At 38.2% G+C, this 144,179-nt stretch overlaps 11 protein-coding genes and 1 long non-coding RNA gene across 34 annotated transcripts in view; 6 read left to right on the top strand and 6 right to left on the bottom strand.

Moving 5' to 3' along the window:
- Nucleotides 1–14,892, top strand: part of LOC136240936 (DNA ligase 1-like) — a 16,090-nt gene extending 1,198 nt beyond the window's left edge. Inside the window, exons 2-9 of one of the 6 annotated variants that reach the window (XM_066032032.1) lie at nt 56–211; nt 260–324; nt 2,821–2,901; nt 4,037–4,132; nt 5,272–5,361; nt 6,091–6,126; nt 7,685–7,863; nt 14,089–14,300. In XM_066032032.1, coding sequence (XP_065888104.1) covers nt 56–211; nt 260–324; nt 2,821–2,901; nt 4,037–4,132; nt 5,272–5,361; nt 6,091–6,126; nt 7,685–7,863; nt 14,089–14,161 — 776 coding nt within the window. In that variant the 3' untranslated portion in view covers nt 14,162–14,300. Of the gene's footprint in view, nt 1–55; nt 212–259; nt 325–2,820; nt 2,902–4,036; nt 4,133–5,271; nt 5,362–6,090; nt 6,127–7,684; nt 8,999–14,088 lie in introns of those variants that run through there. The other 5 variants (XM_066032031.1, XM_066032030.1, XM_066032027.1 and 2 more) reach the window with 5 other exon arrangements.
- Nucleotides 14,893–15,866: 974 nt separating this feature from the next.
- On the bottom strand, nt 15,867–26,390 carry LOC136240935 (uncharacterized). Of its 4 annotated transcripts, XR_010694040.1 has the most exons (6): nt 26,222–26,390; nt 20,318–20,785; nt 19,627–19,716; nt 16,594–16,681; nt 16,402–16,453; nt 15,867–16,318 (listed from the first exon to the last, which is right to left on the bottom strand). It is a non-coding gene; the product is annotated as an uncharacterized lncRNA (long non-coding RNA). The 4 variants fall into 4 exon arrangements; XR_010694039.1 differs by lacking the exon at nt 26,222–26,390 and having other exon boundaries at nt 15,873–16,318; nt 20,318–23,463; XR_010694041.1 differs by lacking the exons at nt 19,627–19,716; nt 26,222–26,390 and having other exon boundaries at nt 15,877–16,318; nt 20,318–23,235.
- A 12,281-nt stretch (nt 26,391–38,671) lies between these two features.
- LOC136239926 (NLR family CARD domain-containing protein 3-like) lies at nt 38,672–39,649 on the bottom strand. The gene has a single exon (XM_066030670.1). It carries the CDS (start codon nt 39,647–39,649, stop codon nt 38,672–38,674), a length of 978 nt encoding a protein of 325 aa, XP_065886742.1.
- Nucleotides 39,650–59,616: 19,967 nt separating this feature from the next.
- LOC136239925 (52 kDa repressor of the inhibitor of the protein kinase-like) lies at nt 59,617–61,251 on the bottom strand (the record flags this gene model as incomplete). The annotated part of the gene is made up of 1 exon (XM_066030669.1): nt 59,617–61,251. A coding segment is annotated over one exon (1,461 nt), but the record flags the coding sequence as incomplete, so codon positions are not given.
- Nucleotides 61,252–62,448, bottom strand: LOC136239924 (uncharacterized). Its single transcript, XM_066030666.1, has one exon. The coding sequence runs from the start codon at nt 62,446–62,448 to the stop codon at nt 61,252–61,254; it is 1,197 nt and encodes a 398-aa protein (XP_065886738.1).
- Nucleotides 62,449–87,472: 25,024 nt separating this feature from the next.
- On the top strand, nt 87,473–88,144 carry LOC136239923 (uncharacterized). Its single transcript, XM_066030665.1, has one exon. The coding sequence runs from the start codon at nt 87,473–87,475 to the stop codon at nt 88,142–88,144; it is 672 nt and encodes a 223-aa protein (XP_065886737.1).
- Nucleotides 88,145–94,371: 6,227 nt separating this feature from the next.
- LOC136239921 (demethylmenaquinone methyltransferase-like) lies at nt 94,372–94,812 on the top strand. The gene has a single exon (XM_066030664.1). The coding sequence runs from the start codon at nt 94,372–94,374 to the stop codon at nt 94,810–94,812; it is 441 nt and encodes a 146-aa protein (XP_065886736.1).
- An 8,341-nt stretch (nt 94,813–103,153) lies between these two features.
- Nucleotides 103,154–108,870, bottom strand: LOC136240933 (uncharacterized). Of its 8 annotated transcripts, none has more exons than XM_066032022.1 (18): nt 108,682–108,870; nt 108,485–108,603; nt 108,291–108,435; nt 108,032–108,176; nt 107,940–107,981; nt 107,856–107,885; nt 107,773–107,808; nt 107,690–107,719; nt 107,612–107,638; nt 107,528–107,557; nt 106,722–106,751; nt 106,619–106,672; nt 106,528–106,569; nt 106,437–106,475; nt 103,548–103,589; nt 103,462–103,500; nt 103,359–103,412; nt 103,154–103,303 (listed from the first exon to the last, which is right to left on the bottom strand). In XM_066032022.1, the coding sequence occupies exons 2-18, from the start codon at nt 108,512–108,514 to the stop codon at nt 103,252–103,254; spliced, it is 867 nt and encodes a 288-aa protein (XP_065888094.1). In that variant the 5' UTR covers nt 108,515–108,603; nt 108,682–108,870; the 3' UTR covers nt 103,154–103,251. The 8 variants fall into 8 exon arrangements, with proteins under 8 accessions (XP_065888094.1, XP_065888095.1, XP_065888093.1 ...); XM_066032023.1 differs by having other exon boundaries at nt 103,548–103,592; nt 106,528–106,572; nt 107,940–107,966; XM_066032021.1 differs by having other exon boundaries at nt 106,528–106,572; nt 108,682–108,869.
- Nucleotides 108,871–109,281: 411 nt separating this feature from the next.
- Nucleotides 109,282–140,544, bottom strand: LOC136240930 (fanconi-associated nuclease 1-like). Of its 6 annotated transcripts, XR_010694036.1 has the most exons (12): nt 140,298–140,544; nt 127,258–127,398; nt 125,764–125,953; nt 125,539–125,664; nt 124,926–125,024; nt 124,440–124,875; nt 123,350–123,511; nt 122,613–122,864; nt 121,463–121,558; nt 117,671–117,738; nt 116,474–116,543; nt 116,300–116,411 (listed from the first exon to the last, which is right to left on the bottom strand). XR_010694036.1 is itself a non-coding variant. In XM_066032016.1 (11 exons), exons 1-10 carry the CDS (start codon nt 140,503–140,505, stop codon nt 117,673–117,675), a joined length of 1,776 nt encoding a protein of 591 aa, XP_065888088.1. In that variant the 5' UTR covers nt 140,506–140,544; the 3' UTR covers nt 116,404–116,543; nt 117,671–117,672. The 6 variants fall into 6 exon arrangements, 1 of the variants encoding a protein (XP_065888088.1); XM_066032016.1 differs by having other exon boundaries at nt 116,404–116,543; XR_010694034.1 differs by lacking the exons at nt 123,350–123,511; nt 124,440–124,875; nt 124,926–125,024; ... (2 more) ...; nt 127,258–127,398; nt 140,298–140,544 and adding exons at nt 109,282–110,255; nt 110,308–110,366 and having other exon boundaries at nt 110,891–116,543; nt 122,613–122,658.
- On the top strand, nt 111,152–113,955 carry LOC136240932 (mitogen-activated protein kinase kinase kinase 7-like). Its single transcript, XM_066032017.1, has 2 exons — nt 111,152–111,354; nt 112,816–113,955. Exons 1-2 carry the CDS (start codon nt 111,249–111,251, stop codon nt 113,877–113,879), a joined length of 1,170 nt encoding a protein of 389 aa, XP_065888089.1. The 5' UTR covers nt 111,152–111,248; the 3' UTR covers nt 113,880–113,955.
- LOC136241218 (uncharacterized) lies at nt 133,725–135,065 on the top strand. Its single transcript, XM_066032402.1, has 4 exons — nt 133,725–134,340; nt 134,388–134,435; nt 134,489–134,981; nt 135,059–135,065. The coding sequence occupies exons 1-4, from the start codon at nt 134,064–134,066 to the stop codon at nt 135,063–135,065; spliced, it is 825 nt and encodes a 274-aa protein (XP_065888474.1). The 5' UTR covers nt 133,725–134,063.
- Nucleotides 134,970–136,390, top strand: LOC136241467 (uncharacterized). Of its 3 annotated transcripts, XM_066032683.1 has the most exons (5): nt 134,970–135,190; nt 135,247–135,474; nt 135,588–135,816; nt 135,871–135,924; nt 136,060–136,390. In XM_066032683.1, exons 1-5 carry the CDS (start codon nt 135,131–135,133, stop codon nt 136,062–136,064), a joined length of 576 nt encoding a protein of 191 aa, XP_065888755.1. In that variant the 5' UTR covers nt 134,970–135,130; the 3' UTR covers nt 136,065–136,390. The 3 variants fall into 3 exon arrangements, with proteins under 3 accessions (XP_065888755.1, XP_065888754.1, XP_065888753.1); XM_066032682.1 differs by having other exon boundaries at nt 135,871–136,390; XM_066032681.1 differs by having other exon boundaries at nt 135,588–135,924.
- Nucleotides 140,545–144,179: the final 3,635 nt, after the last annotated feature.

Here is a 144,179-nt window from a genome sequence, read left to right as displayed (position 1 = left end):
ATGTCTGCTGTACGGTTGTTTGTGCACGTCAGCAAAATTGTTGATATATTTGTAGGATCTGATCAGCATTGTCTTGTGGATTTCGAAGAGGAGGATTGTGTCGGAGTAGTCCCAAAATCCAGTGTATTGAACAACAAGGATCTAACAGTGGGAGTGAAACGGACTGTGAAATGTAATGGAGGCAAATACAAGGCGATTATTTTAGCTATTGGTATGCTTCAATCTGTTCCACTAATACTAAATATGTACATAACTTTAGGAAGTAAAAGTGAGATGCAGCAAAAAGAAAAAGAAATTACAGAAAGTGATGAAGAGGAAGAGTTGGTAAGTATTGCGTTAGTGCTGAGTGATACATTCAGACCAAGGTATTTAGTGTGAGGGATGCAGATTCACCCTATGTTACAAATATTAAAGAAGCAATTACAAGTAAATTGTACACAAACTGCTTTATAGTAAAACTTACTTGCTTGGAATTTAATACCTGCTCTCTGTGACCTAGCTTCAAAATACAGGCTGAATTTTGCATGCAAAGTTTTGTTCATGTGGGTCCAGAAAGACAAATATACGAACAACACACACACGCACACACTTTTGGAAATCCATTTCAGAAAACCAGGTGCACACCCACAGTAGGGATCCACACAAGTATATAGGTAATTTCCTGTTTCATCACTTTTATTTTTATGATCCCGTATCATATTTTTTTTCTTGTACTTGTTAAAATATAAACTTTATTCATATCTCTGTGCATGGAATGTTAGAAGAAAAAACATTTTGGACTATAACCAATACACTAGTATCTTCTTTCTTGACTGTTTTATAGTTTGTCTATACTAGAGATATACCGATAGATATCGTATCGGTGGCCGATATGGAGATTTTTGCCAATATCGGTTGGGCCCGATATAGCCACCAAAACTGATACGATATGCCGATATAAAACTGGATTGTCTTTGCCATGATTGAGCTACATTATAGCCTCTGTTGTACAACAAACAAGGCTAGGGAAATGGTAGTTTTTTACTTGCAAATATGCACAACGCTATGAGAAGCCATAGAATTATGTGCACATGCGGACGCTTATTGTTATCAACCATACAACAAGCAAACATAGTGGTGAGTCTTAAAAAGCAACCATGGGATGAACAAACTACAAATACAACTTAAAACAACCAGCCATCTTTTCAACCTATTAAAACACAGAGTAATGGTGACTAATCTTGGAGGGAGCATGCATTAAAATATTTTGTGGGTGCCTTACTGTCTGGGTTGTTAATTGAGGCCACACCACCACAGGCAACCAAGCAATGCCAGTGATTGGACAGTGGAATGGACTACTGGAATGGTGGAATACTGGAATGGTGGAATACTGGAATGGTGGAATACTGGAATGGTGGAATGAAAATTTTTAAAGTCCAATAACATTTTTTACATCCAAATAAGTACGTCCCTCTCCCTTGAGTTAATAAATAGGATTTCTCTTGAAGCCAGCTCTTTTTGCACACTTCATAGACAAACTTAATCTTGCCTGTATTGTCAGGAAACAGCTTTATTACAATCCTAAGACTTCTGGTGATTACTTGTCCACAAACTTAAAATTTATAACTCTATCATACTTACACGTATTCTTTAACAGTTGTCTTAATGATAGTTCTGCAATGTGGCACTGCCACAAAGAACTATTTATTTTCTGGCGTAATTGTGAATAGTAGCAAGTGACATAATTGTGGATTAGTAAATGCTTACAAGATACAGTGCATGTACTTTTACAATGCATTAGCTAGTCTCATACCCAGACCCCACCCACTGTGTTCAGTATGGTCTGGTGACATTTGTAGAAATTTTCCCATTTTTCTTTTCTGGCCAATCAGACACTCCAATTCAGCTACAACGTGATATAATAAGTTTGATTGTCTAAACAATATAGGGAAAGGCCCAAAAATGAGCGTGAGTCACCAGACCCTACTCAACGTAATGGTGAGGGTCTGGGCATGAGACAAGTAATCAGCTAGCTAACTTTTTATCATTGATTTCCCATTTGGGAACAGGGTTAAGTCATTAATTGGTATTCCAATGTCGTGCTATTGTGCATGTTCACAATAGACTTTAAAGTACATTACATTGGAAACTATATTAAATTTGTCTATGGTGAGCTAAAGATCTGAATCCTACTTATTTGCTTACTTTAAGGGGGGAGGGTTGTACTTAATTTGGTGTAAAAACCGATATTGGACTTTCAAAAATTTCATTCCACCATTCCAGTATTCCACCATTCCAGTAGTCCATTCCACTGTTTATACACTCCCCCAGTGATTGTAAGCACTGTGAACTGCTGTCTAATAATAGATAGCTAGGACATGAAATTAGAATGTTCAGTTCCCTGTTTAGTTTCCTCCAATGGCTACACTAGATTATATCGGTATATCGGATCGGTATCGGCGTTTAGACTCAGGATATCGGTTTAAATTCTCCAGGCCAAACTTTAGTGCTGTTCTTACTTTTCATCCCCATACTGAAGGGGCACCCTCTTCTAACTTGAACAAATTTGTCATTCCCGATAGCTTAGGAAGCCAACTACATTGTTTATTGACTGTTTGACAAACACAAAGCCTACGTATTTGGAAAGGCTTTCACAGTGTCAGCACCAACTCATTTCACCTGTATTTCTAACTAGCACGAATTTAGCTGGCCTTTGGCTGGCTGTGGGCATGCACCTGCTGAATGTTTATGAAGACACAGTTACATTTCATACTAATTTCATTTACAATTATCCTGGCTATATTGTTAAAGAATGCTATACATTTTTACATCGTATTATAGAATCTTGACGAAGAGACAAGTAGTGGACCAGGAAGTGTGAAAAGGAAGCAGTGCCAGTCAGGAAAGAGCAAGCAATCGAAGGTATGTACACATACTATACTCCTACCTAGGAACTTGTCAGTAGGAGATGCGATGACTCAGTGCTAAAATTTTGATACCATTCACACTGTACAGCAGTACTGTATGTTAGGGATCGTAGATGGAATCAAGCCCAAAACTGTCTTCAGAGCAGCCAAAAATGCTTCGTAGGTTATGAAGTCAAAAAAGATTTATTTAACAGAAGTTTCTACGACTGAATGACTAACCAACTACTGCTACTAACTGAAATCTTCAGACAAATGTAACCCAACAATGGCTAATACTACAGGCTTGATTTTCTTCACTGCTAAACATTGCTTTAGCCCTTAGTATATTGCAGTACATACAATGCATTATGGACTTACCTTTGTTCTCCTTCGAGTCTGTTGCGTCCCATTTCTTTTTACTGGCAGGATGAGGTGTTGATTGACGGTATTGTATTGATGTGGCTTCCTAGTGAATCATCTGTATGTCCATACTGTCTGGCAGAGGCACCTCACACTATTTTTTGCTTGCACGCTATGTAACGTGGTGGAAATAGCTGAACATGGTACTGATGAAAGCCGGAATGGAACGGAACGGAACCAATAGGAGGCATGCGCCAAGTTAAAAATCGTTTTAAACAGATTGTGCACTGTTTCCAACTTTCACACAATATAGAATTGTGCTAGAATTAGTTCGCTTCTGCTATAGACATGCTAGAAAACATTTGCTCGACAGCTCCATTTAGCGCCCACTGCAACATTGCTATGTGCAAGTGATTAAGGGGTGTTGTAGCCATTTCATCATGAGTCGTCATCTCTTACTGTGAGGAAAACGGCTGCCATCCACTTAATTGTCAAGTTATCCAATCACTTCTACTTGCATGTAGCAATGTTGGTGCAGTACGTGATAGATACATACATTAATTTCTGGTGAAGCCCCATTTGCCGAAGTTTTTTTTTTTTGCCGATTCAGAAATAAAGAGTTTTCATCAAACTTTTTACTGCCGAAGTTTTTTACTATACAGTTGCATCTTTATAGGTGTCCTATAGACCTTCAGCACTTTTACTATAAACTCTTAATTTTTTTTATTATTTTTTTGCGAACATCAATGCGTCATGTTTTGCACTGTACCAGTTACCATCTTTTATTTTAGAAGCTGAAAGAGGGAAAAGCAAAAACAAAAAAGGGCAAAGAAAATGAGAAGTTGATCAAGAATGATGGTGCCAAGAAAAAACAGAGAAAACTCAAGGTACAGTGTATGCTCTTCAGTAGTCTTCATTAAAATATTCCTACATACAGTGTAACAGTGGTCTTAAGTCTAGATAAGTCTTACAACTTGCTTTGGTAGTACCACTAATTTAGGACAGTTTGCCAAGCCTATGCAAATGCTAATTTTGCATCCCTGAAATGTGTTGCGTTTATTGCTTAAAACGGCAATTTTCTGGTGACATTTTAACACAATAATTGTAAACAGAGTGATGGTACTGTAATAGTACATTTGTACAGTTTTATTAGCAAGTTAGAAGTTACATCATCTTTTGGCTGCAGAAAAGATCAGCAGCTTTAGCCACACATTAGCAGCTGATACATCCTTGTAAGGCTGTCATGATTGCATCATTAACAAGAAGTTGTAGTAAACAAGCCTGCTTAGCTAATTACTGGGCAGCAGTGGCTACATTACCCAGTGCTAAGTGCTGTTGCCTTATCTTTGAGGCTGTTTACAGTGTATATTATTCTAAATCGCATGGGTGAAACAATTACAAAACCTGATTTTAACTAAGTTAGACACCAAGGCTAAGGAAACTAAGCGATTTAGTAATCCTGAGGCAGTAGCATCTCGAGAGCAGCGAGGGTGCTACTAAGGGCCTGAGGGGTTACTAAATTGCTGGCTTACTTGTGGTACTATAACAACTTGTAGTGTCCCAAACTACACTGAAGCATTAAATAGTGTGATATGAAGAGCTTCATGTTTACTTTAAAACTTTCAGCTGCTAGACTGGTTGTATGGCCTTGTTAAAAAGTATTGATAGACATTCAAAATTTGAATGATTACCCGTGACTATATATACCGTAACCTTAAATAGCCTGTCTATGCATACGCACAGCTGCTTAATAAATCCAAGTCATTGTAGCAAGTTGCAAGAAAGTAAGAATTGTTGACATATTATGCTTGTTGCTTTATTTGGTTTCGGCACTTGTATGGCTGGGTCTACTGCCCCTGTGATAGTTTGCGTCATTACCCCAAAGGCATAATTCCTTGTCATGCCAATTCCATGGTTTACAAAATCTTGGTGACTTACACTCTTTATGCTTAAATTCATTACTTTATTGTGTGCCTCTTACTATATTTGATATCATTGTTATTACATCATGATAAATATATTGTAGGATAAGAACAGCTCTTTTTCGATGGAACTTGGTAGTCCACCTCGTGATAGTAAAGCTGCACATGACTCGACAAGTCCATTATGGGAGAAGGTATGATTTTGTAATTGCTATATTATATTCTCATAACACTTACTGTATAGTAGAGATGGTGCTTTCTTGTCCGTCAACATCGCAAACACTATCTTCACTTTTCCTTCTATAGTAGTGTCTTCTAAAGACCTCAGGTCCTTATATAAAGTTTTTCAAAGTTGTATTTTTTTTATCATACAGTACGATAGTACTGTATATTGGGATCGTGAAGGTTTTCACATTTTCACAAAAAAAAAGGATTGGCCAGAAACTAGCCTCAAATTACCTTCACAGTGCCTTGGCAGTATTAGTAAAGTATAACCAAGCCCAAAAGTGCCTTCAGTGTAACTTAAATGCTTCCAATAAGTTGTTGCATTTTTTTAAAAAAGATTCTATTGTGGAATTTTACTGACTAAGTGATTGATGCCTTTGGATAATTGTAACTCAATAGCGGATATACCGTATAACAGGAATGATCTGTGGAAAAGATGTGCGAATTGTACAATTTTGATGCATTCGCAAATGTTTTCTTGCAAATTTTTTCCTACAATTAAAAACTTTTTTTCATGGAATGCAATAAATTGCGAACATTTTCTTGTGAATGAGGAAACAGTAGATCATTCACAAATATTTTCTTCCACTGATCATTCCTGTTATACAGTATAGCAACTAAAGAAAATATAGTTTATAATTTTGTTGGCACCACCATATATGTACATGCATACATTACGTACATTGTGTATCTTACAGGATTTTCATGAGGAGATATATGAACAATACTCTCAGGTACTGTATGTGTCTTGTTCAATGACCTTCACAATATTTGAAAGCTGTCTTTTGTAGTTTTTAAAATGGTTCTCTGGTAATACAAGGCTGTATGTTTATGTATACAAGTGTAAAAGTTGATAATTTCAGGTTGATAGCTAAAACTGATATGACTAATTAGGACCCACCTCATCAAAGGAAAGGGTGTAGGATTTCATTTCTTTTATCCAGACGCATGTTGCATGTTACACTGAGTAGTAAACGAAGTATAGTAGGAGAAGCCCATCTGCAATTAATCCAGTCGTTGCAAAGAGCTAATGCCGAGCCGGGTTAGCGGTAGCCAGTTTCTATGACGACACAGCAATGTAAGAACACGTGTGTCGGAAGAAGCAGATTGTGTGGATTTATATGATGGAAACAAGTTGTGCATGCTTTCAGTGGCACCACAGTATTACGAAGAACAGGTACAGTTTCAAATATGGACACACCCACATTACACGTAGCACAAAACAATGTTTCTACAAGGAAGCTTACCCATATATGTCAGTCCATCCATACTGTAGGTTAATAGAGGACGAAAACTGCTTTGAACACTAGAAACAGATGGACACTAAACAGAATTTTCCATGATATTTCTGGACTTCTCCATTCATCATAATAAATATGCATACAACGTTAGATTGTACCTCCCATACTCGAATTCTTTTAGGCATGCCTATAATGAATCGAGTGGTTAACCACATGTTGGCCTGGGTGATTGATTGCCCACTGCAAGCTATCAGCCTGAATATGCTGTTGCAAACCAATGATCGAAAGTGAGATTTGTGATGCTTGAGGTTGTTCTACTAGCAAATCTCCAAAACTTGTGCATGGAAAATATTGTGAGGCTGTTTCTGGTCAATATTTTTTGTGAAAATGTGCAAAATGCCATGATTCCTATTATTTGACCGAATTTAGAAATCAACCATATGGGCGCTTTTGACATCCTAAATATATATTGATCAAGTACGTGTATATCTACTTGTTGATGATTGTAAGCTATTCTCAGTGCCTTAAATTACAAGAAAATTCTTGAAATGTTTTTTTAAATTGTACCGTCGTCTTAATAGTATCTCACTGAATATCAAAATTTGATTATTTCACACACTCCCATATGGGTGATTTTCCAAAATTCAGTCACATATAGAGTACTACTGTACTGTTTGATAAATGCCATACCTGTACTGACTGTTAAATTTTAATTTTTTGTTGCCCAGTAAAGTTATTTCATTAGTTGGTACAAACAAGAAATTATGTAATAATCACCTAGACAATTTTTTTTATTCCATACATTGTTATAAATTCCAAAATAATATAAGCTAAGTGCTGCAAGTTTTGAATATGCATAACATCAACTTGTTTTCACCAAATGCAGTATATCAAATCTTCTTTGCAGATTTACTGTCTTTGAAAAAGTTTATGTTATGGTTTGTCATCGAACAAAATAATGATGTGTATGTTTATACATTTGCCAAGACGTAAATTGTATTTATTTGCTATAGAAACTGTTTCAGCTATAAATGCTCTTGTTTCTTTGCAGATCAGGACATCTCTTTCCTCCATTAACTCCACTGTAAACAAAATCGAACTGCAGATTAAGGACAGAATTATAGGCAGTACTACATCCACTGAAACTGTCCTTCAAGCAACATGCAAAGCAGACCACAAGATGACACCCTTTCCAACAACGCCATCATCAGGGTTGCCATTTACGCCAAGGTCTGAGTTAACGCCCTTTCAGATAACACCTAGGTCTGAGATGACGCCCTATCACCTATCACCCAGGTCTGAGGTTGACTATGAGACAACACCTAGAAGAGACCCTTACATAAAGCCCTCTCGTCCAGAAATGTCAACACCAAAACGATTGAGTATTACCCACATGCCAGATACTCGTATGCCACCAGGTACTCATATGCCACCAGATACTCGTATGCCACCAGATACTCGTATGCCACCAGATACTCGTATGCCACCAGATACTCGTATGCCACCAGATACTCGTATGCCACCAGATACTCGTATGCCACCAGATACTCGTATGCCACCAGATACTCGTATGCCACCAGATACTCGTATGCCACCAGGTACTCGTATGCCACCAGGTACTCGTATGCCACCAGATACTCGTATGCCACCAGATACTCGTATGCCACCAGATACTCGTATGCCACCAGATACTCGTATGCCAGATTACTTTCAACTACCACCACAACCAGCACCAACATACTACCAATCGTACCATGAACCACCATATCACACAGGCTATTGCCAACCACTGCATTATCAGCAGCCACCCCAATTCTATACTACTCCGTCTGATTCATCAGCCCATCTTTCCACTTCATCATCAGCTGGGTACCAGCAGCTTGACAATAATCATTATGATGATACAGAACTCAAGTTTACTCCGCGGCACTTAAAAATGATTAAAGCCCGGAGTTCCTCCAGGGGTAATTTTTGTGTGAATTTGGTTAGAGATCTTATTGGTGAAGAAGTAATGGTAACTTCAAACATGAATGGACACAAAAAAGATAAGCTAGATCCGAAGAAGATTGAATTAGTGAAAAAGTGGGCCTTCGAGTACATCCCATTTGATAAAGACAACGAAACAAGTGAAGAACTAAGCTGGAGAAAGTGCCATATTGCTATTGACGAAGCATGCAGGCGCTTAAATAGGCCAAAAAAATGAAACCACACCTTTAGAGACATAATAGCATTTGATTTGACAATTGATTACTGTGCTTGTCATGATGTATGTAGCATACATGTGATTGATGTAGCATTTCATTTACTGTAATTTATTTAGGATTTAATTTACTGTGTTAATTACAATCATGATAATTATTTCATAATAGCATTTTGATATAGTACGATTAGGTGTCATTTTCTGCCTGTTGACCATGTCAATAACCTGATGGCTCCCCATTAACCTCAATGACTTTTACCATCACTTTCTGGATGTGTGCAATGTAGTCACTGCAAACTTGGGATGTCATCTTCCTCCAGAATGTACGAATTCCGTTCTTCAAATCATCTAAATTCTGAGGTTTATACTCTTTTCTTAAAAACTGCTTCATCGATCCCCAGACATTTTCTATTGGGTTTAAGTCTGGGCTTTCAGCAGGGGTCTTCCACCAGTTGATCTTCATTTTTGCAAAAAACTCTTTAGTAAAGCCACTGGTATGTTTAGGGTCATTGTCCTGTTGGAATCTATGACGCCTCCCAAATTTTTCATTGATTAAGGGGAGTAAGCCAGATTCCAAAATTTTACAGTATCTATGGGCATTCATAATTCCGGAAAAAAGAACCACTTGTGATGCACCTCTGGATGAAATGGCTGCCCAGACATGTATTTTGGCTGGATGCTTAGGTTTAGGCTTCAACTTCCTTGGCTGGCCTAGTCGTCTAAATGCAAGTTTTCCATGCTTGTCTAAAGCTACTGAACATTCATCACTGAAAATCACGTTCTCAAAATAATCATTATCCCTGATGCACTTCCAGCACCACTCCAACCTTTTAGCTTTGTTCGCCTCTCTAATTTGCTGGCAGTACCTTGGCTTTGTAGCAACCCATCCCAATCGCTTCCTGTACCGTTTTATTGTAGAAACACTAATATCTCTCAACTCTGGCCACTTCGCAGTCAGTTTTTTCTTTAGTTGGTATGCTGTCAGTTCATCATTATCAGCCATTTCATCATCAATAAACTTCTCTTGCTCAGGTGTCAATCTGCTGGATCTATGATTTCGGTGTAAATCCTTAACAGTTCCAGTAGTTAGATATTTTGCTATCAAGCGTTGAAGAGACCTGCACATTATGTACCAATCATCTATAACTCCCAGTAAGATACAGAAGTACAAAAAGAAATCAATATACTGTCACAATTTGTGACCAGACAGGGCATGTGGGCACAAAATTTGCTTACCTTTTCAAACGTTCATGACTCATAACTGTAATGCATCATGCAATTTTGGGCCTAATTTAACCTTTATATAAAATACAGAGTGTACAATGTAAATATTTGAGATGTGACCTGTTGTTTGACAGGGTGCAGTTTGTGCCCGCATGCCCTGTTTTTGTATACCCGTCACATTTATATAGCCACTGAAAAGAAATCCTTAACAACTGCAGGCCAGGTAGCACCCACCCCTACCTCTCACACAAAGGGCACACACTGCCACAATAATAGGAATCAACTGTGACTCAGTAGTAGAGTGTTACATATTTCTTCTCTTGTATTGGAAGTTGGTAAATACGTGCATACACACATGTTCAGTCATACCGAGGTATTGACAAAGCCACAATACAGTGAAACCTCATTAATGGGGCCACCTATGGGACCCAAGATAAGTGTCCCTATTACTGAAAACCTCATTATTGCAGCCACAGAAGCAACTGGCCTTATTATTAAGGGTTTTCAACGAATTAACACCTATAGCTAATGTTTGAATGTTTCAGCCATAACGTAGTTGAGGGTATTAATGCATTCAAACAGGTAAATAGTATAATACTCTATGGATCATGACTTAGCAGAGCCGGCCTTAAGGGTAGGCAGCCGCCTAGGGCCCCGAGTAAAAGGGGGCCCCAAAACTCTGAAACCAGGGGCCCCAGCTCCCAATATACAAATTCAATGCATAACACTCACTTACTGTATATACACAACTTGTCTTGGTAATTCAGAGGCCATTCGCAATGCTAGCAGCATGGATCACGTGACTTCAACATCAGCTAGCTCATGATAGTACTTAGTATTACGTGTCAGTAGCGACGTAAAGTGTGAGCCTAAGTATGAAAGTCTGCAGTCTTCGAAAGCTACCTTTGATAATTTGGACAAGAAATGTACGTAGGTTTACAGAGTAGCTAATGATCTCCTCTGCGAGTGGGCTAATCTGTATTTTTTCCAGGCGTGGGTGACAGTGGTCGATACCATGCACTTCCTCTGGGGGCCCACCCAGGTTTCATTTAAAACCTTTCTGAATATGTCAGCTCTAAAATGGAAGTGAATCATGGATGACATTGTCTGACCACTACATTAGTTGGAATTGTATCGAAAGGTAAAACAGTGGCTTGCAATTTGGGTACAGACACTTTACAAAAACTTGCAATTTAAATCCGTAAAGCGTATTCCGTAAAGCGTGATTTGTGAAAACCATTTCGATAGCCGGATTATCCACAGGTTCATTTAATAACACAATGCTACAATTACTTTCTATCCTTGCCTCTTGTAGGCGCCCTGTACAACAATTATGACCTAGCGCTCAGCAGGCTCTAGCTAACAATTATTTAATGGTCACGTGAGCACACAGATACGGACAAATGGTGACTAAAAACTGGATTACCAAGTCATGTCAATATGTGTTCCCTGCTGTGAAAAAGCAACTGTATAGCCACAAAAAGGGCATGTAAAATTACCAAAGTTTACATTTCACCAAAATAAATTTATTGCGGTTGGCAAAGTATTAGAAAGCTGCCGTAAAGTGAGCTGTAAATGCATTTTGGGTCTAATGTAAAGAGAAACCATGAGGAGTGGCCTTTAAATAGGACAAACTGAAAATATAGCGGCAGATGCCACACATTTGAAGGTATGTTTGTAAAATTCTTTGTTCAGCCCGTACTGGAGGTACAAATGATAGAAGAACTTTATTCAGCAGTGTGTAGCTATGCTGCTTCTTACCGAATATTGACTTTTATTCCTTCCTCTCTCAGTCTTTCATGAATGAGGGGTATCTTCATTCCAGCATCGAACAGAGTTACAACTCGACTCCTCGTGGGTACAGACAATCGTCCCATGGTGCTGAATGCGAGGCTCAATATAATAATGCGAAAATATTAGCATAGACTCGAGCGCATAGGGGGCGTCTATTTGTGATTAATACGCCAGGTATCAGTGCACAATGTGCGCCTCAGAAAAAAAAGGTACTAATTAAAGCACACCTGTTAAGTGGCGTGTTCGGATCATCTGCTGCTCTTTGTGATGTTTGAGGAAACCCAGGAAGAAGATCAATGCACACTATTGCCGAAGAAAGATGGTACATCAAAAGTATGTCAAAGCTCTGGATAACAGAATGGATTTTTGTGTCATCAGCAAACATTCTTGCATTTATTACTCTCGATAATGTCCCAAATGACTGTTTGTCGTTGTCACTTAATAGCATTAATGATTCTGGAGAAGAATCAAGTTTACCAGTTGGGCAGTGGAGGATTTGCACAGATGTCCTTAAGTGTATTTATTCAGTAAATAATCTCTTACTTCAGGTCTTGTAGGTGTACAGTGTATTTTATGTTTCGTATCTTGTAGCTGCACATTGTGTTGTGTTGTATACCGGCAACCTGCTGTGTTGTATACTGGCGACCTGTCTCGGGTCTTGTAGGTGTACATTGTGATGTGTAGGTGTACATTGTGTTGTGTTGTATACTGGCAACCTGTCTAGGTCTTGTAGGTATACATTGTGTTGTGTTGTATACCGGCGACCTGTCTCGGGTCTTGTAGGTGTGATGTGTTGTATACCGGCGACCTGTCTTGGGTCTTGTAGGTGTACATTGTGATGAGTTGTATGCCGGCGACCTGTCTCGGGTCTTGTAGGTGTACATTGTGATGTGTTGTATACCGGCGACCTGTCTTGGGTCTTGTAGGTGTACATTGTGTTGTGTAGGTGTACATTGTGTTGTGTAGGTGTACATTGTGTTGTGTTGTATACTGGCAACCTGTCTAGGTCTTGTAGGTATACATTGTGTTGTGTTGTTTACCAGTGACCTGTCTTGGGTCTTGTAGGTGTACATTGTGATGTGTTGTATACCGGCGACCTGTCTCGGGTCTTGTAGGTGTACATTGTGATGAGTTGTATGCCGGCGACCTGTCTCGGGTCTTGTAGGTGTACATTGTGATGTGTTGTATACCGGCGACCTGTCTTGGGTCTTGTAGGTGTACATTGTGTTGTGTAGGTGTACATTGTGTTGTGTAGGTGTACATTGTGTTGTGTTGTATACTGGCAACCTGTCTAGGTCTTGTAGGTATACATTGTGTTGTGTTGTTTACCGGTGACCTGTCTTGGGTCTTGTAGGTGTACATTGTGATGTGTTGTATACCGGCGACCTGTCTCGGGTCTTGTAGGTGTACATTGTGATGTGTAGGTGTACATTGTGTTGTGTTGTATACTGGCAACCTGTCTAGGTCTTGTAGGTATACATTGTGTTGTGTTGTATACCGGCTACCTGTCTCGGGTCTTGTAGGTGTACATTGTGTTGTGTTGTATACCGGCGACCTGTCTCGGGTCTTGTAGGTGTACATTGTGATGTGTTGTATACCGGCGACCTGTCTCGGGTCTTGTAGGTGTACATTGTGTTGTGTAGGTGTACATTGTGTTGTGTTGTATACTGGCAACCTGTCTAGGTCTTGTAGGTATACATTGTGTTGTGTTGTTTACCGGTGACCTGTCTCGGGTCTTGTAGGTGTACATTGTGTTGTGTTGTATACCGGCGACCTGTCTCGGGTCTTGTAGGTGTACATTGTGATGTGTTGTATACCGGCGACCTGTCTCGGGTCTTGTAGGTGTACATTGTGTTGTGTAGGTGTACATTGTGTTGTGTTGTATACTGGCAACCTGTCTAGGTCTTGTAGGTATACATTGTGTTGTGTTGTTTACCGGTGACCTGTCTCGGGTCTTGTAGGTGTACATTGTGTTGTGTTGTATTGTATACCGGCGACCTGTCTCGGGTCTTGTAGGTGTACATTGTGTTGTGTTGTATACTGGCAACCTGTCTAGGTGTTGTAGGTGTACATTGTGTTGTGTTGTATACTGGTGCTGTGACCTTTCTCAGGTCTTGTAGATGTACATTGTGTTGTGTTGTACATTGTGTTGTGTTGTACACTGGTGACCTTTAATTAACTATATTACAGTACATGCATAGCTAATATCTTTTAACCTTATTACTTGCCCTTTTTAGGCAAGAACACCAAAGGGAATTGACTCAATTAGGAGAAAAAGAAAGAGGTATAGACGGAAAAAGAAAGATTTAAAGAGAATAGTATGTACTTCTAACCAAGCTGTGGATGAAATGCAGGCGAGGAATGAGAGAAGTGATTTATATGGAGAGTTCATTGACTCAGAAGCTTTGCTTCCTCCACCAGATGAATCAGAAATACACCTCCCTCATTACATTAATTTGATGGATGAAATTCATCTTAAGGCCAGGATGATAGAGTTGCAATCACAGCAAGAAAAAGCAAAGGGAATAGCTCAGCACTATCGTGATCAGTGCTCACAATTAAAGACTAAACTTGTAGAAAAAGAGGCTGAGATTGTGCAGATTAAAGTGGATGCTGCGCATGCTAAAAATCGTATACGTCAGTTTTGGCAAAATTGTGTTATTGAAGGACAGTCCCGCAGTGGTAGAATTTTAAGAAGTGGTTTGAACATGAACAACAGGAGAGTGCTATGAACAATTATATGAAGAAATTGTCTTATAGTAAGTTGTAGCCTGCATGCTTGTATATTTTTGAAGGGTACAGGGACATTTTGCCATTTGGAAAATTAGGTAACTATGTGGAGAGTATTAAATAGATTTGAGTTTTAGAATTGTTTGTTCATTATTAACACCTCCCAAATAAACTATTCAATTTTACAAAATAAAGCTTGTCTTTTTTTTCTTTTCATTATTGTAATGCTTACTGCATGGGTAGACATTGTGTTGCCTTGCATATTTACAATGATGTATTTTACTGAACATTATTACAATTCATTTGTTCTTCCTGAAATAAATATTTAAAAATTTTTTTTTGTGTATGTGAAAGGCTAATTGTGCATATACATGTGCAGGGATGTTAACATACCCATGTTGTCATGGCCCCAGTGATATTTTATGTTTTCTTGTGGCTAGCATTTTATACATTTTGTGACCAACATGGTGAACATTAAGTTCAGTGGTGGACCCAATATTGTTATTTGTGCTGGACCTGACACGAGTTCTTGTTATGGTGCATTTATTATATGGTGGACCCAGTGTTAGTGATGGGTGATACCACCAATACAATACAATTTTAGGTGAGTATCGATACTCAAAGGGTTGATACCAATACAGCCTGCAGGTAGATGATCAACTAGTAAAGTTTCACAGTTAATGGGAGCTGGATACCATACATCAATTAAATTTGGCGAAACTAATATTTGGCGATTAGCTAAAAATTTGCAGTTGGCGAAATTTTAATTTGACGAAATGTTTACTGCAACATAAATGTGCACGAAGCTCGATGATACTGTAGCTACATGTTAAAGACGATCGAAGCACGCTGAACTATCCTAATGTTGAAATCAGTATCGATTTATCCGGTGAGTCACTACATGCACTGATTCCTGGCGTATAGCAGCCACACACTGATTGATTAGCTACTCCGGCCCTGTACGTCAGCGCTAGTTAGCTGGCTAGCTACTTGTAGCTTCACACTTGTGCTAGACCGATACGACATGTACCACAAAATTCAACCTTAGCCAACATGGCTTGCAGTGATGCTGAGTGTCACCCATACAAAAATGTAATATTGGCGAAATTTAAATTTGGTGATTCAGTAACGATTCGCCAATTTCTCCAAATTTAGTTTATCGCCAAATTTAATTGATATATGGTACTATTATCATCATCAAAATCAGGCTATCTCTCATCTTACGGCTAGTAAAAAAAATTTGAGATGCCTATACATTTCAACATTCAGACACTGATTTCAGGAGCATTATCATTCTAGAATAGCTTACAATTTGTATAGTTGTATGCAATTTAGTGGGCAGTCACTAGTCCCTGAACTATAACAATGCACTACCCCCTAGCAACCTTATTATTACTAGTTATATAAACCAAGTCATCTAAAACTTCCTTGTTGTTCGATCTTCAGTATACTACAAACCATGTGTCTCTAAAACTGTGGCTTAGCTTAAAAACATGGAATGTACTTTGGTCAAGTAAAGCTCATATCTGCAGTAACACTATAATATTTTACATTCCCACTGTACACCATGGCATTCATCACACGGTGAATTGTCCAACACGTATGGTTCTCCTCCCTTGGAAAAATGGTTCCAGTTCTTCAGATTTCAATTGGTGTACGCTCATCATGAAATCACATTCTTAAGGTCCTTGAATTTTTCTTTCGGCAAAATACTCTTGATTTAAGCACCAATCGTCGCTATAAGGCAATGCATATAGATAATAAAGTTTTTAATAACTTGGGACATAATCTAGCTACACTTGCTAGTGCAAGCAAGTTACCTCATCAGGATCAGTATGTCCAGACCTGCAGAAGATCTGAAGAAATGTTTTCCTGTAAAATAGATATATAAAAATTACATGTCTTAGAAAACTACATGTCTTGGAAAACAGTCTTATCATACAAGTATTATCAGAAATGCGTAAGTATTCTCTATTCAGAATGTCATAGGTTCCTAGTGGTTGAAATTTTACCTTTGAACTTGCATCCATTAAGTAGTATAGGTACAGTATATCAAATATAAACATGTACCTCTCTGAAGACAACTCAGCAGTCAGCAGCCTACAGAAGTAATATTTAGTAATATAAAATATGCCAACTATAAAACATGTATATATTATAGGTGCTAGTTTACAGGCTTAGGACAAGACCATGTGCACTATGAAGCTAAAAGCACTAGTAAAATTCATTAAACAGTCCTATATCTGTTGAAAGTAAACAATCATACACTACCACTGCTACTGTTGACATGGAAGTCATGATGGCAACATATCTTCACTGCAAGTTGAATTACTCCACAACAGAAGTGTTTTGAATCACACCATTGTAAGCAATAAACTAAGAAATAATCGTCACACTCTTCCTCTGTACAGAGGCTATTCAGCTCATGCGAAATATTTTCAGTACTTGCACAATATCATTACATGTCCACATTACCTTGTCCTACCCCCTGGTACTGCACAATTTTGAAATTGGTTATTATAATCCCTTGGGCTGTAAAAGGTTTAGAGTGGTATGAGAGTTAATTATTATAATGTTATATTAAATTTTATTGATTCCATCACCAGGCTTAATTTATGTACTGTGCATGGGCTTCAACTTGATTTACTGCAGGCAAAAATCCAAACTAACACGCCCTGTGCACACTACAGTATAGCAGATACAAGAGTATGTGTACCCTTTGGAAATGGGACCATTGAAAAGAATGTCTCGAGGTGGTGGCTACCCAACGACTCATGCACATAATAGCTTGAGATACTATAGGGCATTTAATTGTTATACTGTCAGGAGTCCAAAACTTTTGGTACTGTTCTATGGAAATAACTGCCGCTATTCTCCCCGCCTACAGCTGTATGGATTACTTGAATCAATAGTATGAGTACATGATCGTTTACTAATGGGGATATCTCCAACTGCTTTGAAGAAACTGCAAACATGCAATGTTTATACAGCCTGGTTGTACAGAATATATCACATAGGATGGAGACTCAGTGATATTTGTTAAGGTAGGCCAGTGTTTGTGGGTTAATAAACTGAACAGATTGACCAAGCTAAAGTATGATATCCGCTGACACTTGTTATTTCATTAAGCGCCTGGAAAAAAGATTTATGTTAATCTCAAGACAGTGACGTGTCTCACCTCGCAAAATCTTTTTTTGTGAATGTTATTCTCTAGCCATAGGGACCTGTGGAGTCGCTTTTTCGCTTCAACCCTTCGATCAGAAGGCTTAACTGAGCTGATGTGGACGAAAATACGCAGCTGAGTGATGTCATGCTTTGTCGCAGCAGGTATGCCGCCTTGCTACAGAGCCAGTTGTACAACCGCCGGGTAGTGCGTAGCCACTAAAACGAGCTAAAAGGTATAGCTAACTACATGTACTAAATAGACACTTTTAATTCAATTTCAGTGTTATTTTGTGTCTGTCTGAAAGTAGTCTGAAAGCAAAAGCATAAGTTTACTGTGTAGCTAAAAATACTCAGCACTCGAATGACTTTTAAAAGCCGCGTAACCGATCGAGCCCTATCAGAGTGCTGTACAAATATAAAAGCTTGACGGGGGTGTACAGTAGCTTGTGACTGGCCGTTCCTGTGTACTCAGTACGGTGCAGCTATCAGTACTGAGTGAGCCTAGCGTCTGGTCACTGTCCGGCGAGACCTGTTTTGTCGTCTCGCGAGTACCCTAGTCACACTCTCGAGTGAAAGTAGTTGTCATAGAGCATCACGATAGCCTTGCAGTGTGGACGCGAGTTACTCGAGCTCCTCTTGCTCTCGTCGTGCGTGTACCCGCGACGTTACCTTTGAGCTGTACTGTATGTAGTCATACCAACAAATGAATAGAATAAACCAAGGTATTTTATAAAAACTGTGAATACCGAGGTATTTGATTTTTTATATCAGTTAGCAACACCTTTGTGAACCTTGGAGGTCTGGAATGGCTTCCAATTAGTTCAAGTTGTTGATAGTTTAGTGGTGACCACAGCCGTGTCCCACAGACACAACTGCAGTTGTGGCAATTCACAAGTACCAACATCCTTGTACTTGGTAAACCAAGGGCCCACCGACCCAGAGTTCAGAGAAAGACAGCTGACTTGTGCTTTATTACCAAAATAAGCAAACAAGAGTGTTAATTTGCCATACCACTACTGTGGGTTACATTTCATTTAAATGAAAACTTGAGCTCATTTGCAAGCAACCTGTGAATAATCAATATCAAGTTATATCAAGGTATTTTGTTGAAAAATACCGAAGTATCATTTTTGTCAATACCACCCATGCAGTCCTAGTTAATAAGCCCAGTATTTCAATAAGAAAACATAACTTTAATGATTAACTTTATGTTGCTGTTTAAGCAAGGATCCCCCCCCCCCCCCTCAAGTGAATAAAATTTCTCTTTAAAACATCATCCTAGAAACATCCTACATGACAAAAATCACCTTTATGGAATAAGAGTAGTCCATCTAATATAAAATACAGCACAAAAACAAGAAAACACAGGCAGCCAGATGTAGAATTTTAAAAATCACTGAAACTGGAATTTTCATCTCCCTGCCTGCCTGCCTGCCTGCCTGCCTGCCTGCCTGCCTGCCTGCCTGCCTGCCTGCCTGCCTGCCTGCCTGCCTGCCTGCCTGCCTGCCTGCCTGCCTGCCTGCCTGCCTGCCTGCCTGCCTGCCTGCCTGCCTGCCTGCCTGCCTGCCTGCCTGCCTGCCTGCCTGACTGCCTGACGCCTTCAGTCAAGCATAGTGGAAAAGTGACTACAGCTACAGCCCTAATTCTTTTGCAGAAACGTTTCTAGTTCGCTTAAGAAAAATCCTTTGGTATATTGATAAGCGTACAATGCTTGCGCTATTGTCTTACCTTTTATCCTTCTTTACCATGGCCATCAGTCAAGGTTCTACCGCTGAGTGTTAATAGACTACAGTACAGCTTCCATACCAGTGTATATTGCATTAAACTATTTGAATACATGTGGTCACCAGTTTCACCAAACTATTTGAACACATGCGTACGTGACTAGCTGTTGATTAGTGATCTCCTACTTGCCGTCACTGAAGGATCACTGAAGGATCATCTAATGCTCTCACTATCACATCTACTGACTAAAAGTGACATATATAAAATTAATATACACATACAAGTATAAAATGGTCACACAGGTAAATGAAGTAATGGTGCAAAAAGTTATCACAATAGTTAATAGAGTATACAAATAATTTTTTTAAATTATATAACAATCATTTGGATGATGCGATTACAGATAACTGAAATTTCAGTATAGCCCCATAATAAATGCGCACACACACACACACACATACACACACACACACACACACACACATACACACATACACACACACACAAAGCAAAAGCAAAGCCTTTGGCTGCAGTAACGCCCACCCAGTGAACCAGCACTGAGACACCTGTGCACTACTCAGGTGCTAGGAGTCAATACAGACAAATTCTCCTGGGGCAGGACTAGCAACCCTCAGGTGTCTCACAGGCGAAGGTGTGGGCACTCGAAGTCCCACCTGGATTCACCTGTTATATGAGACATCGACAGTTGGCATTTACTTCCCCAGTTTACCCATTGATGTTACAGCTGGGTTGGCTGCCTGCCAGTTGGCACCAGGTCACAGACACACAGACACACACACACACACACTTGTTTGCTTTGCGCGCGCACGCACACACTACACATACCTCACTGTGTTTCTTCAGGTGCTGGTCAAGATTTAGAGCAAGTCTCTCACGCCATCTCTACCCCTGGAACCAACACAGTATACAGATTGTGACAATAGCCTCTCCAACAGTTCATCAGCCTGAGCATATAACCAACACTTCTCAAGGTACTCCAAACAACTCGACAACATCCTTGTATGCACTGACCCTTCTGTATACTGACTAAACAACGATTCTGATACTTGCACAACAGGTACCCATTAACAGTAAAGAGACAGTAACTAGACCACACTAAGACACTGGAACTAGAAGCACTTGATAAGTGCAACCTTGACTCAGAATTTGATTACATTTCTTTTGTATTGTCATTCAATCCAGAGTAGTTCCATGCAGTGTCTGATCTGTCAACTGTTTACTCTTCTGTCAACAAGTTTCCTACCAACGAAATGGAAATTCTTGGAATATCCATTTCTTTGAATACATAAAAGGCTGTAAAATTAGATATAACCAATTATAAGCAATTACGAAATTACACCACAGGATGATGTCTCCATCATACGAATTTGGTAAAAGCACTTTGAGTGTGTGGTATTGTCAACAAATAACTATGCCAACTGATTCTCGGAAGACAATAGTTCCTAGCTCAGCAGGGTATATAGTGCATGGCCCCAAAGGATTTGCCTGCACAATTTGTTTAGTACGTGTACGTACTTTCATAATTTCTATAAGTATTTCCCTACTGCCTAGTAATTCTGCTGAAAAGGCCAAATTTAGTGAATGTGTATACTATCAGTAGATGGCATAGTATTCTGTAATTACAAACAAGTTACAGTACAGTTTGGTATATAATTCAACATGTCATCATGTACATAAAGCATTAACACAAGCACCTCTATAACACATTAGTACATGTTCATGTAAGTACATTAGCATACCAATATCAATAGTGTATGATCTGTGTGGCTGTAAAGTGCATATGTTAATATATTGAATTCTACACTAAGCTGTACCATATGCATAAACGTACAAGGGTAGCTAGTTGGAAAGGTGGATATGGTCAGACACGGACGCAGACATGGTTATTTTTAATGCACTTTTAAATTTATAAAAAAGTTATTTTCATGCCTAACATCCTTAACAGTGCGCTTATAAATGGATAAGCGCTATGACAAGATCAACGCCCAGGTCTGGAAGCGAAGACTCCAATGTTAAGTATAAAAAATAACTGTTATATAAATGTAAAAGTGTATTTTTTTTGAAAATGTCCGTGTCCGATCGTATCTGCCTTTTCCAACTACCCAAAGTAGAAGTACATAAAAAACAAAAAATTTGGGTGAGATCATATCACACAAGAATGTACATCTATATCAGTAAGTAGTAACATGACCTCATTGTATGACATCTGTATCCATGCAGTTTTCCTTGAAAATGCATTAGTACAATAACATAATATGTACATGATAATATTATTGTGTTTTATTTGGTGTCGTCATGGTGCTTGTTACCACATAATATAGGCATTGTTATTAATGGAGTTGCTAGCAGTATTCATGCCACATACATATCTATCATACAACACACTATATGGAAAAGAATAGAACTTCCAAGCAGTACCTAAAGTGAATACTATTAAAACAGTCAGTACATTTGACAGGTTTGCATACAATGCCACACATGTGAATCAGATACTTCTTTGAATAACCATTTGTACATGATATGACCACATATGGTAAGAGACCAATTAGCACCACTAACCGAATGATTCTTTGATCTTTTTACAAAACCATGCAGTTTTCCTTGAAAATGCATTAGTACAATAACACAATAACACAATACATGATATTGTGTTTCATTTGGTGTGGTCATGGTGCTTGTTACCACATAATATAGGCATTGTTGTTAATGGAGTTGCTAGCAGTATTCATGCCACATATCTATCATTATACAACACACTATATGTGACCCGGTCTGCGAAAAGGTCTCTTATAGCCTTTCCAATTGCATATATATGGTAACCCATAACTTGACTGGTGAATATGGTACAAGCCTACAATTTGGTCACTCAACAACCCTAACCTGGCAGTAGCTGTGGGTGTGATTACATGGTGATAGCTTTAGTAGATTAGGAGTTATGATTACCCAAACATGGATAATTGGAAAGGCTATAAGAGCCCTTTTCACAGACCGGGTCACATATGGAAAAGAATAGAACTTCCAAGCAGTACCTAAAGTGAATACTATTAAAACAGTCAGTACATTTGACAGGTTTGCATACAATGCCACACATGTGAATCAGATACTTCTTTGAATAACCATTTGTACATGATATGACCACATATGGTAAGAGACCAATTAGCACCACTAACCGAATGATTCCTTGATCTTTTTACAAAAGACAGCATTGCAATGAAAGCCCTGTGATAAGTCATAATGGTAGGCCATCAATGACTTACAGTATGTTCACTATAGCGTTGCATTGACTTACAGTATGTTCACTATAGCGTTGCAGGCATTCCTACAAAATTATAATGCTTTGATGAGGAACATCTATCACTATTTTTACACAACAGTTCTGTATTTATTCCTTTGACATACTTCAATTGAATGAAGCTGACTTTGAAAAAGACTGGACTTGGGTGTTAAAACTACATCATTTTAAAATGAAGTTTTCCTTGCATCGTCGTATAAAGATTTATAAAGGACTGTTTTTTTTTGTACAAAGCTTATGTAAGACCTCACTTAGAGTATTGTGTCCAACCCTGGTTCCCATACTTAGCCATATATATATATATATATAAGGACATTGATACCCTGGACAGAGTACGCTGAGAGGAGCAACTAAACTTGTAGCTGTTCTAGCTAATCTGCCATATTAGTCCGGACTGAAAGAACTTGGAATTTTTTCTTTTATTGCCAAAGACAACATGGCAATTACAACCTCATATTAACTATGAATGGTTACTATTACATTGACAGGTCAAACTTATTTACACTTAACCCTATCTCCCACATAAGAGGGCACCATCTGAAACTATAAACAACTAAGAGCCAACTTTTTCACCCAGAGTATTACAAATCAATGGAGCTGTTTACCAGTCACAGTGGTTTTAGCACCCACCAGATCAGACTTTAAAAAGATTGCTTGTGTCTAAACTTCTGTTTTAGCATCAGTATATATATGCATGCTTATCCATTAAATTAATAAATAATATAAAATTATCTTAAATAGTATCACTTACCATACATGTAGTCCAGGACAGCAACAGAATTGTATTGCATGCTACATTATTTTAAGTATATAAACACCTGCAATGACTTCACAAGCATACCTCATACATGATGACCATACAAACATAGGGAAGCCATGCTAACTTGATGTACTACGAAAGCTTACATCATTGATATGGAATGTGCATGAATCAGCAGTATAAATAGGACGGGAACACTACGTGTGGTACAGTATATAGCTGTGCTCAGTAGTCAGTAAGGTGTTGGCTTAGTAAAGTAATGGCTATGGCTAGCAATCATGATTGTATTTCTGATGGACACAACACTAATGGGACAAGATATGGAGCTGCTGCAATAAGGGCTTTTGCTGGTGGCAGGCATGGTTCATTTGGTGCAGCTTTTCTTGATCCTGTAATAGCAGAAAGTCTCAAGACTTTAGTTTCTGGAAAGAGAGTCCTTGATGTTGGATGTGGAGTTGGAGATTGGTGTTGCCTTGCTGCTCAATATGGTGCAAAATCGGTAGATGGTTTTGATATACAACCAGAGATGCTGGAACTGGCTAAACAAGCTACTTCACACTTGGACATGGTCCACATAAAAGTTGGAGATGCTGGAGATATGCCTTATGATGATGATAGTTTTGATGTAGCTATTAGCCTCTTTGTTACCTGCAACCTGTCACCTGAAGTGTATGCCAAACACTTTAAAGAGCTTCAGCGAGTGTTGGTACCTGGTGGAAAAGCTATCTATCTTTCACCTTCAGATTGGTGCCACACTGAGTTGTACACAAGGATTGAGGCTGACCCATCTACAGTAGAAGATGAGATTGCAGAGATACTTGAAACAGTACCCAGATACCCTACCACTGAACAGATCACAGAAGCATTTAGCCATGCCAACAACATTCTTGTAGCATGTTTTGCAGCTGATCAAAATGGGAAATTATTTCGTGTCAGAAGTATCAACCAGCTTGCGTATAGTCAACATATATGGAAGAAAACAGAAGTACTATTGTATCCCAATTTTTTCTACAGTGATCAATCAGATATTGAAAATCTTCAATCAGCTGGTTTTCACATTGATCAAAAAGAAAATTTCTTTACTGAAGAGAGAAGGTCATTATTCAATCGCAAAAATCCCAACATTATGTTAAGTAAGAAATACATAACAAATCCTGCTTCTTGGGTATATTATATTTCCAAGCCATGCTGAATGGGATAAGCAACCTCATGCACATATGAGTGTACTTGTAAACATTGTTTGTAACATGCATATGTAGTGTCTACATGCAGAATACTTAGCTTTATACTGTCTGTCTTAAAACACAGTACATTGTATGATTACTAATTAGTTGACTAACTCTTGTTGTATAATCTGTATAGATTTTATGTTGTAATTAGTGATAGGCTATAATTTTTGTAAAGATCAGGCTTTACAGGCTCCTTACCTGTAAACCTAATCAAATCCTAAAGTTATAAATTGACGTAATATAGTCCTGCATTGGTGGCAAAACTTGTTCGGGACATGGGTATGTGTGTGTGTCTTACAGTGAAACTTTGGTGTACTAAAATTTTTAAGAAAAATTTTGCATGTCTGGGTAAGTACTTGCCTTTTCTGCTGACAACAGTGCTTAGTACTTTACACAAGTGCAAGTATTAGTTTACTTTATAACCAGAGGTTGTAATCAAAAACCACAGTTATAGAACAAAAGCTAATTACACAAAGATCTTGAAGAAAATAACAGAAAAGAGCAGTTCATTACAAAACCGAGGGAGAGAATGGAGTGCTTCTGTGAAAACATTTGAATAGTGTTATCTCAGTATGCATGCATGGAAACCCTACTACAGTCACGAATGTAGTTGTTGTGCACTGACAATGAAACTTCTAACACCAAAGCTATTCGCCGGTTTTGAGGTTTTAATTTTACTTGTCTTTATAGGATTGGAATGACAGAGTGAAGATATCTCAGTTTTGTTTTATGTGTGTCTATTTTGTTGCTTTAAAATTATGAACTCTCCGCAGGCTGACTAGCTTATAGTACATGACATGTAACTTTTACTCCCATATTATAGAGTTAATACAGTTGTCAGCAAATCAAATAAAAGTATTCTTAGATAAGTGTGATAATATAATTAATCAGTGCCATAATTAATTGCATGGTTTCTGGAACATTCCTGAACTCTTCGATAGTAATTGAGGTATTAACACATAATGGCAAGTTGGACAGTATTGGTAAGTATTCTAGGCTTTTAAACCATTAATCAATGTAACAGGATTGTCACTACCAGTGTAAAGTGGTAGAAAGTTAAGACAAAAATAGTAATACAGTGAAACCTGTCTAAAGCGGTCACCTTCGGGCCAGAAATATTTGGCCTTTATAGAGAGGTGGCTGCCTAACTCAATATCCTCCATAAAGCAGCCATAGGCCATAAACCGAGAATAAAAATGCATTTAGCTACATAGTCTCGTCCTCGCAGACCCATTCTCCGGGGTGGCGCTTATCGATTAGAGATTATAAGCGCCCCCTCCGAAAGGGTCTGGTGAAATGCCCATACCATTTTTGTCCGAGAAATCGCCAACTCTGGCGAGTGATAATTGGTGTTTAATACTTACACAATATTTTACAAAAGGTAACGATTAAATAGTATTTATCATTTTATGGCTGCGCAGCACAGACTTTACAAAAGCAAAGCTTACCTCAAATCGTCACCTCTTGTGTAGTTATTAAACACCAATTATCACTCGCCAGAGTTGGCGATTTCTCGGACAAAAATGGTATGGGCATTTCACCAGACCCTTTCGGAGGGGGCGCTTATAATCTCTAATCGATAAGCGCCACCCCGGAGAATGGGTCTGCGAGGACGAGACTATTAGCTACACTCCAGTACTCGCTCCAGTACACCGCCTACTTACACATCAGACAAATTAGCAGAAAAGAGCCAGAAGCTCCGAGTTTGGAGACAGCAATTGAGCTGATTATGATTCCTAGCTACAAAGTCTGTGAAGTAAAAACAGGAATTTCCGTAAAGACGGTGAACTGTTAATGTTAACTAAACAATTACAAATCCAGGAATCAAGATCGTGAGGTGAGCTTTAATTAGAATCACACGAAGAAGCAAAGCCATGGAGTGGCCACAAGCTTTTTTATACTGTGAGTTAGTAACTTTTCCGTATTACAGAAGTATGAAGTAGTGCAGCTAGTTTACTCACGTAATGGCTATAGCTGGCTGCTTTGTGCGAGGTCTTTTGTATAGCGAGGTGCTGTTTGGGAATACTAAAGCTGGCTGTTATACGTGTTATAGAGGTGACCGTTTATTGCAAACTATTTCTGTACAAACTGATTGGGAATTGGTCGGGACCGTAGTCACGTGGCTGTTATGTTGAGGTGAGTGTATGTAACTTTCTGGTAATGCCGCTCAACTCAGGTGACCGTTAAGGGAGGTTCCACTGTAGTATGGTAGTTAGACATTCACCTACACTGTGGAAACTCTAAACAATGAATGCTATTGGACCAGCATTTTAATATCATCTAGATCTGAACAACTATCAAATTGTTGTTAATGTAGCTAGTTAATTTATTTTAAATCAGGTGGGAGTTTGTAAAAGACGGAATAAGGAATAACGGAATAACTCGCATCACAACGAACGGGCATTTATATGGCTTATGCAATGTTAGGGTGATTGTACTGTTACAGCTGTGAACTCCTCCCTCGTAGATATCCTTACAATGTAGGGTGATTGTGTGTACTGTTACAGCTGTGAACTACACTGCTTCGTCACTCACAGTGTGCGAAATAACAGTCGGTCACCGGACAATTTCCGGTCAATTACACCAGGTGTCAGCCTATAATTGAATTTGTCCGGAAATACTGTCCTTTCAAAGTTTATAGTGTTAGGATTGGGCTAGGAGGGAGGCCAGACATGATGGTATTGACATGTAATTAAGTTATGTGTTGTTGGCTTGTACTGACCACAAAGGCATGCCCAAGTTTACCTCTGAGGTTAACAGTTCACTATGTTGTGCCAGCCTACTGTATCAGTCACATGCACTTCAGTAGTAAAATGTATTTATAATCTGATTGCCATAGTACTTTCACTTGTGGTATTTATGATATCAGCACAACCGGATTTTAAGGCTAGAATGAACAATGCATCTGTGATAGAGCCACTATATATTCTAAGCTAAGTTTGACCATATACAGGGTAGCTATATCATTCCAAGACAAGCAGAAGGCTTTGACTGAAGTCCTCATAACTCTTTTCCTACAAAGGACAATTGATTCCATAGAAGCCCTTTCATGTGGCCAGTAGCTAATCAGCTCTACAGTACATTGGTGCAGGCCCCAATGTTTGAAACAAACATACAAGTGGTAGAAACACAGGAAAGGAGAAACAATAGAAGTTAAAATGTCCGGTCAAATTGCTTGATGTCCACTCAAATTTCACAATTCCCTGACAGTACGACAGGACACGTCTGAAAAGTTATTTCGCACACTGCACTCATAGATGTCCTAGCGAAATGATTACTATACGCTCTTACTACTACTGTATGTAGCTAAGCTAGAATAGGAGATAACCATCATTAACAATTGTGATGAAAAGATGTACAACAAAACAAATAGGCATGTGAAACCTCGGACAGCATGCGAACACAAAAAGTAGAGGACTACACTGTGGGCATGGCAAGGCAAAAACAACAACAAAAAAGACTAATTACTGTAATTACAAAAATAAAACTGTCTAATTTGTGCACCACTCTGTACAGTTTCGTGCTAGAAAAATTACAGTAGTTAGCTATTAGTTTCGTTTTCGAGTCTTCATCCTTCCAGTGGAGGGATGAAACGAAACGACTGCCATGCCCCCTTTGCTCATGACGTTGGTACCATACTTAACATACAGTACCCGCTTACGAAGTGCAAAATTACATTTGATTATAGCTCTTACTAGCTACTACTGTTTGTAAAGTATGGTACCAATGTCGCGAGCAAAAGGGGTGTGACAGCCGTTTTGTTCATCCCTCTACTGGAAGGATGAAGACTTAAAACGAAACTAATAGCTAACTACTGTATATTCTAGCTGTGCTAGCGCAATGATACTTAGCTACATACAGTAGTAGTAAGAGCGTATAGTAATCACTTCGCTAGGACGGCTATGAGCGACGAAGCAGTGTAGTTCACAACTGTAACAGCGCATGCAATCGCCCTAACATTGCAAGGATATCTACGACGGATGCGTTCACAGCTGTAACAGTACAATCACCCTAACATTGCATAAGAAGCCATATTGATATAAAACGCCCATTCGTTGTGACTCGAGTTATTCCGCTATTCCGTTATTCCTTATTCCGCCTTTTACAAACTCCCAAATCAGGTGACTAACTCTATAACCATTTTGTCCATTACTGTTATATGTGAGTGTTACCCTTATTGAAGGTTGAAATGAATCATTCCATGTATGGAGGCCTTTTTGTATTGTCTTCACAATAGGTAGCATTCATGAATTGTCTACAGTACTCCTGTTGTCATGTAAAAATGGATGATAACACTTCCTTACTTATCCTAATATTTCAGTTTTACTTTCTTTAGGTTGTCATTGACCATTTTAATCTCCCTGATGGTTATCTGACATGTGTGAACACCATGGTTTACCTATTTCATTACACATAGAAGCATGTATGCATACTACAGTGTGTGCAGAACTTGATTGGAGTGAACATTTGAACGTGTGACAACTTTTGTCAGTACCAACGAAAGAGTTATTGTCAATTACACAGTTCATTTCTGCGTACTTCATGCTTCATGGCATAAGCAACCTGCCAATGCCAATTCCGGACCTCTTGTAAATGTAAAGTAAACAGAAACCACACAAGGAGTTAGCATGGGTACTTTATAATGATACATGTGTGAAATAATAAACCCTTACAAAAACTGAGTGTTCCCACAAACTCCATACTATGTACTCTTCAAACTAATGGCAGTAAAGTGCAATTCATTGTAGTTGTGATGGATAATACATATCAGAGTCATGACTCATAGTACAGAAAGCAGCACTAGGTATTAATCAAATCTAGTAGACACTCTGACTCTGGTGACCAATGTTTCCAAAATGACATACATTGAATGTTAAAAAGAGAATGAAACGCATGTATGTATAGTTGTATACATTTCAGTATATAGACAGTCTAAGTGGAAGACCCTGTACAACCTCCTGCTACGTATGTATCTTAATATTATATGCATACCAGGTTATGCTCATGGTATTGATTGCTGTACCATACACGTATGGTATCAGTAGGAACCCGCCGGTTATGCTGGCATAATTATGAGCATAATAGGTGCCTGAAAGCATTGAGCATAATGCTAACATAATAGGAAGAATATTTGAGCCATACTACAAATCCTTGGCAGTCAAAATAAATATCACAGAAAAAGATTGATGTACTCTAATAGAACAGTCAATAACTTTAACAGAACAATCAGGCAGCTGACTGTTCTATAAGAGTATATCGATGTTTTCTGTCACATGCATTTTTGAAGAGCAAGGATGTGCTTCAGCCACTTATTATGTGCCCATAACTGCAAATTTATTAGCTAAACATGGGAAATGAGGTATAAAGCTCGAGCATAATTTGAGCATAATAGGTATTTTTGAGCAGTGCAGCATAGCATAAGGCCACATAAACTTAATTATTAGTTTCTCATCCCCACCCGCACCGCTGTTTTTCTTATTTCATCAAGGATTTTTTGTACCATTGGTGACTTAGTGCAGCCATTCAGCACCTTTTAAAGTTGGTACCTTGCTAGATCAGTCTAAGAAAACTAAATTCTGAGTCATTTTAACTAGCTAATTCAGCTATCTAGTGAGTAAAAAATAAAATAAAAATCTGCCCTCTCGCATTGGAATTTTGAGGATGAGAAACTAATAGTGGTAAAAATGTGAGCATAATAGGTGGGTCATTCCTAATGGTATGTACCACGGTACAAAACACACATATGGAATATAGCACAGACCTATACTTTTCCAAATTAGCTTTTAAGGCTTCTTTGTGGTTGGGGGAGCTTCCTAAGCTGGTGTTTATGTGTGTGTTCTATTAGGATTTTGGCAAAAAACATAGTGGGCGATTTCTATTATGAACCACTACTGTAGCCAATGATAATTATGTCAGTGTCAATAACATGCTAAAACACAATTATTGTGATGCCTATCAATAGTGTGCAAAATACATAATACCTTTGTATAAAAGGTTGCCTTTGTATTGCCATAGTATCACAGCTTAGCAGCATAGCATCACAACTTAAGAGGTACCTTGTGACAAACTGAAGATGAAATACACCTCTGGTACTACTATACTGTGGCTGTTAACTACAGGTTTGTGCCCAGGGCCATGAATAATTATGTTAGTACACCATAATGAATGACCAGGATTCAATGAATTTGTTAGATTTGTTGAAACTGTAAATTATTTTATTGATGATGAATTAGTGGATTGTCTGACACTAACTAGACAGTATTATTCCATATCACACCACAAACTAACATGTACTCATGCACACATAGGCACACACTATCTCATATGCCAGGCCTTGCTTCAATAATGACAAAGCCATTTTTGCTTATTTTATGTAGTCATTAAGCTGGTGATTCCTGTAATAACCTCCTATACTATAGCCTTGTTAGATTAAACAGATTGGCTAAAAAGGGGGCTAGTTGTGGCCAAAATGCTAGTTGTAACTGACTTTTGGCTAGTTGTAAATGGTGATTTGGCTAGTTGTAAAAGTAAATAACAAGCTGTACCACTGCACAGAAAAGAATGAAGTCAAAAATTACATACGTGTACATGTACTGTGCATGTTTACAGGGATTTGACTAAAACTACCTCAATATCCAGTCTTGAGATTGCTAAAAATTTTCACTTGTCCACTAAAATTGCAACTTATAGTTATGGTCATTTTCACAGTCCACAATTAATATAAAGTAGTTGCCTTAAAATCCTATAAAACAATAGTTTGATCGCTTGTACATCACTGCAAGTTTGTTTACTATTTCCTAGTTGCAGGTCTCAGTCACTTATCTCAAATTGCTTCCAGATTCAATCTTGCTACAATTATGTTTCAACTAGATAAATATGCTCCCACACTCCCTTCATTCATTCCCTTCACTGACATTTTGCTACACAACAATCGTGACAATATAGAACACAATACAAAATAGCTATGTAATTCAAACACAAAGAAAATTTACATGTACTACTCCCCGGTCTCAAGATTGGGCTAGTTGTAAAAAATAGTTTTTTTAGCCACTGGTAAACAGTTGTAGAAGGGCACAATATACACTTTATAAACCATAACATTGAAACACCTTTTGCTGTACCTGAGTTAAATGTTAAGTAATAGGTCCATCACAATGAAACTTTGAGATGGATCACAATGACTACAAGGAGTTAAGAGGTCTGATATACAAGTGGCCTACACAAGTATTGTATCCTAGAATGAAATTGTTAAGGTTCCACGAAAATCAAAACAGAAGTTGCAGAAGTTATTCAGTTATGTTAAATATATAGCCTATAATATAACTGATTAAAGCAGTGCACAGTGCTACTGTATTATATGAGACTATATTGACCACCATAAATTAGTGGTTATAATACGTCTCTGGCTTTAACCAGTGACAGTAAGCTCAAGGTTCTCAGGCTGAATACAATTATATGGAAATAAAATGATGAGTAAGTAATTATTGTGTAATGCTTTAAAATTTCTTTATAACATGTTAACTAGAGCATGAATATATACAGATTAAATTTTAAATTTAAAAACTGGTTTTAAAGATAACACAGGGTAGTGTGCTTATGGTATTACAACACAACTGACAGCTTGTGGCACACTTAAAGTGAAGTACGTACACCCCTACTGTGGCTGTAAACTACAGATTTGTGCCCAGGGTTGTTAAAAATGATTTTGTTAGGACACCACAGTGACTGACCAGGATTAGATTGATATTTATAACTGCCAATTTCAATTTAATGTTATCTAGTTAGTGGTTTGTCAGAATACGTAACACTACCTAGAGTGTTGTGATGCCATATCACTAACACTACCTAGGGTGTATAGTGATTCCATATCACTAATGCTGTGCTTATACCATACACTAAACAAACACACACACGTATTACACACGTGTGCACACACACTAAACACGTACACACAGGGGCGGATACAGGGGGGATTTGGGGGTTGAAGACCCCCACTTCACTTTTGGGCTTTACTTGATCAACATGCTGAGTATTATAATGAAATTTTGTCTTAGCATAATTATATGATCACTAATAATACAATTACTTCTAAATCAACTTTATAAACATTTTCCAAGGTATTATCAGTGGATTTATGTTAAAGTTTATGCAACAAGGACCCAGATCAGCATGGAAGCTGTACAAGATCGAGATACTCTAATAGAGCAGTCACCTAACTACTCTAATAGAACATTCAGTGAAAACATAAGTTAGTTCTGTTATGGAATTTTTTTCAAATCTACCTGTACCTATACATATATTGAAGTGCTTTGGTCTGTTTAAAAGGCTTGTGTAGTTATTATGGATGGAAATACTTAATTCAGGTACACAATCTTCATTGAAAATGCTCTCAGATTCAATCTCATATCATTCAATTTCAAAATTTTCCAGTTTCAACATTATTATTCTAACATGCACCTATTGTTGTGCAACTGTAGGAGGGTGAGGTGCATCATGTACTTGGTTGTGTGAACCTAGCTACACAACCTTTCCATTAACAAATGCTGCAGAGAGCCATACCTACATATAATCTAAAGGCAGTATACAGTATATAAAATATGCACTTTATGTGGAAATGTCTCCAAATTGCAGTATTTTAGCATCTATTTTTCAAAAATTTCCTGGGGGGCATGCCCCCAGATCCCCTAGTTCCAGCATGCTTTGCATGCTGGGAGGTGTGCTTCACACACCTCTACCCAAGAGATTAGTACCTTCAGTTAGCCCTCCCTCCTGACACCCGCCCTCCCTCCCTCCTGACACCCATACCTTCAGTTAGCCCGCCCTCCCTCTAGACCTGCCCCTGACACAGTCACATATTATTAATGAGCATACACACTGCATGCACCAAAGCCTTCAAGAGTTATACTGATATTTTGACTACATTATTTGCTGTAAATGATGATGGATATTTGTTCCATACATATTGAAGACATTTCTCGGCTCAGTCATGGCCAGCCAGTATGGTACAAATGTGACATGATGGCATTCCTAACTACCTTCACTTATTGAGCAGTTTCGTACTAACGGATTTCATGTGGACAAAATAGACAACAATTTTACTGAAGACAAAAGAACTTTTTTACAATAGCACAAATCCTCCAATTCTTGTCAGTGAAGATTATGTAACACACCCAACATCTTATGTCTATCATGTTACAAAAATACTGAGTGAGCCAGATTGAATGCTTGCACAAGAATGCACTGCCATGCCTATTGATTATGATGGTGCTCTGCTTTCATTTCTTTTTTTTGGGGGGGGGAAGGAGCTTATTCCTTATTCTCACTTAGCAGCTTTCATAGAGCAGTCATGATATTTTGATCTGATTATTTTAATCTCTAGAACTGAGATGTATTTTAGCAAGTAAGATATAATTTGCTTTTAATACTGCATGGTACATACCTATCATTATTATGCAATTTAAACAGAGTATGATCTGAATAAAATAATATTAATGACAGGATATAAGTGATATGAGACATCTTATAGTTTGTTTAAGACAATATATATATACAACATAACTGTAGGCAGGGGTAGCAGTCACTGATACTCACAAGGTGGACAGTACAGAAGCCTTTGGCAAGATTTACACATTTGAACACTAGTAATTCATACACAAGATCTAATTTTTAAATATACTACAGGGGCGGATTTATGGGGGGGTAAGGTTGTAGCCCCCCCTTCCTTTCTAAGTTAATACTTGGCCAATAAAACCCTAAATCTTTTATGTGTATCAAAAGCAGACTTATTTCAGGAACTATGCATCACTACCAACACAAGTAATGTCTATGTAACTATACCTATTGTTCAACTCTGTTCCAGGAGAGTATAGCTTCCTTTTCCTCAAGAGTTCTTCAAGAAAAGGTTTCGATTGTGGGTTGCATCTTTAGTTACAATAGTTTTAATTGTGTGTTTTGTTTTATTCAGATAATTAGTAGTGTTTTCCACTGTGGCTATAAGAGGTAATTAGTGTGGTTTTGATGTTTTAAAATGAATTATATGATTCAAAAAGTGTTAGTTGGTTTAATTGGTTAGAGTTATTAGCTTCAGTATAATATGTAGTTACCAACTCAGCCATTTAGCAAACTGTAGTTTTTACAAGTTTATGAGGCAGATATAGCACTTTTGTCTATGAATGTAAAATCTGTATCAGTTACCTTCTGATATGACCCCATGCTGTGGGTCATGGTGCTGGTATTTGCAGCTAACTATAGATAAGTCTTCATAACCTGGCATATCTAGAAATAAGTTGACTATATATCACAGCAGCAAATTCAGAAACCCCATAAATACAAATATAGTTGCACTTTGCTAAGGATTTCCAGTGGACTAACTGTAGTAGCTACTAGTACCCTTCACTGCATTCTGCTTTTCAGTACACTTTATTGGTACGGTTAAGACTAAGGAGCATGCATACTAATAATCATAATGTTCAACACCGCTACTACTTAGCTATACATGTTTCTGCCTCTGTTTAGATATACATGTTTCTTCCACACATCATTACACAAAGGCTTCCCCTATTGTCTGGCTTTGTTTGATCATGGGGTAGACTGCAACATCATCACAGACAAACTTGTGTAGTTTGTAGTCATAGCTAGTCACCCAATGTTGATGAATCCCAGATGGTCTTTAGAAGATGATAGTCTAGTGTTCCATAAAGAGAGTCTGGCTTGAATCTGTTGATGTTGAGGCTGGGGTAAGCATTTTCCACAATTCTTCCAACTTCATGATGTGTGAAATAATCTACCCCAACCTTCCAGTGGGATCCAACAACATTATTTTTATCAGTAAGATAGACAGTTGAGTCTGTTGAAGAGGAGCTGATGCATTATGGTATATAGCTAGCTATATCTAAATGTTTGGTAGCTACAAATGAAAAGATTATCATGCATGCATGATAGCTGCTCAATGCATATTGCAATCGGTCTTGATTTAATGGAAAAGTAAAAGTGTTTTGATGAACTGAAATTCCATTATTTCCACTGAAAAACTACTAAAAACACGATCAGATTCACCTTTAGAGGTCCTAATTTTCAAAGGTGTCCTGGGGGGGGCATGCCCCCAAACCCCCCCAGGGGCTGGCATGCGAATTCCAAATAGCTAATTTGACCATGGATACTACATGAATCTTACCACTAGGGCCTTATGAGAAGGCTTGGTATCTTCTAATGTCTGGCTAGTTACCAGCTTAGCCCCCCCTCACTTTCAAAAAATCCTAGATCCGCCCCCGATGCTGTATGTCTGTAAGACTACTGGCCCTGATGGTTTATCTACATAGTTATCTTAGAGAAATAGCTGAATAAGTAATTGCCCCCCTGCACCTTGTATAATGAATCTTTCAGTTTAAGAGAAGGTATTATTCCATCTGCATGGAAACTACCCTACCAGTACTTAAAGGAGGTTGTACTGATGACCCTAGTAATTATAGGCCCATCTCTGTAGTCCCTGTGGTTGTTAAGGTGTTTGAAATGTTTGTGTCCACCCAGTTATATTCTTATTTAGAGGTAAATAAACTACTTCACCCTCACCAGGGTGCTTTCTGACGTGGAAAATCTACAGAAGACATCTTGTTAGTTGCTGTTGACTACATTATTAATTCCTTGGAGTCTGATCAGTCAGTATGTGCTGCATTTTTGGATCTGAGGAAAGCCTATGACTCGCTAGATCACTGCATCTTACTACAGAGACTAAAGGAACTCAACGTTACTTCTGCTGTACTAAAGTGGTTTCAGAATTATTTGAGTAGGAGGATTCATTGTGTCAAAAGATCTGATCAGTTCTCTGATTGGCAGCTGCCGTTGGGTGGTATTCCATAAGAACGTTCTCTTGGGCCACTGCTATTTCTAATATAATTTTTTATATGAACAAGTTGCCACTCCAAGTTACAAAAGGGGTTATTGGTTCAGTATGCTGATGACACCACCCTGATCTGCTGTGAACCCACCCCTGCAGCAGCATGCAGCAGCTGCTTTAATGAATTCTCAGCTGTATATAGTTAGTTTATAATTTTATTTGAATGATGCTAAACTGTAACAAATCTAATGTTATGTGGTCTCATGGTAATCGTAAGAAGCTGCTCCCATTGTAGTTGATAGAGTAATCTTGAAGGTGGTGGATAAACAGAAGCATTTGGGGGGTGATATTTGACCCTGTTGTTAAGCAAAATAATATCAATGTTTGAAAAAGATGGCATACTGCCTTCACCTAATCAATTCACACAAGCAGACTCTGAGTACTCAATTGATAAAACTTTTAATTGATTCTCTTGTATTTTCTCACCTTCATTATGCTCTACCTGAGTGGGGTCCCTCGCTGACTCAACAGTTATCACAACGTCTGCTGCGTCTCCAGAATAGAGCTGTCCGTCTGATAATGAATTTAAATACCCAAGATCATGACGACATATCATAGTATTACCTGCATTTGCAGTGGCTGCCATTTCAATATCTCATTCAATTTTGTTCTGTTTGTGTAATGTTCCACCGGTACCATCATACTAGATGTATTCCCTTGGAGCCACCTATGCACTTTGAAAGCACCCAAACTCATTATCATACAAGGGTTAAGCCATTTTTTGTGTCTACACATTGATACAATTTTACCTTCTCGCAGTAGTTTTTAGATATAAAGCATCCCATTGGTGGAACAGTGTACCAGCTTCCCTCCACATTATCATTAACAGACACCATTTTAATAGGTTTTGTAATGATTATTTTGTGTATGTATTGTCTTGTTTATAACTGTAGCTAACTGTAGTATTTGTTTTCGTATAGTTGTATTGTATGTATGTATTGCAAGTCTCCTGCAAGGAAGAACAGCTTAGCTGATAGTGCATGTGGAGTTAAAAATATTTATCTATCTTATTTCATTTTTACTCTATACACCCAACATACATAGTGGCATGCCACAGCTACAGGAATGTATATTTTTTTACACACAATTCTGTATACATATATATGATCAGTATAATTATATTGTGCAGCTTGGAGGGAAAGGTTATCACCTTTTTGTGGTCCAGTATATTCCTGTTGCTTCAAACTAGGAAACTCTAAGGTGACTGGCCCTCCAAGCCTCTGCAGCTGTAGTCAAACATGCTTTTAAGATAGTAGTAAGTGTATAAAGAAAATAATGTTGGATAAAGTACTGGATGGCAACTGTGATCAGTTCCATCAGCAATCATGGAACCCTGCGCTCCTACATACCAAAACAACCACCATCAACAGATGGTGGATGAATCATAAGTGCTGTTTTGGTGGTCAGGTAGTCATGTGCCGGAATTGAAAGGACAGTCAGTATGGGCTTAGATCTTTGTACTCTGTGGGTCAATTTTAGAACTGCCTCATTTTACAGACTGACTATTAATGATGCAATCTGAATTCAATTGCAGATTAAACCTTCCTGTGGGGGGGCATACCCCCAGACCCCCCTTCACATGCTGGTACAGTTTTTGAGTGGCTTCATTTTGTTTCCCCCAAGATAAATGGTCTATCTTCCCCTGTATAAATGCTCCTCTGAAAATTTTTATATACCAAGCAATATAATGTGCAATAGCAATACAGTGGATTCTCACTAATTTGAACTCAGTAATATGGGCCCAATGCTCACTAATTCAAATAGTAGAAATGACTGCATGTCCAATTAGACTATTTTATCCAGCAACAGGTGTGTGTTTTCTGTTAGAGTATAGTAGCTGTGGTGTGCACTTTGTATTATAATCAATGGGTTTTACTAATACAGGCTTATGCCTTTTGTGTGACCCCTGTTATTGACAAAAATTGATAATAAATAAATCCAAACAAATTAACTAATCTGAGCAGACTAATAAAGCTTTTGTCAACCTGATAACATGTGTGTAAGGCTACTGTAAGCCAAGCAATTGAAGATTTGCATTGTGTGATAAAACAGCTGCTATATCATCTGTTGCTTCTTCAGTGATATTGTTATTACCAATATCAAGTGTAGTCAGTGATGAACTGTTCTGTAAAGGTCTTGTTAATTTAATAGCACCTGCATTTTGTAAATTATTTGCATGCAAGATAAGTACTTGAAGATTAGTATTGTGTGATAAAACTGCTGCAATATCATCTGCAGCTTCTTCAGCAATATTGTTACTACCAACATCTAGTTTAGTAAGTGATGAAATGTTCTGCAAAGCTCTTGCTATTTTTATAGCACCTGCTGTTTGTAAATTATTTGCATTCAAGCTAAGCACTTGAAGATTAGTATTGTGTGATAAAATAGCTGCTATATCATCTACTGCTTCTTCAGTGATGTGATTACTACCAACATAAAGTTCGGTGAGTGACGAAGTACTCTGCAAAGCTCTTGCTATTTTAATAGCGCCTGCTGCTGTTTGTGAATTAATTCCATATAAGCCAAGCACACAAAGATTAGTATTGTGTGATAAAACAGCTGCTATATCACTTGCTGCTTCTTTGGTGATACTGTTACCACCAATGTCAAGTGTAGTAAGTGATGACATGTTTTGCAAAATTCTTGTTATTTTTGCTGTTTGTAAATTATTTCCATGCAGGTGAAGCACTTGAAGATTAGCATTGTGAGATAAAACAGCTATTATATCGTCAGTTGCTTCTTCAGTGATATTGTTATTACCAACATAAAGTTCCCTAAGTGATGGTATGTTCTGTAAAGCTCTTGCTATTTTAATACCACCTGCTGTTTGTAAATTATTTCCATGTAAATTAAGTACTTGAAGATTAGTATTGTGTGATAAAACAGCTGCTATATTATCTGCTGCTTGTTCAGTGATATTGTTATCACCAACATCAGGTGTTGTAAGTGATGAAATGTTCTGCAAAGCTCTTGCTATTTTCATAGCACCTGCTGTTTGTAAATTATTTCTATGTAAGCTAAGCACTTGAAGATTAGTATTGTGTGATAAAACAGTTGCTATATTATATGCTGCTTTTTTAGTAATATTGTTACCACCAACATATAATTCAGTAAGTGATGATATGTTCTGTAAAGCTCTTGTTATTTAATAGCACCTGCTGTTTGTAAATTACTTCCATGTAAGCCAAGTACTTGAAGATTAGTATTGTGTGATAAAACAGCTGCTATATCGTCTGCTGCATCTTCAGTGATGTTGTTGTTACCAATATCAAGTGTAGTAAGGGATGAAATACTCTGTAAAGCTCTTGCTATTTTAACAGCACCTGCTGTTTGTAAATTATTTCCATGTAAAATAAGAACTTGAAGATTAGTATGTGTGATAAAACAGCTGCTATATCATCTGCTGCTCCTTCAGTAATATTGTTATTCTTTAATGATAGTTGCCATAAATTATGATGATTCATTAATGCTTTAGATAATTTTGCTACACCTTCATCTTGAAGGTTGTTATCACCAACTGATAAATCTCTCAATAGGGTATTATTGCATAATATGATCCACTAACCCATTAGTGGTATTGTTATTGCAAATTCCAAAACATTTGCAAGTTTGACATGTTGTTCATCATAATAGGATAGTTTTTAGTGCTTCCACTTTCAAATAACTGTGAACAATGTAAAGGAACAACAGAGTATTCTCCTGTGCACTGGTAATTATTTCATATTCTCTATCACTTAAATTACATGTGCTTAGATACATGGTTGTTAATGACTGATCAGATGATAAATCTTTACTGATATCTGTAAATCCTACTCTGTGAGCAATCATGGTGTCTTCTTCAATGACTTTAAGCTTTATTTGGGCAGCAATTGTACTGAACAATGCATCAGACAAACACTGAATAATGGCTTTATTCTTATTACCATGAAAGCGCAGATTGTTATGCCATGATATTGTTGACATTGCATCACAACATAATGATCTAACTTTTATGATGAGATTGAGTATTTCTAAGTTTGATAGTTCACTGCTAAATGAACATGTGTTTATTACTCCTTGTACCAAATTCTTGCTGACCAGTAGCATTATCGTACCTGAGTTGTTAGTCATTATCAATCTACCAATTTCATCAGCAACTTCATCAGATAAGGAAGAATCATATATACACAGTGAACTGAATTTCCCATCATTCCTCAACATATCACCAATAGTATTAACAGTTATTTCATTAATGTGTGTTTCAAGAATGTGAATACTGAGTGGTTTGTATTGATGTAGTAAAGCAAGCAAGTTCAGTTCCTCAGATATTGTACAGTTTAGTAGATACATGCTATCATACTGTGTGGCAGCATTATTAAAAAGGATGTGATTTTCATTAAGTTTATATGCAAATACAAATGATCCAATGGAAACATGTAGAGATGTTATAGCATTACAAATAATTAATGCATTTTCAAGTGTTAATTGTCATCAAATCGCTGATACTTGTATTTTCAAGTATACTTGTATCTTTAACAATAATTTCAGTGCACCAATGTTTAAATAAATCAAATAATCCAACAAATGACAAAAGGTTTAATCGATTGTAAGTAAGGTCAACACTACTAATCCTTATTAAGTGATGTGCATCTTTGTCTGATAGTATTTTAGATAAAATTTTACACCCATCAATTTCTATGTTACAGCTTGATAAGTTTAGCGTTCTCCACTTCTTAGTAGGTGACCTTATAAAAAATAAATGCAAGTATACTAAGATCCCTGGGTAACAAGGTTTGATTGCTGAGATTAATTATTTTATCTTGAAAAATGCCTCCAAGTAATGAAATCATTTTATCATTTTTAGTTTCTGCTAGACATTGGAACATATGCAGACATTTTATTTTATCATTTAAAAGTTTGGTAGATACAGAAGTTCCAAACAGCCTTGAAGTAATTTGAAACCAGTTACCAGAAAGAAAATGGTTCAATGCAAAACTATTTCCACCAGTTATACCAGCATACATGATCCAAGTGTTGTAGTAACGGATTGACCAAAATGTGTTTTTAAGGAACTTTATTTGCTGGCTATTTGGCAGAGTTGAAATGTGATATGCTGCCATGTACTCCTGTATTGAAAAATGAAGAAAGTTATATGTCACAGTTTCACCATGATCAAAACTTTTAACAGAATCTAGCAATCCCAATCCATTCCAATTGCTGGGTCTACTTGTCAAGTTTGGACAGATTTTCTTAAGTTCAGCTAATGTGAACACTATTATTTTCGCATTGAGCTGAATCCTCAAAAACATTTAATAACTCGTGGACGCAACTACACACGATCTTGAAATTTGGCTCATTTGTAGTACTGCTTGACCCACTAAAAATATTTCAAAATCTTGCTGTTCAGATGTTTGACATAATATTTACGGCCAATCAAAATTTTCACAATACATTTCCTACGGAGAAGCCATATAAGTACAGTGTCCATTACAGTCCTTTCCCGAACTTGTAATGGAGCCAAACCGTACGTGTCTGTTGTTGACACCTTTGCTGTTACCAATAATCATCTGGTTGGCAGAAATGTTAACTCTGTTGAGAAAAATCCAAATTTAATTTTTAGCTGTTTTTCAGGGTTCAGCTCAACGTGAACATACTGATCACGTTTCAAGCCTTCATATGTAAATCAGGCAATTTCATTAAATAATTTAAGGTATTCGGGAGGCAACCCCAACAGGCTTGTAATACTAGTAGTAAGGTGGCTGACTCTTTGTTTTAAAAAATGCTGAACTGTCATTTCAATAAATTGTTTGTACATTTCTGTTTGAGAATCAGGTAAGTCATGGATACCATATTTAGCCAAGCAAAGCAATATAGTCATGTTTAAAGGAATATAACGAAGTGCATTTATTGTAGTATTTGATTCTAAAAATTCTTTAATATTTTCGTATGATTCTGGTATAGAGCTTCTAATATAATGAAGACGATCTTCTTCCGTAAATCCTAATATTTCTACTCTACAATCAACATTATTGTGAAGATGTAATGAGGCAGTAGGACGAGAAGTGATCACCAACAAACATTTTGGCAAGACTTGGCAAAGAATTATATCGGCAACAAGGGAATTCTGCCTGTCAGCCTGAGCCATTTCATCATATCCATCCAACACTATAACTAGGTCAGCACCATCATTTTGAGTAATATACTTTGTAACACAAGTTGTCATTTCTATATCACCAGACTTTAAAAAATGCTGAACAAACTCTTGTACAGATTTTGTACGATTTGAGTCAAAGCTACGTAAAGCTATCAAGAACAAAAGGGTTTTATAATCAAGAAGGTTGTTGGTAGCCCACAAATATGCAATTTCCTTTGACAAAACTGTCTTTCCTATTCCTGGTACTCTTCTATTAGTATCATATTTGGTATAAAGGTTGATCCATCAGGATTATGTTTGGCAGTGAATAAGTCAGCTATATTTTTTGTTGTATTTCTGTATAATTCCTTTGAATTTGCATGGAAATTTGATTCAGAATCATTTGCTGAGATTTGTGATACCACATTTCCTTCCATAGCTAGTTGCTGGCCATTCATTTCTTTAACAGTAAATCGGCTAGCATTGTATCGTTCATGCAAATTTTTGGATGCATCTTGCACAATTCCACCTGTACAGCTATATAACAATACATTAAAAAAAATATGTGTACACGTACAGTATCAAGACACACGGCCCAAGAAGCCAGCGCGCAACACCCGTGAGTATATTGACAGGAAGAACTAAAACACAATTTTCGCACCTCCATAGCTCTGTGCTGCCTTGATGAAACAAGACGATTTTTGCTGTGGACACTCCCCCCAACATCAGTACTCCACATTCCAAATTTGAGCGAAATCGCTTCAAGCGCTCCCGAGATATGCGACTTCAAAGATTGGCTTAGTTTCTTTGTTTTTTTTTCTTGTTTTTTTTTTGCACACTTAAACAAAACTGCTATAAAACGCAAATGCTATATCCGATTGCCTTGAAATTTGGCACACAGAAGGGGGGGTATAAAGGCGCATCTCGATTTTGCTGCCTCCCTTGATGCATAACTTAGAGCGAGGCGTGGAAGCTGTGGATGAAATAATAATTGACAACCGCTGTTACCAAACGTTCAGGGACATCTTTTGCCATAGTTTTAGTCTATAATTGATGATTGTTGTGGCTGCAGAAGCGCTGGAAATGGGTAGAATTCGCAACACAATTCTTTGATGCTTCAAAAAATTTTTTCGCTCGTCACCCAGATGGTGAGAAGTCTCAGATCTTTTCCAAACTAACAGTATAGACAGACTATGCACTGTAACGAAAATTTTGGTCCGGGGCAAAAATCGGTCCGGCCGGACCATTTTCAGTCGACCAAATTTAGTCCGCCCGGACCATCTTTAGCATCCGAAATTGGTCCCACCTGACCAAAATTGGTCCGGCCCAAACCTAGTTGGCCACATGCACTCTTGACCACTCGGACCAATATTGGTCGACCAAAATGGGTCCGGGTGGATCACTAACGCATGCAGCCAATGATGCATGCATAGCTATAAGTTGTTTGTGACGGAACAATGTAGCCGACTTAGCTATAGCTATTCTCATTTATCAATCTCGAATAATGAGCATTGCAGGCATTATCACTGCATGGATTTGTGCTTAAAAGGTTATCCAACAAGGGCACGGATCATTGCATGCACGGGATCAGCTAGCCGCATTGGAGGTGCTTAAGATCGAGATACTCTAATAGAGCAGTCACCTATACCCTTGTGAACATAATAAGGCCGGACAAAGTTGATTAATTGATTCGCATCCCTGCCCACATCCCTTTTTACCCCACCGCCTCTAATTTCATTATCGCTGTTATCAATCACATGCACACGTATTTTGATGTTAGGAAGGCTGGTTATCATTTTACAGCACAGCAAATGTCACTTGCACCTCAGAAACGGTGGTAGCTAATAAGTAAGTAATAGTTCTTAAAAGGTTTTATAGTTAACCTTTATAACAGACTTGCCTGATTTGGAGTATTTTCTTTACTAATGAATAATGAAAAATGACCTCCCGCCTGCATGGAAATCTGAATTTTTGTGGATGAGAAACTAATAATCAAGTTTCCTGGCCTAATGTATTTTGTAATCCCAGTATACAGGCTGATCATGAGTTAACACCAGTGGTTAAAACAAACTGTAATACACCTGCTATGTAACACCTGTGCACATACTGCACATTCCTCTCTGTCATATGTGATTATATGTAGGAGATGATAGTTTAGGTTTACTCCATTGAATAACTAAATGTGAACTATCATCTCCTACTAATGACATGCCCCACAGGAAGAAACATCACCTTATAAAGGTTATAGCTATAATATTCTCAGTATGTTTTTTACTACTTAGCCAACTTAAAATTTTGAGGCATGCAGTTGCATTATTCCACAGCCTTAGGGTGAGTTGTTGCAGACATAAAAGTAAAATCGACTCAATCCTAAAGCAGACCCCATATCTTCCTTCAAGAAGTTCTCTGCCTGGTGATAGTTAATACTGCCCATGATCATAGATAAATTCATGTATACTGCTACCATCTACTGTAAGGTTATAGCCAGCTAGCATTGGAATCTGATGCAATGTAGGGATTTAGTTCATATTGATATAACAAAAGAGTGTTCCTGATCAGTAATATTCATTATTAAATAATGCATGTCTGAGTGGCTGCAAGGCCATGCATGGTGGGTGGCTAGCCACCTCATCCACCCCTCTGGATCAGTCCCTGAAATAATATGTGTATCTGTTTATGACAATGCGTGCATGCATGGGTATTCCCAGATTAATAAAAAACTGACCAAGGGTCAGAATTAACAAATTAAATTCTGAGCTATATAATTATGCAGAAGTTGAAGATAAGACATGTTTTAATGGTAGATTTTATATATTGTCTACCATCCTCAAGTATAGGTGATCAAGCATAGGCTGGTGATTTCCATCATGTTGCTATAGTTGTTTGTCATAATCAACACAAACAGGCTGGATGAAAGATTCAACCAAACACTGCAGAGCTGATGATGCTTGTGAAGTTTATTGAACATTTAAAAAAAATTTAATTGGTAATTTATATCAATAATACAAGAAAAGGTTTTCACATTCAAACATGGTTGAGCATATAAAAACGTACTTGGGAAGAATATTGTGTTACCTGTGTTTTTGTATGCAACATTGACCACCATGAATCCAGCATTGACCATGCATTTGAGTTGATGTATGCCGGAAGAAAACCTCTACTTCCCAGCTAGCTATTGACATGGAGAAGAAGAATACAGGACTTTTAGCTATCATACCACACTGCTTTAAATTAAAACAGCATTAATTTTGCGACTGTGTTCATCGCTGCATATATACACTGTTAAAATGAAGAGTAACCACAACTCTCAAGGAGTTCCCAGTGTAGGGAGGATTTAACACCCCCGGAGAGTAACCATTACTCTAAAGGAGTATCTGGGGAGTAACACATGCTCTGAAGGTGGTGTCACTTACTCTTCAGAGTAATGGGTATTCTCTTCCGAATGTTGGTTACTCTCCATGGGGTGTTAGCTAAATCCTCCCTACACTGGGAACTCTTCAGAGTGGTGGTTACCCTTTATTTTTAAAAGTGTAGATCATGGAATTTAGTTTCTAGCTACTACATGCATTTTCCGTAAATCACAGAACTCGGGAAATTAAACTACGCTACTCATTTATATAGTTTCCAGGCTAAGTCGGCTGCAGTGATCCATCACAATAGGACCGACCTGTCCACACAATGCCAGGTACACCCGCGGACCAACCAAAATTGGTCCAAGTGGTCAGGGGGTGCATGTGGCCAACAAAGTTTGGGCCGGACCAATTTTAGTCAGGCCGGACCAATTTTGGATGCCAAAAATGGTCCGGCCGGACTAAACTTGGTCAACCAAATTTGGTCCGGCCGGACCAGTTTTGGTATCCAAAATCGGTCCGGCCGGACCGATTTTACCCGGACCGATATTTCCGTGACAGCACCCAACCGTATCGAAACACTATGAAGAAGAGTTGGCTTCTCTTGCCCTGGGTGGTAGGGCAGTTTGAATTCGAAACTTCGTATTTCTTTGTCTGTTTTTTCAAAGAAAGCAACCCTGTGCCGGGCACCCAGCAAACCATTTACTTATTTCTGTGCGTAGTTTTCAACTACAACAACTCTGGATACGATTTGGCTAAGTAGCAAGTTTCATCCGGTCCTTTGTGTTGAGCACGAAATTTTAAAAATAAATCTTGCATCTTGTGAGATACTGAAAATGATATTTCTGTGAAGACAACAATCGTGCCTCCGGTTTCATGGTGGATCAAGCAATGGGATACTACAATGAACATCCCATAATGGTAGGGGGATTGATTTGTAGAAGTTGATTTTTCGGATTGCGGACCCTACCATCGTAGGAGTGCCTTTTGGTGGTTTGAAAGGAATCGAGATAAAGACCACGGAGATATGACACAAAACCCAACCTGTGTCACAATTACGCGATCGATTTTTACGAATAAAAAAAGTATTAGTTTTCACGCCTACTAGGCAAACCGCTTAGAACAATGAGCTGAAAATCGGTGTATAGCTGGAATAATCTTCATAGAAAGTCCTTACAGTAGTACAGAAGAATCGGATTACAAACCACTGAGTCATGATTCTAAAGCCAACTCCGTGTAGCAAATGCGAGATCGAGATACTCTAATAGAACAGTCACCCTAATAGAGCATTCGGCTAATTTATTTACTCCATTATAGAATTTTATTACATCACAAGTTATTCTGTAGGGAGTTCAGCTGCTAACAGTTAATATTATAGACAGTTCAGCAAAAAGCAAGTCACCATGTGGAGAGTTAAGCAAATATATCACTATAGAGATTCAGAACATTACAAGTCACACTGAAAAAAGTTCAGCTATAAACAAGTCATGCACCCTGTAGAGAATTCAGCTACAATTAAGTCACTCTCTAGAGAATTCAGCTACACAGAATTCAGCTACACACAAGTCACTGTGGAGAGAGTTCAGCTACAAACTACCCTGTAGTGAGATCAGCTACAAATAAAACACTTTGCAGAGTGTTCAGCTACAAAAAATCAACCTTTAGAGCGATCAGCAATGAACAAATCAACACAAATCTACCTGTAGAGAGATAAGCTAGAAACAAATCACCCTGTAGAGAGTTCAGCTACAAAAAATCACACTGTAGAGACATCAGCTAGAAACTAGACACAATGTAAGGAGTTCAGCTACAAGCAATCACCCTGTAGAGAGTTCAGCTAAAACAAATCAACCTGCAGAGAGATCAGCTACAAACAAATCACCTTATAGAAAGTTCAGCTACAAACAAATTACCCTGTAGAGAGATCGGCTACAAACAAATCAACCTGCAGAGAGATCAGCTACACACAAATCAACTTGTAGAGAGATCAGCTATAAAAAATCACCCCGTAGAGACATCAGCTAGAAACTAGACACAATGCAAGGAGTTCAGCTACAAGCAAATCACCCTTTAGTGAGTTCAGCTACAAATAAATCAACCTGCAGTGAGATCACCCACAAAAACGCACCTTGTACAGAGTTCAGTTACAAACAGATTACCCTGTAGAGAGATCAAGTAAAAGAATTCACCTTGTAGAGAGTTCAGCAACAAAGAAACCACCAAGTAGAGAGTTCAGCTGCAAACAAGTCACCCAGTAGAAAGATCAGCTAGAAGAAGTCACCTTGTAAAGAGTTCAGCTACAAAGAAACCATCATGTACAGAGTTCAGCAACAAAGAAACCACCACGTAGAGTGTTTAGCTGCAAAAAATCACCTGTAGAGAGTTCAGCTAGAAACAAATCACCCTGTAGAGAGATCAGCTAGAAGAGGTCACCTTGTAGAGAGTTCAGCTACAAAGAAACCACCACATAAAGAGTTCAGCTGCAAATAAATCACTTATAGAGAGTTCAGCTACAAATAAATCCCCCTGTAGAGGGATCAGCTAGAAGAAGTCACCTTGTAGAGAGTTCAGCTACAAAGAAACCATCATGTAGAGAGTTCAGTTACAAACAAATCACCCTGTAGAGAGATCAGCTAGAAGAAGCTACCTTGTAGATAGTTCAGCTACAAACAATTCACCCTGTAGAAAGATCAGCTAGAAGAAGTCACCTTGTAGAGTGTTCAGTTACAAAGAAACCATCATGTAGAGAGTTCAGCTGCAAACAAATCACTCTGTAGAGAGTTCAGCTACAAAGAAACCGCCATGTAGAGAGTTCAGCCTCAAACAAACCACCTTGTAGAGAATTCAACCACAACAAATCACCCTGTAGAGATGAAGTTACCTTGTAGAGAGTTCTGCTACAAAGAAACCATCATGTAGGGAGTTCAGCTACAAAGAAACCACCATGTAGAGAGTTTAGCTGCAAACAAATCACCTGTAGAGAGTTCAGCTAGAAACAAATCACCCCGTAGAGAGATCAGCTGGACGAAGTCACCTTGTAGAGAGTTCAGCTACAAAGAAACCATCATGTAGAGAGTTCAGCTGCAAACAAATCACCCTGTAGAGAGTTCAGCTACAAAAAAATCACCCTGTAGAGAGTTCAGCTAGACGAAGTCACCTTATAGAGAGTTCAGCTACAAAGAAACCATCATGTAGAGAGTTCAGCTACAAAGAAACCACCATGTAGAGAGTTTAGCTGCAAACAAGTCACCCTGTAGAGAGACCAGCTAGAAGAGGTCACCTTGTAGAGAGTTCAGCTACAAAGAAACCATCCTGTATATAGTTCAGCTACATTTCAAGTCACCCAGTAGAGAGATCAGCTGCAAAAAAATATCCTGTGGGGAATAATGGGCATGTAATAAATATATGTATATAATTTGTATAATTACTAATAAAATCAAAAATAATTGAAGTATTACAAATCTTCTTTAAGTTCTTTTCTTCTTCCTGTGGTAAAGAAAAAAACACATGGGTTAAAAAAGCCCCAAAGCCAGCCATAGGCCGGCTTTGCAGTATACAAATACAAAAAGAAGTGATATCTAATCAAAAACAGCCAAGCTGTAAAAAAAGGTGCGGCCCCCAAAAAGGCCATGGTGAAAAAAGATGTGAAATCCAAGGTGGCGGCCAAGAAATGGCTGTGATGGTAGGTTAATGGTTACATTTTAATAACGACAATTCAAGTGAATTTTGTGCCACTTGGTCTTGGCACCAAATTCACCTGAATTGTCGTTATTAAAATGTAACCATTAACCTACCATCACAGCCATTTCTTGGCCGCCACCTTGGATTTCACATCTTTTTTTTACCATGGCCTTTTTGGGGGTCGCACCTTTTTTTACAGCTTGGCTGTTTTTGATTAGATATATATATATATATATATATATACTGTATGTAGATTGCCATTACTATCACTCCATATGTTTAGTGAAAGATAAACAACCACTCGAACCACTCACTATTATTTTTAGTAATACGTACTTCAAGTGTTATAGTTTCTAGCACTTGAAATTAAATCCCACAATGTAACACTGTATAATACTCATTCAATGCAACAATTCAAAGCATGCCATATTTTAACTAGATGGCTGGCATCAAAGCCATGCACAAACCACTTTCCCATGCAGAATATTACTGGGCTGCAATATCTAGATATTTCCAGGATAATATGCTAGCCAAAGAAGCCTTTGAATGCCCCCACAATAAAAAGATATATATTTAGTCTAGCCGTAGCTATTTCCTGTGTACTATATTTTTAAAAGGTTGAGCAACAACCTGATTACATTTATGCATAGTTGTGGGTTGGTAACACATAGCAACTGTTAATGACAATTAAATTCTCATGTCTTAATGTTGCTGTGGTGATAACTGTTACATCAAATGATGAAATGTTGGATATGATAAAGCTTGGTGGCTTCTCCTATACATTGTGTATAAATGCTGAAGGCTTCATCAAACCCATCATATCGTACAGTGACAGCAATTGATACTCATCATGTCAGCATTTACTGGTGGACATTTTTCTAATGGGACAAGATATGGAGCTACCCAAGTTGAAGCTTTTGTTAAGAACCGATATGGGACACTTGGTAAAGCATTTCTTCACTCAGCTATCACAGAAGACATAAGGAACTTAGTATCTGGTAAAAGAGTAGTTGATATTGGATGTGGAGCTGGAAACTGGTGTGTTACTGCTGCTCAATATGGTGCAAAATCAGTAGATGGTTTTGATATACAACCAGAGATGGTGGAACTGGCTAAACAGGCTACTTCACAATTAGACATGATCCACATACAAGTTGGAGATGCTGCAGAAATGCCTTATGATGATGATAGTTTTGATGTAGCTATTAGCCTCTTCGTTACCTGTAATTTATCATTTGAAGTGTGTGCCAAACACTTCAAAGAACTGTACAGAGTCCTAGCACCTGGTGGAAAGGCTGTTCTTCTTGCACATACAGATTGGTCCCATAGTAAACTATACATAAAGAATAAAGCTGACCTAATGTCTACAGAAGACAGTATAGCAGAGATACTGACAACACTCCCCAAGTATCCCAACACTGCACAAGTAGCTGAAGCTTTTAGAGACAACGATGACATTCTAATGACATGTTTGCACTTAACAAAGTTGGCGACATATTTCATGTTACAAACACAAACCAACTTACTGATGGCCAGCCAATATGGAGAAAATCTGAAGTGATGACATATCCTAATTTCTTTTATAGCGAAAAAAAGATTACGGAACTATTAAACAATGGATTCATCATTGACAGAATAGAGAACCCCTATACTGAAGAGAGGCAAACAGCACATGACAGCTCAAATCCCTTGACTGTTTTAGGAAATGACTATGTAATATATCCCACAGCTTTAATCCACCATGTTTCAAAACTTTTGTATTGATTGAATTCCTAATATAAAATCACTGTAATTATCTACAAATTCAAACATGATTTTTTCTTTAGGTATATCACTGTAACAGATAATATTTTCACAAGTGAATTTGAAAATCACACTGTTAACACATCAAGTAGCATTAGTGGAACATTTCACACAGTATTATTATCAATGCATTGCACAACTACTTTTGTAAAGAGTGATGCCTGTGTGCTTAGTATTGTAAACTACTACTAGTACATTAAGTACAAGGCTTAAACAAACAAGGTGAAAAGCTTAAACATGTCACGTACTATTGAATACTGTCAAGTGAACTAATCATGACATACCATGCACGCAAGTATCACAAGTTCATCATGTAACTATTTACTTTGCTGTACACCACTGTTCTATATTATTATGACTTTTGCAAAACAATAGCTTAGTGCATGACATCACACCTTTTACTCCCATAGAGCTTACATACTAATAGCAAATAAGTTGATAATATTCAATTATGTGGTTGAGTAGCTGTAGTTGTCAACGAATAAAAGTATTAATTTAATTAACTCTTACAGTACTATATGCTGCAAAGTGTGGTAATAAATCGCACCATATTTATTAACTGAACAATTATGGTTTCTGGATTACATTCAGGAACTTTTTGATAGTAAGCTATTAACACATACCAACAGTATTCTAGGCTTTCTAAACAATCAATCAACACAACATGTTTGTCAAATCAAAATTCATTACCAGTGTAAAATTAGAACAAACAGATCACAGTAAGGTAGTGAGCTATACACCTATACTGTAGAAAACTCTAAACAATAAATGCTACAGGACCATCATTTTAAAAAGAGTTGTTGTAATGGTAGTACATGATTTGGGAGACACAGCAAAACGCATGTTTTTCATCGGAACAATTCAGGCCTTAAAGGGTTTTAACTTAATTAATTAATATCATCTGAACATGGATGTTTATGTATGACAACAGGAGTACATCAGAATACATGAATGCTACCTATTGTGGAAACAATACAACAATGCCTCCTGATTTAAAATAAATTAACTGTGGAAATGGATGATAACATCTCCTTGCCTATCCTATATTGGTCTCAGTTTTAGTTTCTTTAGGTTGTTACTGACCTTTCAACTGTCCTTGGTAGGTATCACCATATATTAAGACCATGGTGGAACACTGACTGAATACCAAATTATACACATCCAAGCAATTCTGTGTTACATAGTTTGGTGGATTTTAATGCTGTTAACATCACAGTTTACTTTTTCTATCACGTAGAAACATGCATGTGTACCACAGTGTGTGCAGAAAGCAGAATTTACTTGATTGGGCTAAGTGATTGCATTTGAATGTGTATTAACAAAAGAGTTGCTGTCAATAGAGCAGTTCAGTTCTTTGCACACTTGGTGCTTCTGCAAGTTCATGTTGAAAGTGAAAAGATGCATCATAGCTAGTCAGATAGCTGCGATAAGCAAAAGGTACAATGAAAATATCAATTCCAAAGCATTAATTAGAACTGTAAAGTAAACAGAACCCATACAGGGAGTTGGCATGAGCACTTTATAATGATATATGTGTGAAATAATGAATCATTACAAAAACTAATTAAACACTCTGTTCCCACAAACTCCATCCTATGTATATCCTCCACTCTACAAACTAAAAGGGCAATAAAGAGCAATTCATTGTAGTTACATATGTTGTTTACCTATGGGTAATCCAATGATACATATCAGAGTCATGATTCATAGTACAGAAGGTAGCACTACACACATGGCATTCATCAAATAATCTAGTAGACACTCTGACTCTGGTGACAAATGTTTCCCCAATTGGATACATTAAATGAGAGAATTTATACACATGCATGAAACATATTTCATATACACATGAAACATTGCTGCAGTACATATATAGACAGTCTGAATGGAAGACCCTATACAAATTTATAACCATGTGTAAGTGTTCAATGTGGCTCACTCAGTATTTTTGTAGCATGATAGACATAAGATGTCGGGTGTGTTACATAATCTTCACTGACAAGGATTGGTGGATTTGTGCTATTGTAAAAAGCTCTTTTGTCTACAGTAAAATTGTTGTCTATTTTGTCCACATGAAATCCGTTAGTACGAAACTGCTCAATAAGTGATTTGCTCAATAAGTGATTTGTCACTGTAAAAGTAGTTGGGAAATGTCATCATGTCACATTTGTGCCACACTGGCTGGCCATGGCTGAGTCGAGAAATGTCTTCAACATGGAATAAATTTTCATCATCATTTACAGCAAAGAATATAGTTAAAATGTCGGTATAACTCTTGAAGGCTTCGGTGACCTGTGCAGTTGATGGATGCTTTGACATCATTGATAGTGTCTGTGCAATTTTGCTTCTGATAACACTTGAGTCAGCTTCAATTTTTACGTACGTATAGCCCATAGCGTGACCAGTCAGTTGGTGCAAGTATGATGGCTTTTCCACCAGGTACTAAAACTCTATTAAATTCTTGAAAATACTTAGTGAAACTTTCAGGTGATAAATTGCAAGCAGCTGAGAGCTACATTAAAACTATCATCACCATAAGGCATATCTGCAGCATCTCCAACTTGTATCATGTCTGAGTGTGAAGTAGCTTGTTTAGCCAGTTCCACCATCTCTGGTTGTATATCAAAACCATCTACTGATTTTGCACTATATTGAGCAGCAGAAACACATCAGTTTCCAGCCCCACATCCAATATCAAGGACTCTTTTACCATGCAGGCACTGACTTTTTCAAATCTTCTGTAATGGCAGAGTGAAGAAAAGCCTCTCCTGCTAATCCATACACATGTTGGCAATAGATTCTTATTTCTTCAGATCCATACTTTTTCCCTTTAGAAAAACGTCCACCAGGAATGGAGACCATTATTCAACAAACTATATCTATTGTACAAATGTATTAGAATCATAGTTAATTAGGTTTACGTAAGGCTTCAGTTACCAGTAGTGGTTTCAAAAAGCCATTGTGGTGTGATTATAGTCACATTACAATGTGTTAACTAATAGTATGTGTAGGAGTGTTTCCCCCTGACTTGGGATACCTGGGATACTGATCCTTCTGCTAGCTAATTGGTATTGATCAGTTGTGTATTATATATGCTGTTTATTTTTCAATGCTTCATTACTAATGCTAGTAACCAGAAACCCATTGGCCACCATATCACAAATCTCAAGTGTGAACACAAATGACCCACACACCTCATGGCTTCTACTCCATTTTTCTCAGCACTAGTTCAGCTTTGTGGTTACTATACTTCAAACTTGAGCTGATTGGCCCATTGGTATAATACTGGTGGAGTAGTAGATGTCTGGGTTGGGCCAGTTTAGCTCAGAGTCAAAATACTTATATCAAAAACCTTGATACAATATTAAATGACACTTAACAAAGCATGTCCCATGCACTGGCCCTGTTCATTGGACAAGTGGATGTACAAAGCTTTGAACATGCATGCAATTGTTTATTTACAAATAGCTTTTAAAATGTGTCGGGATTTGCAAAAAGGTGCACATTTTACATGCCAGCAAACAAAATAATGTAACACTTGACTCCTTAACTTGTTCTTAGTACCAAAATGTAGCCAGATACTTTAGCTGCACTGTAAAAATTTAGTAGTGAATTGCTCTGCCACAATACTCACTACTTTTTGTAGTGAACGTCACTACTTGGTGGTCAATGTAGTGACGTTCACTACAAAATTAGTAGTGAACATCACTACACAAAAATAGTGCAGAGTATTGTGGCAGACATTAGTAGTGACGTTCACTACATTTAGTAGTGACGTTCACTAGTTTGTTTTTACTGTGTGCATTCATGGAAAACTTCATTCAATTATATCCAATGATAAAGAAGTTATGATGCTCCAAAGTTCAAATAATGTGTCAAATTATGTGCGTGAAACGGTACCTATTTGCAAATCCGGTCACAAATGATTGTTCTCAACATTCTTTTTTTACTATAATTATGTGTCATCATGGAGTAAGCACATTTACTCCATTGAAAAATAGCTGATAAACTGTCACTCTAAACATTCCAATACTCTGTCAAATTTACCACATGTAGTGCACATTTGTAGAACATTGCCTTAAATCACTTGACACCTTATGATCTCTCCAGTTCGCAGAATTGCATGATTCTAGGAATTTATCATGTAGTACATTTACAGCTGCTGTGTGTATCTATAACAGCTCCATTGTCATGTACTACCACTTAGCTATCTTATTAGATTAATAACAAGAGGAACAGCAGGTATGTACATGATCTCACATCTAGCTAATGCTATTAAAACAGGTAGTAAAAGTTACTCCATAACATGTAATTATACTCTCCCGCGCGTGGGAAAGTATCTCGGAAAGCATATTGTAGTTGATTTGTGCGTAGTTAGGTGGTTTCCATTTTTCCAGCAACTTTTCTGGCTAGCTGTTCACTGCTACGTAGTCTTAAGCTAATGCAAAGCATAAGTTGGTATGTTGTCTAAAACTTTTCCCTGAGCACTTCTATACTTTTCAACGGTCATCGCGAGTTATGCCGGGGCGAAAATGTAGCCGGCCCTCGTTTGCATATCTTCTCATCTGAACTTGCTAGCGACACGACACCCACACTGTTACAAGGGTCTGTTCTTGCCGAAAAAAAGTTGTTAGACCCCAAAACTCCATGCAGTACCGTTTAGTCAGTATTTAGCTCGAAAGGTGCAAATTAACATCTATTGTCTCTAATCGAATAATTCTATCGCTGTTACGATAGCACTCAGCCATGACTCTTGGAGAAGTGAAGTATTCTTGGCTGCTCTTTCACAGATGCCAAACTGTAAAAAGAAATATAGTGAAACTCATTAAATCTCAAATATGGGATGGATTTCTTCTGACTCGGTCTCTGCGTGTAGCTGTTCTATACCATATGCGTATTTTGTACCATACGCGTATGGTACATACCATATGCGTATACGCGTACGGTACAACCATACGCGTATGGTACAGCAATTCGTACCATATGAGTATAGCTAACCTGCATGGTAGCTATGCGTATAATATCAAGCAGAAGGTTTTTGCACTGCCATACCTATTGACTATGCTGGATGGCGCTCTGCCTTCATTTCCTTTCAGGGAGGGGAAGGGGCTAGTCTCCGAGACTGGCTTAGCGGTTTCTGTTCATTGAAGATCGAGATACTCTATAATAGAGCAGTCATATTTTGATCTGATCATACTTATTCTATTCTCTAAAGCTAAGATGTATTTTGCTTTACTGTGGTTAAGATATAACCGAGGGGTCCGACGTATGGAATCTAGCATTACGCAGGATTCAAATCCTTAAATCTTGGATAAAATCCTTTAAATCTCTAAGGCTGAACGAATCTTTAAATCCTTAAATTTCTTGAAATTCCGTAAATTTTTATATTCTATTCCACAATTCTCCGTTTATTCTTTGTACAAGATCGAGATACTCTAATAGAGCAGTCAACTGCAGCAGTTGAAACTATTCTAATAGAATATTCATAATGTTAAACAGATATTGAAGAAAAAGCCAAAATATAATTCAGAATTCTTCAAATTTAGTAGATCTTGCACTGCTATTCTGTAATTAAATACTTTGCACAATTCTAGTGGTTTATTTTAATGTATTCCAAAATATTTGAAATATATTAAATCCTGGTCAAAATCCCAAATCCCTGCTAAAATTTTGCAAATATTGAATCTAAGGTCTTCATGTTGGACCCCTCGGATATAACTTAATTGATTTTCTTTACTGCACGATGCATACCTAGCTATATTATGCAATTTAAAATGAAAGAATATTGATGGCATGATATAAGTGATAAAACTGCATGACATCTTATTTTGTTAGGACAATATATAGCTACAACATAACTGCAAAGGTCTAGACTCAAGGGTAGCATGCACTAATACCATGCACTTCGATTCTGCCAAATCATAGAATAAGCACTGATAGCTACTGCTGAATGAATGAATTGGACCAGACATTTGCTTGAGACCATCTGCAGCATTCTACTACAGTCATCAAATGACTTGATCATGATGCATTTGTAAACATTATGAAAATATAAATGGTATATAGCTATTTAAATTAATGCTTTACAGAATTGTGCACAAAGTTTAATTGCAATAGCTATTGAATAATACTTTCAGAACTGCGGGTCTACCAGTGTCACCAGTGTCTAGCACTGGTAGCTGGACCTCAAGCTGGACATATAAAATACTAGTAGGTAAAATTTTAAGGGGTATATAGGAAGAATCCTATAGTTAAATAATGAAATAGTTCATATAAAACAGGAATCATGGAGCATTAATTTGCAGCAGGGACTACTAAGTACAAAATTTATTGCTGGCAAATTTATTAACGGAACATTCCAAATAATAATTTTTCAATATAAATTTAATTTATGAGATAGATCAATTATTGGTGTACTGTTCCAAAGTCTCGGTAGCAATATGATAAAAACAATAATTCTGGCAGATCCAGTCTTGAATTGTGTTAAGTCCTGCTGATCTAGTGGGATCTGATAAGAATTCTATACATAGCGAAAATTAATAAAGATGAAATAATCAACTGGGTTGGAAACTTCATGAAAAAAATGATATCACCTATGTACAGTAAGCCATAAAAGTATAAATCAAAGGAAGAGGATTAAATATCATAAGTCTTGATTTCTAGTCATTGGTGTAATCTGTAACGAATGTATCTCATCTGCTTAACAAATGTATTTCATTTCATCAAAGTATCTGGCAGTTTCAATACAATATATAGTGCCACCATACACCCACGGATTCCCTGATTTTTTATAATAAATGACTTTATTTCTCCACAGTGGAAAATGCTATTGCTTTTAAACTACACAAGCTGGTATAATGCATGTTCTTTAGAATAGTTGAGTTAAAATTATCTAGCTGTTGCATAGCAACCACAAACACTGAAAATTTATGGTAAATTTTAATTTTGTTTCTTCTTCCACACAGTACATTGTGGCTGCAATTGCTACACATATATTGCTTCCTATTGGATTCATGACCCATTGTTTAATTGATACAATGAAAATTCAAAAATCAGGCCATTATTACATAATGCTACTCCTCCTTCATACCTGTAATAGAGTTAATGATGTAATGTAATGATGCAACATGATGTAATATAACTGTGATGTAATTTATGGATGCCTGTAATATAAATATTGTGTAATAGTTAGTTAGTTGTTATTGTGTGCTTTCAGTTATTGATTAATAATATTACATACAGTGGTCTGTGCTGCCTTTTCTGTAAGGCTCTGTAGAACTGTTTCCAGCATACTGATATTCATGATTATTTCAATGAATATCATTGAATTCATGGTTTAAGTGATATAAACACTAAGCCAGTAGACGTAGCGTTGTAGCTCAACATAAACATATTATAGATATTGATATAATTCAGTATCCACAATTCCATATAAATACACATTAAAACTATTGCATTCTGATTGGTTAAAACATAGCGACCATATTAATTTGCATCCAAGTCGAACCAATTTTTTAGCTACTCTTATCTGAATGTACTCTTTAAAGTTAACAAAATCCACATTAATTTGTGCTGCAGGTCCATTGTGATGAATGTGAGTGGTGGTACTATTTACAGTATGTAAAAAAGAAAAGTATGTAAACAAGAAATTGGATCCTCAAAAGAAGAAGAGTGTATATAGCAGCCGGATAAATATGCAAAGACAGTGAGGGGCCATGTTACACAACTGATGACACTTCTGAAGTTCATTTTTTAAGTTGTTAGCTTTGCACAAGCAGTATAATTATGTACAATTCATACTGTAGCTACCATGCATGTTGTAATCGCTCTCTACCCAATTGCGTTGTAAATTGTCAGTTATCCACACTTATAATTGAGACCATCTGATAGCTAAAGTAGCATACACAGTACCATTCATGTGAAGTTCTGCAGACAACATGTACATAAGATTTAGGTGCATCAGTAGCACTGTAGTGGCAGGGGCTGATCCAGGGGGGGTGGATGGGGTGGCTAGCCACCCACCCTGGATTAAACTATATATCACGGCATGCAAATTAAGCATTAACAGCTCATACTAATCATATAAAACACTACTTGTACACATTTTTCTGCTATGTTTAGTTGCAAACTCTTTACATATTTGTTCAACATTCAGTTGAAAGCTAAATCCTTGCATTGCTAACACCCCAAGGTTGCCCAGTCTTCATCCGTCATAGTGGTGCGCAACCACAAATGAATTTGCCTGAGACAAGAAAAGGTCCTTTCTGCTTCAGTGCTTCCAATCGGAAGTATTACCAATATGCACAGGAGTTCTCTTATATTGGGGAAGAATATTGGATCTGCATCTTCACTCAGCAAGTGAGTTATAGACTTCTCCTTTAAAGTGGCATGGAATTTATTGCAGTGAGCTTTCCATCTAGCAAGTTCACTGTCAAGGTCATCTTCTGCTGGTAGCAAATGACTCCATTTAGATTTTAAGATGGTACACAGTTGATGTTCGTCTTTTGTGGTAATTACAGTGGGCACCAATGCACACAGTTCATAATGTGCTCGTGTATCTACAGAAAATCTGGCTTCCAATTCACTTATAATTGAGTCTAACAAAGGAATGGTAATTGTCACTCTCCAGTAATCAGTTGGTGAGCTTACTGTAGGGTTTGGTCTAGTTTGACGGCCTCTTATAACACGGGGCATACTTTCGCTGCTGCTAATATCCCTGCATAGATTTAGAGCTTTATGATAAATTCTATTATGTTCAGCATTTACATTTTCACGAAGTTGCTTGTAATGCTCCTTGACTTCATCAACTTTTTTAAAACCAAAGTATACCTCTTGTAGTCTACCTTGTAAACATTCTGCAATTGGTTTAATCGGCTCCAATAATTCTTTTGATAGCAAAAATGCAACCACGTGCTCAAAGCTAGTAAAAATGTGCTTCAAACCATTAGCAGTGCTACGAGATTCAGAATCCCAGTTCCAAGTATTTCCATCAGGATAAATTTCATTGTCATCATCAGCAGGTGAACAAATATGTTCCCAAGTCTTAATAAGGTAAGGATACAATTCTAAAATTGTGGTGAAAGTATTATGCCGTTCAACCCATCTTGTTTTACACAGCCCATTTATCTTAGATTTCCTGGCAGATGGACACAAGCGCTGAATTATGTGTTCAAGAAACCGTTGTCTCTTTGGAGAGTTGTGGAAGTATAAGAACGCCTGATGACAGTTATCAATCATATTTTTTACAGCTTGAACCTTTGAAGAATGGCATATTACTAGATTCAAACTATGCAGGCAGCAACCTTGAAATTCTGCATCTGGTGCATTATTCTTTATATGTGCTTGTACACCAGAATTTGAAGAGCTCATGGAAGCTGTTGTATCGTATGCCTGCCCTCGGCAATTTTTAACATCAATTTCATGTTTTTGTAAAACTTGCAAGATGCCATCTGCAATGCTTTTCCCAGTTATCCTCTGAAGAAAATGGAAGTCAAGTAACACTTCGTGCTTTATTGGCTTCACACGAAAATTTTCATTATCAATTTCCAAGAACCTTAAGCAAACCGACAAAATCTCCTTACCATGAGATGTAGCTTCATCAGCAATTAATGAAAAATGTGGACACTTCTGTATGCAGGTTCAATAAAATGCACGAATTTGGTCAGCAGCTATTTCCAGTATCTCGTTTTGAACGGTCTTACTGGTATATTTTGCATTCTTTGGACCAAGTATTAAGTGTTCGCTCAGTGCTTTATTGTTCTTTGCCAGCAATCTAAGTATGGCAATGAAATTTCCTTCATTTCTTAATGGCTCCTGTGTAAAGTTCACCTTATCCTGATTGTGACCTTGGAGAGAAATTCGTTGCTTTGCACACAATAATACTGTCTCAGCAATTGTTGGCAATACTTCAGTATTAAATTTAAAATTCTTAGAGCTTTTATCAATTAACTGACTATCGATTCTTGATTCAGGATTAGCCCACCTTCTTGTAAATTCAAAGGCATGATCTACTGCTCTCAAATGATATGCATGTTTGGCATGCCTCTCCATCAACTCCTTGGATTTGTTGTAATTCTTGAAGGGCGTACACACAAATGCACCGAGATGTGTCTTTTCACTGTCAGTTAAAAACAAAATGCAGGGCAAACACCATCCTCCTTGACTATTCTCCAAACCATAACGTAACCATTTGTAATCTTGAAGCCATCGAGATTGAAAAGTTATCTGTTTTCTTTTCCTTCCTCCAGAAACAGTGAAGTAGACTGTGTCAAAATCAGTGCTCCTTAGATTGCTTTGTGATGAAGTAATCAATTCATATTTTTCATGATCTTTTATTATTCTTGATCTACTAATGGCCACTTGCAGAATATCACTAGATTCTGAGTTAGATACAAAGTTCACGTTAGGATAAGATGGCTCACCATTGCTATTAAATTCAACAGGATCACTATCATGGAAAGTTTCTGGTGCAACCTCACGGCAAAGCTCACCAGTTGATTGTTGAAGGCTCACTGTCAAATTATCTGGCCAGTTAGCTGCTTCAATGAAATCCGCATTAACTCTAATACTTTCAGTAGTGGAAGGGGTAGCCTCTGTCTCTTCATTTATGCCCTGAGATTGACATTCATTCCCATCACTGTCATTGTTGATACCACTTTCATTAGTGATTGTGACTGGAGTTTCACTTCCAGACTCAGTCTCATTGTCAATCAAACCTTCTTCCCCAACTTCACTGTCACTGTTACTTCCATCAGTAGTAAGGGTTTCACTTAGAGGATTCTGTCCTTGTTGGGCTATAACTTTTGATCTAAAATAATCTAAAATAGACCTGGACATCTGTACAAACTAGCACATGGCATCTACACTAACAGTGCACTTTATTTGAAGCAAAACCTTCAGGTGGACATTTATTATTATGGTTTTGTTCATTTACAGCTGCAGTTGTTAAATGGACATAATAGCACAGCTGCCAACAAGTTTTTAAACTATATGCTGTAGCTAGCTTTACAGTGTTTCTTCTAAACAGCTAGTACACTGTCTGAAATTCTAGCTAGTAGCTACATACAATTGTTCTTTTCAGTCAAAATCACTTCCAGATTCAATCTAATTCTTTGGTGGATTCAGGGTGGAGGGAAGGGGGCTACGGTAAAACTTTTGTTCTTATACAGTAACTGTTAGCTGCTACTGCTTTTCTTAGCTGCTACTGCTCTAACTACACTACAGTGTACAGATACAATTTATCCTAAAGGGACCCTTTTAGGATATTGTATCTGTACACTATAGTGTAGTTAGGGCAGTAGCAGTAGCAGCCAACAGTTACTGTATAAGAACAAAAGTTTTGAAACTAAGTAAAATTTGATCTAAATAGCATGTTTTGAACACCTAATTTTAAAAATTTTCCTGGGGGGGCATGCCCCCAGACCCCCCTAGACAGCTCGTGCTTCGCACTTCGCTAAGCGTGCTCCGCACGCTGTCTGCAGTCACCTCTCTCACCAGTGTATAGCTACACCCTTACTGCACATGTAAAGCTTGTGAACTAAGCCAGCCACCCCCTTTCATTTATTCCTGGATCAGCCCCTGAGTGGGAACTGCATGGGCAAGGCAAGGATAACAGTGTGCAACGTGCTGAAGAATAAATTTATAGTTACAGTTAAGCAGATTATTTTGTTGTGTTCTAAGTTTACTCAGCTAAAAATACCTGTAAAGGTAGACCCATTGTAGCTAGGCGATGGCAAGGCTAGAAGACATTGAGAAAAGGCATAATACACATATGGTACGTACCATACGCGTATGCCTATACCGTACGCGTATGGTACGGAAAATCGTACCGTACGCGTATGGTATGTACCATACGCGTATGGTACATACCATACGCGTACGGTACAAAATACGCATATGGTATAGAACATAGCTACCTGGTATCGCAATATTGTCAGTAAAATTCCACGCACCCTTTATGGCTTTATCAGTGGCGGATCCAGATGGGTTTCTGGGGTTTCGACAGACACCCCCTTTTAATTTAGCTCAGTGGCAGTCTAAACACATAAACATTGTTGCACTGACAATTTGTCATAGCAAACAACTATACCTTCAAAGAGACCTCAGTACCATTCTTAACTGGACTAAAAAGTGGCAGATGCAATTGAACATTGACAAATGTGTAGTATTAAGGTGTACAAGATCAACATCTCCCATTAATTATGATTATAATTTAAATGACGAAATTCTTCAAGTAACAGAACAACATCGATACCTGGGACTTATTTTTCATGAAAGCATGCAATGGTCGCATCATATTCAAGCTATGTGCATTAAAGCAAGCAGATCCTTAAATTTTCTTTGGCGCAACTTAAGTAAATGTAGTAGTAATGTCAAGCAAAATGCCTACATTACCATTATAAGACCATTGTTAGAGTATGCAGCTTGTGTCTGGGACCCTTATCATGAATACTTAATATATGACATAGAAAAAATCCAACGACGTGCTGCAAGATGGGTCCTTTCTGATTTTAGTTGGTACAGTAGTGTGACAGATATGTTGAACTTCCTTGAATGGCCAACCCTACAAGAGAGAAGACACATTAATAGGTTAAGCCAATTTCACAAAATTGTTCATCAGCTTACTCCTTCCATACAGCTACCATCTTATTTCTTACCAACTCAGTATCCAACTAGACAGCTCCATCAACATCGATTTATTATCCCAGTCAGTTCCACTATATCATATCAGAAAAGTTTCTTTCCGAATACTTTAAGAGAATGGAACACTTTACCTAACAACTTTATTGAAGAGCAATCCATAGAAATTTTTACCAACCACCTTGTCATCACACAATAAATAATTTTATGTATGCATGTATGTGTTAAATGTTTTTTTCGTTTGTAATTACCTGGGTCAATTATCAGCTGTGCTGTCTCGACCCAGTATATAATCATAATCATAAAACTATATACCACTGTATTTTAGTAACATGCATGCAGTTGCACTTAATTAACACCATTTATATCTATTAAACTCTCAGCAACACTTCAATTTTCATCTCCCACTGCATTAAAAACGATCGAGATACTCTAATAGAGCATACATGTAACTACTCTAATAGAGCAATCAAAGCTACAGTTTGTAGTCACCATATTTGCCCTATAGTTAGCTATAGTGTTTACAGTGAGTTTAAAGCATTGGATTTATTGCAATTGGTAACTATTAATAGCCTAAAATCCTATCTCAGAGCTTCTAAAATCTCAAACTTTTCGCCATCAGATGTCTTATCCAGCTACACCAACTTTCAGAAACCCCCTTTTAAAAATCCTAGATCCTCCACTGCATGCTTGGGTAGGATTGATCACTCAGAGTTGGAGGAGAAACTATAGAGGTTGATTTTTTCATTGCCAACCCAACATACGGTCAGTACATTAAATGTTGTGATTTTATGGTTTGTTGTAAAGTGAAACCTCAAGTACCTTGCTTGTACAGTGATTCAGTTTGCAAATATTATCACATGTTTATCCTATGCGTGTCGTGTGCATATCACATGCATGGCTTGTTTCAAGCAGTAAGGTAAGAAGGGGGTTTCCGGACAGCTGGGTATTCCGGACACTTCGTTTTTAATCCGCTACTGAAGGATGGAATAGAAACCAATCAGGCTATGGTTTAACTACATAACTACCCTACTTGTGTACTATAAAATACTAAAGTTTTGTTTCGATAGCGCTAAGGATTGCTGAGATACATCACAATTTGCTTGCGCGTGTACAATATCAGTTTTTGTGTAAAAAACAGTAATTCATTCTTCCCTAGATCAATTAGACTGTGGAATTCACTCCCACCTGACCTAATCCAACAACAATCATTACAAATTTTTAAGTACCAACTGAAATTATTACTTTCCCCTACCAATCAGTAATCCCATAATCAATCATATTGTAAAACATTTTGTATGCATGTTTCATATGTGCCGCGTTAATCCTCAAACTGAGGCTGCACATTTTTGGAAAATAATAAATAAATAAATAAAACTTTCAGTACGCAAGTACCCTTCGTAATTCTAAGTGACCATAGGCAGCACAAATGATCAGTCACACTATTCAGTGAACGGATAGACATGTGATTTAGAGATAGCACAACTTGAATCCGGCAAGCCCATTACCTGCGATGCGTTTAATAACTGGCATGCGCAATCAGCACAACCAGCAACCCGGCCGGCCCCGGGAGCAAGGATCCGTGGGGCCACACTACTTAACTATGCTGTTTCAGTGTTAAGGCAAGGACTGATACAGATTTCCAGGCAGTATAGATCAAATGTCTCATCTTCGAAAGCACGTACTCAGTGCAAGACACTCGCATGGTCCGAGCCAGACTGGCAGCAGTTCTGCTTCTTAAAAACCGCTGTCACCAACAAAGTAACCAAACAAACAAAATGCTATCAGTCTCTGCTGGGCCAATGCATAGGGTAGTATCAATGTTAGAGTAAGCCACGACCACCATCGGTTCGGACGCGATTTTTCTTTAAACCTGCAAAGAAAATTTCTACTCTTTGGAGAGGTCTTGGCCATAAACTCTTGCATGCAAAATTTCAGACCTCCAGCTTTCTTCGTCTGGCTGCAGGAGCTGCAAAAGTGACCTGTCCGAATGTTCTCAATTCTCGGACAAAAATATGTATTATCGGACTGCTCGTAATGCTTGAAGCTGATCAAGTCTTTCTAAATTTAAGATTAGGTGCTGGGCAGTCAGCTCAGCTGGTTTGCCCAGGGGGTGAAAACCCCAAATGGTACAATCAAATACATACATAGTCTACATACAAACAATTTGATAATTAATTACAGTTTGTACTTGATATGAAAGAGAAACTCTTATATTCTCCAAATATATGCAGATATTTGGACTTAGTCATTATTGGCTGTGAATTACAAAGCCCCAAAATTACCTCTGTCGTGCAATCTTAAATTCGGCCACATGTGAAGCTCGTGCAAAACAAATAGTTACCTATATCGAATTCAAAGCTTTTTTATGAACATTGAGAGCATCAGCTACCGTTCAATAGTAAATAGATACTAGATCTATTGTTATTATTATTATTGTTAATTAGCAAAGCCCACTAGGGGCAACACGCTAATGAGCATTACAATCACATATTATATTACCTACAGCGTTCTTAAATGTTTCAAGATCTATTGTGTCGATGTTAGGAATTTGAAGGGAGTTCCATTGAATAATTGTTCGAGGGAGGAAGGAGTATTTGTACACATCAACTCTTGTTTGAAAATTGATTTAGCTTGAGAGGATGTTGAGCACGGGTGGAGGACACTGGAGTTGGTGACGGTAAGCAATGATCAGGTATTGCTAGTAAGTTCCTGACAATCTTGAATAGGAAGGTCAGTCTAGCAATTGTTCTTCTGTTTTGAAGTGTAGGCCATTCAAGACTGGTTAACATGTCTGTGATGCTATCATGGTTTTGGTTAGATCTGTGCCAGGGTTTGTTTAAACGAAACGAGCAGTGCGGTGTTGAATCATTTCTAGTTTACTAATACTAGTGTGATGATAGGGGTCCCAGATGGCTGAGCAGTATTCTAATGATGGTAAGAGCAATTATTTGTAGACGTGTTCTTTAATTTCTGATGGTGCATTGTGGAGATTTCTTTTTAAGAATCCAAGTAGTCGATTTGCCTTGTTACAGATGCAATTGATGTGAGGATCCCATGATAGTTTGTGGTGGAGACGGATTCCAAGGTAATTGTGTTCTAATACTGTAGCCAGTGGAATGTCGGACATTTTGTATGTGAAAGTACTCTTGTTATGGTGTGTTGTTATCTGTAAAATTTTACATTTGGAGATGTTGAATTCCATCATCCAGTCAGTTGCCCATCTTGTCAGTGAGTTTGAAGTATTTTATGGTCTTGTGGTGTTTTAATGGTTTGTAAATAAGGATATCATCTGCAAAAAGACGGATCTTACTTTGAATGTTGGCAATGATGTCATTGATATAAATCAAGAATAGAACTGGTCCAAGAACAGACCCTTGGGGAACACCAGATGTTACATCACAAATGGATGATTTAGAACCTTCTACTAGAACTTGTTGTGTGCGACCATGAAGAAAGGATGCATACGTGCACAATGACCGCACCTTGATTTTTGCCCTAATAGCTACATTGTATTTAGGCTTCTCTGACAGTAGCAACCTAGCTACTGCACCCAGTACACATATACACACTCCAAATCCTCTTAAATGGGGTTTTGACTATCCCCTGTCTTAAAAATGTCAAACTTTTCTCTCCAAAATGTCCAGGACATTAGCCAGATTGAAACACTCTAATAGAGCAGTCAGTTACTCTAATAACGATCAACCAATGTATTATCGCATGTATAGTCAGTATTTAAGCGTTGTAATCAACGAAATTCACATATTAATAGTCTTATGGAAGTGAATATGCCTGGGCGTACCCCTCAGATTTTCTGACTGCTCCAATTGTATAGTAGGCGACTGTTCTATTAGAGTGTTTCGATCTGGATAATCTCCTGGACATTTTGGAGAGAAAATTTTGACATTTTTAAGACAGGGGTTAGTCAAAATTCCATTTAAGTAGATTTGGATTGTGTATATGTGTGTTGGGTGCAGTAGCTCGGCTGCTAGAGTAAGCCACCGATGTTCGGCCACCAGGAATTTTCGGACACTCGTACGCAGAAACTATGCAACGTATTCTCTTGCATTTTGCATTGCAATTACCTTAGACCCTTACCATTTAGCCCACCAAGTTTCGTAGGATTTCTTCTAGGATGATGCATGTGTTTGGCGAGCCAATAAGCATGGCCAAAAGTATGGATTTTGGACTGCAGCTCGCAAAGCACAATAAACAGGGCCGCCCACAGGGGGGGGGGGGGGGCAACTGGGGCATTTTGCCCCGGGCCCCAGCCTGAAAGGGGCCCCTGAATACCTGTTTATAGCGATTCCGGAATTCCGTAAATTTTGCATAAAATTTTCTCCGTGAATCTTCCATTGGAGAGTTGGCACAATCAATTCGCTGCCGTACGAGTGATTGATCAAACAATTGGATCATTTTTAGGGTTTCTGGGGGCAAGGAATACGATGGTGCAGTTAGTTTTCTGCTACAAATATGTCTGTGTGTAGTTTTATGCCAATTATAAGATTATTTTGCAATATAGCCACCACAATGTAATGTTCTCTTTGCAAGAAACGACCTAGCACATGTTAGTTACACCAAAGTGAGTATTTTTGTACATGTAGTTTTCAATATTACTATGCTAAAAGTTAGCAAATTTGCACCACAAATAGATCATCTCTTTGATGCACCATTTTGGTAGCTGTCAAGGAGCTGCACATTAAGAGAAAAAATAATCATATAAGCAGCTATAAATCAACAGTACACCTCCTTGCTTTGCATGCACATTGTATTTTTGAGTGGAGGTGACTGCTACAGAGTGGTTGAACTTCACCATGTGTATGCTGCTTTGCCTTCCGCAAGATCCTAAATGCATACAACTATTTAGTGGCTTTCTATGGAGGTGACCTTTATTCAGAGGGTCTTACAAGTAAGGTTACACTGTGGTCCATGTATTAAGGTATTGATAACAGAAAACAGAAGTTCAAAATGTTATTGCAAAGCTCAGTTATAAGCATTCATTCAATTGTGCCATTTTTGGGACTATTTTCAATGGAAAGATACGGAGAAAATTTTGCCTATTTTCCAGGACAAAACTGCTTATAACTCCACCATCCTATGATGGATTTTTAAAAACTAAGTGTTTATGAGATCCTTAGGGAGTACTGCACAAGGCTATGCTAAATAAAAACTATTTCCATTAATTTTAAAATTCTTCCGGAATCGCTACACTGTTTAAACGATCGATATACTCTAATAGAGCAGTCAGATCTAAATACTCTAATAGAGCAGTCACAGTATTCTTCAGAGGAGCAGTGTAGCAAGCTTATAGATAAGGAGATATGGTTGGTGATGGGTAGTTATTGTCATTGCCAGCAGGTTGTGACCTTTTTTTTTTTTTATTTTTTTGGTCTTCACCTTACAACTTGGGTGAAGGGCCCCACTTTAACTCTTTGCCCTGGGCCCCTTAATTTCTCTGGGCGGCCCTGACAATAAATGTACGGATTTGAATGAAATTTGGCATGCAGCTAGGGTAATCACTCAAGGTTCAGCCCACCAAGTTTCAGCTTATAAATCGATTCTACGCTTCAGTAATTATTAAATCTGTAAGCGAATGTAGGCGTATGTAATATCGGACATTTATTGCCACGAAAAACTACAGTAGCTGATTAAAATTTTGAGCAAATTCAGCTTTTACACACTATAAAGAGTAAAAAATCACAACTGATTGTTGTTTGAGAGCTCATATATCTAGTGACAGTCTGCAACTGCTCAGCTGACAAACTAGCTATGCACAGAGAGCCATAAACACCTGCTGCATAGCCACAGCAAACTGTAAAATCTTTATTGGGAATATTCTCACATGAGAAATGATATAGCATACAAACATACTTAGTGAAGTTAATTTAAACATCTTAGGCCTTTATAAGGCCTTCTAGTATACAGGCTCTGCCTTTACCAAGTACTTTAATCATAATAATTGTGAAGATGTTTTTACTGTATCTATGTGACTGTTCTATTAGAGTAGTTCATTTCCTGACTGCTTTATTAGAGTATCTTGTGTTTCATTCAAATTATGGGAAGCCACTAAACAAAATTGATACTATATCATGTCAGAAACCTTTTTACGACTAAGATAAAATTTTTAGAGTGTTCTATGTATGGTAGATCCTTGATTATGGATCCTGAAGTCTTGATACTTTCTTACTCCAGACAAGTAGCTATTACTTAAAAAAAACTTTAATGGGATAGTGAAACCACTTAAAACTGGGTATATAGCTATACCCTGACTGATGAATTTTTACATGCTACTCTTCTTATAAAGTCATGCATATGGCAACTATAGTAGGTGTACATCTAAGTAATTAGGTATATGCCTTTCTTCAGTCCAACACCTATAAATGTGTATATTTATAGACACTTGGCAATTGCAAGATTAGATCTCATAAATTAATATAGCTTGACAATAACACAGTGAAGAGATACATTGTCATATAACATAATTTTATAGCTATATATTGCTATATATATGTCACAGATGGTAAACCACATGTATTAACTGTTCGGATTTTGGTTTTCCTTATCATTTCAAAGAGGATAAGTTTGCATATGTATACAAGTGCAGAAATGCAATGAATAAATTCACACCAAACCATTCAGCTGCAAAATTTGATTGAGATGTAATGTGAAGTGTATATAGTTTGCAATATAGATTGTTGCCAGTATTGATGCATGTGTTTGATATGCATGGTCATGCACTTGAGTTTATTGATGAAGATATTGGAGGAAGTCAGTTAACAAAACTCACCTGTGGCATGTTCCTTTTGGGGTTCTAACATGTGTGTGCCCTCTGCACCTTGTCTTTCCCTTTATCTTCGATCAGGCTAGCCATCGTCTTCTTCATGCAATGAAACCATATCAAGGCATTAATTTTCCCTATCAACACTTTTCTTGAGCAGCATAGATATTTAGAGACTGCAAACTATTTTAAAGCACTTGCGCTTGGTAGATACCTGCAACTTTATGATAGGTTCAAAATCATGCCCATTACTGATCTTGGTTGATTTATAACAATCGAACATGGAGACCTCACCTCTTAACAATCCATCACAATGGCCACACTTGGTCTAGCTGGTTTGTAATGCTAGCACAGTGAAAATATGTAATATTGTGATGTGCCCCCTTGGTAGCTAGGTGAAAGGGCTGACTTGAGATGCTCTAATACAGCAGTCACCCTAATAGAATGAATAATGGTATTACAGTATAGCTTGGTGGGAAAAATCTCTACTTTAGCATTAACCATTATAACGTGCCAATGTAGGGGCTTTCTCACCAAACTACGCTGTATACCTCATGTTTCACTACTTTTTATCACTTGGATCCCTAAATTAATAATTTTTAATATACTGATTTTAAATAAGTTAATTATATAGCTAAGTGTTTAGTTGCATTCAAAATAAGTACCTAAAACATGACAAGAAATAAAATGCACCAACCAAAAAATGAGTCATGGCCATTATGTTATATACTACCTGGCAACATCTCATCATGATCACTGACCTTAATCCATTACTTTGCAACCTTAAAGCGGTGTGTAGATAGGGACCCGCCGATTATGCTGGCATAATTATGAGCATAATAGGTGCCCAGGGGCGTAGGGAGGGGGGGTTCCGGGGGGTTCAGGAATCCCCCCTGTAAAATTTAGACTTCTGCAAGCAGGATCCTAACACACCATTTAGTATGGCAGGACAAAATGAGTGAGCAATATAGTATAATGGCACAGCACAACAATTGATAAAACTTACATTCATCTCTCAGGGAAGGATTTACAGAGGTAACATGAGCCCTCTTCAAAACTTGTTAAAAGATCGATATACTCTAATAGAGCAGTCAGGTATATACTCTAATAGAGCAGTCAGGTATACTCTAATAAAACATGCATGTAAATATCCATGTCCATATGAAGTTTTTGAGACACTCCAACATTATAAATGCAATACTTAGTTATAGCATGACCTTATACTGCTATAGCTTTGGTGTGCAGTGTTTAAAGATATAGAGCTATCACTTGTGTTATGCAAAATGAATTCATGCTATGCATATTCGTATAGTTATATTGTTTTGATTGTCATTTGTATCAGTGGATTCATGGCTCCTATACCACAGTGAGATATAACCATCACTTACAGATTACTATATGTGTCATGCTGTCTGTTTCCACTAGGTGACTTTATCTAGTACTACATTCATCCCAGGGGCACTTAATGCATCATAATTAATGTACTTTTGCATAAAATATAGTAATTTGCTGAGTTTTGATTTATTAAAATATTGAAAGTCTCTCAGCGGCTGGGGGCTGCGCCCCCAGACCCCTGCTTCTAGCAACTCAATGCTGGTGCTGGAACCCCCCTTCAAAAAATCCTGGCTACGCCCCTGGTGCCTGAAAGCATTGAACATAATGTTAGCATAATAGGTAGAATATTTGTGTAATAGAATGAATTCTAGCTTATTAAAATAGTTATCACAGAAAGATCGATATACTTTAATAGAACAATCAGTAACTCTAATAGAACAATCACATAGCTAACTGTTCTATTAGAGTATATCGATCTTTTCTGTGATATGTATGCATTTTGACAAGTAAGTTAGTGCTTCAGCCACTTATCATTTATCCATAAACTGGAAATTATTAGCAGAGCATGAGAACTGAGGCATAAATAATTGAGCATAATTTGAGCATAATAGGTAAATTTTTTAGCAGTGCAGCATAGCATAATAGGTAAAATTGTGAGCATAATCGGCGGGTCCCTATGTGTAGAAATAAATAAACGTGAAAGTAAATGTCTACAACCCATAATGTATTATAGCCAAGTAGCTACGTCACTAAACATACAAAGGCTGTCATAGCTTGCATGAAAAGTAGTAAATAATTCAGAACGCATTAATATACAACACAAATAAAGGATGGAATGTTGACATTAAAATGCATGCATGTATACTTAGTATGTAGCATATACACAACTATAAAATGGTTTTCCTTGACGTAATAATTATAATTGATTAATACTAATAGCCAGTTGATAAACAGTAAGGCCAAAAGATTACCAATGTAAGTCAAAATCTTTAATGACATCAGTATCAAAGTCAGCAGTGGTAAGTATGTCAGTCTTTTCAGGGATACTGCACACTGTACTCCCACCATAAAAAGAACAATCCCAAAAAGACAGTAAGTTTGTGCGCTGTTCATATTCATAGTAAGGCTCTTTCTCTAGTTTGTAATCTTCCATAGTAAACAATTTTCTGTTATGAAATGTTTCTTTAAGAGTAAGTTGAAGATTTTCTTTATCAAGTCCTTCGATGCATGCACTTCACATAAATATGAAATGTTAGAAGATTAGGAGAGTTCATTATAAGAGCAGTAATACCCAGTGGCGTAGCTAGGAAAAAAATTTTACCGAGGCAAAGTTTATACATTGACCTAATTGAGAGGGTCTGCTTCTGACTCAACTGATTCACAAATACTTCAAGAGTAGGTGGTACAGCATTTGCAGATTGATTATCTGATTGGATAGAAGAAAAACTCTGAGCATTTTTCTACGTGCCATAAGTAATGCTCCAGCTTAGTTAATGCTACAGTATAGCTCCCATGCTTCAATTATTAGACTAGTTTAATTGCATTCAACTCAACTTACTCCAGAGGTATTTTGAGTGGTCAGGTCATCCATGGGCTGCAATGGAGGTCATAGTCATGCACACTATACTTTTTATTGATCTAATGTGATGTTTAAGTCAGAGATTATCCCTTTCATGTGATGCTCAACTGCATGTGCAAAGCATGTCAAGCTAGGGAGTCTTGGAGCATGTTCCCTCAAGGAAAATTTTGAAATTATATGCTTTGAAATGGCATGTGGAAGCTATATTATTTTGATTGCAACTGCTAATGCATATGATATGCATGATCAATTAGTTCAATTCAATACTTGACTCAATGGAACTTTTGAAAAGTAATGCAAAGACAATTAACATAAATGTAAATTATCTAGACCAAGCAGTGTAATCAGAACAGTGGCTACGATCTGTACTGAATGCTCAATTAGAGTGTATTTACGATGATTGCTCTATTAGAGTATCTCGATCCTTTTACAACTGAATTTAACTGAGTAGCTGAAAAGTGATCCAGCACCGTGTCACCATGGGCTCCAGCCTGCAGCCATAGATTCTACTATGTGTGGTACAGTAATGCTGTCTAGTAACGTTTGAGTAGAAAATCCGGGGGGGGGGGCCAAAACTCTGCAGGCCTGCTCAGCCTGTTGTTGAATTTTTACCGAGGCAGCTGCCTCGGTTGCCTCAATGGTAGCTACGCCACTGATACCTTCACTGGTCACAGAATTTACATCCAGCACCACATGTACCAGTCCACCATGAGCTGATATTGTACTCATAAATATTTCAATTGTTTCTGAGTGGAAGCATAGCTCTTGTAAACTGTAGCAATTCGCTGTTAAAAACATTTCTCCCCTAGCATGTTGACAAGTAAGATACTTTAAATTCTTACAGGTATTGAAAACACCCTGCATACCTATAGGCTCAATGCAAAGTATGAAGCAGGATTCAGGGAATGGAACGTGCACAACTAAAATAGACCACCCATTGTATTCAAGGTGGTCCCAATACCAATCTAAGCAATGTAATTCAATTGCTATCCGAGTAACTAATTTTTGATATAGCTTAATCATTTTGTCTTTCTCATCAGCAGTACTTGGCTCTGTAATATGTATGTCCACTGCCAAGTGGGTCAGTCTCATACAACCAGTGTTGGGAGTAATGCGTTATTTATGTAACGCGTTACGTAATATTATTACTTTTGTGGTAACAAAGTAATATAACGAAATACGCTATGAAAACAGGTAATATAACGCAAGATACTTTACTTACAAACGTAACGCGTTACCTATGTAATATAATTACTGTAACGAGTCTAATATGACGTAATATTATTACTAAAAGTAACGAAGTTACTAATCTCGTTGGTAATCCTCTGAGTGACGCCTAACCGCAATGAAGTAACGAGGCCTACTGAATGAAGCTTACTCACTAGCTCCTTACTTTTAACCAAGATTTGCACATTGTCCAACAACGCAATCATGTCACGAGATAAGGTGGTAGTTTCACACGTGACAGCTTAATGCTGTGGACACAAAGTAATATAATATGTAATATTATTACAGTTACTTTATTTTAGGCCAATGAAACTTGATTACCAGTTTCTCGCTCAGATTTTTGAAAATTTGATGCGGGCGGGCGGTTATTATTCATTATTCATTATGCACAACACACATCCAAACATGAAGATTTCTGCCAAAAAACAGTGAGATCTACATTGATTACTCTTGCATTAGCTAAAGTACGTTACTAGAATATTCAGTTAATTCTGTAACTCCTAAACAAGTGATTTTTTCATTAGAGTATAGCTGATTGCTCTATTAGAATAAAAGTGACTGCTTTATTAGAGTATTTCGATGTGAAATACCAATAATGAAATTCCATGCGGGTGTATCAAAAGCATGCGGGCGATGACGCGAAACTGCTAATCAAATTTCATTGGCCTTATGGGTAATATGTAACTGTAACTAAATAGTTCTGTTGCAAGTAATATGTAATATGTAACTAGTTACTTTTACAAAGTAACTTGCCCAACACTGCATACAACTCAACACATTCCAAAATTGTGATCTTCTACTTGTGAAATGCCAATTAAGTTGAGCCCTTGTAAGTTGTTACAGTAGCTAGCAATTGATTGCAAACCTCGTAAACGTGTCAGACACCGACTATTAGACTGCAAACCTAGTCGTCGAAGGTTAGGACAAGCAATGGTCACTTGTTCCAAGTGACCAGAAAGCAAACAACCACAACCTGACAGATCAAAATCAACCACACAATTCAAGCTGGGAGGACTGACAAATCTTAATTCATCACCAGATTCCATACATGCCGCCTTGTATACCATGTCTCACCACCATACATATAGACTATATAGACACGGTAGTTACTATAGACTATATAGACAGGTTAGCCACTACAGACCATCACAGGTTAGTCACTATAGCCGGATTATATCGACACGGTAGTCACTATAGACCTATAGACAGGCTAGTCTCTATAGTCTATATAGACAGTCTAGTAACTAGAGCAGTTCAGGTATTTCCGACCACCATGTACTTTCGGACGCAATATTTCCTAGAGGAGCAACAAGACTCGATCAATTATTACACTATTATGAAGACCTATGACTATAACCTCCATATATAAAATATAAAAGGATTCGGTTATATTGTGTAGCTGCAGTGACCTCGGAAAGCCACTGTCCAAAAACGTCGATGCTCGGACAACGACATGTACGCTCGGACCATACCCTATACACCCTTCCCATGTAACTTCAAAAGCTATTGTGTGGTAGTGATTGATAGAGCTAACCTTGAGCTACCCCATGATATAAGCAGATTAGATTTTTATTAACTGATATTGTAGATAGCCGGTTTTTCCCAGAGGTGGTAACTTGATCAAACGTCGGACGCAAAAAATCATTTTATTTTCGGACTTTTCATTTATTTGTGATAATTTTGATATTTTATGACTTTCAGTAAAGCATTAGCTTAAAAGGTTTTAAATGCAGCAATTTAAACACAGGTATAGGGTGTTTTTCGTCAATTCTAGGAGGAAGAAGCCAAGCTACATATAGCTGTAGTATAGTACTTCTATACAAATTAGCTAAATAAGGCCATTCCTCTTACTCATTTTACATTTTGATATTATTAAAATCAATTTCAGATAGTGGAGGTCAGCAATAAGCTGCAACAGTGTGCAAAACCTCGCTACCGCATATATGACTGTTCTATTAGAGTAGTTTATTGGTTGAGTGAATTTCACTTGTTAACTTTCGTGTTGTAAGCTCCTGTATTTTTCTAGAATCTGTTCTGGAACAAGTCATAGATGTTGGGTCATGCAAACACGAAAACCTGTAAAATTTAAACCAGCGAAATTCGCTCAAAATATAAACTACTCTAATAGAACAGTCATATAAGCGGTAGTAAGGCTTCACACACTGTTGCAGTTTACTGCTGACCTCCACTACTTGAAATTGACTTAAATAATATCAAAAATGTCAAATGAGTAGAGAAGTGACCTTATTTAGCTGATTTGTATAGACGTACTATAATACAGCTATATGTAGCTTGTCTTCTTCCTCCTAGAATTGACGAAAAACACCCCATACCTGTGTTTAAATTGCTGCATTTAAAATCTTTTAAGCTAGTGTGCTTTACTGAAAGTCATAAAATATCTAAATTATCACAAATAAATGAAAAGTCCGAAAATAAAATGATTTTTTGCGTCCGACGTTTGATCAAGTTACCACCTCTGTGAAAAACCGGCTATCTACAATACCAGTTAATAAAAATCTAATCTGCTTATATCATGGGGTAGCTCAAGGGTAGCTCTATCAATCACTACCACACAATAGCTTTTGAAGTTACATGGGAAGGGTGTATAGGGTATGGTTCGAGCGTACATGTCGTTGTCCGAGCATCGACGTTTTTGGACAGTGGCTTTCCAAGGTCACTGCAGCCACACGATATAACCGAATCCTTTTATATTTTATATATGGAGGTTATAGTCATAGGTCTTCATAATAGTGTAATAATTGATCGAGTCTTGTTGCTCCTCTAGGAAATATTGCGTCCGAAAGTACATGGTGGTCGGAAATACCTGAGCTGCTCTATAGTAGGCATTCCAGCCCAATTTTTAATTTTGGAAAAATGGGCTTTTTATATGCTCAATAGATAGAGTAGTGATTGCTGATCTCAGAAATATATAGTTTGTTGGGTTGGAATTAGCTACTTTGGCATGCACAGTGCTTAAAAACTGAAAAAAGGTACATTTTTTCTCCAGGGCTCCCCATACATTTTAAAGGGAAAAATGGCACAATTGAATCAGGAAGCCATCTAGCAACCTGGACTATCTTGAAACTACAATTGCTTCTAGCTGCAAGTTTGTACATGTAATGAGAGTAACTTCAGATCGTATCGGATCTCAGTGATCTTTGTATGCTTTGTGGTGAGCAAATATGTTTCACCCACTGCACACTTCTCAATACAATGGTGCATACCAATAGTATCTCAAGTAAGTAAAAACATCAAGTTAACAACTTATAAAGGTAAACAACTAAAGTGGAGGTACCACAATGATGCAACAATACTTAAGGTGGAGCTGTGGTTTCAATTATGGCATAGTTATGCTGACTTTGAAGTGGTTTATACTTTTGAGCTCGGATGACACAGCCATCAGAAAATTGCTCTGGAGCTGAAAATCGCTAAACTGAGCGAAGTAACTACGCACTTTAAAGTAAGCACCAGTGACTACTTTCCACCCAACAATACGTTTTTAAAAGTTTTAAAGTATTCTACATACATTACAAGGCTTGAAAAGATTACAAAACAACACAAAACTTACTTATATGTAACGCGCACGATAAAACTAAGATTTTCATGATGATCAGCGTGTGGACAAACCCCACAGCGATTTTCATCCTGATTGGAGCTCGGACGACGGAGCAATCCCAAGTTAAACATGAGTTGTTATTTTGTGCCAGGGTTCTATTGGGGAATATACGGAGAATTTTTTTATTAAAAAATCTCGGATACTGGAATGCCTATCTATAGACTATATAGACAGGTTAGTCACTATAGACTATATAGACAGGTTAGTCACTATAGACCATATAGACAGGTTAGTCACTATAGACTATATAGACAGGTTAGCCACTACAGACCATATAGACAGGTTAGTCACTGCAGACTATATAGTCACGGTAGTCACCGAGGTAGTCACTATAGACTATATAGACAGGTTAGTCACTGTAGACTATATAGACAGCAGACCTTCCAACTCACCCGCATTGCGCGGATGACACCCGCTCTCACGCATAAATGTATTCATCACCCGCATAAAAATAATTTCCGGCCAGAAATCGCTAAATTAAATGCTTTCACTTACACAACCAGGATCTGAATTGGCATCACGTGAGACACAATTAATATGACTGTGGGTTTAAATTAAATCACGTGAGATGATTTTAAAAATAGTATGCTGATGGCGGGAGTTTATTGGCGATGATATTCAACCATTTCATTGGATCAACGTTAGTTCACAGATGATTATTGTACTATTCTGAGTTGATATAATGATATTGTAACAAATGAGCACTAAATTTAGGAGGCATTGATTGAGAAAGTACAGCTATGAGTCTTAACAGCGTCTCCAGAGTGCATTGCATAAAAGGAATACTACCTGTTGAGGAGTTAAAAGACGATTCATTGTGTATAGCATATTAAAAGGACTACTACCTGTTGAGTTAAAATACGATTCGGAGTTTTGCATCACGTGATATGGAACGAGACCGTCGCCGAGGATAGCAGATGGGTAAAATGATTGTAGCTCAGTCATGCAGTAGTAAATAAGCTGCAGATAACAGCAGCGTATAAGTTTAGCTAGGGGCAATGCACTTTGACAACCAATTTGTGTATGAATACTTGGTTTCAGCCCTCGTGAATGTGGGCTCTGCATACACTTGGCTAGTTACAGGTAGCTGAGGGTTAATTCACCCGCACAAAACTTTTCCAAGGTTGGAAAGTCTGAGACAGGGTAGTCACTACACTATATAGACACGGTAGTCACATATAGACAGGTTAGTGACCATAGACTATATAGACAGGCTAGTAACTATAGACTACATAGACAGGTTAGTCACTGCAGACTATATAGACAGGGTAGTCACTATAGACTCTATAGACAGGTTATTTATTTTTTTTAAATTTATTAATTAGCAAAACCCATCAAGGGTATAACGCTAATGTACAAAAAAAAAGTCATGTAAGTGATTAACTAGATAAATAATCCTTAAAAAAATCTAGATTACAATTACTTAAATTCTCAATATTCAAGTTATTCCAGTCAGGGATTGTCCTTGGCAGAAATGAATAAAGATATCGGTCCGTTCTGGCATACTGTTGCATAAACTTTTGGCCCTGGTAGTTGTTAAGGGGGATGGCACTGGCAAATACTGGGTAGGAATACATATCAACTTGTTTACGAACTTAAATAGCAGAATTAAACGTGAATGTCTTCTACGATTCTCAAGCAATGGCCATTTCAACGTCATTAGCATGCCGGTTATACTGTTTCCTCCTCCAACGTTTGTTTAATACAAACCGTGCAGCACGATGCTGTAGCATTTCTAGCTTATGGATGGATGTTTGCTGGTATGGATCCCATATAGCAGAATTATACTCAATAGTTGGTAAAACAATCTGTTTATAAGCACACTCTTTTAAGTGAGGTGGACAATAATGGAGATTTCTGCGTAGAAATCCTAGTAGTCGATTTGCTTTGTTGCAAATCGAGTTAATGTGAGGGGTCCATGATAACTTGCTATCTATAAGCACTCCCAGATAGTGATGTTTTTCGACAACTTGTAGAGGAATTCTGCAGTTGTACATTGTATATGTAAAATTGCTAGTAGAGTGTAGAGTAGATACTCGTAGGATGCAGCACTTTTTGACGTTGAACTTCATCTGCCAAATAGGTTAGCCACTATAGACTATATAGACATGTTAGCCACTACAGACCATATAGACAGATTAGTCACTGCATACTATATAGACATGGTAGTCACTATAGACTATTTAGACAGGGTAGTCACTATAGACTATTTAGACAGGCTAGTCACTGTAGACTATATAGACACGGTAGTCACTATAGACTACTGCAGACATGGTGGTCACTATAGACTATATAGACAGGCTAGTCACTATAGACGGGTTAGCCAACCTAGGCTATATAGATGGATTAGTCACAATTGACTGATTAGCTCCCCCGTGTGTCGGTTACTATGGCGCATTAATAAGCATTCCCGTTTTTAGTAGTATACTAGTTCCGTGTTACAGATAACATCCTGTCTGTAACGCCACTTCCGTACGCAAGTTATACGGTGTGATTCTAATACATTTGTACGATAGACACAGTTTGTTGAATAATGGTTTCTGTTCCTGGTGGACACTTTTCTAAAGGGGCAAAGTATGGATCTGAAGAAATAAGAATCTATTCCCAACATGTGTATGGATTAGTAGGAGAGGCTTTTCTTTACTCTGCCATTACAGAAGATTTGAAAAGGTCAGTGCCTGGTAAAAGAGTCCTTGATATTGGATGTGGGGCTGGGAAATGGTGTGTTACTGCTACTCAATATGGTGCAAAATCAGTAGATGGTTTTGATATACAACCAGAGATGGTGGAACTGGCTAAACAAGCTACTTCACACTTAGACATGGTCCACATACAAGTTGGAGATGCTGCAGATATGCCTTATGGTGATGATAGTTTTGATGTTGCTCTCAGCCTCTTTGTTACCAGCAATCTGTCACCTGAAGGTTTTACTAAACACTTTCAAGAGCTTAATCGAGTTTTAATACCTGGTGGAAAAGCCATCATACTTGCACCAACTGATTGGTCATGCTATGGGCTCTACATAAAAGTTGAAGCTGACCCAAGTTTTATCAGAAATAAAATTGCACAGACTCTATCAATGATGCCAAAGTATCCATCAACTGCACAGGTCACCGAAGCCTTCAAGAATTATACTGACATTTTAACTACATTGTTTGCTGTAAATGATAATGATTATTTGTTCCACATTGAAGACATTTCTCGGTTCAGTCATGGCCAGCCAGTATGGTACAAATGTGACAAGATGACATTTCCCAACTACTTTTACAGTGAGAAATCACTTATTGAGCAGTTTCGTACTAATGGATTTCATGTGGACAAAATAGACAATAATTTTACTGAAGAATAGCACAAATCCTCCAATTCTTGTCAGTGAAGATTATGTAACACATCCGACATCTTTTGTCTATCATGTTACAAAAATGCTGAGTGAGCCACATAAGGTTGTATAGTTGTAATACAGTAATATGGTCTTCCACTCAGTCATATGTGTATGAAATATATTTCATGTATGCGTATATTATGTTCTCTTCTTCACATTCAATGTAAAAAAAACATTTGTCACCTGAGTCACGATAAATCTTTTGTTAGTAATGACGTTATCTTATCATACATTCAAATAAATCATTCAGTCCAATCAGGTTAAGTGCTTTCTGCACATGCTGTAGTATGCAAGCATGTTTCTATAATTATACGTATAGCAAAATAAGTAAGCCATGATTTTTAAGCACATCGAAATCCAATAACAGAATTGCTTGGATGTGTTTCAGGTAGTATAATTTCATGATGGTTTTCGGATATCCATCAGGGAGACTAAAAAGGTTGATGACAACCTAAAGAAGCTAAAACTGAAATTCAAACCGTTGTTAGGATAATTCACATGACAACAGGAGCACAGTAGACAATTCATGAATGTTACCTGTTGAGGAGACCATGCAAAAATGCCTCCATACATTATTCTTTCAATAAAGGGTAACATTCACATAATAACAATAATGGACAAAATGATTACCATATAGGGAAATTTTGGCAGCGGTAAACTTTAACGATGGTGAAATAAACTGAAGCTCAATCTTTATAGCTATAGTAGATATGCTAATCTCGGGCACTACGAGTAATTGGTGGGTAAAACTTTTAACAAATAGCCAAATTCACCACAGTTTTTCTCCATGGTGTATACAGTTATGTAGGTCACCTGATATAAATAAACTACATTAACATCAATTTAATGGTTCAGATGAAATTAAAACACTGGCCCTGTAGCATTTGTTGTTTAGAGTTTCAACAGTATAGACAAGTATCTGATTACCTTACTGTGATATATTTGTACCACTTTACACTGGTAGTGGTAGAGCCAATTAACAATCAAGTTGTGTCAATTAATTATTTAAAGCCTGGAATAGTTACCACTACTACCCATCTTGCCAGTATGTGTTAATAGCTTCCTATCAAACAGTTCATGAATGTGATCCAGAAACCATGCGATTAACATAAATATGGCAATGATTAAGTTTATCATCACACTTTGCAGCATAGTAAGAGTTCATTGAGTACTTTACAGCATAATATAAACTCTATAATATGGGAGTGAAAGTTATGTGATGTCATGTGCTATAATTAATTAAGTTACTACAACCAAGTCAACCTGTTGAGAGTTCATCTGATAATAGGTATGTCAAAACCCCACAAAATGTTCTCCCGTAAATTTCATTAAAAAGTGGCACAATGAATTGCATGTCTTTCAGACAGTTTAAGCACTAGAATTTTTTGTTTCATAGTGATCAACTGGTCAAGGTAGTGCTCTTCTGGTGAGTTTCCTCGTGATTAGAGTAGCTAGGTGCGTGTGTTAGCCCCAACGTTAGTTCCTGCCTAGAAAATTTGTGGAAGATGATAACAGGCTAGTTTTGTCTACTGCCATGCACAACAGCATTCCAGGTAATCGATAGGTTAGTTTTCAGTCGGTGCAAGATGCAACTTGAACGCCTGTATTAGTTTCCTGGCAATTCTATGCAATTGATAATACAAAGTGACTTAATCACCCATACGTTACTTGTTTTTGTTTTGTGCCATGGCTACCAATGGTGCTCAATAGAGAAGTCTGGAGAACTTATTTAACAATTACTGGCTACCACAAAAGCAAATGTGGCAAACCAATATATCAATCTACAGCATTTTTTGAGCCCTATACAAGATGCTGTGGCTAAAACATGCATTTATCAAACTTTTAAAAATCCTTTTGACATCCCTACTGATAATTTTACAGTAAATTAGTTCTAAAGCAACAAAAATAGATGCATAAAACATATCATTCTTCACACTTAGTCATTCCAGACCTGTAGTAAAGAGTACAATTTAAGCCCCAAAACCAGGTTTTCACTGTAATAATGTGTGTCTGACTAAACCAAAATGTCACAATTTACACACTATGTGCAAAGTGTGTCTATTGCGACATTTTTTGGTGTGTCTGACACACTTCATTCTTTACAGTGTTGTGGTTTACAATAACAAAAGGAAGTGCTTTCAATTCCAAAACAACAAGTTGTGAATAATGCTCCCAAGTGTGAAAAAGTTGTGAAAGGTGGTGGCCAACTGCGATGATGTTAATGCCAATCATTGTTAATGATATCATTAGAGATGACTGGTATTAACATCATTGCAGCCATTTCTTTGCTGCCACCTTTCAATTCACAACTTAAAAAAAAAAATGGAGGTACGTACTCTATTAGAACAACCACACAATTATAGTACTCTAATAAAACAGTCAGATGGAACTGAAATACTCTAATATAACAATCAGCTAAAAGAATACAAGACTATTTGAAGTTTTTAAAACATCAATAGCATTTTTTGATGGCATAATTTTAGGAATGGGCATTTTTCATGAGCATAATTAAGGCCACTCATTGTTAATTTTATGCTTTGGATCAGGAGATGTGGGTGGGTGACTCATTATTCATTACAACTTACATTCACCTGACTGCTTTATTAAAGTCAGCCGAATACTTTATTAGAGTATCTTGATCTTTTATTGATCAATTTTCGCTGATCTTAACTTGTTGAGAAGTAAAAGGGTTAAAAGCCCCCTCCCCTGACATTGAGGTGGCACCATATTGTACATACATTTACATATATATAGTATACTAGTGGACATTTTATCTGTACTTCAGTGAGTTCAGTCTTGAATTAGGAATAAAATCTCCACTAGATCATCTCAGGTGTACGTGACCCTCCTTGTTACTTTTCATTTCTATGACCCATAATCAAATTTAACATTCCTATAATTAACTTGAATTTCTCCTTGTATATGTACTTGTTTGTTTACTTTTTGTAATGGTGAACCTGTGCATACCACATCAAAAGAAAGAATGTCATCATACATGGGTCTCATCTCGCACCCCAGCCATCAATAATTATTGCTGAAAAGTAAAGTGGCCATTATGTTTCATTTTCAGCTATGTTTAGCTTGTTACACAGCGTTAAAAATGTAGAACAGCACAAGAAGTGTCTGCAATCAATCTAGCCACTACAGAAATATGGATCATTCCTATTATAAACATGACACTATGCACCATCGGCAAAAAGAAGCAATACACAAAGGAGAACAAATTATAAGTCCATAATGCATGCATTGTATGTACTGCAGTATGCCAAGAGGCATCTGTCGCACTGAAGTGACATGTAGCAGAAAAAAAAACAAGTCCATAGCCTTACCCATTATTGAGTTGAGCTTAAATGTCTGAAAGAATTGGTAAGTTATTCAGTCAGTCAATCAGTAATAAAATTTTACTAAATAAAAAGAAATCTTAGCAACCTATAGGAAGTGTTTCTGGTCACACTGAAGGTTTATACATAATCAATAATTATTACCACAGTAATGCCTTCAGACAAGCATATCTTGATAACGGCAAAGGGCATGGGCTTGATTTTTCCACTGCTGTAGCTAGATGTCACTTTTACCCAACAGGTGCCCTTTGGTATACCACAGTATGTACAATGCACATATCATGGATTTACCTTTGCCCTCCTTTGTGTCCCTTTTATTTTTGTTAACAGCACAATAGTTGATTCATGGTTTGTCCCCATATTTTCTGTAGTGACTGGATTGATTGCAGAGATGCTGCTTGTACTGTTTTTCATTGCAACATAACCAACGTTGTGTAATGGGCTGAGTATAGTTGAAAACAACTTCACTTCTCAGTAATTGATAGTTGAGGTGTGTGTTTATATACAAAATTAAGTTTATGGTATGTCTGGCACCATTCTTTATTTTGATGCAGGTTCACCAGTCATAAGGAATTTTAAGGAATCATACAGTATGGTAGTACTGTATATTAGAGATCATGGAGATTTGGGTTTTCCTAGCTAAACAATTCACCCAAAAACCAGCTTCACAACTCCATTTTGGCACCTTGGCAGTATTGGTTAGGTATAACCAAGCCCAAAAGTGTCTTCAGTATGATCCTATAAAGGCTTCCAATAAAAAGTTACAAAATTTAAAAAAAAATTATTCAATGGAATTTTCTACTGACTTTTAAGCGTAACTCAGTAATGGCTAAGGATATGGGCTTGATTTTTTCACTGTTCGACATCGCTTCATTCCGAGATGTGCCTTTTGGCATATCACAGTATGTACAATGCATGCATCATGGACTTACCTTTGTCCTCTTTTGTGTCCCATTTCTTTTTGCTGACAGCCCAAGGTGTCGATTCGCGGTAGTGCGATGCATGGCTTTCCTATAGTACGTTTGTAAACGAGAATCGTCTGTATTTTCCATGATGACTGGACTGATTGCAGAGATGATTCTAACACTGTTCTTCGTTTGTAACGCTGTGTAACGGGCTGAACATAGCTGAAAGTAAAGCGTAATGGCCGCTGCAATTTCGAGGCAGTAATTGATAGTTGGGGGTACACGAATTGTATTTTCGTGGTGAGTGGATTGTTGCAGAGGTACTTCTTCTACTGTTTTTCATCTGTAGCACTGTGTAATGGGTTGAACATAGCTGAAAGTGAAGCGTAATGGCCACTGCACTTTCGAAGCAGCTTTTGATAGCTGGGATGCACGTTTAGACGAAAACATTAATTCTGGTACCATCCTTTCTTTTGATGCGGTATATGTGTGGGTTCACCAGTCATAATAATGTTACAAAAAAGTAAGTTTAAGGAAAGATTAGAAATTTTAAGTTTGATTAGGGATCATAGAAAAAAAAGTAGGGAAACAAGGGAGGTCACCTACACCTGCAGGATATACTAGTGAACATTTAATCCCTAATTCACTCTATACCCAAGACCAAGACTGGATTAGGATTAAATGTTCACTAGTATATCTGCAGGTGTAGATGACCTACCTTGTTTCCCTACTTTTTTTCTATGATCCCTAATCAAACTTAATTTTTCCTTAAACTTGTAAAAAGTAATGAAACGAGGGAGGTGTGGTGTGATCCAATACTGAACAACATACACACACATACTTTGTATGTAACCTTCTAAGTGTAATGTATTAGCTAGCTATAATTGACTTATACTGTAATGATGTATGACATCATGTGTAGTTGTATGGTTGTCTCTATATATTGTGTGTTGTACTTACTATTTATTCTGCTATTTATTGTGTTAACTAACTGGCTGTTGGTAATAACTGCGAGTAACACAGCAACTGGCTTCACACTACATGGTGTCAGAAGTGGGATGGCAAGCAACATATCGCTAAAGCCCCCAGCAGCATTCAACTTCCGAAAACCAGATGAATGGCCACAGTGGTTGAGAAGATTTGAACAGTTCCGACTTGCATCTGGTTTGTCAGAAGAAAAGAGTGAAGCTAAGCAAATCAGCACTCTACTCTACTGTTTGGGTGAAGAAGCAGAGAGCGTATTAGCCTCTACCCACATCACATCAGAAGAGAGACAAAAGTATGAAACTGTTGTAGCTAAACTTAATGGTTACTTCAAGATTCGCAAAAATGTCATATTTGAGAGAGCTAGATTTAACCGCAGGAACCAATTACCAGAAGAATCCGCAGAAGAGTACATCACCATACTCTACAGCTTGGTAGAAAACTGTGAATATGGAGATTTGACTTCCCAAATGATCAGAGATCGCCTAGTTGTGGGGATCCGTAACACTGCACTCTCTGAGCGTCTGCAGATGGATTCTACCTTGACCCTAGACAAAGCTATGCAGATGGTATGCCAAAGAGAAGCTGTACAACAACAGCAAGTATTCCTAAATCAAACCACCAAACCACAATCATCAGTTGACCATGTGAAAGGCAGGAAATTTAAATCCCTTCCTACTAAAGGTGCTACATTGAACAGAGACAAACAAACTCAAAAACACAAATGTATCCGCTGTGGAAACTAACCTCATCCTCGCAGTACTTGCCCAGCTAGAGACTCAGTTTGCCACAAGTGCAAGAAGAAGGGCCACTACAGTAGCCAATGTCTGTCAAAACATGTTCATGAAATGACTTCAGACAGTCAAGAGCCAGATGAAGACCTAGATGTGATCTATCTTGATACCATAGAGTCTAGGAAAGGCTCCATCTGGAATGTTACAATTGATATCAATGGTCAACCTGTGATGTTTAAATTAGACACTGGAGCAGAAGTCACAGCTGTTACCCAAGAGACAATGACCAGAGTTGGAAATGTTGTGCTTAAACCAGCCACCAAGTCTCTGTGTGGGCCAGATAGGAAGCCACTAAAAGTCCTGGGTAAGTTGACTGTAACTTTGTCCTCCACACACCACAAATGTGATCAGGAAGTTTATGTCTTACAGCAGCTAAAACACAACTTGTTGGGTTTACTTGCTATTCAACAACTGCATTTACTAGCTCGGGTTAATCAAATTAATCAAACTTAAACTGACATTGTCCAAAAATTTCCAAACCTTTTCACAGGGCTAGGATCTTTTACAAAACAGTTTGAAATCACACTCAAACCTGATGCTAAGCCATTTGCTCTTCACACTCCCAGAAAAGTTCCACTCCCACTTCGTCAAAAAGTGAAAGACGAACTAGACCGTATGCAGTCAATTGGGGTGATATCAAAAGTTGACACACCCACACAATGGTGTGCGGGCATGGTAGTTGTGCCGAAAAAAGACAAAACTGTGAGAATTTGTGTAGACTTAAAACCTCTAAACACAAGTGTTCTAAGAGAGATTCACCCTCTTCCAAAAGTGGATGACACACTTGCCCAACTTTCTGGAGCTAAATTTTTCACTAAATTGGATGCCAACAGTGGGTTCTGGCAAATTCCCCTAGCAGAGAAATCTCGCCACCTCACTACATTTGTTTCCCCATTTGGCCGTTTTTGCTTTAACAAAATGCCCTTTGGCATATCAAGTGCCCTTGAACACTTTCAGAAACGCATGAATGAGGTAATTGATGGCCTTCCTGGAGTGTTATGCTTGATGGACGATGTTCTTGTGTATGGCAATAACCGACATGAGCATGACACCCATCTTGATGCCGTTCTCACCAGAATCCAAAATGCTGGCATAACCCTCAACAAAGACAAATGTGAATTTGCTAAGAATTCTATAACATTCCTTGGTCATGTCATCAATTCAGATGGAGTATCCCCTGATCCAAAGAAAACCTCAGCTATCAGCAGTATGAAACAGCCAGCAAATGTGTCTGAGCTACGACGTTTTCTTGGCATGGTGAATCAACTTGGTAAATTTTCACCAAACATTGCAGAGCTTTCACAACCTCTAAGAGAACTGCTTAGTACCAAAACTGTTTGGGCTTGGGGTCCTAGTCAAACAGACACCTTTAACAAGTTAAAACATGAGCTTACCTCCACCCCAGTCCTGGCCTGGTATGATCCTACTACTGAAACAAAACTCACAGCAGATGCATCAGCCTATGGCCTAGGTGCCGTTCTCATGCAGAAAACTAACCAACAGTGGAAACCTGTGGCTTATGCTTCAAGATCTATGACTGAAACAGAAACTAGATATGCCCAAATAGAGAAAGAAGCTTTGGCCACAACATGGGCTTGTGAAAGATTTTCTGTTTACATCTTAGGAATGAAAATTCATATTGAAACTGACCACAAACCACTTGTTCCTCTCCTTGGTTCAAAGTTTCTAGACAGTTTGCCACCAAGAATTCTCCGTTTCCGCTTAATGCAATTTGATTATACAATTTCACATGTGCCAGGCAAGTTACTTCACACTGCCGACACTCTCTCTCGCTCACCACAACAATTTTCAGAATCTGATCAACAACTTGCAGAGCTTACTGAAAGTCAAATGGCCAGTACCACTTTTCAATTCCCCAACTACAAAAGACAGTTTAGACAAGTATCGAAGGGCTCAAAGAGAAGACCCAATTTGCTCAAAACTCATCACATTCTGCCAAACAACTTGGCCAGAAGAACATGTTATTACTGGAGAGCTTAGCAAGTACTGGAATGTTAGAAATGAACTGACTGTTTGTGATTCTTTACTCCTTTACAGAGCTCGTATTGTTGTACCTGCAAAGCTTCAACATGACATCCTATGTAAAGTCCATTGTGGTCACCAAGGTATCGAGAGATGCCGTCTTCGAGTAACAACCTCGGTGTGGTGGCCGGGAGTATCTTCACAAATGGAACAATTCATCAAACAATGCCCCACTTGTGTGAAAGTTACACCTCCTGCCAGAGAACCAATGCTCAGCTCAGAATTGCCTAAATATCCTTGGCAGAAAGTGGCTACAGACCTCTTTGAACTGAATAAACAATCATATTTGTTAGTAGTAGATTACTACTCACGTTATCCAGAAGTCATCAAACTAAATTCCACCACTTCTGTAAGCATTGTAAGTGCCATGAAGACAATTTTCTCCCGACATGGAATACCTCAGACAGTTATAAGTGATAATGGACCTCAATATGACTCTTCAGAGATGAAACAATTCTCCTCAACTTATGGATTCAAACATGTTACATCCAGTCCTTATTACCCACAAGGGAATGGTCTTGCTGAACGCATGGTTAAGACTGTGAAAAGTCTTCTAAGGCAGACTTCCGATATGGCTTTGACCCTCCTTAGTTACCGAGCTACACCACTTCCATGGTGCCTCTTGAGTCCTGCTGAACTCCTGATGGGGCGACGGTTGAGAACAGATGTACCACAAATTGCAAACCAACTAGTTCCTAACTGGCCACATCTACAAGGCTTTACAGAGAAGGACAGGCAGTATAAGGAACAGCAGAAAGAGCAATATGATCGCCGCCATAGAGTAAGATCTGCAGCACAGCTTCCAGCAGACACAGATGTATGGGTAAACTCCCAAGGTAAACAAGTGCCAGGTACAATCACTTCAAACTCTACCACACCAAGATCATACATTGTCGACACACCATCCGGCAAAGTTAGAAGGAACTGATCTCATATTACAGAACGACTTACTGACAAAACAACTACAATTAATACACACCAAACAAGTGATCTTGACAGACGAATCACTAGATCTCAAACTGGCACACAGATTAGACCACCTGAAAGACTTAACTATTCTTAAGACTTAAGAAAGGGAGATGTGGTGTGATCCAATACTGAACAACGTGCACACACATACTTTGTGTGTAACCTTCTAAGTGTAATGTATTAGCTAGCTATAATTGACTTATACTGTAATGATGTATGACATCATGTGTAGTTGTATGGTTGTCTCTATATATTGTGTGTTGTACTTATTATTTATTATTCTGCTATTTATTGTGTTAACTAACTGGCTATTAGTAACAACTGCGAGTAACACAGCAACTAGCTTCACACTACAGGAGGTCATCTACATAGATATTAGAACCATACCTTTACATCTGCAGACATTTAATTCCAATGCAGCGATGGCTATAGACTAAAGCATAGGGATTAAATGTCTAGTAGTATATTTGTAGGTTTTATAAGCTTGTTTCACTACTTATGATCTCTAATCAAACATAAAATTCCTAACTTTTCCTTGTACTTGTTTGCTAATAACTTACAGGTAGTATTTATTGTGTCCATGTACATGTACACACTTTAATTCAGTATTTTCAACTCCTACATGTCATCTCAGTACACTTGCAGCTCTGCTATTAGTCATTTAATTTTATTTTGAGCTTGAGCCATGACTGAAATAAGGTTGAAATGTCCACCAGTATAGCAACAGGTGTAGATGACCTCCCTTGTTTCATTGCTTTTTATTTCTTTTTTGTTTCTCTGATCCCTACTCAAATACAAAATTTCTGATTGTTACATACACTTGTTTGTTTATATTTTGTAATAACAAAATTTGTACATTGCAAACCATATCAATGGAAAGAATGATGCCAGACTCATCATGCAGTTAATGGCACACCTGACAATCCTCAACTATCCGGCAATATTACTGAAATGCAAGGTGGCCATTCTGCTTCATTTTCAGCTACTTTCCACAGTGTTACTAAAAAAAGGACAGTATGAGAAATATCTCTGCAATCATTCCAGATGCTATGAAAATTACGAGTGAATGTGTGCCCCAACTATCAATTCATTGAAAAACCAAGTGGCTGTTCTGCTTTAGTTTCAGCTGTGTTCTATCCGTTATAGCTAATGAAGAACAGTATGAGAAGCACCTCTTCAATCAATCCAGCCACACTATGGAAATTGAAGCACTAAAAGAACAGGAAAGTCCATGATACATGCATTGTGTAGCTGGTGCAGTTGGTAAAAAGGCATTCTTGGGCCAGAACAGTGAAGAAATCAAGCCTGTAGTCTTAACTGTAGTCGAGCTATGTTTGGCTGAAGGTGTCTGTCAGTTAGTTACTACTTACTCACTCACTCACTCACTCACTCACTCACTCACTCCCTCCCTCCCTCCCTCCCTCTCTCCTTCTCTCCCTCCCTCCCCTCCCTCCCTCCCTCCCCTCCCTCCCTCCCCTCCCTCCCCTCCCTCCCTCCCCTCCCTCCCCTCCCTCCCTCCCCTCCCTCCCCTCCCTCCCTCCCCTCCCTCCCTCCCTCCCTCCCTCCCCTCCCTCCCTCCCTCCCCTCCCTCCCTCCCTCCCTCCCCTCCCTCCCTCCCTCCCTCCCCTCCCTCCCCTCACTCCCTCACTCACTCACTCACTCACTCACTCACTCACTCACTCACTCACTCACTCACTCACTCACTCACTCACTCACTCACTCACTCACTCACTCACTCACTCACTCACTCACTCACCCACCCACCCACTCACTAGCCTACTCAGTTGGTCAAGCAGTAGAAAATCAAATTCAGTTTTAAAAAGTAGAAACTTGTTGGAAGGGTTCGAGTTGCTCTGAAGGCAGTTTTGGGTTTACTTAAGCCTATCCAATACTGCCAAGCCTTTGTGAGGGAAAGGGGGGCTAGTCAGTTTTGGGTGATATTTTTGGGCAAACCTTCATCCCTACGTATTACCATACCATCCATATAGCTGAAAAATTTGGCAGAAGAAAACTTTGGCAAATTTGCCACAATAAAATTTTAGCAAGAAAAAAAAGTTTGGCAAATTTAGTAGAGCTAATACAGATTTGTATTGGACACACGATTTGGCAGATATTAGTTTGTCAAATTCGCCAAATTTTCCTCCCATCAAACTTTCTGGTTTTCCTCCCATCAAACTTTCTGGCTATACGGTAGTAGGCATGAGGCTATTATGCTCATAAAAATTAATCACAATGTTTGAGAAGTGCTCAAAAAATCATCAATTAGGTAACTTATTGTTAGTTTGTGGCCGGATTTTGCAAAAAGGTACCTTTTACCCACATTTTACATGCCAGCAAACAAACAAAAAACCATAACAGCTGACTCCTTGTACTTGTACTGATTAAGGTTCCCTATATATCAAAATGTAGCTGAATATTATAGCTTTATTCACTCCTGAAAATTCCAGGCAAATGAATAATACAGTTATAAGTTTCAAATCAAAGTTCAAAAAATGGGTCCGCATGTGAAAAAGTTCCTTTTCGCAAACCTAATCATATATCTGTCAACCTATCTTGTTATCCATGGTAAGAAATTCATAGGAGTGCCACTTTGACTGACTAATCATGTCTTCCGGCTTAGTCAGGCTGTACTCATACAGTACATTGGGTCCCATATCATTATATGGCAACATATTAAGTACTGTATACATATATGGTTTGGTTGGTACAATATTATGTTTGGTGATTTCATTAATAAGTTGTATTGGCAGATTTGTGATACGGTGGCAAATAGGTTTCTGATTACTAGCATTAGTAATGAAGCATTGTCATTATTGATGGACCATTGATTTTGGCAGCTTATTAATTATAAACAGCATACATATGTACTACACAACTGATCAATATATTTAGCAACCAATTATTAAATGCTATCCCACTAGGAACCTGTGAGAAGGCTAAAAAGCCTGTGAATAGTAACAGGGAATCAATTAGCGAGCAGAACAATCAGTATCCCTGGTATCCCACATCAGGGGGAAACACTCCTACATATAATTAACACATTGTAATGTGACTACAATCACACCACAATGGCTTTTTGAAACCACTACTGGACTAACTGAAGTCTTACACAAACTAATTAACTATAACTCTAACACATTTGTACAATAGATATAGTTTGTTGAATAATGGTCTCCATTCCTGGTGGACACTTTTCTAAAGGGACAAAGTATGGATCTGAAGAAATAAGAATCTATTCCCAACGTGTCTATGGATTAGTAGGAGAGGCTTTTCTTCACTCTGCCATTACAGAAGATTTGAAAAAGTCAGTGCCTGGTAAAAGAGTCCTTGATATTGGATGTGGGGCTGGGAACTGGTGTGTTACTGCTGCTCAATATGGTGCAAAATCAGTAGATGGTTTTGATATACAACCAGAGATGGTGGAACTGGCTAAACAAGCTACTTCACACTTGGACATGGTCCACATACAAGATGGAGATACTGCAGATATGCCTTATGATGATGATAGTTTTGATGTAGCTCTCAGCCTTTTCGTTGCTTGCAATTTATCACCTAAAGGTTTTACTAAGCATTTTCAAGAACTTAATCGAGTTTTAGTGCCTGGCTGAAAAGCCATCATACTTGCACCAACTGACTGGTCATGCTATGGGCTCTACATAAAAATTGAAGCTGACCCAAGTGTTATCAGAAGCAACATTGCACAAATGCTATCAATGATGCCAAAGTATCCATCAACTGCACAGGTCACCGAAGCCTTCAAGAGTTATACTGACATTTTAACTACATTCTTTGCTGTAAATGATGATGGATATTTATTCCATGTTGAAGACATTTCTCGACTCAGTCATGGCCAGCCAGTGTGACACAAATGTGACATGATGACATTTCTCAACTACTTTTACAGTGAGAAATCACTTATTGAGCAGTTTCGTACTAACGGATTTCATGTGGACAAAATAGACAACAATTTTACTGAAGACAAAAGAGCTTTTTACAATAGTACAAATCCTCCGATTCTTGTCAGTGAAGATTATGTAACACACCCGACATCTTATGTCTATCATGTTACAAAAATAATGAGTGAGCCGCATTGAACACTTACACGTGGTTATGCATTTGTATAGGATCTTCCATTCAGACCGTCTATATACATACTGCAACTTTTCATGTGTATGTGAAATATATTTCATGCATGTGTATAAATTCTCTCATTTAATGTATGCAATTGGGGAAACATTTGTCACCAGAGTGTAGTGCTGCCTTCTGTACTATGAGTCGTGACTCTGATATGTATCATTGGATTACCCACAGGTAAACAATTACTACAATGAATTGCTCTTTATTGTCCTTTTAGTTTGTAGAGTGAAGGATGTACATAGTATGGAGTTTGTGCAAACACAGTGTTTAATTAGTTTTTGTAATGATTCATTATTTTACACATGTATCATAATAAAGTGCTCATGCCAACTCCCTGTATGGGTTCTGTTTACTGTATTAATGCTTTGGAATTAACATTTTCATTGTATCTTTTGCCTATCTCAGTTATCTGACTAGCTATGAAGCATCTTTTCACTTTCAACATGAACTTGCAGAGTACCAAGTGTGCAAAGAACTGAACTGCACTATTGACAACAACTCTTTTGTTAATACACATTCAAATGCAATCATTTAGCCCAATCAAGTTAATTCTGTTTTCTGCACACACTTTGGTACACATGCATGTTTCTACGTAACAGAAAAAGTAAACTGTGATGTTAACAGCATTAAAATCCACCTAACTATGTAACACAGAATTGCTTGGATGTGTACATATAATTTGGCATTCAGTCAGTGTTCCACCATAGCCATACCTACCAAGGACAGTTGAAAGGTCAGTGACAACCTAAAGAAACTAAAACTGAGACCAATATTGGATGATAACATGATAACATTTTCAATATTGGTCTCAGTTTTAGTTTCTTTAGGTTGTCACTGACCTTTCAACTGTCCTTGGTAGGTGTGGCTATGGTGGAACACTGACTGAATACCAAATTATGTTATCATCCATTTTCACAGTTAATTTATGTTAAATCAGGTGACCTACATAACTCTATAATCATGCAGATTACAAATTTACATGTGAATGTTACCTTTTATAGAAGGTTGAAATTATAGAAGGTTGAAATAAAAAAGAGACATATAATTTCATGTATGGAGGCATTGTTGTATTGTTTCCACAATAGCATTCATGCATTGTCTGCTGTACTCCTTTTGTCATACATTGACATCATATTTCAGATATTAAAATGCTGGTCCTGTAGCATTAAGTTGTTTAGAGTTTCCACAGTATAGGTGAATAGCTAACTACCTTACTGTGATCTATTTGTCTTAACTTTACACTGGTAGTAAAATTTTGATTTGATAAACATGTTGACGTGTTGATTGATTGTTTAGAAAGCCTAGAATACTGTGGGTATGTGCTAATAGCTTACTATAAAAGAGTTCCTGAATGTGATTCAGAAACCATAATTGTTCAGTTAATAAGTATGGCGCTGATTCATTATCACACTTCGCAGCATATAGTAAGAGTTCATTTGATACTTTTATTTGTTGACAACTACAGCTATTCAACCACATAATTCAACTTATTTGCTATTAGTATGTAAGCTCTATGGGAGTAAAAGGTGTGATGTCATGCACTAAGCTATTGTTTTGCAAAAGTCATAATATTATAGAACAGTGGTGTACAGCAAAGTAAATAGTTATATGATGAGTTTTGATACTTGTATGCACGGTATGTCTCACTTGACAGTATTCATTAGTAAGTGACATGTTTAAGCTTTTCACCTTGTTTGTTGAAGCCGCATACTTAATGTACTAATAGTAGTTTACAATACAAAGCACATAAGCATTACTCTTTACAAAAGCAGCTATACGATGCATTGATAATAGTGTACACTATAAAACCTGTGTGAAATGTTCCACTACTGCTACTCTATGGTAACAATGTTTTTTTTTCAAATTCACATGTGAAATATTATCTGTTACAGTGATATACCTAAAGACAAAACCATGTTTGAATTTTCAGTGATTTTATATTAGGAATTTAGTCAATACAAAAGTTTTGAAATATGGTGGATTAATGCTGTGGGATATATTACATAGTCATTTCCTAAAACAGTCAAGGGATTTGAGCTGTCATGTGTTGTTTGCCTCTCTTCATGCAGTATAGGGGTTCTCTATTTTGTCAATGGTGAATCCATTGTTTACTAGTTCCGAAATAATCTTTTTTCGCTGTAAAAGAAATTGGGATATGTCATCACTTCAGACTTTCTCCATATTGGCTGGCCATCAGTAAGTTGGTTTGTGCTTGTAACATGAAATATGTTGCGTTAAGCACAAAACATGTTGTTAGAATGTCATCGGTGTCTCTAAAAGCTTCAGCTACTTGTGCAGTGTTGGGGTACTTGGGGAGTGGTGTCAGTATCTCTGCTACACTGTCTTCTGTAGACATTAGGTCTGCTTTATTCTTTATGTATAGTTTACTATGGGACCAATCTGTATGTGCAAGAAGAACAGCCTTTCCACCAGTTGCTAGGACTCTGTACAGCTCTTTGAAGTGTTTGGCATACACTTCAAATGGTAAGTTGCAGGTAACAAAGAGGCTAATAGCTACATCAAAACTATTATCATCATAAGGCATTTCTGTGGCATCTCCAACTTGTATGTGGACTATGTCCAAGTGTGAAGTAGCTTGTTTAGCCAGTTCCACCATCTCTGGTTGTATATCAAAACCATCTACTGATTTTGCACCATATTGAGCATCAGCAACACACCAGTTTCCAGCTCCACATCCAATATCAAGGACTCTTACCAGATACCAAATTCCTTATGTCTTCTGTGATAGCTGAGTGAAGAAATGCTTTACCAAGTGTCCCATATTGGTTCTTAACAAAGGCTTCAACTTGGGCAGCTCCATATCTTGTCCCATCAGAAATATGTCCACTAGTCAATGTTGACATGATGCGTATCAATTACTGTCACTGTATGATATGATGGGTTTGATGAAGCCTTCAGCATTTATACACAATGTATAGGAGAAGCCACCAAGCTTTATCATAGCCAACATTCCATCATATGATGTAGCAGTTATCCCCACAGCAACATTAGGACATGAGAATTTAATTGTCCTCATTATTATAAACAGTTGCTATATGTTACCAACCCACAACTATGCATTAATTTAGTCAGGCTGTTGCTCAACCTTTTAAAAATATAGTACACAGGAAATAGCTTGGTCATGAATATTAGGTATTGCAACTGCCTATTTGAGATCCTAAAATGTCATTTCATTTGCAAGTATATCCTTACTGAGCAGGATAGGTAGATGACTGTTCTATTAGAGTATTGACTGACTGCTCTATTATATCTCTACCTTGTATCAAGCATATATACTAGTAAGGCCACAGTGGAGGGTCATAAAAGAGGTCAGGTCAGCACAGTGGGGCACTTTGTGCCTTCTCAAAGATCTATGATTGAGTTTATAATAAAGCTATAGTGGGGGACCACTTATCATAGTGAGGTGGACCCGGAACTGTGGTGGCGTCGAGGTCAGGCGGCATAAGTTGTCTGGGTGGGACAAGTTGCAGTGCTGCAAGTAGTCCGGGGGGTTGCTACAATTGGTCCAGACTGGGTGGGACCAGTTGTAGCATGTACAGGACCTGGGGATCCAACTCATCTTGGAAATTTATATGCTTCACAATATTCCTAGGCCTAGCTATATACTAGGTACCTCTGCATGCAAGTAGTCTTGTATGGCCAATCCACTTTTTCCCTCTCACACAAATTAAAGCAATTAGAAATTTTAAGCACCGCTAAAAAGTGTCTGAAGCTGACTCAACTGCATATTATATATTATTTATTTGTAATTGCTCCATCAAACAATGACGATTCTGCATTATAGGCCACTCACCTGCTGCACAAGCTACTAAATTAAGTTTAGAATCATTTGCCAGCTGGGGGACATATATCACATATAGTGACTGTGTACTTGCCTCTCACCTATAGATTGCTTTGGTGATCATTTGATCATTTCTCATGGTCCGATGAGAATCTGTTGTCATGATGCCCTGGTCGACATCCTTTATAATGCTCTATCACAAGATCCCCCTGGTGTTCTTAGGGAGCAACGTGCTTCCTATAATGATGGCTCAGTTATGCCCGGGTGATATCTTCCATCCTGACTTCCAGCATGGTTGCTCTGCCTATTTTGATGTCTACATACGCAGTACTACTCAGCCTGCTTATATTTCCTCATCTGTGCTGAGGTCAGTGGCTGCTGCAGCTGGAGAGTTGGCTAAGGATGAGAAGCATCTGGCAGCTGTAGTGAAGGTGGGAGCAGATTTTATTCCCTTAGTAGTGGAAACTTTTAGACCCATTTGCTTTGCGATCTTTAAACATCATTGCTGCCTGAACCCCTCCCCCCTGTAGTGGTGTTCCTCCCAAGTTAGCAAGAAAAAATCTTGTAATTGTAGTATAGCAGAGTTAATTTGTGACCCGGTCTGCGAAAAGGGCTCTTATAGCCTTTCCAATTATCCATGTTTGGCTAATCATAACTCCTAATCTGCTAAAGCTATCACCATGTAATTACACCCACAGCTACTGCCAGGTTAGGGTTGTTGAGTGACCAAATTGTAGGCTTGTACCATATTCACCAGTCAAGTTATGGGTTACCATATATATGCAATTGGAAAGGCTATAAGAGCCCTTTTCGCAGACCGGGTCACATTTTACTTTATTGTGTTTACTCCATGCAGTGATGTATCATTTATTTGATTTGTATTATACAGAATTGGTTTGTCCATAGCTATGTTGTCATTACTAGTTAAGGCAAGTTTCAGTCCAGCACCTCTACGACTAAACATGGTTTCGTGGTTAAAAGAAGGCACCCCACAGAAGCAATAAATTTAATTGCATACCTTGGTTGCTTATTGAAAATGGACGGTCGCAGATATAACTGAGTTTACGTACCTACAGTGAGTGCCTGTGTCACCCCTTTGTACTTTCAAGTGATAGCTATTGCAGTAGAGAGAGGTGAGTGGTTTGTCAATCGCCCAGTGGGCGGCTATCCAAATTTTCCGGCTCTGCAAGAATAACCAGTTTAGCTACCAAAGTGCACCACGTAGGGATGTGACGCTCGTTGCGTCCCCACGGCCGGGTCAGGAATTTGAATTTCGAAAAAGTCTAATCCTTATTGAACTTATAATATTGATAAGGCTGAGTCCCGTCCGTCATGCTAGTCTGGCGGCACCCGACCCTTTGGGGGTCTGGTAAATATAGCGCCATATCAAGAAGTTTGTGGAGATTTGCTATAGCTACCTTTGTGCATGCATGCCAGCTGGAACAGGCATGTTTTTCTTGGAAGGATAGAATAATTTTACAAAACGAACACATTAAACAGATACAAAATAAAATAGCTGTTTTAGATACAAAATAAAATAGCTGTTTGGGACTCTGATTTTCCTTTCTCCAAACCGCTGTTGTAATTAATTGTGTTTGTAGTTTAGTTGTAGAGTAGTTTGTATTGTAGCTGCATTTTGTGCTTTTTCCCTTTATATAAGGCCAATGAAATTTGATTAGCAGTTTCGCGTCATCGCCCGCATGCTTTTGATACACCCGCATGGAATTTCATTATTGGTATTTCAGATTGAAATACTCTAATAGAGCAGTCACTTTTACTCTAATGGAGCAATGAGCTATACTCTAATGGAAAAATCACTTGTTATATGGATTAGTAACGTATTTTAGCTATTTAATGCAGGAGTAATCAATGTAGACTCACTTTTTTGGCAGAAATCTTCATGTTTGGGATGTGTGTTGTGCCTTTTGGAAAATAATGAATAATGAATAATAACCGCCCGCCCGCATCAAATTTTCAAAAATCTGAGCGAGAAACTGGTAATCAAGCTTCATTGGCCTAACACTCAAAAAAAAAAAAAAGAAAAGCTAAACGCATTAAACAGATGAGTCAAGCTGAACCTCTGCCAAGCGCAGTTCAGCGGAGGTAGTGGGGCGCTCTACAGGTCTCACGGTTCTACTGCCCCGGATAGCCAAGATGGCAGAACGGAATAAAGAAAATGAGATGGAACATCGCATCAGTGAAAGTGTTTTGGTATAGGGTGTGCCATGTTTCTTAGAGAGTAAATCAGCTAAGTTGCCTCCCTACGAAGTCCACAAAATGTAGAAAAAGCAAGATCAGACATGTTACATGTTGCCCTTCTGGTAGGTATTTGTCCCGTTTCACTTTAGGATATTTAGCTCAAAGATTTTCGCTTAGACTCCTAGGCTATGGGTAAACACCTCGAACAGGCTCTGCCTTCTGCGTACACTCTCCAGTGCCTAAACTGGTAAAATAGATAATAATAATAACAGCTGTCAGACCTTCAAGGGGGTGTCACTCAGGCTCTTGCGATAGGTAGATCTGTGACAGCGGTCAAACTCTTAAGTCAATGGTCAAGGCCACAAAATAGCTCTTATTAAAGTGGGTCAAGGGTCAAGACAATACAGAAGGTTCGAAACCCACAATCAAAAACTATACGTAGCTATTATCAAGTTTACGGAATTATACATAACCCACAGCTGTTCAGTGCTATATCAGACATGATACATGTCAAGATCAGACATGATCAAAAAAAAACAAGATCAGACGTGATACATGTTTCTGTCAGACCTTCAGTGCTGGTCACTGTAAAGCGCTAATAACAATTTCGATTGAAAAACCGTATCCCGGACGGTTCTACCTTTAAACACACTGTTGATACAATAGAGCCAGGATTATTTTTCCGGACACCTGTAGTTCCCAAACGAATGAACTGCTGAGTCTGATATTTTGCAGCATAGGAAGGCCTAGGCTAGACTACTTTGCATGCCAAAAATCAGCCCGATTGATTGAAGTAGGTAGGAATACAAGGCTAAAATAGCTGTCTGGATAAACAACCAATAACCGAACAAATCAATCAATTATCCAGACAGTGGCTCGTAACTCCGCAACCGAAGGCCCGATTCTCACCAAACTCCAGGGCATGTAACATAAGTCTTTGGTTGTATGCTGACAAAAATTTGGAATCTTAGCTATACTTTAGTTGGCAGATACAGTACGCTAAAGTCAACATGTTTCGTTATTATGTTTCAGGACACCCCTCATCTTGCTGGGGTATTTCAGCCAGTTGACAGGTTGACGAGATCTCTAAAGCTACCCAATCGATACAAATACCTACCATATGCATAGTATAATGCAGGGCCGCCCACAGGGGGAGCAACTGGGGCATTTTTCCCAGGTCTCAGCCTGAAAGGGTCCCCATCAAGGGCCTCTTGAATATCTGTTTTAAAGATCGATGTACTCTAATAGAGCAGTCATAGTATTCTTCAGAGGAGCAGTGTAACAAGCTTATAAATAAGTTGGTGAGGGCAGCTATTGTCATTGTCAGCATGTAATGACCTTTTTTTTTCTTTTTTTTCCTTCGACTTGCCACTATAGGCTGAAGTTGTGCGTTCAGAGTGGAACCCTCCTTGCCTCTGGGGCCCCACTTTAACTCTTTGCCCTGGGCCCCTTAATTTCTCTGGGCAGCCCTGGTACAATGTGTATGGTAAGTATTTACACTGATTAAGTGGCTTTGGATCGGACACAGGAAATCCAGAACAAAGGTACGCCATCAGAATCATTCCGTACATAACGCTTTCTCGTTGCAGCACGCCGAGCCGTTCCAACGCTTCCCGCTTGTCCGTTCCTTCGACGAGAATGGGACACCTTTCAGCACGGAAAGCCGTTCCAGCGTCAGTGGTACTATTGTGTCCATTGTTGAGAAATTCCGTGTCCACTGTACAGCAACTGCCACAGCACTCCCGTTCTGGTGTTAAATGTTTACGATCGTATACGAAAAACAATTACTCCGTTTTACGTAATTATTTAAATTTAATGGAATTCAGTAATTATAACTGCAAATCAAATATATACATAAAGCAAATCAAATATTTACATCACTGAAATGAGTTAGTAATCGTAAATTGTTCTATGCGCTTTGATCATCGTCAAGCAAACCTGGAATGTCACCTGCATCCAACCTACAGTAAACATATACAGTGATAATAAGTTTGCCGAGTGTAAATACATAAATACCTGTAAGAACTAGTAGCACTTGTAAGGGTATCATCACTGTCCAGCTGAACATTGCTATTTTGCAAAAAGTATCATGAACGTTCAATAAACAGGTTTGTATTACCTTGAAGAATGTTGTCCGAATGTTGGAAACATCAATTCCCTATAAGATAAACACACTGAACTAATCTGTGATCATATGCCACTTACGAAGACATAGAACGAGGCGTCGAATGAGGTGTTGAACGACATCTGCTGCATAAAAAGGAAAAAGTAAGCATATAAACAGACTTGTACAGTATGCCCAAATAGTTAACCCCCAGGATGGCATCGAGGTTAGGTGTATCCAATCTCTGTGTGTTTACTGAGGGCCTTCTACGTGTTCTATGAATATCCTGTACATTGTGCAATAGAAGGAAATGGGTCACCAGTCAATTTTGCTTTGTCTTGTGCCATGTGAGCTACCACTAAGTAACGATAATGTTACAAAGAGTGGCAGGAGATACTATATAATTATGGCTATGTAGACAGCAATAGTGGAAGCTCTCTTTAAGGTTACGGGATACCGTAAAATACCTGCACACACGCGTGACCATCTACAGGGATTTTTCTACTGTACAGCAATGTATCACCCTACTACGTACTTGAAGTGCAGTTTTATACTGCATTCACCTTTGAAGCTATTTACCGAGAGTGTTAGCCATAGAGAATCCACTAGGGCATGTCACAACAATGAAAATCTTCTAGCCAAAAATCGTCGTACTTGAACCCTATTTCATTTATTTACTAATTCGTAATAATAACCTTGAGAGACAGACGAGAGCTTTTTCTAATTGATTACACCATTGTTCCAGCGCAAGTCGTTATGGTAGATGCTGAAGCCATTCTGATATTTATAAAATTTGTGCTCAGCCACTCGAAGGTGATATTCAAAAATTGGCTCGTTGGTCCCTAGACATTAACTTATTTTAGTGATCTCAACCACTAAAATAAGAGCAGCGACATGGACAATCGAAAATTTTGGCTAGAAAATTCACCGTTCACCAGTCTCCTATTTCTATGATGTCACTAAAACCACACACAAATATGTGCGCCACAGAGACTTCGCGCAAAACACAAATCCTCTATATAATGAAGCAATTTCTACTCTACTTACTTTACCACTACTTCCAGTATCCCGTAACCTTAAGTACATTTTTGGACTAGTGCTGATTCAATGAAAAGCTATGTGCCACTCTGCAAGAGCAGTTGTACTATAACATGGTAACAGGACTGGCTGCCCTAGTGTGGTACGTACTCTACCCTAGTGTGGTACGTAATCTACCGTAGTGTGGTACGTACTCTACCCTAGTGTGGTACGTAATCTACCGTAGTGTGGAACGTACTCTATCCTAGTGTGGTACATACTATAGTACGTTCACGTTGAGCTGGAACCTGAAAATCAGCGAAAAATTAAAAGTCGATTTTTTCTCAAGTCAAATAACATTTCAGCCAACCAGGTGATTGGTGATGGCAGTTAAGTTGTCAACAACAGACAGAAGTGGTTTGACTACAAAACAAGTTTGGGAAAGGGCCGTAATGGAACCTGCACTTTTAAGGGTTTACCCATAGGAAATGTATGGGGGAAATTTTGATTGGCTGTAAATGTTGTGTTAAGCATTCGAATCAACCAATTTCGAAATATTTTTAGCGGCAAGGAGTACTACAAATGAGCCAAATTTCAAGATCTTGTGTAATTGCATTCATGAGTTATTAAATGTTTTTGAGGATCCAGCTCAACGTGAACGTACTATAGAGTTGCACAGTTAATTGGATCGGCTATCGGTTATTGGCTGTATATTGACCTTGTTTTTCAATATCAGGTGTGGTAGTAGCAATTGGCATTGGCACACAAGTAATAAGATGTATTCCCAGCAGGTAGGTAAACATGAACATAAACATGGCTGTATGGGGATTGATTTAACATAATAGTTATACTATGGTCCATGAGGGGTTATCCCGATATATAAGCCCAAGCGACAGCAATTGACAATTTACGTCAATCTACACATATACCACCAAAATCAATTACTACATTAAATTCGGTATTTTCAGAAAGCCACAACGGTACCTGAAAAATACCTTTTAACTACTAACAACTAAATACCTTTTAACTACTAACAACTAAATACCTTTTAACTACTAACAACTAAATACCTTTTAACTACTAACAACTAAATACCTTTTAACTACTAACAACTAAATACCTTTTAACTACTAACAACTAAATACCTTTTAACTACTAACAACTAAATACCTTTTAACTACTAACAACTAAATACCTTTTAACTACTAACAACTAAATACCTTTTAACTACTAACAACTAAATACCTCCCAACCCTTGTACACGTCACAAATTGTGACCGGGCCTGTGAAAACAGGGCATGTGGGTACAAGTACACCCATCACATTGTTGGTCACATCTCAGTCTTGGAAATGGATATTTAGATTCTGTAACTTGCATCACAACCCTTTGGCCTCTGAAATAATAAATAAAACGGTTGCATGATACGTGAACGCCACTATAGTGGCTCTTACATATGCATGCATTCAAAGACACGCATCTCATAAACGAAATATCCTATTCATGAATGGATTTCACCATGTTACTCCTTGGTAAACACCCAACAATTTGAGTGTTATTTGGAAGTGTTAGAAGAATTGAGTGCAAAGTTACTTTTCTACCTAAAATATGGGACAGAAGAAGCAAGCAAAGGTTAGTAACTGTTACATATTATTGTAGATCTATGAATAGGGAATGCTTTAACGTCAACCACATTGGAATAGGTGGTTCTGTCATGGAGTAACAATGGCTAGAGTTTTGTGTCGATAATGCATAATTACGTAAAATTTATTTCGTTCTTAATAACCAAAGCCACTATAGTGGCGTTCGGGATCAAAGGGTTAAACGCTTGTTACATGTGGAAAACTTTACTGCTATAGCATAATGGTATACAACATTATGAACGATTGAAATGTGAAAAAGTAGGCAAAATCCTGTTCCCACATGCCCTGTTTTCACAGGCACAGTCACAATTACAAAATCACCGCTTCCTTACCGGCTGGGAGTTACTGCATTACTCTGACTAACAGCACTCCTATATTTGTAAGAAACAATATCTCGTGAAATATTTAATTTCTTTTACTCACCGAATTGGTGTTACTGTACTACTTCGATTAACTGTACTACTCCTACTGTATTTGTAACAATTTAAATGTTCTAATCATTAATAAAGCTTACCCTGAACTGTGTGTATGCCTATTGTGGTCATATGGAATTGCCATCTGAGGTGTTCTGTAGTGGAGCAATCGTATCATGTGGTAATAAGATACAAATTTCCTACCTGGGTACTGACTCATAGTTACTATGGCTCCTACAGGAAACATAAGAATCAGTACAAAGCATTCATCTATTTCTAGAATCCCTTATACATTGGCTAAATAACAGCAAACAAAAAAATTTTACAGACATACAGGAGATGGTGCACAAATCTTGCCCACAAAATCTATAAGGTTTATGCAAAGAGATTGCGGCGTGTTCACATGTAACCAGTGGATCATGAAGCCAAAATTGGTTGGCCAATACATTAATGTTGGTAAGTGGTTCAATAGCAAAATGTGGCTGACTAAACTAAGTTTGAATGGCCATCGTCCAATGACCAACTGTTATTTTGTACTCTGTAACGTAAAACTCTAACTAGAATTAAGATCAATGAATAGAATTCGGTTAGTTGTTAGGTTACTCATGACCTTAGCACTTGATTACGTAAGCCGTCGTAAATAGTGTTGCACCGATTATCGGTTTAATAATCGGAAATCGGTTTATCGGCCACATTTTTGCAATATCGGTATCGGTAATTATTAGCTGATTAATCGGCCAATTAAATTTTACAGAACTTGATGGTATTTTTTCAAAAAATAGTATTAAAACAGTGTTTTTAAAATGGTAATTTTGTCAAATGTATGTGGAATTTTGGTAAACATAAACATCGGATCAGTTATCGGTATCGGCCATTATATGAATTTCAATATCGGTTAATCGGATAATCGGCAAAATGTCTTATCGGTGCATCACTAGTCGTAAAGCCCTGCACTCAAATTTGAGGTAATGGAATCTACTTTGTCACCTTTTTGTGCATTTGTAACATACCTGTGCTGCTCTTCTCTAGTATACTGACTCCTACCATTATTAAGGGTCCAATGTTATTCACTTATAATATTCATGGTTACAAACCGCTGAATGGTGCTGCTCTGTTCATTCCTACACACGTACAAGTATATGCAATGCACTTATAACAAATAATATTAGTACCTCCATTGCACACTATTACCAGGTGGTGTTCTGGAAGAAATTTGGTGTTCATTGTTGGCAAACAACAAGAAAATGTATCTTGCCTGTTAGTAGAGCTATGAGGAGCCATCACTGGATGACTGTAGAGGAACTATATATTATGGTATACAATTTTAGTTTATCTTACCTGTTAGGTGGTTCCACACCAGATGGACTCCTACAGGTTCATTCAACATATAAGATAATCATCATGTAAAAATGTAACGCATACCCTCCAAAGGATCTGGCACTGCCACTTCTGCTCAGGTATGCCCTTATGGACAAAAGAGGCAATTGTCAGTAAATTTCAGGTATTTTACGCACCCATTGATTGCCCACTTCACTGGATTGCGTGGTATTGGTGTAGTTGAAGGAGTGCTAGCAACTCTCTCTTTACTAGTAAACTGGCCAGGTCTTCTATTACTACTGTTATACCGCTGGTCCAACACTTCTTTTGCTTCCCTTAAAGCTTGAAGAAAATTAGCAATAATTATACACATGTCCATTGACGTAAAATTTTCTATTTGCTAGGTGTTACTGTGACAGTTTAGTTAATAGTTAGACAATATACAAGCCTACATACTTTCAGATTGCCAGGGTATATGGTGCTGCCTTATGACTCCAGTTGTCTCATCTTCGCTTTCCTCTGTCATATATACCGCAGCTAACTCACCCCACATTCTCTCTTCTCTGTCCGTCTCTGTATACTTCCCTCTTCTTTTGTACAGCTAAAGAAGGAAAACTGAAAAATTCAGCAAGATAATGAATTAAACATACTCCAGTTTGGTAGCTCTTCCTTTTCTTCATTTTCAAATTTTTTTGTACCTGCTCTCTTCTTTCCGGCCTACTATCATTATAAACCCTGCGACGGGATTCATAACAGCGATGAGCCCCACCTACACATATACATAATAGAAGTGTGCACACATCTAGAGCATATAGAGCCTTAACAACATGTATGCACACTTCATTACCTTACTTCATTCTGAGCAAGTATGAAGGCAACTATTTTGAATTTCTTAACAACCACAAGTCATGATGGGCACATCTCAACAGGCCATCGGTGTGGCAAATGTCGGAAGTACCACATCAAAAATAAACGTTACCCATGCTGAAACAAAACAACATGCAAGACATTCACTGAAAAACAAAACACAGAATTTAGTGACCACATGTCAAGATGGGCGCATCTCATCAATTTGCTATCATCAGGTGGGTGCACCCGTACGAGCAAAGGTCTAAACAAAGAAAAAAACATACACTTATAACATCACATCTACACAATAAAGAAACAGGGAATTTAGTGACCACATGTCAAGATGGGCGCATCTCAACAATTTGCTGTCATCAGGTGGGTGCACCCGTACGAGCAAAAGTCTAAACAAAGAAAAAAACATTCACTTATAACATCACATACTACACAATAAAGAAACAGGGAATTTAGTGACCACATGTCAAGATGGGCGCATCTCAACAATTTGCTGTCATCAGGTGGGTGCACCCGTACGAGCAAAGGTCTAAACAAAGAAAAAAACATTCACTTCTAACATCACATACTACACAATAAAGAAACAGGGAATTTAGTGACCACATGTCAAGATGGGCGCATCTCAACAATTTGCTGTCATCAGGTGGGTGCACCCGTACGAGCAAAGGTCTAAACAAAGAAAAAAACATTCACTTCTAACATCACATACTACACAATAAAGAAACAGGGAATTTAGTGACCACATGTCAAGATGGGCGCATCTCAACAATTTGCTGTCATCAGGTGGGTGCACCCGTACGAGCAAAGGTCTAAACAAAGAAAAAAACATTCACTTCTAACATCACATACTACACAATAAAGAAACAGGGAATTTAGTGACCACATGTCAAGATGGGCGCATCTCAACAATTTGCTGTCATCAGGTGGGTGCACCCGTACGAGCAAAGGTCTAAACAAAGAAAAAAACATTCACTTCTAACATCACATACTACACAATAAAGAAACAGGGAATTTAGTGACCACATGTCAAGATGGGCGCATCTCAACAATTTGCTGTCATCAGGTGGGTGCACCCGTACGAGCAAAGGTCTAAACAAAGAAAAAAACATTCACTTATAACATCACATACTACACAATAAAGAAACAGGGAATTTAGTGACCACATGTCAAGATGGGCGCATCTCAACAATTTGCTGTCATCAGGTGGGTGCACCCGTACGAGCAAAGGTCTAAACAAAGAAAAAAACATTCACTTATAACATCACATACTACACAATAAAGAAACAGGGAATTTAGTGACCACATGTCAAGATGGGCGCATCTCAACAATTTGCTGTCATCAGGTGGGTGCACCCATACAAGCAAATTAAGGTCAACAAAACTAATACCACATAATATATACTACACAACAAAATAAACATGACCACATGCCAGCACTATGACAAACAGCCTATAAACCACAGACGTCGGATTTCTTTGCTAGTATAGGTGTTCCCCTCCCTGGACTGTATCTGCTCAACTAGTAACTCGGTGACAGAGGTGTTATGAGAACTTCTAAAACTGTAATGACACAATTATATAAACTATATAACTACTACAGCACAATCCTTACCATTCGGTGTTATTATAACCATTCTGATCCATACTATTATGGAGTTGATGCACAATTCGCTATAAGAAATTAATTACAATGTTAAGCAACACAGAGCATAAATATGCAAGTTACAGTACAGATTTAATGCAAGGTCGTACTTACATGCAAGTTATGGTAATCACGACTATACTCTAACTCCAGTGCTCAAATTTATCATTCGCTCATATTACTTGTGATGGAGCAAACCCTTATGTACCATCTACCACACATGAGTTATGATGGCAAAGAATTCTTCAGTCTAGCACTCCAGTAAATTTCCACTCTTCAGCGTGATTATTGCTGTCTTATTTATGGCACAACGAGCACTGACTGGTGGTTTGATTGCACATGCCAGCAAGAATGTTATTGTAACAAAATACGACATGTCCAAAGCTAATAGCACCTAACCGAGCCATAATATTATCGCATACACATAATCCCTTTTCAATTTCATATCTGTAAGTGTCGTAGCATTAAACCTGTATGTACACACTGTAGCATGAACTGTACTTGTACATTGCTGCTCACAAGTTAAAGCCACAAACACACAATTACAACTTACTGAAAGACCATCAGGTAACTTGTTCATACTCTTAGATTTGCTGACGGAGCCATTACCAGCTCGAACCTGTTCAACATCTTCCTTCAGCACTGCCATTTCGGACCTCATCTTCTTGACGTCATCGCTAATGTCTTGAAAGATAAGCATAGCTGACTGGTACTCTTGCTGGTTTACATACTGCTCGAGATTGTCATGCTGGGAATTACCGTCAAATCTACCACCATTAAATTCGTATCTTTCATCAGTTGCTGTCGAAACACTGCCGTAGAATTGCGCGGACATCTTGTACACGAGGTGATCACGTGAGTTTCTTTTCTGCTCTTTATCTAGAGTTCGGTGACAGGGTGGTGACAGGGTGATGTCCGAGGTGATGTCGCAGTGTCCAGCAATACGTGTACAGAATAAAAAAAGGCCAACTGCAGAAGACGAAGGTTCTGATGACTTAGACGGAAATGTGACTGATGGTCAGTTAAGTTACTATTTATAGCTACTGTTGAGTTTGTAAAGATCAGCTCAGTAGTAGTGCTGTGAGACGAGAGTTATGTCTTATTCGGTTAGGCCACTTTGGTGTTGTTTCCAGGATCCTTGAACAAGAACTTTACTCACTTAGCTCCAATCTGGACCTGGTGGCCTGGTGCTAATAGGGGAAGTAGCCCACCCAGCTGTAATATCAATGGGTACCTGGTGTAAACTGTGAAAAACAACTTTAAATTCCATGTCTCGTTTCGATATCACAGGCAAGGGTTCTGCCTCATGTGAAGTAAAATTGCCCCCTAAAGGGTAAATTGCTGGCCCTACTCTAGAGAATTTCCAGCACTAAATCCTTGCACTCGAGTTGGTGGGCGTGGCTACTTAGTGTGTGTATATATGTTGAGGGTTCAGCTGGCCTTCCCAGTGGAGTTCTACAACTGGAAAACAGTGGCATAGCCAGCCATCCATATTAACCAGAGTTTTGTTGTTTCGTATAAGCAACATGCAGGTTAACCTGAAATCCAACTGTACTATGGATTGCTAGATTGACTTCCAATAACATGGGCTTACTTTGGGATTACCCCTTCTATGCCATTCATTAGTGCTGAACCAACCGGATCGGTTATTGGAAAAATCATACTGTATGGCTCCAAATTTTCATACCATAAAATTTTCGTAAAATGTCTTATTTTTATGAGTATGTAAATTTTCGTAAAAATAAATTGTTAATTTCAAGCACTTTACGCTTTAAAAAAATCGTCAGGTATTAATCAGGATAGAGTAGCACACGCCAGGTTCCCTTTTTGTGCTGAAAGGCTGAGGAAATCCCGTAGGCATGCTGCTCAGTTTCATGCAAGCATACCTCGCTTATTTAAAGGCGTGGCACCCATTTTACTAGCGTCTCACGGATAAATCAGTGCCATAACTACTTTTAATTAGCAATTTTAATACTCCCGAAGAGCAAGACAACATTACATTACATTTGGGCATTGCCATACTTTTGATACACGTTGCTGCTACCATTGGTGAGCTACAACACACTGAACATTTAAAACCGGCTTTTCTCAATACTTTAGAAAGGGTGATAAGACCCTTTTTCCCAGACTGGGTCACATATGTCACCCACTTGTTTTTTGTATGGTGGCACTATAACAGGTATATAGCTAATACATGAATTCATGCTCACTAAACGGCACTGAATACCTTGGTTTCTTGTGCTGCAGCACTAAAAATTGTGGATACATTAGCTGAAATATAGGCAGCAAGGTTTATCAGCTTGGAAATTAATAGAGTAATACCCACTAAAGATAGTTTATTAGTTAGACATCTGAGTGCAATTGTGAAATCAGCATTTAACATTATAGTATGGATTGTTTTGTTTGTTTTGACCGGTACTTATTCTTGCAAAGATAACAGAACCATGCAAAAATGTTAAATTTGTTGTATGTTTGCAGGGAAACGTCCACGAATTAGAAGAGCAAATACAGTTGCAGAGAAACAGAAGATGAAAAGGGACAGGAAGGCTAGAAAGCGACAGAGAAAAAAGTGTGGTGCTGCAGAAGTTGTTAAACAGTTATATCAAGCCAAGTTAGATCATGACAAGACCAAGAATCAGTTGGCATTCAATCAAAAGCTTGCTCAACTTTATTGGGATCGTTGGCGGCATGAAGTACAAGAAAGGAAATGCCGTCGAGTATTACCCTTACGTGTAAATCTACCGGTTATACCAAGGTCTTCTTTACATGACACTGAGAAAGGTGTGGTTGGTCGTGGATCTTTTGGTGTGGTGAAGCATATGATGTATAGGGGCATTGATGTTGCTGTTAAGACATTTGACAGTGATTGTAGCAATGATTCTGTAATATGTGAGGCCAGCTTCCTATCAAAATTGCAGCACCCAAACTTGCCACTGTTTTTTGGGTGCAACACAGTTGAACAACCTCCGTACATCGTTGTGCAATTTTATGGAATTTGTGGTAAATCTATTACCATACATAAAGAGCTGGCATCACCTATTTACATTACTACTGTGGAAGAATGGCTTCTGTTGTGTAAGCAGCTTTCTGAAACAGTAAAATATCTACACGATGCAGTACATTGTCTACACAATGACATCAAGAGTGACAATGTTCTTTTAACTGATGGACAGGTCACCAACCAAAGCAGCGGGAATTATAGTGTGGTCCTCATTGATTTTAACAAGGCCACCAGACTTAGTGATGGGAAGCAATATACCTTATCCCCATATGAGAAGACACTTCACTACACACACCACCCACACTTGGCACCAGAGGTTATTGAAGGTACTTCAAAACAAACATGTGCCAGTGACATGTTTGCTGTGGGAAGACTACTTAAGCAAATAGCCAAAAGGATGCAACATAATACAAGTGACGATACTGCAGTGTGGAGTAGATTGCAATCAATAGCATCACATTGTACTTCCCAACATGCCGAATCAAGGCCTTCTGCTGAATTTCTTGCTGATGATATCAAGAAACTTTTAACCATCACATAATATAGCATTAATATTACATTATGAAGCAGCAAACCATAAATAAAGTAAAATGAACATGTGATATTTAGCCATATAATTGTCACATTAAGTATACTACATACAAAACTTCATAGAGACAGGAGATGCTATTAAAACACGTTCAGTTATTTCTCCGAAGTCAATCGGTAACTCACCACTGGCACACCTAAATGCTATGCGTTGAATTGGCATAAAACAACACCCATCTTCAACTTCATTTAATGTTGACGACACTATAGCGGACTTGCCAAACCAGTTATAAAGCGGGTGTTTCTGTTTCCAAGTCACATAACAGAACAAATGTGTCTTATCTGTGTTGTTATAATCTAACTTAATAGAGTGTTTTAGAAAATACTTGATAATTCCTGCTCGGCAAGCAGAGTAATCAATGTTGGAAAGAGAACTTCCACTTCCAGGCCAATAGGCCATTATAACTTCTCCAGATCCCAACAGCTCATCTCCTAGTAAAACTTTTTTGTAATGCATGTACAGTAATGAAAAATGTGTTGTAGTTTGTCTGGGATAAAGCTGACCATACACTTGTTGCAACTGGCTGACCTCTACCCTAGATAGCACCTTTTCGCCCATTGGTGGAAGGGGTTTAATGTATGTTGACTGCATGAATTCAAATGAAATTGATGTTAAGTCTACAACTGTGGAAAGTCTTACCAAACTCAGCACGTCAGCATGGTCAGTACAGCCTTCTGTTTCGTGTATTGAGCCTCTACTCTGGTCCGAATCAAGCAGTAACACATCACTAAACACGTTGTCTTGTGTAGATAATCGTTTAATTTTCTGATGCCTTACAAACTTTAACATGATTTGTTCCTCGATGTTTTTATTATTGGTGTGGTAAGTGCCAAGCATACCATTTAGTCTTTCAAAAGCAAAGGCCCAAAAAGCATGTATAGGGCCAAAGTTTAGAAAGCAATCCTTAAGGTGCATGTGAAGATGTTGGTTGGGAGAACAAGGATGACTGCCATAGAGCCTTTGAAAAGTTCTACAAAAAAGAACCAGATAATTATCAGCCTGGGATACTGCATCTAGTGATATAATGCGTGTAAGCATCAGTCGACAAGCATTAACAAATATCAGCCAGCAATTCAGATCTTCGGTTTGTAGAACTCCTTTTAATACAATCGGCGAAATTATTGTGGTCCACGTACGCCATTGATCAGCAGTAAACCCAGAAAATGTACTCGCGATCTTAATGGGTATACGGCCTACATCATAAGGAAACTTAAGGAGGGCAGCTTTCTCCTGTATTACCTGCAGATCTTGCTGTGTTAACCTATCAGTCTTGATCCAAATTGACATTACATGCTTGGCTGTGCCAAGCAGCAAGTTGTGCATCGGGTCTATCGCCACAAATGATACTGGATCAAACAAAGGCAGATCAATTAGAACCGAGTATCTTATACCAGTACTGGACTCTAGATATTCACGAGCTGACTTGGTTTGACACTTTAACCACTCTGAACATACATTCTTGTGATGATCTTTGGTACGCATTTCCCAGTCACTCCTGTTGTATCCGGAAAAATCAGGTTTTCTTCCGAATGATTCAGTAGGAAATTCTTTAAGGCATTTATTACAGCCAAAACGAGCAGAATGGCCCAAAAATCCACATAGCTTTCTAGTGGCTGGTATATCACAGACAACACTTCCAATACAGAGTCTGACATAAACACTTTTCAGAAAGGGATGTTTTGTCGGTATCATCCAACCTTTATAGGCATCATTAAGTTCTTTCACCAGTGGAGCAACAAAAGAATTCATTGTCAATTTTGGTTCCTTTGGCCCAGGAATTATCCCACACAATATAATGTTCTCTATTTTGTACCGCATGTTCCTTGGCAGATTAAGCACTACCAAATACAGCACACCAACAGAATACTTAGTTCTAGTGAAAGGTTGGAACCAATCTGTGTTCAGCGATAGCAGCAAATTTCCTGGGAATTTGAGGAAATTAGAAAACTTGTCTGAATTAAAATCTCGCCATATAGCTCCATCATACACATCTGCCAATATATCAACTGGAACAGTTTCACATCTTTTTCGCCAGTGGTCACAGATAGTCAAAAAACTTGGATTAGCTACTAAATCAGTGATCGCAATTTTTAGACTTTGGTACGGAAATGTTTTCAGTGGCACATAACGAGTCTTTCCAGAGTCCCGCACTTTTATTTCCTTTAGCAGTGGTGCATTACAAGGTACTCGCTGATCTCTGTGAGGGTGATTAGGGAATGCAACAGATCTGCACTTAAGTGGTCCTCTAGTTGTTACACATTCATCATAGTTATAAATGGAGCTGCATGATGTGCAAACAACAAAAACATTGAGATTGTGTGCATCAAGCCCTACATACTTCAGTAGTCCATTATAAGAATTAGGTACCTGATCACAAGCATCATTGAGATCAGCATAGTTGAGCTGGCCACTTAACAAATGAAGCAATTTTTTTACAACTACCATCATAGCTTTAATAGCAGAATCGGAAACACGAAAAATCATCTGCCACATAATTAGTTGCAAAAAGAATAACTTCACAATGGGATTAATAGGATTCTCCTGACTTATAGGATTTCGGTGTACCCCAATGGTTCCAATATCACTCTCATTCCACACTTCTTGGTAAGCTTCTTCCTGAAACAACACACACACCCAGCTGTAAATCCATTATAATGACATTGCATACATAAACAAATTATAGTGCTGGGTAATTGTTGATATAATGTATAGCTAAACAAAGAAGGCAATCCACGAAATTATAGAATAGCATGAAAAGCATGAATATTAATTCGAACAAGTCGATATGCTACTTCTAAAACCAGGTGCCATGCAGTCAGCTTTCTATTAGCAGAATTTTTAAAATATATATTGTATTATAACTTAATTTTTGGTAATTATTTATTTCTAATTCATGAAAGTTAATTTTCGTAATTCAATGAATTACGTGGCTATGCACTGGCTAGCAACATTTCTTAAATAAAATATTTAACTAACATCTTACGTACAGAAGTATCCTCTAAACCATTTAATAGCTTGACTAAACTGTTGTTTTTACAAAATTCTCTCGACAAAGCCTCTTTTCTGCTATCACTGTTGGAAGGGATACTCCCCCTTTCAACTAAGGAATTCGTTATATCTGGTACCCTAGGAGGCCAGCTGTGTTGTTTCAAGGCTACTAGACATCCACTGAAGCCCTTTAGGAAAGGCCTTTACTGTGCCCTTTTAAACTCGTTTCACCCGTATTTCAAACCGGCAAGTATTAACAGTCTTAACCTAAAGCTTAGAGGTATAATACAGGCTATATATGGCTGTTGTTTACAACATAAAGGCTGTTTTCAGCAAACAAAGTTTTGCTCGTGTGGGTGCAGAAAGACAAACAAATATACAAATACACAAACAGACATACAAACACACACACTTTTTAGGAAACAATTTCAGTACACCAGGCACACGCCCACAGCTAGTCTTCGGTCGGCTGTGGGCGTGCGCCTGATTAAAACTGTATCATGATATTAAGCCTTTACACCATTGTTAGTGGATGTAACACTTCCAAATGGCTACTAAACAATTGTATTGATGAACCATGCACTTGTTTCTTGACAGTAAATAATATGGATAGAATAGAGATATGACTTTGCTTACAAGCAAGATGATTTCCCAAATAAAAGAGCATGAAGCATTGAGTATAATTATGCACTATAACTCTATAGTTATCATAAACACGTTACAGCATCATGCACTCTGCACATACATATATATACCTCTAAGCATTCATCATCATCTTCTGATTCAAAAAACTCTTCATCTTCACTAGCCATATAAGATCCATCTATAATAAAATAATCTAGCTGAACGGTGCATGTACTTGGCAATGATTGAGTACTTCAACCTTCAACTATACTGTAGCATGCAATAACAAAGAAAAACAAAAGTTTAAAGGATTGTTGAAGAAAACAAACAAGCAAAGACTGCTTAAATGGTAAAACTGGCTCACCACTGCTGACCCAGTGATCCAGATACCAATCAAGGCAGATATGACCTGGACTACTAAAGTGGAGATGCGCATAGAAGTCACAGCCTGGCCGATGTACGACACTTTGTGGTGAGTAGACTCAATTTCAATGCTGATGGTAATTAATGTAGACCACAAATGCATATTTTGACTCAATCAAAATGTTGCCTCAGGGATCACTGGGTCAAAATAGGGATTTGTAATTAACATTAATTACCACCTCAGCGATCCTTTCTTGTTCGTTGTTCGTTGGTTTCTTTCCCTTGTTTGAAAATTTATTCTTTTGTATCAGTTTTGCTAATTAATACACTTTTTCTCAATCCATTTATGGAAAGTAAACACACACCACACACTGCACAGATGAACACATGTAGCTATGCCATGCAAATTATTGCACATGTAGGAAACATGGATATAGTCATAAAGAGCCATGTGACCTGGAAGTAAAAGTTGTATTACTATTAAAAACCAGGTGCCATGCAAGATTTAGTTGCTAAGATGGTAGCGTTCTGCATTGAATGGCTAATGTAACACACCGTAAAAAAATTGCTAATCAAATAATGTATATTGTAATTCACGGAATAAAATAATGTATTTTGTAATTCACAAATTACATGAAACATGTTGCTATGGATGCATATTTTAATCAGACTATTTTTAACACGTGCCACACAGAACTACGTATCTTCTTAACTGTAATTATTCTTTAATTTTCATTCACGTAAGTACATGCAAGTCACACTCACTTTCAAAATGAGCACGTAAACACCTACGTACTGGGAGCATATACGAGGCCTACTGCCATGTTTTTCAGTATGCAGAACAACTAGAAGGTTTATTAGGAAGCCAGTCTCGAAGTCTGAGGAGAGTAGCTATGGCCCAGTTTTAAACCCGGAAAAGAAACCACCTTTGAGCCAGGTGCAATACTTGATTACTGGCTGCTGTAAAAGTTTGCTCACGTATGGGTGCAGAAAGCAAAACAAACACATACATAGGTACATATAATGCACACACACATTTTGGGAAACCATTTTAACATAGACAAAAATGCACACCTTGGTGTAACTAACATGTGCTGGGTCATTTCTAACAAAGAGAAAATAACATTGTGATGGTTATATTGCAAATTATAATTGGCATAAAACTCCACACAAACATATTTGTAGCAGAAAACTAGCTGCACCATCGTATTCCGTGCCCCCAGAAACCCTAAAAATGATCTATTCATTTAATCAATCACCCGTACAGCAGCGAATTGATTGTGCCAAAATGCAACTCTCCAATGGAAGATTCATGGAGAAAATTTTATGTGAACTTTATGGAATTCCGGAATCACTACTAGACTACTTTGCATGCCAAATATCAGCCCGATTGATTGAAGTAGGTAGGAATACGAGGATAAAATAGCTGTCTGGATAAACAACCAATAACCAGACTAATCAATCACCTGGACAGTGGTTCATAACTCCGCAACCAAAGGCCTGATTTTCACCAAACTCCAGGGTAGTCTTGCGTAGCCAGATCAGCCAGACTAATCAATCACCTGGACAGTGGCTCATAACTCCGCAACCAAAGGCCTGATTTTCACCAAACTCCAGGGTAGTCTTGCGTAGCCAGGTCTGGTACACCTACATTAAGAATTCTGTGTAACATTCCACTGCTGTCAGAGTGAATGTTGATTGCTGCTGATTGGCGAAGCCCTAAACTTCAAAAGGGTCATGCCCTTTAGCTACAGTACACAACAATTAGGCTGCACTTTTTAACAGGTCCAAGAAGTTTAGGGCTTTGCCAATTAACAGCAATCAACATTCACCCTGACTGCAGTAGACTAACTCCAGGGCATGTAACATTAGTCTTTGGTTGTATGCTGACGAAAATTTGGAGTCTTAGCTATGCTTCAGTTGGCAGATACAGTATGCTAAAGTTGACATGTTTCGTTACTACTATTTCCGGACACCCCTTGTCTTGCTGGGGTGTTGACGAATTGACGAGATCTCCCACAGGAGATTATCAACACAAGTACGTACATTCTTCACTTACCGTTCTTTACGCTTGCACGGTGAAATTCGTGCATTGTTCCTGGTTCCCATTGTCACAGGTAGTATCGATATCCGTGCTATTGTCCTACCAGTTTCCCTGAACTATCACGTTTCTCCGTTCTTCCATTATGATTAGCTGAGGATTACGCGCATACAGCCTTTAAAGCGCATAATATAATTTATTAAGGCTGATCATAGATGGCTGAACCTCAGACCGTGCAATGTGGTAATCAAGAGTCTGCGACTTCTGAATCGTCGAGGAACAGGGACAAATACTGCCCCCATTGCCAACTTGTTGTTCCTAATACAACATTTTACCGCCACAAGCAACAGTTTTACGATGAGCAAAAACGTGAATGGAGCAAGGTTCGATTAAGGAGGTGGAAATCCAACAGCACTAAGCCATTACGTCCCGCCCAGCCGGAGTTACAGGATAGTACGTTTAATATGGACAGCGTCGAACCTGCTATGGGAGACATTATTAACACATAAAAGATCCTGAGGGAACAAAAATTTCCCTCCTCAAAGTTTTGGATGGTGGTAATCTGTAAAAAAGTTTCCCTTCAAAAAATCCTGTATATAGAAATCGATTGGCTGGTGCCTTATAGTTGGTTCACATTCACCTGAGCCCTCGTTTCTTGAAAATAACTCTTGTTACATGAGCTAGCTACCCAAAATTTAGTAGATTCAGGTGCTCAAACATGTTTACAACATGAAAACATACTTGTTCCAGTACAAAACCATTGGGAGTGAACACATGATCACCTCTTTGATATCACGATAATGGGGCTCAGGTGAACGCACCACATGACCATAATAGGAATAAAAAGTGCTGATGCTAATATGGACTAAAGTGGGTTTCATTTGCATGCCAGGAGATGATTTCAACACCTTTCATTGCAATGATCCCTAGTTACTGGCTAATAAAATTCCTTCTATTTGTTTGTTAATAATATTAGGGATCATCCATAATTTTCAGTCTTTATGCAAGCGTACAAAGAGTACTCTTTTTTCTAACCCCCTCCCTCCTTCACAAAGCATACTGTATAAATGTTGATACTATGTACAGTATATACACAATGATTTTATAAGCGTACGTGTGATTTAACCCCCTCCCCCCTAGCGTACTCTTTGTACTCTTGCGTAAAGGCTGAAAATAATGGATGACCCCTTAGTGAACTACTATAATATTATGCTGTGTTCAAAGGAAACAACAGCACCAGACAAGGATATATATAATGGAGAACAGCACATCAAACTTAATTGTATGTATAGCAAACTTACTGAAGCCATTGAAGTACTATGAAATTGAAATAGAGAAGGACAAATAAAGGTATGCATCTCCATAACACATACATCCGCAACACACCAAAAGGCAGAGGGCTCTAGTGATATAAATTTTGCTTCTAAAACATGACAAGATTTTACACAGAACTCCTAGCACCAATGTTTATATACACCTTCCTATACAATCAAGTGTACACGTTTTGTTCTGCACTGACCTGTGAGGAAGCAGTAGATATCCACTGCAGATGTAAGTCAACTGTTTCTTTTCTGTTGATGTAGAATTTCTTGGTAAAATAGTCCAGTGGCCCAGCCTGTAGTATTAAAAATGTATCACTGCAAACTAAACCAAACACACGAAACAATAAATTTGACAGACAAGCCATAGCCATTGTTTTCCAAGAGAATATTAATTCATGATAAGTTTTTAAAAATACATACTTGCTTCCTTGTAGCCCTCAAAAGTGTTTTCCAGCAAACTATAATATTAGTAGAGCTCAGAAAGTATGTAGGCCACAGGTGTGTAAGTATGTATACATATTGTAGGAGGGTGGATACAGGAGTGTCTATGATTACATGTTTGTGCATGTGCATGCATGTGTGTGTGTGTGCATGTGCACGCATGTGTGTGTGTGCATGTGCACGCATGTGTGTGTACATGTGTTGTGTATGTGTGTGTGTATGTGTGTGTGTATGTGCGTGTGTGTGTGTGTATGTGTGTGTGCGTGGTGTGTGTGCGTGGTGTGTGTGCGTGGTGTGTGTGCGTGGTGTGTGTGCGTGGTGTGTGTGCGTGGTGTGTGTGCGTTGTGTGGGTGGTGTGTGTGTGTGTGTGTGTGTGTGTGTGTGTATGTGTGTGTGTGTGTGTGTGTGTGTGTGTGTGTGCGTGTGTGGTGTGTGTGTGTGTATGTGTGTGTGTGTGTGTGTGTGTGTGTGTGTGTGTGTGTGTGTGTGTGTGTGTGTGTGTGTGTGTGTGTGTGTGTGTGTGGTGTGTGTGTGTGTGTGTGTGTGTGTGTGTGTGTGTGTGTGTGTGTGTGTGTGTGTGGTGTGTGTGTGTGTGTGTGTGTTGTGTGTGTGTGTTGTGTGTGTATGCATGCATGTTTGTGTGTGTGTATATATGTGTGTGTGTGCGCGCGTGTGTGTGTGTGTGTGTGCGCGCGCGTGTGTGTTTGTGTACGTGTATGTGTGTGTGTGTGTGTGGTGTGTGTATGCATGTGTGTGTGTGTATGTATGTGTGTGCGCATGCGTGTGTGCGTGCGTGTGTGTGTGTGTATGTGTGTAAGTCTCTATAATGTGCACATGCTTCCATGTAGGTAGTGTGTAAACAAATATAAAGCTCTATCAGGTATTATTTTGTGGTACAACACTTACTTGAAAAGCATTTCTGAACACATCAGGGACTTCCACACCAAATACCACATTCCAGAACAACACCCCAAAAAGGGTTGAAAAGGTGGCACCCTCAGCATGTACAGCATGGCTCCATCCTTCTGTCTGCTGGTAGTGTGAAATAGCAAGTGACTCCACTGACAGGAATATGCTAGTGGTGTCTCCTTCGGATAAAATGAAGTGAGATTTGAATCCAGGTTCACGACGAGAATGCATCTTTGCCTTCACCTCAACCTTTTAAGAGATTCAAAATATGACAAACATAAAAATCAACTACATAGGTCTGGACAATAATAGTTGCTAACCCACATACGTAGAAAGAAATCAGCAAAAGAAATAAAAGAAAAAAATGTATAGTAAAACTCCATACAAGTATGGTTGTTCAATAACTCTAACAGAACATACTATAATATTGTGTCAAATATGTAGTTATGCCATACATGATAATTATGTCACACTTTATGATAAAATACTCTAATAGAACAGCCAAATGGATAAGTCATGGTTATAATACTGTATATGGCAGGTCACTTATAAGAGGATTTTTTTCTGTAAATAATTACTAAATATTTGATGATAAAAACTCATGAATCACTGATACAGCCTATGTATAGTGGACAACTGGCTATTCACAAATAAAATTTCATGAATAAAATACCAATCGCAAATACGTAATGGAAATTACAATCTTGCAACCATAGGATGCTATGCCAACATACCACAGGTGCTGATATGTAGTCAATATCTGGTAGACGTTTGATTTTATTGTTAGTGCCGGTTTTGACATGTTTGCTAAGTCGTTTAGCTCTCTGTAGTAATGATAATCTCCTACTTGCCTTCACTGAAGGATCATCTAATGCTCTCACTATCACATCTACTGACTAAAAGTGACATATATATAATCATATACACACACAAAGTAGGAAGTAGTTACTGTTAGTATTGAAACTTTTGAGACAACCTGTATTGAAACGTTTGTATCTCTGAGGTGGCATGTGTAAAATTATTACCATATAGCCTATTAGGGGCAAACTTTTCGAGGTTGAGCAATGTTGCTAAAAATACATTTTTCGTGCATTTGCAAACACTACCAAAATGTATTAGACTTAGACTGTATGGAGGTCTAAATATTCCAAGGATATAAACTTTTTGCTAGTAACCCTGAAACCGCAAAATCAGTGAAGATTTTCCCCCTCGAAATATTTAGGCTATATGGTATAAAACGGTCACACAGGTAAATGAAGTAATGGTGTAAAAGCTTATCACTTTAGTTAATAGAGTATACAAATATATGGTCATAGAACAATCATTTGGATGGTGTAATTACAGATAACTGAAATTTCAGAATAGTCCCTAAATAAATGTTGTCAGTTACAAGTGCATATCTCCAACTGTAGTAACACACACACACACGCACACGCACACAAAGCAAAAGCAAAGCCTTTGGCTGCTACTGGCAGTCATGCCTACCCACATGGGACACCTGTATGCTACTCAGGTGCTAGGAGTCAATACAGACAAATTTTCCTGGGGCAGGACTAGTAACCCACAGGAGGCTGTACTGTGTCTCACAGGTGAAATTGTGGGCACTTGAAGTCCCACCTGGACCTTATGAGACATGGACAGTTGAGCATTTGCTTCCCCAGTTTACACCAGGTACCCATTGATGTTATAGCTGGGTGGGCTGCTTCCCCAGTTGGCACCAGGTCACAGACACACTACACTACACACACGCATGCATGCACGCGCGCGCGCCCACACACACACACAAACACTACACCCACGCATGCACGCACACACTACACATACCTCACTGTGTTTCTTCAGGTGCTGGTCAAGATTTAGAGCAAGTCTCTCCCACCATCTACCCCTGGAGCCAACACAGTACACAGACTGTGACAATAGCCTCTCCAACAGTTCATTAGCCTGACCATACAACCGACACTTCTCAAGGTACTCCACACAACTCGACAACATCTTTGCATATACCGACCCTTCTGTATACTGACTAAACAATGATTCTGGTACTTGCACAACAGGTACATTTGCACTGTCTATTCCATTAGATTCATCAGTCAAGTCTATACATGCTTCACTAGAAGTCCCTAGTAGTGGTTTAAATTTTAATCCTAAAATATTATGAAATTTCTTAAGTGTGTTGTCCATGGTTACATTAATTTCTTCTGTGTTTTTAGCCTCCAATGCTGCTGTAAGCGATTGCTCACAGCAGTAAGCTAAATAGTACCTAAACATACAACGAACATTAGAAAGAAAAGGAGGAAGGACAAACCATACCTGTCATAGTGTTCAGAGGACTCAAACAGTGGTCTGGATATCAGTATGGGATAACTGGGAAACACTACACTACCAATGTTAACTTGTAATAGTCGATAACTACAGTGGATAAAGAGAATACAGCTATCACCAAACACTCTAAATATACACTCTAAATATAAAACAGTGTTGGTAATCAAGTAGATACCTACCCATAGAATCCTAACTGTCACCCACATACTAAACCATAACTCCCTCCTATACACACGGCTCTTATACATGAAAATGTACAGTGGAACCTCTGTGTAATGGACAGGCACTCAGACAAGAATCTATAATACATAGAAGAAGGTTCTGTATATATGTAGAAACAGGAGCTTATGAGCCGCTGAATGCTACAGTACATGACTTACAATGTATAAACTTAACCAGTCTTCGGCGGCTCATAAGCTCCTGGTAGAAATGTATCCAGTTTGGTATGGGAATTGGATATTATTTTTCTGTCCCTTGGGAATTTCTTTTGGAGATAACAGTGTTTGAAGTCAGACCTGTTTGGAGAGGAGTTTGTTTTGTATACGTAATTTTTCTTTTCTCTACTAATCAACTATAGCAAATACTGTAATAAGGTACTCACATGATAGATTGGGGTTCATCCATATCAAATGCCATTGTAGGAAGGGAAAACAACAGAATAGTTTTGTGGAGAGCCTGTCTGATAGTGTCATCCACCCTAACACATGACCCCAACTGAGACTTAGCCCTGTAAGTAAAAAAAATATTTACAGTGTAAAATTTGATGATGAATGCTTCAACAAGAAACAACGCCCTGTTTGTCACCATAAGAAAATTAATTACTTACTTTGTAAAAACGACAGAGCCAGCTGACTTACTGCCAAATATGGGTTTATAGCTGTTAGAATGTTTTATCAGAGCCTCCACTGTCTTCCGTTTGGATGAGTTGTAGACCACCTTGAGGTTCTTACATAACATCTTGAGATTGTCAATGGTCAACAAATCCAGAATTATTGGTAACTCAGTCAGTTTACTCTCTAAAGTGGATACATGTTACAATGTTGTAATGGCTTTAAATTAGATGTCATGTGACTCTTTAAGGCATATGTATGAGAGGGAAATACTACTGATAGTGTCAAATCATCTTTTGTCTTCACTAAGATGCTAAGTACAGATGAATGCTTGCTCCATTTACATGGTAATAACTGCAGTAGTTATTGTCTGTACCTACCAAAGAGTTTAGTTGTCAAGGACATGTGATTAATAGGCATGTAATACAGGTTAGGCGCATACTTGTTTGTCTAACCATGGCTGATACACTGTAGTTGCTTAAGGATTGGATAGTACTCAGAAGGAGGACTAATAAAGGACGAAATAAAAGTTCATTTTGACTGTTGAAAATATATAAGGTGCATGTGTACATTAGATAGAAGTGTGGGTTACTTTCTAACCACCAGGTCAGTTCTGTCTATGTAGTGCTGTACATGTACAGGTATACTAGGACTGAATGATAGTGCGAACGATAGTAGGGCACAATCCACAATAGATATTCACAATAGTATAACAGTAGTGAAAATTTCACAAGTGCATACTTGTATCATGTTCCTTTGAAGGGAGATGCAAGGAAGGTAACATTTATGGATACACAGCCATTTGTTGATCCTGTTTACCCCAAAATTATGTTTACATGATAGAAGCTCTACTCTTATACTGTATGTAGACGATTTGTCAGATAGAATTTTTTCAATAGTTAATGCCGATAGCAATACGCAGCCTTACAGTATACAATGTACAGAGTTAACCAACTATAAGTATGTACATGTTGAGCTGAACCCTCAACATTTTATAACTGAAGTTACACAAATTCTTGAAATTTGGCTCATTTGTAGTACTGCTTGGCCTGCCAAAATTCTTGTGATTCCATTGGCAATGAATTATTCTAACAATGCAACAGGCCTTGTACGACCACTTGGAACAAGGAAAAGTATGATAGCGGTTTTGGTTTTCTCAATAATGAGGAAAAGTACATACAACACTAATGTTTAAAACTAACAAACAGAATTGTTTTCCTTATATCAGTGTAGGTGTGTTGCTTCCATAACAAAGCCTTAAGGTGGAGCAGTTCCTATTAACCATTTCCTGGTTTCCTTAAATAAGCAGGAAAAAGCCTCACTTATAATAGTCACCTCTAGCAGGTCACAAACACTGCTAAAGTGTAAAGACCACCTCCATAAGTAGCCCTTAAATATATTTCATGACTTCATTAACAAGGCCACCTTATTTTAAGACCATATCTTTAGGCCCTATTAATGAGGTTTTACTGATATAAAACACACGTTACCATCTTGCAGGAATCCAGATTGCACAAGGGACTGAAGAATAGGTTTCAGGTCACTAGCGATCCTAGGATATTTGATTCTGGATGATATAATCCATTGGTGTTTCCTTAGAAACAGTCGAATAAACAATCGTTGGGCTGATCCTGAAAAAAGAACAATAGTTATAATACACTTGTGCTAGTGAAAAAAGTCTGGTAGGATTACATTCAAGGATGTGACCAGTACTTCAAATATTAAAATCTCCATATTTTAGGTCTGTATTTATTATTATTTATTATTATTAGCACTTTACAGTATTATATTGCACACACACACATGCACAAACGCATGCATGCTACACACACACGCACACGCACACACACACACACACACACACACACACACACTGTATTGCTGCCTAGCAAACCGACACTGGGATGCCTGTGCATCACTCAGGTATTCAATTTTGTGCAGGAAGATTCTCCTGGGATAGAACTAGTAACCCACAGGTAGGAGTACTGTACAGGTCTCACAGAGAGATGTGGCAGAACTCGAAGCTCCACAATGACCCCAACACTGCTAAGCATAACAAGAACAGCGGGCATTTGCTTCCCCAGTTGACACCTGGTCACCAGGTCACCATTTACACCTGGGTAGACTGAAGCAAAGTGAGTAAAGTTTCTTGCTCAAGGAAACAACAGCAACTGGGCATCATGGAACATCAAACCTGAAATCCTTCAATTACCAGGCTGGTACTCTAACTGTGCTACTTGACTGCTACACACACACGCATGCACACACACATGCACAAACGTACGCACGCACGCACGCGCACACACACACACGCATACAGAGAGTTTTATATTTGTTACAAAAGAAAGTTGCATCATAAGGATTGATAATGGCAAATCTGGACATGTATGTTACCTGTGAAACATGGTACAGCCTCCTATGGGTTACTAGTCCTGCCCCATGAGTATTTGCCTGTGCTGACTCCTAGCATCTAAGAGGTTTCCCAGGGCTGGTTCACTGGGTAGGTATGACTGCACCACCACCAGCAAAAAGTTTTGCTTTGTGTTTGTATATATGTGTGTGTGTGTGTGTGTGTGTGTGTGTGTGTGTGTGTGTGTGTGTGTATGTGTGTGTGTGTGTGTGTGTGTGTGTGTGTGTGTGTGTGTGTGTGTGTGTGTGTGTGTGTGTGTGTGTGTGTGTGTGTGTGTGTGTGTGTGCATTTAGCAATGTACAGTAGAACAACAAAAGCCACACTAGATATCATCCCATACATGTACAAATTCTTTTACATCACTTTGAACAGTATTGTGTATCACCAAGAGTCCATAATAAGAAAAAAAAAAAAAAAAAAAAGCGAAGGAAGGTGGTAGTACAATTTAGGCTCTCCAACAGCTTTCTTCCCTCAGCGTTAAACCTGGTACCGTGGTGCGAATATTTGCTATTCGAAAACGGTACCCGAGAAGGCGAGCCATTATCGTTTCTATTGAGCAGTTTTGTGTACCTTCGTTCCAGGTGACTGGAGGTCACGGACTGGAGGTCATGCCCAAGTCGCAGAAGCAAAAGGCCAAGGACAAGCTATACACCAGAACTACTCAGGACAACAGCTCTTCTGCCAGCAACATCGACGTGGAAGAGCCTTCTGTGTGTCCCATCTGTGAGGAAATAGTCAAAGAGCCTTCTGACGATGGCAAGGATCCAGGCGATGAAGCGTTATTTTGTGAAGGTAAATGTGAAGCATGGTACCATCGGAAATGTGTGGGACTGTCAAGGTGTGCTTACAACAGTGCAAGTGAGTCTGATAACCCATTTTATTGTCTTTTTTGCCTGCAACTCTTTTATAATAATGTAATTGCGGACTTGAAAGATCAAATCAGCACACTTAATCTAAAACTTAACCAGTCCCCATCAGCAGCAGTTGACCAACCACCAGTCAACCCAACTCCCAGCAGCAATCCATCTCCTGCTGTTAAAGCTGCTACCCCTAGCTCAGATACAAATTCAGCTCCACCTTCACTTGTAGTTGCTACTAAGCACGACTCAGCTAGGAAATTCAATGTTGTTCTGTTTGGTGTCGATGAGTGTTCCAAAGGCACCAAAAAGATGGAGAGAGAAAAGTTAGATTTAAACCATGCTACTGAAGTTCTTACAGACCTTGACAACACTGTTCAGCCTCACTCAATCAGAGATACTATAAGGCTTGGAAAATACAATCCCTCCTCAGGGCGTCCTAGACCCCTACTGGTGACTCTGAACAGGTCATCTGATGTCAATTCCATCTTATCCAAGCGATCTCAGTTAAAGTCACCTTTTGTCATCAAACCTGACCTCTCACGTGATGCAAGGGTCACGGAGTCTCATTTGTTAAAAGTTCGTTGGTCATTAATACAAGACAATACCCCAAAGTCTGATATAAAAATTCGAGGCAATAAAATTTATGTCAAAGGTAAATTACATGGCCAAGCAGACAGCACAGGATTCAGACCTAATGAGCCATCAAGTACAGATAGCACCTCACCACCCCACAACAACATGGAGACTTCAACTGCTGCCTCCACCTCTTCAGCATGACTCGGCCCTACTGGGCCCAAAGTCTGCGTGCAAAATTGCAGGAGCTTGGCAAAAAACTTACCCCTTTTCCAGAGTTTTGTATATGCATCTGATTTTCAAATTATTGGCCTGTCTGAAACTTGGTTGCACGAAGCCATTGCAGATCTTGAAATCTTACCTCAGGGTTACACAATGTTTAGAAAGGACAGAGGCTCACGTGGTGGGGGCGTTATGCTGGCAATCAGCGACAATCTACCTAGTAAACAAATTCCAAGTCTCAGAAACCTTGAAGTGGTAAACGTTTCTGTCTCTTTTAATGATTCTGATGTCATTTTTTGCATGGTATATGCACCTCCAAATGCCACTGCTGACTATCACAAGGACCTATCCGACTACCTAGCCACCACTACCACCCTGTCCAACCCTGTATTTATTCTTGGCGATTTCAATCTACCGGACATAAACTGGGCAACTCTCACTGGCAGAACACCGATCTCCAACAACTTCTGTGATAGTATATTTGAATCTAACTTCACGCAACTTGTGGAATCCCCAATCCATACATGTGGTAACATACTAGACCTTGTGTTAACAAATAGTCCTGAACACGTTTTACATTTATCTGTTCATTCTCCAGAATACCAATGTATTACATCTGACCATTATTTAATCACATTTTCAATTAATTTTAAGTTCTCAACACATTCTAAGGAGTTCTTCAATTTTTCTAAAGGTGACTACAATGGATTAACAGAGTACCTATCGAACTGCGACCTCTCTATAATCTACAATTCTTCTGATGTTGAAGAAATTTGGTACATTTTAAGAAGTAACATACTGGCTGGCATTGAACTGTTCATCCCAAAGGTCAAACTGCACTGTAGACAATTCCCTAACTGGTTCACTCCCCAACTACGTCATTCCCACAAGTGTCTTCGTACACTTCAGCGTAAATACAACAGGAATCCTACACCAAACAATTTCCAACGACTAACCAAAGCTCAAGTCTCTTTTCAAGCTTCTAGTATTGCAGCAAAGTCTGCATTTGAGCAGACCTTAATATATAACTTCACTACAAATAAGGACACAAAAATTTTCCGATACATTAAAGAGTTCTCGAAATCTCACAACCTACCGCCTGAGCTACACAATGACTCCATCACAGCGAACACAGACCTCGGTAAGGCTGAGTTATTCAACCAGTACTTCCATTCAATATTCTCTCAGAGTAACTTTAATCTACCTGACACTTTGAATCTACCAGTCCCTGGTAAATGCTTGGACTCGATCCACTTCACAGTACAAGAAGTCCTAGAGGCCTTAAATAACCTGGATCCCAACAAGGCCAGTGGTATAGACAACATTCCTCCAACTGTTTTAAAACATTGTGCCTTTGCTCTTGCCATACCTATTCACCACCTTTTCATGACTAGCATTACCAGTGGAACCATACCATCTGAATGGAAGTTGCACAAAATTACAGCTGTACCAAAGTCTGGTGACAAAACCTCAGTTAAAAACTATCGTCCCATTTCACTTCTTTGCATTACATCCAAAGTTTTAGAAAGACTAATTTATGATAAGATAATTAACTCAGTTTCTAATTGTATCACACAATATCAATTTGGGTTCCAAAAGAATTCTTCAACCTTGCACCAACTACTTATCTATTTTAACCAGCTAATAACATCAAAAGATGAAATAGATACTATATACATTGATTTTCGAAAAGCTTTCAATAGTGTGCCGCATAATGAACTCCTAGTTAAACTTTGGAACATGGGAATCACTGGCACCCTATGGAATTGGTTTAGTTTCTATCTACACAACAGAACCCAGTGTGTTTCTGTGGGCAACCACCTATCCGGCACCTTACTTGTTATCTCCGGCATGCCACAGGGGAGTATTCTGGGTCCTTTGCTCTTTTTAATATTTATCAATGACCTCCCATCAATTGTCACATCAGATCTATTTGAGTTTGCTGACGATACAAAATTATTCAGACAAATCACATCAACATTAGACATTGAGCATCTCCAAGAAGACATCAATTCATTATTCAACTGGTCCATCAACAACTTTCTCTCATTTAATCTTTCAAAGTCTGTGTTTATGAGCTACCATCGCAAATTCAACTCTACATATCATGTCAACGGTCATTCAATTGATGAATCCTCCAGCTGTAAAGACCTTGGGATTATTTTTACTAATTCGCTAACATGGCAAGCACACTATGAAATGATTTCTTCTAATGCCTATAAATCTCTTGGCTTATTGCGTAGGGTCTTCAAGGACTCCAATTGTCCCCAGGCCAGAAAATCTTTGTATATCACTCTAGTTAGATCAAAACTACTGTATTGTTCCCCACTGTGGAGGCCATACCTGTTAAAAGACATCGAATCACTTGAGAAAGTCCAACGAAGAGCCACTAAATTCATATTATCAAACTATCAATCAGACTATAAAACAAGGCTAATACAAACTGGTATGTTGCCACTAATGTACATTTACGAAATTGCCGACATATTATTCTTCATCAAATCCATCAAAAATCCATCAGACAAATTTGACATCTTGAACTATACCAACTTTACTACAGGTTCAACAAGATCTGCTGGCACAAAGTTATACCCCAAGACAGCTCATATCAACCCTATCATGAACTCATATTTTTATCGTTTACCAAGATTATGGAACTCTTTACCAATAATTGACCTATCTCAATCACTAGATGTAATCAAACCAAAGTTGAAAGCATTTTTATGGAATGATATTTTAGCTAACTTTGATAATACCCCCTGTACTTTTCATTACCTGTGTCCTTGTACCCGCTGCTCCAAGACTCCTGCACCAACCAATTATAATTATTTGTAATTATTATATATGTATGCATGTATAGTTTTTGTAGTTAAGTAATTAGTGCTCTAGGCTACCAGTGCAGGACACTGGTAGTCCTTCAGAATTGTATGTCTCTGTAATCACTATAGCCTCTACTGTATGTAATTACAATTCTGTAAAGCAATTATTAAAAAAAATATATTAAAAAATAAGAGAGAGTGTGTCTAACTTCAATATGCCTTATCAAAAATGAACCCGTTTAGTGGATCCGTATATTCTAGTGTACTCACGTATAATACCAATGTGTTAAATCAGGCGTATCAACACCTCCCCTTCGAAGTCTTCGATGGAGCCGCATTGAGTCACGTGCGTTTAACTGGACAGCACTGTTTCGATTGTGGGATTTTTAATTATAACGCGTGGCGTTCGCATGGAATGGATAGTATTATTCAAGATCCTACTTCGACCCCTACCTCCCGACCTGGGAAGCGAACTAACCAAGGAATTCGTTGGTTATTTGACAAATTGTCTGATTACAACACCCCAGACGATGTATCACCTTTTCCAACAGCAGACAATGAGCAGGAATCCAATGTGGGATTAATGGAAGGGGAGTCATTCTCGGTACCTATCGAGCCAGAAGTGATTCCATCAAGTATCGTCAGTGGCACTGACAATGAGCAGGAAGGATTAATGGAACAAGTTATTCCATCAAGTATCGTTGCTGCTGAGCGCGACAGTCAACTTCAGGTAGTTACAACACCTGAGCAACCTTCAAGATCGAATTTCGTCAGCGAGCCGCCTACTGTGAGTTCACGTGCGGTTGCTACACCAATGGAGCAGCAAGAATTTTTGCAAAATACTGTTGACAATGTTGCAAGTAAATTTCCAGAATTAGCATTTACACTGAGATACGATGGCTTGGATAGCAGTACCCCGTGCTAACAATATCACAGAGAGCAGTGTTTAATCACCCCCCACATGGATTGACTTCTCGAGTTTGTGTTACCATACTATACAAACACTACAAAGTTCATGTTCTGATGAGACTGTGGAGTGAAGGAGAGATTGAATCAATTGATGATGTAATGGAGCTTTGTGGTATGTTTGGAAAAAATCGAGTTACAAATTCTGTCCTGGAATTGATCCTGTGCATTATGAAGATGAATACCACAAAGCTATTCATTTTCACATTAGAAGTGTTCGGCTGTCTGAGTTTCCATTTTCACGAGTTGATTCTGTGAATTGCAAGCTTTGGTTTTTGCCTGCATCAAATATAAGTTTAGCAGAGAAGGCTGCAAGTGAAGTGAAGTACCCACCTTGCAAGCGCTTGGTGCATGATTTAAACTTACAAAGAAAACGCACCCTGGAAGAAAGCCCAAGCAAAAGGATAAAAAGGCAACAGCCCTCTTCTAGAGCACAGCTGCAGCACATGTCACCTGCCAGCCAGCAAGCACGTAAACGGTATGCTCAGTACCAGCGATCTAGCAATATTCGGAAATTGAGTAAGCTGGAGGATAGTGAAGTAGTACTCAGTGATGAACAGAGCGAGGAGATGTGTGAAGTGATGGAAGCTATGAAAGCCAAGGATTTGGATAAGCTGTACCAAGAGGGAGACCAGCATGGAGTAGGGAGTGTAATGAAGACATTGTGGATGACACATAAAGATCGCCAGAAAAAACAGTTTTTCTTGAATCAGGAGGAGAATTGTGAGTACAAAATTCATATGTTTTGTATTTATCATGTCTATTCTCAGCTGTTGGAGGCCGTGGAAACCAGTGGAACATGATTACCATCCGTATGGGTAAGTGAATGTACACTGTATTAGTAAATTTAGATGTTTCTTTTCTCCTGTAGCTTTAGCAATTTATACACGCAGCCCTGCAGCTTACAAAGCTCTACAAAGTTTTGAAATCCTAAAATTACCATCCAAGTCCACCATGCAAGCATACACTGGAGCTTTCATGCATGCTCCGGGAGCAAGTAATGTCTGCATTGTTGAGCAAGTATCTCAGTATGTTTTGTTCAAAGAAGAGTGTCGAAAGAATGGACGGCAGGAACCTAAATCTGATGGAGCCTTGATATTCGATGAGGTGAAAGTGGCCTGTCAGTTAATGTGGAACTCCCAGAATCACCAACTGATGGGGTTAGCAATGACATCCAAGGATATGGAATCTTTAAGTGACATCTACCGAATTCTTAAAAATCCTGAAGCTAACCAAACATCTTATATCTTGCAATTTATTTGGAGGGACCTTACCAGCAGCTATGACATAGTGGGTCTATACTATATGTCTGCTGCCTCAGTGGAAGCCAAATTTGTAGTGGCTTGTGTTTTCGAGACCATTAGGCTTTTTCAGCATTATGGTCTGAAAACTAGTGTGTTGGTATGCGATGGTGGATCTTCAAATATTTCTGCAATCAAAGCAAGTAATGACCACCATGGGGCATATTCAATAAAACAAGAAGGAGTTGAACAGATACGAAGTGGAGCCTTGGATGGTTAATCCGTATAATCCTCCAAACAAGATTTTTTGGTTGATTTGCCCATCCCACCAGGTAACAGTAAAATATTAATTGATTGGGTTGATTTTGTGGGATACTTTTTTTTGTAGCTGAAAAACATGGTTAATACATTGTTTTCTTCAAAACAAGGAGGGACAAAGCAGTTTAAACAGGGAAAAAGCACAGAGTTTGGGTGGAAAGCCATTATTGACTTGTATAAGAGAGAGTTGGTACGGGTCCACAACAATCAGGCAAGAATGGTTCCACGATTAAGAGAGGCTCACTGTTTACGAGACTCGTGGACCAAACTTAATGTGCTGCCAGCAAAGATCATGCAGGTAAACATTATGAATCTGAGATTTCATGTATATTTTATGACTGCATGTATTATTTCATGAAATACATGCTTCATGCAAACACACTAAATGTAACTTATTTTATATATACACAGCAAGAGCAAGTCCTGGGAGAGCTCTTTTGGTATGTGAACCAGTATCCTCCACCAGACGATGCTTCTGAAGTGCAAGAGACTTTGGCTTACTTGGAAGCATGTAGTTTGACTTTTGAACGGGGGTTCCTGTCCCATGATCGTATCAGAAACTTGGACAGCGAGATACTGCAGAACATTACAAAGGGGTATGACTACTTTTCTGGGTGGCTAACTTCTATACTGAAGGAAGGTACAGTATTGATTCGGTATTTTGCAATTATGATATTGAACTGTTGGTTTTTAGATCCAAAATATCCCCATACATCATCAACCCAACGATCATTCCTCTCTTGGCAAAGTATGTTTACTGTATAGCATCAGAAAAAAAATGCAGCAGTCAACCTAAGTGATTGTGTACTTTTTATTAGCCAGATAATTTTGTGTCAAGGTCGTTTGTCACTTATTCACTGTTTGTATTTTGTTTGTTTAACAGCATAAGACCTACTAAGAATTGATGTGTATGGATTCCGAGCATTCTGCAGGTGGTTTTTAGCAACATACCCCACTTATTTCGTCTCTCCCTTGCGCTTGTCAGGATCAGCAGTGGAAAGTTTATTTAGCCAGTACAAGTTTACGGCTGGTGGGAAACTGGACTCTGTAAATTATATCACTGCTCGTGCTGCTCATCTCATCAAGCAGTGTGCTGTTTCACACCATAGTGGTGTAAGCTACAGGGATGAAAAATTGACTATAGTAGAAACCCCTTTGGAGAAAGGCATATAATAAAAAATCTGTATAGTTTTTTAATTATATTGTTTACATAATAAAGCATTATTACGTTACATTATTTGTATAATAGAGTTTTAAAAACTATCAGTTGTTACTTCCTATCTTAGTTTCTAATTGGATATGATGCGCTAGTAGTTTAGCTCTCAAATTTACATCAACTGTTGAAGCCAAGCCTTTCTTTGTTGCCAGTTGTTGTTTAGTTGTTGACAAGAATTCTTGAATTCTTGTATTACAAAACTTCCTTGTAAATGTGTCAAAAACACTTCTTAATGCATCTTCGGAATACACAGTTGTCAAGTTAGGTGATCAGGAGGACAATGTCTCTGTAAAAGCATCAAAAAATTTTGGCTGTCCATGTATTCTTTCATGTGCTACCTAGATGGAAATGGTCATTGACAATTATTTACGTCCAATTCCAAACTAACCTTAATTAAATTGTCCCCTTCCTGGTGTAGCCCATCAAGATTTACAATCTCCTTAACTGCAGTATCCAGTTCTCTCAAAAATGGTATCAAAATAGGATCAGGTGAATACGTGTATCCTTGATCACGATACTTCAGGTAACTTGGTATGTTGACTTTATCCTTGGAATTCATACAGTGTAGAATTGATATTTCCTGGGATAAGATATCCCTTTGACTATCTTTGCAATTCTTGATATGTTTTTAAAGAAGATGCAGCATGTCTGATATAGCAGCAGCACCAAAATGAAAATACACATCATCTCCATCAGCTTCCTGTGTTGTAGAACTTGTGGTACTAAAACTGTTACACTGAAAACAGTTAACATGATCAAGTAAACAGTGATACAATGCTGATGATATTGTCATCATTACAGGATTACTTGCTGGGACAGGCACTTCATTCTCTTCACAGAATCTCAGCCAAATTGCTCGAGATTCACTAATCTGATAACCAGCAGAATCATTCAACCCAATTTCTGACATGGCATATTGGCTGCCTAGTAAGAAAGCACTGCAGTACTTTTGCCACTGAAACTGAAACTGCAAGAATGGGTCTGGCCCCTTTTTACATTCTTTATATAAACCAACAAAACACAGTCGGTGGCTCATAATGATGTCCTTAAGGGGTTGCTCTGTATCACGAAGTATACCGGTAAATTCTTTTAGCTTTTCAGGAAAAAATTGTTCATCAAACTTGGCACAAACCTCGCTTTGAAACACAGAGAAATCTATAGAATTCAAAGATTCCAATAACTCCTCTCTCTCTCTCTGGTTCATCGCTTTTGATTTTCTCTTCTTTGTTGGAGGTAAGGAACTTTCTGACATCTGGACTAGCTCATTAACAGCTTGTGCACCTTTTCTTGGACCCTGTGTCTGCTTCTCTGTAGTCTGTTTTGCTACACTTTTCACCGTTTTAAAGGTAGTAATAAAATTCATGTACACGCTTATCATGAAGCATTTATACTGTACTTACCCAGTGTTGTTACTTGGATTTTTCGATTTATCCATCGTCCTTTTACGAGTTCTCCTCATTGCTGTAGCAGTTTCTACTAGGCATTCAATCGATCTAGACTGTGACTCTGCTGCATCGATATCGCCGTTCGCCACGCTATATAGAACAGAGTTGTTAAGTGCAAACCAATTTTTTTGTTGCAACTAAACTTACTTCTCATTATTACTCGAAGTATTTGCCTTATCTGTACCTTTATTTCTCGCTTTACTTCTCGTAATTCTTTTCACACTTTCCAACGACGCCATGCCTTATACTGACACTCGTTAAAACTGATGCACGTGACAGCACATACCGCCCTATCAATTAGCTAGGGCATGTGCATTGCAGATTAACACCAAGAGGCCATAATAGAAAGGTAATCAACAATTCTGTGAAGGAAGCCAGTTCGCCCTATTATACTTAACGGGTTCATTTTTGATAAGGCATATTGAAGTAAGACACACTCTCTCTTATTATGGACTCTTGGTATCACTTAGTAACCGTTTGTGTATAAATAATTATGTTGTACCCTTGTACTTTCATCAGTTGTGCTCGAGTTGCACTAAAGTGTTTGAGTGAGTGTGTGTGAGTGTGTGTGTGTGTGTGTGTGTGTGTGTGTGTGTGTGTGTGTGTGTGTGTGTGTGTGTGTGTGTGTGTGTGTGTGTGTGTGTGTGTGTGTGTGTGTGTGCCAGTACCGGGCGCAATTAGTCTGGCAGTGCCCGCCCCTTCACATTATAGAGGAAGGGTCTGGTGACCATAGTATATGGTACTTGTGTTACTACCACTATAGTGGTAGAGCCAATCAAATCACAGTATCCAGTTTAAATAAGTATTTGTGACGTAAACTGCATATTTTGCACCATAAGTAGCACAATAACCATGGCGACCAAATTTGGAATAGTTGGAAAGCAGCTGATACTCTCCGAGTGAGACTCCAAGGTACACCCACCATACAGACTTGCCACTATTTAATGATTTTCTGTTTTTCATCAGCACCTGCATGTATATTTAGTGCCACACATATTTCCTCATTATTAAAGATTTAGCCATTATTTCATGTGATTTACCAAATATTGAGAATGTGTAGTTCAGTTTTCAAGATTGCTGCACTCATACAGTAGCTACCTTGTGTATTGTAGCCAAGAGAATGTGAAAGATTGGATGAAGTTTAAAAGTAAGAAGTTGATCCTCTGATCATGTGATGAAGGACGACTATATGTAGCTAGTGTAAGTTGCCAATTATCGGCACCATTTCATCATGCAATTGTAATTCCTTAATTCAATGGCATATGAACCTCCAGTTTGAACCATTCAACAGAGCAGTCCTTAGTCTCTTAGTGCACCAAATTTTAATTATATCACGTAAGTGAACATCTTGTTATAAGGAAAATTGTGATGCCTATCGTGTGCCAATTATTGGCATGGTGTACCTATTATCGTCGGCAACTGTACTTTCGTGATTGACCAATTATCGGCCATGATGCCTTGTTGGTTCTTAGTGAATTTTTATGGGAGGTGCAGTCCTTGGATAACTCTGTTTCACAGAAGTTTTATGAATATGAGGCCAGCCGTTCAAGAGATATTCAGGTTAGACGTAAAAGCTTATTTTTATGCAATTCCATACTTATAACCAGAATAGCTTGTATAGCGCTTTAACAACAATAATCACCGAATGAAAATGATTCTAAGAAATGTTTTAGAGGATATAACAGCCCATCGTGGAACTTGGTAGCCTCCATATACCCTGTAGCCTCTATAGTTTACAAGTGCTGATAATTGGTACCTGCTGATAATTGGTGATTTATGCTACATCAAAGGAACTAGCTATGTTGAGTTAACTAAGTTAGCAAATTGCCTGTTATGCAGAGGATAGAGGTATGAAAATAAGTCCAGTTACCTGTAGCTATAGTGTGGCTAGTACTAGGGATAAGGGATAATGGTAATGACTCGCCTGATCGCACTCTACATTTGGGATTTTCTGATGAAAAACACAAATAGTGGTCTTAAGTTGAGAATATGAAGTTTCATGCTTCTTTGCCAAGTCACAACAGCCTGAACAGGTAATTTATTACGTCACGTGCAATTAGAAATTAATTTTGCATTTTGGTTGCACAAGTAGCGTATACCGTATAGCCTAAATATTTTGAGGGGCAAAATTTTTGATGTTGAGCAATGTAAAATATATATACATTTTTTTTGTTGATTTGCAAACTATCCCATATGTAATATTATATACTCTTGGTAATATATGGATGTCTAAAAAACCTCGAAAAAGCAACCCCCTCCCTCAAAATATTTAGGCTATACAATGTCAGTACTACGGTCACCAGACCTCGGGATCAAACCATTATTAAGGAGTAGGATTAAGTGGTCTTAGGATAAAGATTAGGAATCAAACCATCGCCCTTCATCCAACTTTGTGCCTCATATATGTACACACACACTACTATACATACACCACCGCACAGACGGACAGACACAACGTACCTTCTAGCGCCCTAAACTTTTGTGTGCAGGATACATCCTCTTCTTTCAGAGCGTTTTTATCTACACTATCGCTGCCCAACACGCAATCCAAAATAAACTTCAAGTTATCCAGGTAGTAAGGTGAAGATAACTGTTCTATATTATCCTTTTCATCATCTCCTTCCGAAACCTTTACGCGTTTAGCTGGGGAAGGCTGGCACTCATCCATACTTTTATTGCACGCATATGAAAAAATAGTTTAGGCGCTTAAATGTGCTGCTACTGCGACATGCGCGAGGCTGCACGCATGCACAAATGTATAAAAGGAGATTGCTGAGGAAAAAAACTCAATATTCAATAGAATGGATCACCAGTGGTACGAAGACGAGTCAAGAAAGCCAACCTGGGTCAAACAGTTTCCGGTGGTGGGGCAAGGCATCATATCATTCAATATCATTAGGGGTACTGACTTCGCAATAGTAGTGAAACCCGCTGGAAAGCCTCCCGCCTGGAAATGGATAGCACTCGAGATATACAAGGACAAAGCTATTTTCCGCCTTGGACAAAAACCAGGTCAACCCCAAGTTTTATGTGTCAGCAAAGAGGGTGAGAAGACCGGATTTGAGCAGAACGAGAAAATTAGTTACTGGCTTAGCTTTGACCGTGATCGTCTTGTCGTGAAATATGGAAAGGGCTACTTCATGGAAGAGACTACCATTTTGGAATATGATTTTTTGAAGGAAGCTGGCAAGGATGCAAGCAAGCAGGCTGAGATACGCAAAGAGATGGCTTATCTATTCAACCCCATTGACCGCAAATCAATAGAATTTTACGACTACAAACTGCCAGATGAGCTTGCAAAAAGCTATGCCGCTGCACACATGCTTCTGAGCAAGCCAATGGGTCAAATTGAGGAAATAGATTTTGATGAAATAGATTTTGATGAGCCCACTACACAAAAGCTGAAAACTCCAGAAGGCAAAGAAGCTTATGACAAGGCCATGTCAATAGTTGATCTTGAGAGCAAAGTCAGCTTTAGCCGATATCCTCTAGTAAAGAACTGGGCCCCACTAGTATTAGACAGTAGTAAACTGTCCCTGTTTGATCTTGACCAAAATCAATACATATTCTCCGCTAGTCTTCCACCAGCATGTCAAGAGCTCTATGCTAATGTAGCACGTGGTGAAAATATTGACCTTGATTGGCCACCTCACACTGGACAGCCAAAACTTTCTGATGCCATTCGATACAGTATCAACACTGAAGGTAAAATCCTCAACAAAAAATTAAAAGAAAAGGCTACAGAGTTTGGAGGTAAACCGAATGAGGATGAAACATACTTACGTGTCACCCTTGGGGTTTATCATGGGAATTCCCCTGGGATACCTTATGTACTGGAAATCTGGCCATACAATCACTACAGCCCGATCCATGATCATGGAAATGCTTATGCCATCATTAAAGTAATACACGGCAGTATTAACGTACACGTCCACAACAAAAAGATGAAGGCATGCAATCAAGAGCCATTGAAGACACTGACGATTGCTAAAGGTGACGTGACCTGGATTTCTCCCAATTGGTATCAGACCCACCAGCTGATCAATGACACCTCCGGGGATTACTGTGCCACTATTCAGTGCTATCAGTACAGTAATGAGAATGATCAACATTGGCCATACTTTGATTATGTGTCTGATCAAAACCAAATTGAAGATTTCCTACCCAACACTGATTTCACCTATATAAAGCTGCGAGAGGAGCTGCTTAAGGAGTACTCTGCTTATCTGGATGGAAATTAGACTGTAATATTAATGTGTGTGTGTGTATGTGTGACTGGATTACAGCTGCTGTTTGAACCATAAATGTGTGCATTATACACAATTTTTGTTGTTAAGCATTATCATTTTTGTGCTTCATGCATGGATGTCACTATACATGTGACGTGCATGATATTTTATTCATTGCTAGTTCTATATTTCTTATATATACGCAATAAGAAGTCAACATGTTATAATTTATTCAAAGTAATGTTAATAAAGAATTCACATATGTTTGGTCCAATAGCTTTATTTTGAATTAGAAAAATATCTGCTTGTAACTATTTGCTTCAAGTTGCTAGTAAAATCGTGAAGTGACATATTTGAACTGTAAGGAGTAGCAATTAACCATTGGGAAATTTCTTGACGTAATTAAACAAGTGTTTGCATGGCAGTTCACTAACGTCACTTTATATCAGTACAGGAGTAGCTATGTACAAGCTTTAGTGGGACATTAAAGCTCCTCTGAATCAAAACAGAACATTTTAGATGGATATTGTCATATTATTCTGGCAATGCTGAATAAACATCTATCTAGTTTACTGCTCTCCTTCACTGACATGATAGTACTTTTGTACAGGGGAAACTATATATGCTCTTTCACTAGACATTAACTGAACAAAGCTAGCTAGCTACAAGTTGCTGGCATAACCATGAAAACATTATCATAGAAGAAATGTCATGGTTATGCCAGCGACTTGTAGCTTTGTTCAGTTTATGTCTAGTGAAAGAGCAAATAGTTTCCCCTGTACAATCAAACGGTACAGTAGCACTGTTTAAGTAGGGATTGCCTAGAAAATTTCGTGCACCACTCAAAATTCCACCCTTAAAAATCACCCTAGAGACATTTTATGTGACGAAAATCTCCTTTACGGAATAGTACTAGTCCATATAATATATAAAACAGCAATAAATATAACAAACACTTACAGATGGCCGGATATAGTAACCAAAACTGGCTCGAATTTTAGTCTCACTGCCTAATGAAGCAACACATGGCCATGGTTTTACTCCACAATAACAAACTCACCAGTGGGATGTTCCTTTTGGGGTTCTGATGAATGTAGGCCCTCTGCGCCTTGTCCTTTCTTTTTTTTATCTTCAATCAGACTGCTTGTCACAGTGTCTTCTTCTTAAAATTCATCCAACGAAACCATATCGGGGCATTAATTTTCTGTATCTACACTTTCTTTCAGCAACATATGCCACAGAATTATTTTAGAGCTGGATTTCAGAAGCGCTTTGGTCAGTAGCTAGATATCTGCAAGGGATCCCGTTCAAGGTAGGTTCGTGACCATGCCCATCAATTAAAGATCTAGGTGGACTAATAGCGATTGAGTATACGGGTACCACACCTCTTAACAATGTAGCTGTTTACTTAACAGTAAACAAGATGACCTTATCCCTTATATTGGTCTAGCTAGCTGCTCACCTCTTGGTTGACTCGAGCCAATATACTCTAATACAACAGTCATGTATGATACTCTTTTCGAACAGTCACTAGTTGCATTGTAGCTAGTAGCAAAAAAAAACTAAATGAACTAGTATTTTAAAATTGTTAATTTTAAAATAAAGTAGGGATCTATGCAATAAAAAGCAGTGAAACAAGAGATGAATGACAGTATTACAGCATAGCTCAGTGGGAAAGTCCCTACTTTGGCACATTAGCTATAACAAATATTTTGCTCAATGCCAAAGTAGGGATTTTCCCACTGAGCTATGCTGTAATACCATCAATCATCTCTTGTTTCACTACTTTTTATTGCATAGATCCCTACTTCATTTTTAAATTAAATATTATTACAAACTCTTGATAGCTACTGTGCAGCAGTGTATAAAGGACTATGGAGTCTAGCTCCATTTTTTATTTAGTTGGGGCTCACTAATACAGTCAGCTACTCTAATAGAGCAGTCACATACTCAATGTAACAATGGTTGACTAATAGTATTGTAGAGTTTTGTATAGCTACATAAAATTTGTTTTGTAGCATATTTTTTGGATGGCTAGAAACTGTTGATTGATATACAGTGTACAACTGTAATAGTCCTATAGTTTGTACATGCACATATCAGGTGACAGTAA

The sequence above is a fragment of the Dysidea avara genome, chromosome 12, assembly GCF_963678975.1.
Source record: "Dysidea avara chromosome 12, odDysAvar1.4, whole genome shotgun sequence".
Classification (NCBI taxonomy): Eukaryota; Metazoa; Porifera; class Demospongiae; order Dictyoceratida; family Dysideidae; genus Dysidea; species Dysidea avara.
This window is presented reverse-complemented; position numbering and strand designations above follow the sequence as displayed.

Excerpts from the sequence above, each read along its gene's own strand:
- LOC136239924 (XM_066030666.1), bottom strand. The coding sequence starts at position 62,448 with ATGTCCAGGTCTATTTTAGATTATTTTAGATCAAAAGTTATAGCCCAA.
- LOC136239923 (XM_066030665.1), top strand. The coding sequence starts at position 87,473 with ATGGCAAGCAACATATCGCTAAAGCCCCCAGCAGCATTCAACTTCCGA.
- LOC136240930 (XM_066032016.1), bottom strand. The coding sequence starts at position 140,505 with ATGGATGAGTGCCAGCCTTCCCCAGCTAAACGCGTAAAGGTTTCGGAA. Across the intron at positions 127,399-140,297 it reads AAAGTTTAGGGCGCTAGAAG|GATCAGCCCAACGATTGTTT; the intron begins GTACGTTGTGTC and ends TTCTTTTTTCAG. Across the intron at positions 125,025-125,538 it reads GATGAACCCCAATCTATCAT|TTATCGACTATTACAAGTTA; the intron begins GTGAGTACCTTA and ends TATCCACTGTAG.
- LOC136240932 (XM_066032017.1), top strand. The coding sequence starts at position 111,249 with ATGTCCGAGGTGATGTCGCAGTGTCCAGCAATACGTGTACAGAATAAA. Across the intron at positions 111,355-112,815 it reads AGACGGAAATGTGACTGATG|GGAAACGTCCACGAATTAGA; the intron begins GTCAGTTAAGTT and ends GTATGTTTGCAG.
- LOC136241467 (XM_066032681.1), top strand. The coding sequence starts at position 135,131 with ATGGTTAATCCGTATAATCCTCCAAACAAGATTTTTTGGTTGATTTGC. Across the intron at positions 135,191-135,246 it reads TGATTTGCCCATCCCACCAG|CTGAAAAACATGGTTAATAC; the intron begins GTAACAGTAAAA and ends TTTTTTTTGTAG. Across the intron at positions 135,475-135,587 it reads TGCCAGCAAAGATCATGCAG|CAAGAGCAAGTCCTGGGAGA; the intron begins GTAAACATTATG and ends ATATATACACAG.
- LOC136241218 (XM_066032402.1), top strand. The coding sequence starts at position 134,064 with ATGTCACCTGCCAGCCAGCAAGCACGTAAACGGTATGCTCAGTACCAG. Across the intron at positions 134,341-134,387 it reads CTTGAATCAGGAGGAGAATT|CTGTTGGAGGCCGTGGAAAC; the intron begins GTGAGTACAAAA and ends GTCTATTCTCAG. Across the intron at positions 134,436-134,488 it reads CATGATTACCATCCGTATGG|CTTTAGCAATTTATACACGC; the intron begins GTAAGTGAATGT and ends TTTCTCCTGTAG.
- LOC136239926 (XM_066030670.1), bottom strand. The coding sequence starts at position 39,649 with ATGAAAATAGCAAGAGCTTTGCAGAACATTTCATCACTTACAACACCT.
- LOC136240933 (XM_066032018.1), bottom strand. The coding sequence starts at position 108,514 with ATGAAGAAAAGGAAGAGCTACCAAACTGGA. Across the intron at positions 106,673-106,721 it reads AACTATGAGTCAGTACCCAG|AACACCTCAGATGGCAATTC; the intron begins GTAGGAAATTTG and ends GCTCCACTACAG. Across the intron at positions 103,593-106,436 it reads AATGCAGTAACTCCCAGCCG|CAGATGTCGTTCAACACCTC; the intron begins GTAAGGAAGCGG and ends CTTTTTATGCAG.
- LOC136239921 (XM_066030664.1), top strand. The coding sequence starts at position 94,372 with ATGGTCTCCATTCCTGGTGGACACTTTTCTAAAGGGACAAAGTATGGA.